The sequence below is a fragment of the Enhydra lutris genome, unplaced genomic scaffold (genome assembly GCF_002288905.1).
Source record: "Enhydra lutris kenyoni isolate GAN:26980312 unplaced genomic scaffold, ASM228890v2 scaffoldscaffold2, whole genome shotgun sequence".
NCBI classification, from domain to species: Eukaryota; Metazoa; Chordata; class Mammalia; order Carnivora; family Mustelidae; genus Enhydra; species Enhydra lutris.
Window position 1 is genome coordinate 29,375,739 of NW_019154086.1, and position 144,179 is coordinate 29,519,917.

The 144,179-nt window shown below is 43.4% G+C and overlaps 2 protein-coding genes across 2 annotated transcripts; one reads left to right on the forward strand and one right to left on the reverse strand.

The window, feature by feature from the left end:
* Positions 1–28,259: 28,259 nt before the first annotated feature.
* On the forward strand, positions 28,260–97,680 carry LOC111149768. Its single transcript, XM_022507035.1, has 19 exons — positions 28,260–28,306; positions 29,721–29,811; positions 62,880–63,295; positions 73,481–73,515; positions 73,636–73,722; positions 75,651–75,692; positions 76,014–76,043; positions 79,476–79,520; positions 79,881–79,928; positions 80,095–80,141; positions 80,242–80,291; positions 80,556–80,773; positions 80,877–81,127; positions 83,307–83,441; positions 86,119–86,257; positions 91,091–91,144; positions 91,632–91,712; positions 94,306–94,575; positions 96,177–97,680. The coding sequence occupies exons 1-19, from the start codon at positions 28,260–28,262 to the stop codon at positions 96,194–96,196; spliced, it is 2,106 nt and encodes a 701-aa protein (XP_022362743.1). The 3' UTR covers positions 96,197–97,680.
* Positions 97,681–103,214: 5,534 nt separating this feature from the next.
* Positions 103,215–110,217, reverse strand: LOC111150468 (interleukin 12A). The gene is made up of 7 exons (XM_022507943.1): positions 110,116–110,217; positions 109,298–109,452; positions 105,869–105,982; positions 105,473–105,514; positions 105,356–105,397; positions 105,117–105,260; positions 103,215–103,667 (listed from the first exon to the last, which is right to left on the reverse strand). The coding sequence occupies exons 1-7, from the start codon at positions 110,129–110,131 to the stop codon at positions 103,512–103,514; spliced, it is 669 nt and encodes a 222-aa protein (XP_022363651.1). The 5' UTR covers positions 110,132–110,217; the 3' UTR covers positions 103,215–103,511.
* Positions 110,218–144,179: the final 33,962 nt, after the last annotated feature.

Sequence of the window (144,179 nt, forward strand, 5' to 3'; positions counted from 1 at the left end):
TCTTTCCAATCTGCCATCCTTAGTAGGTTGGCTTTCGGCTCCAATCCGCCGTCCCAAGCTGCAGTGCCAGTCACATGTCAGCATTCTACGTAACAAAAAGGGAGAGGAGCAGGCAAGCCACTGTGTCTCCCTTTATCAAGAGAACACAAGGCTTTTCCAACCCTGCTATGCAGCGGACATCTGCTTGGATCTCACTGACTAGAACTGGGTCACATCTGCCCCATCCCCCCGACCCAGCTCCAGCGAGACTGGGACAGTGGGGAAGAGGACTTTTGCCCTTGCCCTAGACTCAACCCTATCACAAAAATGTCCCCTTTTACTCCCTCCTTTCAGTAAACAAATATTTTGTAATATTCCTTTATCCAGAGAGGCAATGAAGAGATCATATAACCGGTCTAGAGCCATGATTTTAGAAAAATGCCCTAAATGTAACATAAAAATAAGAATTAAGAGGAAAGTAATTTAAATAATAGGAAAATAATTTATTCTAAGAAAATGTGTGCATTTCAATGTATAATTATAGGACTCCGTTAGAAGACATAATGTCACAGTCATACGTTTGCACCTATTTTTAAGGAATAGTTGAGAAGAAAAAAGAAAAAAAGATCAGAAAATATTCCATACAAGAAGTACAGGAATATGAAAGATCAGAGGTTCAAGTGTGCACTAGAATAAAAACCAGTGTAAGTATAAGTAGGAAAAAACCAGACTTGCTTGCATAGAATAATATATAGGGAGAAAAACCTTAATTGTCCAGGCAAATTACAGGCTATGGAAGTGGAGACAATGAAAACTATGATGTTCTCTCAAGTGAGCCAAGCCTTATTGCTAAGAGGAGTGTCAAAGATAATTGTTATGACATGGGACAGGGAACTGGGGAAGTACCAGAGAAAACCCATCTCCTGTCTTGAAGACTTAATGCATGTCATGATAAACACTTAGCCTTGAGGGCCTAAAAACAACACAAAACAAAGCAAAACAAACCCTTGGAGCCCTTGTGCTTCAATAAGCAATGAAACTAGAAGATGTTCTAGGAAAAAAAAAAAATCATAATCAAAGAGATTCTGGAGAAGGTTTTTGGTACTATCCTGGCAAGAGGATCAACATAAAGCTGAAACACAACAGGCAGACCTCAAATGAAAAAATGTCGTTATTCTCGCACCATAGATGTGTTATCATTGTGCTAAACAAAAAAAAAAAAAAATTGTAATATGGGATGACAAACATGAAATTATTTTGAAAACTTGTAAGAATGCATTTAACTCAGATTTCTGTGTGTCATACATTTCCCCTTATTTAATAATATTCGATTCTGTTAGCAGGAACTCAAGCCCCCTTGGTCACATTAATTCCATGTGACAGCTGCAAAGTTGGGGTGTGGCCCTGTCAACTCACAGAGAAGCAGTGATGCCCAGCGGTGATGTCATTGTCTGTAATAGGGACTAGCTCCTGGTAAATTTCAAAACATCACGAACATAACACAGCTAGCACAATCTTTCCTCAATTTATGCGATCGCTGTACTTCTGGAAAATTTCAGTGTTGATGAAAGCTATGAAATATGTATTTGTCTTTCCTTGTTAAATGGAGTTTGATCGGGAGGCACAAACTATAGTTTTCTCACCTGCATGAATTTCCAGGGGGCATTAGAAGGATGTGCCATCTTTGTGCCACACCAGACAGTGGGATCCCTCAGTCACTGTGACATTTACAGCCCCTTCCACCCTCTTTCCCCCACGACACACATTTCCAAAGCCCCCTCTGGTGTGGTTAACCACCTTCCTGGAGAACCACTGGCTCAGGCAAGTCACTCGTGACCCACATTGGGTTGCACACAGTGTCTAGATGAACGAAATCAGGACTCTGTAGGCAAAGGGCCAGGGGGACAGACGCTGGGCAGGCATAGTGATGTCATAGGTACCACAGGGAGTGGAAGGGAGCCAAAGCAGGTCCTCTCTAAAAACCCCTATCATGAAAGAGGAGGAGCTGGGGGGGTGCCCCGTCCAGAGGAAGTCGGAGACAAGACAAGGGGACCTGGGTAAAGTGTGAATCTCAACCCCACCAGGGCCAGAGTCCCACACAGAGAGAGGCCAGAGGCGGACTCTGGCACTCACACCTGGCTCCCAGCGGGAGCAGACGGCATCTCCAAATATGGAGCTGGTCCTGCTGAAGGCGGTGGTGGCTGAGGAAGGCTAAGATGCACCCCCAACCCCAAACTTTGGCTGCACAGCAAACCCAGAGAAGGAACTTCTGCACCTGGGGAACATCGCAAATCGGGCTGCAGCTGTCAGGCCCCGCCTACTTCCCATGTGCAAGCAGACCTCTAATCTGAAAAAGCAGAACTACAGAAAATCTGCAGTCGGTTTCCTTCCTCGGTCTGTGGGATTTTAACAAGGGACCCACATGGTTGCTGCTAGAATCTGTCTCCTCTCCCAATACTGGACACATAGAGACAGCTGCTCTCTATGGAGAAAAACCACCAGACCCAGTAAAAGATTTTCTTTCTTTTTTTTTTTTTTAATGACAAGAGGGCCACCCTGAGAAGTCAAAGTAAAAATGTTCCCTTCCGGAAGTATTATGTCAAGTCCAGTAGTAGGAAACCTTAAAGCATTTCTAATTTGTGTCCTCAGGGAGTTTAAGGGCATACCACACCCAAGATGCAGGAGCAGGTGGACACAGCAAAAGGGAGCGAGGGGTACAGGAAGAGTATTTAAGACACAGCAGCCACATCTGGAAAGGCATGGAGGCCAGTGGACACAGCTGGTACTAAATTAAGGCAAGAAGACCAAGGAGACATTTCCTCACAGTTGAACAGAGACAAAAATGACACAGAGAAGACAGAAACCATGTGGCACAAATCCAGTAAATCCAAATATATAGAGACTTCCACAATGAGAAAAGAGAGCAGATGCAGTGATTAAATCTGAGTGGATTAAATATGAGTTACTGTTCTTTTCTTCATCATACTTTTTGCTTTGCTTTCGTTTCCTTCAAATGTTCATGGAATGTGCTACTAAACCCAGAAGACCATAAACTACAAGCACACAGTTCAGACAAGAAAATCTGTTTAGGGGCGCCTGAGTGGCTCAGTGGGTTAAAGCCTCTGCCTTCCGCTCGGGTCATTGATCCCGGAGTCCTGGGATTGAGCCCCGCATCCGGCTCTCTGAGGGGAGCTTGCTTCCTCCTCGTACGCTCTCTCTCTGCCTGCCTCTCTGCCTGCTTGTGATCTCTGTCTGTCAAATAAATAAATAAAATCTTTAGGAAAAAAAAAAAAAAAGAAAATCTGTCTAGAGGTCCTGTTTTCTTCATCTCTTGGTAGAGAAAAATCTTCTGGGGCTAGAAGGGATCTCCAGCGGACGGCCAGAAGTAAACAAGAATGATTATCATTTTCAATCAAAGGTGAGCATTATCAGCTGGAGGAGAAGATCATCCGTTTGCTTGTTTCCTTCCAGCATCCTGTCACATGTGGGGAAGGCAGAGCCAGATCTGCTGCCTGTGGTCTTCCTCGAAAGCAAGCTCAATCCACGCATGATCTCCCTCATCTCACTGAGGGAGGTTCCTGGCAAAAGGGGATCCAACCTTGTCATGTTTAATTCCAGGCTCGCCTTGCATAAACTGCAGCTAAAGCCTGGAGGGCCGGAAGCTCATGTGGCTAATGAGGGAAAGGTTGGAGGTGTGATGCCAGGATGAGACTGGGACTTTTGTGCAGTGGAAGCCCCAGACCTTCTGTCCCAGGGCAGCCCTGGCTTCAGCAGGTGGTCATCAGGTCCTCTGGCCACAAGACAGGGGCTCAAAGTGACTCTCACAACTGAGAAAACAGCTCGGATCACTCGCTCTGGTAATGGCACGTAAGGGTGGGAAAGAGTGTCTTACTGCAAGGACTTTCTAGTAGTTCACAGTTTTCTTCTAAGTGAATTTAATGAGACATTTAATTTTCTCATGGCTCTCGATGAGAACAGCATTACACACCCAAGTACTCCCAGCACTTCCCAAACGATCATTTGCGCTATGGAAGGCTGCCCCTCCGAGGACGCAGAGACATTGATATATATATATATTTTAAAGATTTTATTTATTTATTTGACAGAGACAGATCACAAGTAGGCAGAGAGGCAGGCAGAGAGAGAGAGAGAGAGAGGGAAGCAGGCTCCCTGCTGAGCAGAGAGCCCAATGCGGGACTCGATCCAGGACCCTGAGATCATGACCTGAGCCGAAGGCAGCAGCTCAACTCACTGAGCCACCCAGGTGCCCCAAGACATTGATATTTTTAAGTGAATGACATGGACTGTTTTTTTCATACTTGGATACGAATCCAATCAGTAACAATGTTAGTCTTTTTCTTCAGCATAAGCTTTTCAGGCGTATCCTAACAGGGTTGAAAATACTGGCATTTGCAAAGCCTAACAGTCTTCATGATGCCCTCCCCCTTCGTGATAATTAGCCTAGGTAAAGAATTCTGCCCATCACTGATGACTGGATAGTGAAAATGTGGCACATCCATAAAATGGAATATTATTTGGCAGTAAAAAGAAATGAAGTACTTCTATTGGCTACAAGATTGGTTGAAATCTTTGAAAACATGCTAAGTGAAAGAGGACAGTAACAAAGGACCACATCGTGTATGATGCCATTCATATAAAATATCAGAAGAGGCAAATCTATGAAGACAGAAAGTAGGCTGCCCAGGGATGGCGGCAGGGTGAGGAGACTGGGGAGTTAGGGCCAAGGGTGTGAGTTCTCTTCTCAGGCTAATGAAGTGTTCCAAAATCGATTATGGTGCTGGGTGCCTAACCATGCAAATACATTAAAAGCCATGGAATTGTACCTTTTGAATGGTTGAATTATGTGGTATAAGAATTGTATCTTAATAAAGCTGTAAAAATTTTTAAAAAATAGGAAACCGGAGGCAGTCCCTCTTTTCTGGGCTTGTGCTTATACTTAGGGCCAGCTTTTATCTCCTCTCTATGGCTCTCAGATTCCTAGCTTCATGCTTCTGTCTTTGATGCCTCACCCTTGTTGTCTTGTTTGGAATCTCTCTCTCTCTCTCTTTTTTTTTTTTTTTTTTTCCCAATTGGACCCAGCTTTTCATTTGGCTCTCAGCTCTGCTTGCTCTCTTAATTTTGGCAAATCTGCTGACCTTGGGTGAGAAACCCCATTTCCTTCTCCAGCCCCATGGAACCTCATCAGCAGGCTGTCCGTGATCTTGCATAATGAACGGGGAATTCAACAGATGTAGGCCCACAACCCTCTTCCTCGGTGTTTCCCCCTCCCCCGCACAGCCGAAGGAGCTTGTTCTTTCTTATCACTGCCACCACGTTCTGGGAGCACTGTGCTTTCTAAAGTAGCTTTCCCAGCTCGCCACTGTACTTTCCCACTCTCCGTTGTCCTGAGCAATCCTGTGAAGTGGATACAGTATTACCATCCTTCTTGTACAGAGGAGACTAAGCCCCAAGAGGTTAACTGCCTTGTTCCAAGTCCCATATTCGATCACACATCTCAGATCTGATTCTAGCTCCAGTGTTCTTTCCATTGATTTGGGACTCCCCAACACGAAATCCCGCTTCAGGAGGAATCTTTTCACTCCAGATAAATTGGTTTCTTTGCTCTCTGACCTGCCACTGCATTCGCTGACGAACAACTCTGTGTCAGACGCTGCTAAGAGCTAGAGATACACTAGAGAAAAAGATAAGGCCCCCACCCCCACAGACTATCAGACAAGGTGGACCCGCCTACCTCCTTATCTTTGCTTAAATAGTATCTCCACATAGCCTGGGCTCCTGTCCATCCCCTGGCCCCCACTACTGCCCACACCATCTGGCATGACTTCCTTGTCCTATCCACCAGGTCAATGACTACCTAACCTTGAAGACTCCCTCCCTAGGATAACACATTTTCTTGATAATACATAACCTCCCGGGAGCTTTTTCTGCTTTCCTTTGGTGTTACGTATAGGTTTTAAATAGAGGCAATCATGACCTGAGTGTCCCTCCCCACAGAGAGGAAAATAAATAATCCTCTGAGCCCAAAGGGGCTCAGAGCAGAGGTGTACAAGTCACCTTAAAGATACAGAGTGGCTCCCAGGTAGCCCTACTGCTGAAAACTTGATAAAGTGCACTAAATTATCTAAAGAAAGAAGCATCAGTAAGAGGCAGTAGGTAAGTTACGAAATTAGAGAAAGGATAATCCCTGAAACAAATGTTACTGGTACCTATTTGAACACTATTCTGGAAAAGGAGCGCCCAGCCAGACTGTGGTACAGGTATGACTATGTCAAAGTGGTCTAATTGGCCGTCCATATTTGCTGGGACCAAGCCCTTGACTCATGGACCTCCCACCCTACCCTGAGGCCATGCTGCCAGAGAACTACCAGCGAACCTGGCCTTCCTGGCCTCTGGAGAGGAAGGGACTACTCGAGATGGCCTGTACCTCTGGCCCACCTGACAGGTCTATTTCTCAGTGGAAATTAGCAAATGAGCACGTGACTTTGTACATCAGCCTCCTGTGGCCAGGGGTCTGCCTTCGGGCAAATCTGGGACCCTCCCAAGGCTGAGTATCTGACCCACCAAGGCCTAGGACAAGCCCCCGGGACCACTGTAAATAGCCAGGGAAAATGGCCACGTGCGGCTGAGTGAACGACAAACCCACAACTAACCCCTCAAACCAACGACAGACGCTAGTTGGTCGATGCACTCCCCTGGGAGGAAGGCTTGGAGAAAAATCAAGCTTTGCCATTGCTCTCCGAAGGCCTAAGCACGTCTATGATTTTAGTTGCTACTGATGTTGCCATTTTTGTTTCAGTAAAACAAAAAGATCGAGACCGTGACACTTGATGAGGTAAACCTGGGAAGGACAAGCATTTGAACAAACCCGCATTTTCAGATGTATTTAGTCACAACCATATTTTGGTGGGCAGTGTCTTCACTTGTCATTATTTGATGTGATTTTCAAAAGCTGTCCTCCTTGCGTCCATGCTAAAGCTCCAACTTCTAGAACTTCAAGAAAAGGCCACCTGCAGAGAGGGACTGTGGACAGAAATCCCGTTTTTATTTTTTGCCAGAGAGCTTACTTACACAGGGGTAGGATAAGGTTGTTTTGTTTTTAAATGGGGGCTTTTATGGTCCTTCAGCTACATTTTATAACTTATTTGACCTTGAATGTTTTGCACACATTCATTTAAACTGCAAAGCCTCCGTTATTAGATGAAAAAATACCTATTTCAGTCATGGTCACCTTGAACAATAATTTGGCCTTTTGATGAGAGAGCTCTGTGCAGATGCAGAAAGGCATACTGTTGTGGCTGAGGGCTAATGATAAATAATGAGTTACTTACATTAAGGTCTCTTCCAAATAAAGAAAGAAGAATCACATTTGGTAACACAATCATACCAGGGGCATCTATGTTTTCAGGCACCGACAAAATTGGAAAGAACTGTGAAGATTAAAGGAAACTTGAGAATTTTCTATACTTTATCCTGTGTTCTAGGAGGAAAACAATAGTATCAGGTTGAAATAAATTAGATTAATTCTGTTGTCTGGAATGTCCCCATTGCTTGGGGGGCTGCTGTATTTTCAATTACTCTGGCCCTTGGACTATGGAAAAGTGGGAGGGGCAGGGGAGATGTGGGGAGACCCAGGACTCCAGGAGGTGAAAAGGAAAAAGAAAACTTGTACCTGATTGCTTCCAAATTTGAGAGGATTCGGTGGGCAGGGGGAACTCCTAAAATAATACATGACCACTTCCTCATTTCTGGGGAAGAAAAGGAGACTAGAGCAGCTGATGTGCTCATCCCTCCCTAAACCCCTCCATTAACCACAGACTATGTAGCGCTGGCTGTTCACTGGTAGACTCTTTCTTCTATTTGTTGACTAATTGAATATAGATCCCATTAAAAGGCATTGGCTTCATTTTTCATAGGAATGAAAGGAGCTCAATTTCCTACCAGAGCTGGCCTGATGAGAATATCTAACACACAGCTCAACGTGCTCAAAATCTGCCATCGAAACCCCAAGGAATGCCAAGTCTTCTGTGACAGATGAGGGCACACACCCACCCACCCACACACAGAGTTACATTTAAAAATATTTACATCATGGGGCTCCTGAGTGGCTCAGTCGTTAAACGTCTGCCTTCGGCTTGGGTCATGATCCCCAAGTCCTGGGATCAAACCCCTCACTGGGCTCCCTGCTCAGCGGGGAGCCTGCTTCTTCTTCTCCCACTCCCCCCACTTGTGTTCCCTCTCTCAGTGAGTGTCTCTGTCAAAGTAAATAAATAAATACATCTTTAAAAAAAATGTACATTATGAAATAAATTAGTTGTTAGGCCCTTGCAATTATCTTATTGTGAATTAGAAACCCTCTGAACAGAAAGTCTAATTTCAGAGCTTCCTTTTTCCTTCCTAACAAGTGTCTAACATTTATGAACACGCTAAGAATAAACAGTCCAAGGGATAATTGTTAGATTTCAAACAGGTGGAAATTTTGGCAAAAAAAAAAAAAAAAAAAAGTAAAACAGATCGTAACAATGAAGCTGAAAAGTTAAGATTTTCATTGGGAGTATATTATCTTAGTTGAAACATGAGTAAACTTGAATTTGAATCTGAAATCAAACCTGCAGGGATTACACTATCACTTGCCACTCCATGTCATTTAATCTTCTCTTGTTGTATAATATGTATATCTTTTTTTTTTTTTAAAGATTTTATTTATTTATTTAACAGAGAGATCACAAGTAGGCAGAGAGCCAGGCAGAGGCAGGGGGGAAGCAGGCTCCCTGCTGAGCAGAGAGCCTGATGCGGGGCTTGATGCCAGGACCCTGGGATCATGACCAGAGCGGAAGGCAGAGGCTTAACCCGCTGAACCACCCAGGCGCCTCATAATATGTAGGTCTTAGTAACAGAAAAAAATTGATATAGTTCCTCCATTCTCCCATGAAGCCTAAATGTATGTCTTTTTTTTTTTTTCTTTTTTTAAGAATTTGTTTATGTATTTGTCAGAGAGTTAGGATCAAGCACAAGCAGCGGGAGAAGCAGGCTCCCTGGCTGAATAGGGAGCCCAACACCGGACTCAATCCGGGGACCCCTGGGATCATGACCCTAGCTGAAGGCAGATGCCCAACGGACTGAGCCACCCAGGTACCCCTATGTCTTTTTTTTTTTTTTTCTTTTCAAATATCTGTCACAAAAAGGCCTCAGATGGACACACAATTATCGAAGGCTGTTTCCATGTAAAGTCCTCCTGGTTCTCTTTTCAACCAAACAAATCAAAGAGTTTCTACTCCACACTGCTTCCTGGGATCTCATGTGATCTCACAGTCTTATTCTTTGCTTTGCTTCTGGCTGAGTCATCCAAATCAACATACTCGGGGTGCAGAATCTCTGGGTGTCATACAGCAACTCGGTAGAGTCATAGAATTCAACCAGGCAGGATAATACATCAGTCTGAAATGTTTCACCCATTGTCCTGGCTCTCATCTATGGGGGAAGCCAGATCTTTTAACCTGAGGGTTGAATAACAACTTCTGGTCCCATTCCAAAGTACTTCTCTGCAACCTCCTGAAACCTATGCCCATGGCCCATTCCTGCCTTGAACTTCCACGTCTTCAGAGTTTTCCCAGCCCAAACCTTCACTTCCATTAGTTCCTGGCCGTCTGAGTTTTGTTTCTCTGAAGTCTTTGTTACCCTTTATCTGCACCTTCACAAATAAGAGCTTGGGAACCCTGCTATACGTTAAGATGGGAAGAAAAAGAATAGCCCCTTTGGGCTCAGAGGACTGGCAGTTGTACCCTTCCTTCCTCTCTCCTCCCCAGAAAATTTCTGGAGGAAAAGAGGGTTTGGTGGGCGCGTAGAAATTTTGGGAAAATGGTGATATTGTGAAAGCAAGTGAGGCTTTTTTTTTTTTTTTTTTAAGATTTTATTTATTTATTTGACAGACAGAGATCACAAATAGGCAGAGGGGCAGGCAGAGAGAGAGGAGGAAGCAGGCTCCCTGCTGAGCAGAGAGCCCAATGCTGGGCTTGATCCCAGGACCCTGGGATCATGACCTGAGCCGAAGGCAGAGGCTTTAACCCACTGAGCCACCCAGGTACCCCCTAGTGAGGGTTTTTTGGTCAACCCTTTGGAGTCTTCTTGGCAAAGGACCAAGGGAGATGGTTATTGCATGGGGAGTTTGGGAGAGTATCTCTGATGGGAAGGAGGCAGGAAGAGGCTCCTTAGGTCCTGGGCTTCAGGTATAAAGAGAGCCTCCTGGTTTCCTTCTTCATGGTCTCACCCTCTTCCTGAGCCTAGAGGATGGGCAAGGATCCTAGGAAAAGCCAGGCCCTTGATCTTCCTAGAGGTTTTATTTTTCAGGATCCTACACTACATGTAGTTCTAGAGAGAAAGAAATCCTAAGCAGTGTAAAGGAGGAAAAAGTTTTCCCCAACCCTCTGGGGGTTCCTGGCTGGGTCTGAAAATTAAATTGATACAAGCAGATGAACAGGAGAAAAGCATACACATTTATTTAATATAAGTTTTATGGGATACAAGAGTCTTCATAAGGAAATGAAGATTCAAAGAAATAGTTAGATCAGAGTATTTTTATGCTAGGTTTGATGAAGAGCAAACAGTCATATAGAAATATAATAGGTTAGGAGTATACAGTTATTGTAACGAACTTGAGGAAACTTAGCAAGGCATGTTTGTCAGGATTCTTCTCAGTGTCCCTTTGTCTTTGGAGATAAGGATGCTCCTTTTCTCCCACCTCTCATGTGAGGGTTTTATGATGTGTTTCAAAGAAGAGGGACAATAAGGGTGAGGTGTTGGGGGGAGTGGGGTGTCGGAGTGGCCTTCCTGCTTCTGCCACTTTCTCAAACTCCTTCAGCTTAAAATATTTAATATGCCAAGGTGTTATTTCTTGGGGTAGCATGTTCTGAACCCCAACTGCAGTAATGGCTTGCATTGCCCAGCAGTCTTCAGAATTATCCATTCTGTTATCAATTACCAATCTTAAAGCCAGCCCCAGCTGCCTACGGCTTCCCTCAACCTCCTGACCTCCTGAGGGGAGTTTATTTTGGACTTTTCAGCTCCATTCAATATGGGTATTAATTACTACCATTCCTACAGGGGCTGTCAGAAAACACTGTCAGCAGACCCCAAGTTCTCAGTGGCCGCGGCCAGGGGAGGCTGCGGGGTGGTGGGGCTCATCACTTCCTTCCAGCCGTTCTCGTTGGGCTATGGCCACTCGACACACGCCTAGGAGGAAACTCTTCTGATTTTCCACCTACAAAAAGCTTGACCTCATGTTCATGGGGCCCCTTCTGCACCCCTAAAGCGGCCAGGGCACACAAGTGAGTCATCTGGGGGCACTGAGCCATGACAGCTCTTCAACCACTTTTCTCTTCGCTGAGCAGGCAAATTAATTTTATGTGAAGCTTAATAGCATTTATGCTTCAGTTCCTTCAGATGAACGTGTAACTGCTGAGGCACCAGAGGTAACATAGATACCGTATTCCAGAGGGCAGGCTTCCAAAGGACTGAACAGAAAAGTGTGGCAGACTCTTGAACTCTTCACCCACATCAAGGACATATAAAGGGCTGAAGGGAGTAAGGACAAGAGAGATATGGGGAAGAGGACTTTTGCAAAGAATATTATGGGTTCACTGGGAGTCTGATCCTAGCCAATGGTCAAGGAATGTCCTCCTCTCAAACCCAATGTAAGGGGTCCCAGGAGAGCCGGATGGGGGTCTAGACAGTTGGGTCACAGTGATCCGGGCTCAACTCTGGCCTGGGAAGTGAGCCTCAGTGGCCAACAGCTCTGGTGGTGAGCACAGGAGGGGCGTTAGGTTGGGACCGGATATGACTTGTAGACTTTGTCAGGTTAAGAGCACATGTTTCCTGTGGACCAAATGTAAGTCATAACACAAGAGCGAGCTGGCTTAGGCTTATCTTAGGTTCTCCCCCAGAGATCCATGCCAGGGCAAACAGAGCTGATAGGAGGTAGAGTTCCGGCTGGATTCCTGGGGGCTGGAATCCTAGGTCAGGTACCAGTGGAAGAAAATGGAACTCACCTAGGGCACCATAGCTGCCAATCGGATAATCCATGCTTTCTATGGGGGGGGGGGAGCAGAGCTCTCCAAAGAACCCATAAAATATCTATGAGAAAGAGCATCTACTTTAAAAGTCTGTCAGACTCAGAAAGCTTGCGGCCCACAGATAACAAAACGAGTCAGTTCAGGGCTTTCCTGTGACCCCAGTCCTGTGAGGCATCAGAAACCGCAGCAGGTGAAGTAGTAGAGGCAGAAATCGGCAGGGTAGGAACAAGAGAGAAAACAGCCTCTTCCCCAAACTGAGTCTTCCTGTCTGCAGCTGGCCCTGGGCACCATATACCCAAGGGGAACAGCTCAACTCTAAGCCACAGTTGGAGTTTTGGATTTTAATTTGGGAATAGACATAGTAAATACTGGATTCACACTGGGTTTATAAGTTAAGAAGCAGACAGAGAAGTCATAGGACCTGCCTAACTTTTTATACAAGGGTAAGGGGAGAACTAATGCCATTAGATAAGCTTAGAGCAACGGTGATAAGCACAATGAAGTTGTTATATGACAACATTCCAGAAGTAACATATGTTTATGGCTTGTTTCATGTCATAAACACCCACTTATTGGGGTACACCTAGCGCTGGGGAGGCAGAGGTGAAATAACCACGTTCCTGACTCTGAGGAGCTTCATCTTGCCAAGGAAGTGGACATTGCCTCTGCAGGGACATTCAGAGACTCAAGTCGCTTACAACTGCCTCTACGAAGTGGGAAGTGGTCACATACTGCCAATTCAGACCGGAAACTCACAGAGCCTCACTCTCCCCAAAGTCCTAGGGTACACCATAGATCAGAAAGGGGCCCCTGTAGGACACACCTCTAGTCATCATCCCCTGCTTCGGTGGCTGACCTCACTACTTGCAGTCCCCTTGGAGGTCACTGCCAACAGGACTCCTCCAAGGGGAGGTGGAGGGATGCCTGTCACCACCCACGGAGAGTTATTCACGTGAATGTCAGGTCTGAAAGCTGAGCAGATAGTATCTGGACATTGAGTCAGCAGCAGGTGTAGCCCGGACAGGCAGGAATTAAAAAGAAAGATGCAAGGGTGCCTGGGTGGCTTCATTGGTTAAGTGTCTGCCTTTGGCTCAGGTCATGATCCCAGCATCCTGGGATCAAATCCTGCATGGGGCTTCCTGCTCCGTGGGGGGTCCACTTCTCCCTCTGCCTCTGCCTTTCTCTCTCTGTCTTTCATGAATAAATAAATAAAGTCTTAAAAAAAAAAAAAGGAAGATGCATACAAAGCCTTATAACAGAGAGGAAAGGACAGAAGAACTGGGTGTAGGTGGGAAGACTGATCAGAAGAAAGGTAGGACACAGGCCAAAGTGTCTCTCACAGGCAGGGTATTTAGGGATGGGAGTTACAGCCGCTTAGCTGAGCTTGAGAAAGCTGAGCAGCCAGGTGTGGGAGTAGCCCATTAAAATAAAATGAAAGTAAATCATCAAGGCTTTGTCACTGCCTGCAATGGTATAAGCGAGAGTATAAACCACAGAAAGCACCAGCTCCCTCGTGATCCATTTCCCCCCTGGAACAGCCCATCAGCTGAGGGACAGGTGGCTCAGGGCACAGGTGGAGTGTTGGAAAGCTCGTCTGACTGCTGAGGGAGATGAGGGAGCCTCAGACAGAAGGTCAGGGCAGTTCCTTGGCCCCAAGGGCCTGGTGTAAGGAGGAAGAGTTAGGAGTGGAAAAGTAGGGAGTACTGAGTCCAAGTGGAGAAAAGGATCTTTACAGTTCTCCAGGTCTTTGATAAGGAGACTTCCAAAGGGAGGCTCCTACGCTGGGAACTGGGAACTCAGTGTGCCGAAGAGCAATGCTGGCCGGGAGGGGGGCTGCCCCCCATGTGGCCTGCCGGGGAAAGCCTTCATAGTTGCCTGTGTCGGGCCTGAAAAGTCACGTGTAGAATTTGGCCTGAAGCTGGACTCTGTCAGAGTATCCAGACAATGTCCCTTCAACAGATGTTCATGGCAAAATGGCTACGGCTTCCACACAAAGAGTGAAAGTCATGCTCCCGAAGAGGGAAACTTTACACCTGAAATGCTTTCTTCCGGGCTGTCACTGGGATAATCAGTCCAGTTGTGGGTCTGGCTTTATTCAGGAAGGTGTGGGCCACGCCTCGTGCACACGCAGCCTCTGTGGAAACGCAGTGCGCAGTGTTACCTTTGACCAGTTCCCCTCCCTGCCCAGGGGCCGAAGCCCCAGCGAGGTCCAGGGGTCCAGAGTTGGGTTTCCAGTGGGAATGCTTAAGCTCAGGTGGTGCCTTACTTAGAGTGAGCAAATGCGAGGGTCCCTTTAACTAAGCAATGGTTGACTCTGTGGATTTCCATGTTAGGGAATGGGGTGGTTAAAGATGGCTCTGGAGTCAGAATGTCTGGTTTATAGTCCCAGCTCTGCCAATAACTAGTAATGTAGCTTGGGTTCATCACATAAATTCCTGGAGCCCTAGTTTTCTCTTCCGTGTAACCAGCGTCTCAGCAGTATCTGCCTTACGCGGTTACAGTAAATGAAATGAGATCATGCATGTGAAGTGTTGAGCTGTAATATGTGCCCAATGGCAGTTACAGATATGAGTTTATTTATTCGGTTATCCTGGGGAGAGGGAACGATGAGAGAGTGTGGGGGATGCACATCTCCACTCCTTCCCAGCTTCATGGATATGACTCCTGAACCTAGAAGCTCAGTTCCTGCAGGGACAAGGACCTTTCCACCATACTCAGAAGGTATTGGAGAAACTTCAGGTCCCTGCCCAAATCCCTTCCAAGAGCGTGTCCTGCTCTAGGTACTCAGGTAGAAGAACTATTTTAAATCTGAAAGGGATTGTCTTTTCCGCTTATGAATGCAGCTGGGTCTGAGAGTGCCTCATTCCAGGAAGTAAACCAACTCAGTGTGGACACCCTTCATCTGTTCCTATTGATAGTAGCTAAAGTTTACATGGTTTAGGACTTGCTTACGAGACACCCTCCAAGAAGAAAAAGATTTTCTGCTTTCTTGAAATAGTAATTGCTACTCCATAATATTTTAAAAATCAACTTTATTGATGTATAATTAACATACAAGAAACTGCACCTATTAAAATGCACAGTTCAGTGGAGCTAGAGGGGATTCTGCCACGTGAAATATGTTGGACACAGAAAGACAAAGACCATACCACTTACATGCAAAAATCTAAAAGGGAAAACAAGTGAATAAACAAACCAAAACCAAAAAAAAAAAGGTCTGTAAATACAAAGAACAAACTGATGGTTGCCAGATGGGAGGAAGGTGGGGGGATAGACAACATGCGTGAAGGGGAGTGGGAGGTACAGGCTTCCAGTTACGGAATGTGTAAGTCGTGAGCATGAAATATACAGCATAGGGAATACAGTCAATGGTTTGGAATAGAATTGTATACCTGAAACCAAGGTAAAATTATGTGTCAGCTCTAGTTCAATTAAAAAGATAAACAGTAACCAGTCCGGTGAGTTTTGACAGATTTGACGGGCCTGTAAGACTATTGCCACAATTCAGATAAAAGAGTATTTCCTTACCTCCGAAGGTTTCCCTGTGCCCTTTTGCCGTCTATCCTCCCTTCCTTCCGGGGTCCGGGCAACTACCACTTTACTGTCACTAGAGACAGGCATGCATTGTTTAGAATTTTATATATGGGGAACGATATAGCATATACTCTTTTGTGTCTGGCTTCTTTCATCCCACATGATGATTTTGGTATTTCTCCTTGTTACATGTATCAGTAGCTCGTCCCTTTGTCGCTGGTCCCTTGTATGGTTAGACCACATTTTGTTTATCCATTCACCTGCTGGTGGACATTTGGGTTGTTTAAAATTACTGGCTATTATCAATAAGACTTCTAAGAACATTTGTGTATAAATCTTTGCGTGGACATTGGATTTCATTTCTCTTCGTAAATATCTAGGAGTTGAGGGGCTGGATTATAAAGTAAGAGTATGTTTCTTAAGAAACTGCCAAACTGTATTCCAAAATAGCTGTGCCACTTTTCATCTCCACTAGATGAAAACTAGAGTCCCAAAAATGTAAGTGTTCTACATTTTTGTCAACACTTTAGATTGTCAGTCTTTTTAATTTTAGTCATTCTAATGTATCTCTGTGTGGTTTTATTTGCATCGCCCTAATGACTAATGATGTTGAACATTTTTTCACGTACTTCAGCCTTTGGTGTTCTTCTTTTGTGAAATGTTTGCTTGTCTATACTATTTTAAGTTTAAAAATGTGCTTTGAGGGGTGCCTGGGTGGCTCAGTGGGTTAAACCTCTGCCTTTGGCTCAGGTCATGATCCCAGGGTCCTGGGATCCAGCCCGGGCATTGGGCTCTCTGCTCAGCAGGGAGCCTGCTTCCTCCTCTCTCTCTGCCTGCTTCTCTGCCTACTTGAGATCTCTGTCAAATAAATAAATAAATAAAAATCTTTTAAAAAAAATGTGCCTTGAATAATAATTTGAACTATCACTGGCCACACAAAATGACAACTGAGAAATCCCTTCTCTAAATCATGAGCATGCCATTCCTATTTATGCTGCTTTTAGAGACTCAACGTTAGAGTCCTGCTAATTCTATTTCGCTACTTCAATCTCTCTGTATTTCACTGGATACCACTCCTCCTGGTCCTTTTCATATGTCTACTTTGAAATAGCCTGCCTCTTAATGAACTAATGTTCTGCTTTATGAATTTCACAGATGTGATGAGGAAGCAGAAGGCTGGCGAAGATACAGCATAAGCTGACACCCCACAACCTACCCCCCTACCCCACGTGTGACATTCTTCGTAGAATCTCCCAACTATCTTCGCGTCAATGCCTTGCTAGAGGAGAAAAACAACTTTAACATGACAATGGCAAGGCCTCTGGTATCTTGTAGGTCTTCTTTAGCATATAAAAGTCTTTTGAAACCTCCCTTTTCCTTACTCTGCCAGCCCCATATAATCAGCCACCCCTCACAATGTCAGTGCACCTGCTCTTTCTGCCCATGGCTTCTGTCCTTGTGCTTTAGTAAACCACCCTACCATTTTGCCCCAAAGATGTCTGAAGAATTCTTCATTGGTCATCGGCCCTGGACTCCACCCCACTGAACCTCACCTGTATTCCAAAATCCCATCAGATCGCACCTGAATGTGGGGCTTTGAGTCTTTATATCTGGGCTCTGAGCTTCAGTGCAAAATTGGTAAGTACTTTCTCTCTTCCTTTACTGTTGTTCCAGGGGCTCTTCAAGGATCTTAACAGAGCATTTTCATGCCGACTGCTCAGGCTGCAAGACTAGCCCATGGCTACTCCACGGGGAGGAGAAAGCCTGCTTTTTGGCTGGAAGTTAGTACCCTGGTCGGAATGGTAATGAGATCCAGGAACATGAAGCCCTCTTTTTATTCCTGTCCTTACACACAAAGCTGTCTGTCTTGAGCACGGGACAGCCACCTAAGTCACCAGGACGGCTGCCAATCTTAAAACTCCATGTGAGGCTTCATCCCAGTTGATCTAATATGATCCCCTCCACTTCCCTGGTCTAGCTACTTTTGGCTGGAGTACTTTCACTTGGAGGCCCAAACCAGCTCCCAACCAGGAACCATTTCCCAGGAAAGTTGGCAGTCCTCACTGACATGTGTTAGAATGTCACTTAGACCATAATGGATTTCTATCTTTACTGTTTTCTGTTAATGTCCTCTATTAAAGCTACTAAATTTGATAATTTCCCCCCTTGTAAAACTTTTCTAGTATTTTCCATGGGTTAAAATGCCAGGGCTGTATGAAACTTCAGGACATAAGATAGCACGGCATGGGTGTTTCGGTCTGTTCACCAGGCACCCATCGGCAGCCTAGGATGCGATGGGGTAGGATGCCAGCATCCCTCCTACGGGCCTTTTACAGCAGGAATGCCTTCACGGAAGGCAGGATTGTGATCAGTAGCGATGTCCTGTTTGAGGGACGCTTTTGGTCGCTTTTGACACACATATCCTGCGTGGGATACCACCGAGGAGTTGTGGGGGGGGTTGGTTATGGACCTTTTTTACTTTCCTGGGACCATGGCCTCAGTAGGCTTCTTTGGTTCCGCAAGGCCTCTACCTTGGGGTGCCTTTTAACCCACTGGAAACAATTTGGATTGCAAAACGTAGGAAAGGCCTGAGCTCCTGTTACACTGCATGGCCTCAGTGGGATCGGTCAGTTAGATCTCCTCTGCAGGAAACAGAGCAAGTGGACCTAGGGGACCTTCATTGCTCGTATCTAGGCCTTCATTGCTCTACACCAGGACCCCAACCTAAGGGCCTCTTGCTGAATGTGTTTGCCTGAGTACGTCTGGCTAGTAAACTCTCTCCGGACGAATCGGAGGACTATTACCTAAGTTTCCTCCGAGTAAACCCAGGTTGGTGGAGGATACACTGGCCATGCCTAGCAATGGGGATCCTGACTCCCTCTCTCCTCTTCTACTAGATGTGGGAGCTTCTCCCTCACTCATTTCCCAGGTTAATGGCTGCACTTGGAGCCAACTGTGGTTAGTCTGCCTTGGGACGGGAACTTTATGGAATATTCCCAAGCAGCTGCCGAAACTCCTTTGTTTCGGGGAAATTTCCTGTCTTTTCTGGCCCGACATGGACATTCCCTCTTATTGGTGGGAAAACATGGCGTCTGCTCCTCTGTTGGAGCTGATGAGTTCTAGAACCCGGAATTCTTTTTTCTGCCTTCCAGCAGCACTTCGCCTCTTCTGTCTCCCCCTCCCCCTTCTCCTGGCTCCACACCACCTTGGGTGTGGCCTGCAAAACTGGCTTCTGGACCATCCTCAGGCCTCCTGCACCTTTGGATCCTCCTACCCTCGATGTCAAGGAGCAAAGAAGAGCATCCCCTGAACTAATTAACAACCCTTCACTCCAGATTGCCCCACCAGCGTCTCAGGTGGAAATTGATGATGGGGAGGGTCCAGGTGGACCACAGTTCAGTATTTAAACCAAGTTAACTTTGTTGATTTAATTAAGAGACGTGTTTTTAAAGTTAATCAACACTGAACGTGAAACCTTTATTCTATCGAGGTTTACTGAAGGTCAAACTCATGTTATCTCTGTTGCAATTTGTTAGCAAAAAGATGACTGATATGTTTCATTGTCTCAAAGTTTTCAGGGCTAATCGTTAAAATAGCTTTCAAAGTCTTTGGTAACCTGAAACTTCAAAGTGTTGCTTGGATGATAAATGGAATTAAGCTTATTGGACATGTAGGTCTTTTCCAGATAGGATACAGCGCTAAAGTCATTGATGGTTTGGACGTTGGTTTTTGCTTTTGACGTCTTCTTGCAAGAAACTAGGAATATTTGGGTCTCTTGGTAAACATGCTTTGTGCTTAAGCAGTTCGTAACTTGGCCATCTAAAGAATTCTGGTATACTTAGTTTTCACTGGAGACCAAGGTTTCTAAAGAATACAAAATTCTAAATGTAATTAAGACTGGGAAATCGTTGGCAAGGGATTATAGGTGTGGTCAGGATGGACTAAATTTGAAATGAATGGACTTTAAAGGACACCGGTTTAAGACTGAAATTCTCTGTTCAAAAGACAAGTTTTCTTGACTTGTTCATCTGCTCTGGATAAGAAAATGGTAAACACAGAGTTTTCTCCCTCTTTTTGTCTGCCCAGAAAATCGGTTTCTATAGATTTTATCTTTTATCATGTCTTCCACTACTTGTTCTAAAACTTCTCAATAGTAAAGGAGCTAAGTTTTGCTAACAGCTATAGAACCAACCCTACGTATTTGCCTTTCGAATCTCTCACTGTCAACCTTGGTTAAATAAAAATTTTTGTAATAGTCTGTAATACTATTCAGTTCTGTGCTATAACTTTTCTAAGGTTTTAACAAACTTCCAAGATTTAAATTGTAAATGAATCTCTTTAACTCATTAGGCCTTTTATTTCGTATGCAAAGTCACTCTGGAAGTACTGTTGAAACAAATGATAAGCCTTTGGTTGGTTGGGTAAATGCTGGAACTATTCTGAAGGTTATATGCAATTCCTAAAGTTTAATATAAGTGTTATGTGTCAAAGAAATAAACCTAATTTCCTTGTAAACTCTCATCTCACTAGCTCTTTAACAATGTCCGTTTCTGAGGGTTTTTTTGTCACTTATAATTGTTCTTACTGTCTTACAAACATCTTCAAGGAGGTTCCTATAAAGGACTTTTAGGACAAAAAACAGGTATCAAAACTGAAATGTTTTACAGAACAATTTACAGAACTAACTAAAGCTGCATTCAAACTAAACAAGAATTAGTAACATGGGACTAAATGAAATAAAAGATTATAGGGTTGTGATTCTTGTTTGAAACTTTGCTGGTTCTCTAATGTTTACTCTTCCAGATTGAGGAAAACTCTTACGACATCAGTGATATACAGAAATAATAACGAAGCAAATTAAAGCATTCAAGTTTTCTCTCTACTTGAACCCTCAAATTCAAAAGGTCTCAGTAAGTATTCTTTCTTCTATGACAATCATAGTCATTTGCATAAATTGAATAAGAATCTGTTCTTCTTGTAACAGGACACCATTGAAAACATTGCTATTTTACCAAGGCTTTGACTGGAATGTCGTTATTTAAGAGAGACATGCATAGACTCAGATATGACCAAACAGCTTTAAGGAATTGAGGTTGGCTTTATGAAACCTGGAACCATAAAGCCCCTTGGAACTGTTGGCCTGATGCCTTGCTTGCAGAGTTCCCAGCAGCCTCGCCAGGTGAGTAAAGAATGTCACTTCCTGGCAGGTGCGGGAAACTTAGGATACTTTGAGAACCTCAGTAAAGAAGAATGCCCACATCTACAGGTATTGCAGGCATGTCTGATGACAAGTACTTGGCTTGGCTTGTGGCCTGGAGAGGCTACTGAAAGTTCAACCTTGAGCTTCCTTGCAAACGTTCCAGCAAAGCAGATTCTGAAAGATCAGTCATTATTCTTGCTGAGCTTATGTAAATAATTATGCCAAGTTTGTTAAAATTGGACTTGTTTTGCAGACTTTAGTCCTGATTTGGCTAGCTCTGGAAATGAGGGTTATTTTAAGAGAGTAAAATTATGTTTCAATTGTAAGGTCCTATTTAGCCAGAGCAATTCCATCCGGTTAAACAGTGATTTTGTTGTTTATGCAGTAAAACTTAAACAGACCCTGCACCCCTGACCCCCACCACAGGGGACTTACTTAAAAGCAAGTCTGGGGGAACCAGTCCCAGGCAACAAAGCCCAAATACAAGGGTAGGTCAGGCCAGGTGGTGACATCCAATCAGTGGAGGGCGCATACTGTCTCCCTAGCTACCAAGGAGTGTGGGCCCAGCCTTTAGGGCACCAATTCTGACCAAGGTGTTAAGATAGTTCAAATATCGACTCTAGGGTAAATTGTGATTCAATTGGTCACTTGTGTGTGACCTAGCATGACTGTGCAGCTTTCTCTGTGTGTTACAATCTCATTGGCCACCTGCGTGTGGCCAGGCTCAACCACATGGCCTTTGCTCTATAAAAGTTAGTCTATGAGTCTGGGAGGGGTCGCCCTCTCTGTAAGAGGCGACCCCGAACGGTCGGTTTGATTCTCGATGCTTGGCGTGAAATAAAGCTTTGTTTGACCTTCGCTTTGTATCAGTCTTGCTCCTTTGATTATGGACCTAACATAATAACCCACCATGGCAAATGTTAAATTCTAGATCTGATTGTCCTTAAATGTTTGTTTACCTAAGTTAGGCAACTTGAGGTGAAGTGAACTTCAGAGAAATTACCACAATAGCCCATAGACAATCTCTGTGCTCTTTGTTCTGTAGGACTAGTAACAGGACCCCATGGGCACGTGATTATTTAAACAACTGGAAAATGGGATTGATTCCCCAACAACTGTATAATTCAAGTAGCACCTTGACCAATTCTGTGTGGCTGGGGTGACAAAATTCTTCCCTAAAAGCCAGAGCATACTCTACTCTATAGGGTTAACTATGGCTTGTAGAGGTAATGGATAGGCCCCACTTGTGATTGGACTAGATGATGACTTGGGGATGCCCTTATCTCTTGACAAGTCTTCCCCCATTTGCCAGCGATTCCTTTCAAGACACTAGGCTAGACCTCAGACAAAGAGGGCTTCTTGATGGTTTCATCCCTCATTGGTTTTATAGGTTTTATTTATCCTAGAAGCCACCCCATGGATCTACAATTGCAAACAAAAGCTTAAGCTAAGCATACAACAGCTCTCCTGGTAAAAGGAGTCTCAAAGCTTACTGTGGGACAGTCCCTGTCTGTAATGGCTTCACATCAGGTCCAGAATTTCTTAGAGACTAAAGGCCACCAATAGATGATGGGTTGCTGACTGTTAGACAACAGGCAATGCTTATAGATATGCCTGAACTAACACTTAAAACCTGTCAGATTTTAGCATGGCTACCCTTACACCTGGACCTGAACTTTGTATTTTTACAGAACGTAAGTGTTCAGAGGTTATTGCTCTTGTTTATTCTAGCTGACCAGATTTAAAAGATGCCCTTATTAAAATTGCAGCTGGTTTACCAATGGCAATAGTTTCATGGAAAACATGGTTTTATTTATTTATTTATTTATTTATTTATTTATTTTATTTATTTGATGGAGAGAGAGATCACAAGTAGGCAGAGAGGCAGGCAGAGAGAGAGGGAGGGAAGCAGGCTCCCTGCTGAGCAGATAGCCCGATGTGGGGCTCGATCCCAGGACTCCGGGATCATGACCTGAGCTGAAGGCAGAGGCTTTAACCCACTGAGCCACCCAGGTGCCCCGAAAACGTGGTTTTAAAAAAACACCCTGGATTTGGTATAGTCAGTCTAATTCAGACTTTTGAGGCCTAAGCTCTGTCAGCAAACACGGCTGCCCCCAAAACAGAATTAATAGCACCCACCTAAGCTTTGCAATTGCCAAAGCCTTAAAAATATTTATATTGACTCCAAACATGGCCTTTTCTAGTCCTATATGCCTGTGGAAAAATTTGAAGAAAAGAGAATTATTATCAAGCCCTAACTCCTCAGTCAAATATGGGCCTGAAATTATTGCATGTTCAAAGAATGGCCCTCTAAAACCGAGTAGGCCTTGAAATACTGACTGCAGTTAAAAGAGGCCCTTCTAGAATTCTACACTCTCTCTCAAGAGGACCCAAAGGCTATGTAGCCCTAACTTGTGTCTGTAGTCTCCCCCAGGATAGATAGGCCACTGTATTCTGGGTTTTGCCTGGATGCACAGACACATTATTAAAACCATCACCAACCCAGCTAACCTTCCAGATTTAAACAACGGTGGACATGGTTTGTGTTACATTGGTATGACCACCTAGCATCCATCTTATTCACTCTTCAAGACTGGAGGATGTAAAAAAAAAAATTAAAAAAATTAAAAAAAAAAAAAGACTGGAGGATGTTTGGCACATGGAAGCTCTTAATCCTTAAATGGTCAAAGCCCTAAATGACCCTCGAAGTGGCCTTTTTCTATGAAGTGCTATGGTAATACAAATGTGTATAGCAGCTTTACAAAATAGAATGGCAAACCAGACTAGGGCTAGCACAAAAACAGGCAGTATAAACAATCCAGATTATTAAAAAATACTTGGGGGTTTCTAGCTGACATGAATACTCAAATTGGTGCCTTAAATGATTCCTTTAGTGATTGCTTTAAACTTCTGGACTGGAGGAAATAAAGGTCAACTATCGAAGGTCTTTTCCTCAGACTTCTCTTTCTTTACTATATTAACCTTGTTTGTCATTTCTGGTGTCTCCCTGCCTAGTGCCAAGACTCCTTCACTGCGATTATTTCCAGGTAATAGATGATCCTTTCTACTCAAGGAGGTTCATATGATGACCACATTGGATTCAGCTGCCTCCCCATTTTGTAACTCCCCTATACGTTCCCCAACTGTCCAGTGTGGACACATAGGTAGGGACATCTCTATGCCCCTATTCAGCAGGAAGAAGTTACAGAAGGTGACACCTTCCACCTTCAGTAACTTCAAAGATATAAGGGTCAAAATTGTTCAGGGGAGAAATGATGAGGGAGCAGAAGGCTGAGGAAGACAAAGCATAAGCTGACACCCTGCAACCTTAACCCCACCCCCCCACCACCGTGGCACATGTGTGACATTCTTCATGAATCTCCCAACTGTATTCTCCTTACTGTCTTGCTAGAGGAGAAAGACAACCTTAACTTGACAATGGCAAGGCCTCTGGTGTCTTGTAGGTTGTCTTTAGCATATGGAAGTTGTTTTGAAACCCCCCTTTTCCTTACTCCACCAACCCCATAGTATATAAGCAGCCGCCTCTCACAACCACAGTGCAGCAGCTCTTTCTGCCTCTGGGGCCTGTCCCTGTGCTTCAATAAACCATCCCACCATTCTGCACCTAAGACATCTCAAGAATTCTTTCTTGGTCAATGGCTCTGGATTCCACCCCACTGAAATTCACCTATATTCCAAAACCCCATCAGATGGAGATGGATTGCTTATCTAGTCTCTCCAAATTGGTAATTTGTACCAAATGGAAACTTTACAAGCTGTGTTGCAATGAATCTGTTTAAAGTTCAGAAATTCTATAAACAGATTTATTTTTATCTTTATAGGGAGGATGATTATAGATGGGATAGAAGTAATTGAGAAAGGCAGGAAATGATTAGAGAAACATTTCCTCAGCTTGAAATTGTAATTTCATGCTCAGAGGGCCTCCTGTTCTTGGCACTGCTTTTTCTAGAGATTTGGGTGCAATTACTCATCATTGTGCTCCAGAGGAAAACTCAACCAGGGGATTGAGAGTAGCCAAGAAATGGAACATGTGCATTCGGCCAGACTGCCCTTTGATGAGCAAAAGTCAGCCTGAATCCCTGAAGAGTTGGGTAGAGGGCAGGAAAGCTGAGGGACTATTAAGGAAATATAGTCAGCAAGATGGAAGAAATTGAGGGGCTTACCAAGAATTATTACTAAGGGAGAAAAGTTGGAGCCAAGAAAACAGTAGGAACTTGACAAATGTGGCTGAAGAGGGGAAGAATTGTTCTGCTAAATGTTGATGTATAGCCAACCAAGTGTTGGCAAGACTATGCATTCCAAATCGTTCCAGATGAACACTGCAGATGGGCGAGGATGTTCATCACCATTTTGTGTGAATAGATAACAGGGCTGAGAAAATTATAAGCATAGGAAAATGTAAAAATACCAGGATAGGAAGAAAACTTTTCCAAACTTATTTGGCCCTGGAGTAGCCTTCAAGGGCTCAGTGGTGATGAGTCTGGAATTCAACAGTCCAGGTGTTGTTACATACTCCCTGGGCTTCTGGTGAGCACATGACCTATGACAGTTGGCCTGGGAGGCTGGTGATTCAGGGGAGCTGGGGGACCTCTAGTGTGTTACCAGCCCAGCATCCAGAGTTTGCTTCAGCAAACCTCACCTCCAAAATACGCAGTCCGTGGGATTGTTAATCGTGTCTCCTCACCTCCACACCAAGGGGTGTATATACTTGAGCCCCTACTTTTAGATCAGTTAGACTCCTTGTCATTCACTGAATGCTGTTTTCCAGCATAAGCGGGGGAGCGGGAAGCAGAGAGAGAAGCAGGCTCCGGGCTGAGCAAGGAGTCTGATGTGGGGCACTGATCCCATGACCTGAGATGAAGGCAGATGCTTAAACAACTGAGTCACCCAGGCATCCCATTGTTTAATTAAGGTATAATTGATAAATTAGTTTCAGGTGTACAACGTAATGATTCAATATGTGTATATATTGAGAAATGATTACAGTAAGTCTGGTTAACACCCATCACACAGATTTTTTTTCTTTTTTCTTTTTTTAAAATAAAGATTGTATTTATTTATTTGACAGACAGAGATCACAAGTAGGCAGAGAAGCAGGCGGGGGCGGGGGGAAGCAGGCTCCCCGCTGAGCAGAGAGCGTAATGCGGGGCTCGATTCCAGGACCCTGGGATCATGACCCGAGCCAAAGGCAGAGGCTGTAACCCACTGAGCCACCCAGGCGCCCCTAGTTTCAACTTTTTGAGGAACCTCCATACTGTTTTGCAGAGCGGCTGCACCAGCCTGCATTCCCACCAACAGTGTAGGAGGGGTCCCCTTTCTCTGCATCCTCACCATCTGTCATATCCTGACTTGTTCATTTTAGCCATTCTGTTTGATGTGAGGTGGTGTATATATACAACGGAATATTATGCAGCCTTCAAAATTTGAAATCTTGCCATTTGCAGTGATGCCGGTGGAACTAGAGGGTATTACTCTGATTTCATTCTGTGGAATTTGAGAAATAAATCAGAGGGTCATAGGGGAAGACAGGGAGACATACCATAAAAGACTCATAATCTCAGAAAACGAACTGAGGGTTGATGGAGTGGAGGAGGGTGGGGGGATGGGGTAACTGGGGGATGGACATTGGGGAGGTTATGTGTTATGAGTGCTGTGAATTGTGTAAGACTGATGAATCAGACCTAGGCCCCTAAAACAGTGTATTATATGTTAATTTTTAAAAATGGAGAAAAATAAGATCCTACAGTATTTGTCTTTCTCTGTCTAACTTGCTTCACTTAACATAATACCATCAAGGTCCATACACTTTTGTTGAGAATGGCAAGATTTCTTTTTTTATGGCTGAGTACTATTCCAGTGTGTATATCAATCACATGCATATATATGTATATATATCACATCTTTTCTGTCCATCTGTCAGTGGACACTTAGGTTGCTTCCATATCTTGGCTATTGTAAATAGTATTGGAGCAAACATGGGAGTGCAGATATCTTTTTGAGCTAGTGTTACTTTTAGCGGGGTAAGTAGGCTCTATGGCCCACATGGGGCTTGAACTCATGACCCCAAGATCAAGAGTTGCATCCTCCACCAACAGCCAGTTACCCCTGAGTTACCATTTTTGTTTTTTTCACCAGGAACTATTCTTAGGGCTTCACATACATTAACTCATTTATCCTCAGAACAACTCCATAAGGCAGGTATGTTTTACAGAGGAGTGAACTGGGGAAAAGAGAGCTAAATGATTTGCTCAGGATCAGGTAATCAGGAAGAGGTGAAGCCAGATTTGAACTTGGGCACTCTGATTCTTGCTGGCTGCAGGAAAGACGGGGAGAAAGGTTATTTCAGCTTTTCCAGTTTCTAAAGTAGAGACAGGAAAAGAAGGAGGTGGGAGATGTTGAATGAGTCACCTACGATGTCTGCCAAATCTGGTCAGGTTTTTTTTCCCCTCTTATTAACTGTTTCTTCCTCCCTATCATGGCTCTACACATGCTTTAAATACTTCTCCAGTGTCGGACTGTTTCACACACCCTCATCTTTCAGAAGACTTGCATTTCTGGAGTCCTCATAGTCACGATGACATCTGAAAATGGCAGATGTGTTGACAGCCCCTGACAGCCTATGAGAGACTGACCACGGTCTTTGATCACTGGTATGGAGACTAGTGTGCTTGGGGAGGGATGCTTGAATAAGAGGTGATTTCAGTAGATGGGCACCTCAAGAGCTTATTTTCTATATCATGTTTGCTTTCCTACATAACCTGGCATCCCAGATTCTTTAATAATCAGTACTAAGGTTGATGTAGGAAAGATGTTGGGATATGAAGTCGACTGCCAAGAAAGAATTCTTGAGACATCTTTGGTGCAAAAAGGTGGTCTTACTAAGGCACAGGGACAGGACCCATGGGCAGGAAGAGTGGCCCATTACACACTTTCAAGTTGGGAAGGGGTTAGGGATAGCATAAGTCCCTAAGGAATTTTGGAAGCAAGGTTTCTTGGACCTAGAGGGGGTTAGCTATGGTTGGGAAAAAGTCATTTATTACCATCTAATAAAACCTTAGTCATGAGAACCTTCAAATGTGTATCGGTGGGTCATATGCTTGGGGGATGATTGCCAACATGTATCTTGGAGGGGGCTTAGAGATAAAGGAAATTTCTAAAGGAATTTTTATATGTTAGACTTAAGGATCCTGGGGATTGGGCTAAGATTGCCTTTTGCCCTTAGCAGGGCATTAACGTCGAGGCAGTTGAGTCCCTAGAGGAAAGTCTCTCTGCCTGTTTCAAGGACTTGTCAATGGGCTGTAGGAAGTAAAGAAATTTAATAATTTTTCCTCTGCCTTTGTTTCCCACATAGGATCAAAGAACTCCTCGAATACAGGATTAGGTACTAGAGTAACCTAATCCTTTCTTTCCTCCCCAGTCCCATGTCTCCCTTAAGGAGGATGTTCCAAGAATGTGGGGGAACATTTAACAATGACAAGAAAACCCGGTAGGTTTGAGGCCCACTGGACTCCCAAGCTCATCCTTTCCTCAGGCCTCCAGACTCCTGTCCATGGCTGGGTTTGAAATCTGTCAGTGTTCCTAGACACAGCTCTCCTTAACCACCACTGCTGTGGCCCAGGAGCTGACCACGATTGACCCCCTCCCCTGCAGCTACTGACTGACTTGAGCACAGATCCTCCCCCTGTTGGTGCTGGTGTATGCTGAGCTGCTGGAGCTGTTCCGGAGGTGAAGAAGGTGGTTCTTCCATGATGTTTTTTTAGTCCTGGCATAGGGACATTGGTGAGGCCTTCTGCTCCCTCACCAGCATCAACTCTCCATCTCCTGCGACTCCCTCAAGATACTGAGACAACTTGTCTCTGGGTAGATTTGGAAGAATCTGGGGTAGGACCAGACAGCATCTAGCTCTCTACTAAAAGATAATTAAAATCATCACACACACAGAGTTTGCTCTTGGACAACATTGGTTTGAACTGGGTGGGTCCACTTATACATGGATTTTTTTTTCCAGTAAATACAGTAGAATACTGTACTATACATGTATTTTATGACTTTATTAATATTTTCTTTATTATAGGAATGATGTAGATCATACATATAACATACAAAATGTGTGTTAATCAACTGTTGTCATAAGGCTTCTGGTCAACAGTAAGATTTTGGGGGGGTCAAAAGTTACAAGTGGATTTTTTTTTTTTTTTCAAGATTTTATTTATTTGTCAGAAAGCACAAGCAAGGCAGAGTGGCAGGCAGAGGCTGAGAGAGAAGCAGGCTCACTGCCAAGCAAGGAGCCTGATGTGGGACTGGATCTCAGGACCCAGGGACATGACCTGAGCCGAAGGCAGAGGCTTAACCAACCGAGCCACCCAGGCATCCCTATATGTGGACTTTTGACTGTGGGTGTCAGTGCCTCTAAACCCCATGATGTTCAAGGAATTATATGTTTATGTTAAAGGTTTAATTTTACTCATTAATCAATGAAGAAACCAGGCAGGCAATATAACTCTTAAGAACAGATGCATTTATAGATTAGAAATACTGAAATTAATATGTGATTGGAAGCAAACTGGTTTTTCCACAGGGGCTAGGGAAATCAACTGGACGTCTTACAGGATAACATTTGCATGTTCATGAGAGCATTTTGCATTACTATCAACTACTTACAACTGAAAAGGTTGTAAAAAAGCTCAGAGAGAGGGAGAGATTAGAATCGGAGAACTGGGGCTGTCCTTTGGTCTCTGCCGGGTTTCCCAGGAAGCAGGATCCTCTTTCTACAACCTTCACAGCTTCTCTTTCGCTGAATAGCCCGCAGATTCCTTGCACAGGCCAAGGGGCGACAGCCTTAATGCCAGGTTCGTGGATTAACAGGAGCTCCCACATTGTTCTTTTCCTGTTTTTCTCAGGTTCTCAGGGCCACTGGCTTCTGCACTCTTGGAGGCCTGCCAGAGCCCTAATATGGGACGTGGAAATCAGGCCTCCCCTGGAACGCTTGTGGTAAGTTGGACCCTTCATTTGTATTGCTGTATTGAGGGAGGGAAGCTTCTGATGTGGGAAACAAAGGCAGAAAAATTACTAAATGTAGCCCATTGACAAGTCCTTGAAACAGGCAGGGTGACATTCCTCTAGGGACTCAACCGCTTCAATGATAATACTTTGCTAAGGGCAAAAGGCAATACTGGTCTGACACTCCGCCCCCCCACCTCCTGCACACACCAGGGTCCTGTAGTTCTACTTTAATGTATAAAAATTCCTTTGGAAACTTCCTTTATCTCTAAACCCCCCAATATCTGTTTTGGCAATCATCCCCTAAACGTATGGCACCGATATACTTTTGAAGGGTCTCATGACTAAGGTTTAATCAGCTGATAATAAATGATCTTTTCCCAACAATAGCTAGCCCCCTCTAGGTCCTGGAAACCTTGCTTCCAAAATTCTTTAAATACTTATGCTGTCCCTAACCCCCACCCAAACTTGAAAGTATATAATGGGCCATTCCTTATGACCCCCTACCCCCGCAGCTCTTTCTACTTTAATAAAATCACCTTTTTGCACCAAAAATGTCTCAAGAATTCTTCCTTGGCCATTGGCTTCAAACCCTAATAACGTCTTTCCTACATCACTACTGGAAAGACTGGATAGGATCAAGTTGGGAAGCATCTTCTGTGTCACACTGCAGATTTTGGTCTTGACCCCAAAGGCAATGGAGGACAGCCACAGTCTTTTGAACAGATCAGTGCAGTGATCAGGGCTGGGTTTTGATGAGATAACTGGAGATGGCATGTAGGACACACCACAGAGAGGAAACCAAAGATATCTCGGCGGGGGGGGGGGGGGGGGTAGGTAGGAGGGGTAAGATGAAATGGAGATGGTAAGTCTTCGTTTACGTAATTGTCTTGAGTGAATGGAAATGACTTTTAGAGAATTTTCTGCCCATCAAAAAGACACACCTTCCACTCTTCAGAAGAGTATCTCCAGGTTTGTTCTGCTCTCCCTCCCTGTCTCCTCAGACTTCCCTTTCTCCAATAGCCCCTAAGCTAGGAGAACACTCACCCACTGTCCAGCACTGTGACTCAGTGAGAGATGCTTAAGAGGATTTATGCTCTGTGCAAAAATCGTATACAGTGATAGGAACCAGGGTGTGAAAGGCAAACCTGAACAGTAGGGTAAGGAAATTGATCTTAGTCAGACTGGTGCTATATAAAGAGCCTTTTAGATGTTAAGATCAGTGTCTCTGCAGAGTGGTTTCCCCTAAGACACTCATAGGGAGGAGTAGGCAAATTTTAGGTGGGGTGATCTTATAGTTGGAGTTGCCTCTATCTCAGGAGAAGCCCCAGTCAGCCGGCCGATCAAAAAAATATATTTCTGTGTCTAGTTGGGTTTTTTTGGGAGAGTTGACGGGGGCGGGGGGAGGCAATGGCAGGCTGCCTTAACACAGCCCACTTTGGCACGCAGATTATGCTGCACTGAACACAATCAAGGCTCAAAAGACTGAGGAAGAAACTTTTTGCTTCCCCACAATTGCTTTGCATTTAGATAGAGAACCTGCTCCAGATAGAGAACTGTCACCATAAATAACTATAGTAGGACATGAGCTAGGTATGGGAGACAGGAACAGAGCAAGGCCTGCTTGAGCAAAGTCTTCTATGTCCCGAGGCTTCTGCGTGACCCAGCAGACGCTTGTTTACCAAACATTTACTCTCTTTCATTTTCCTGTGAATTGCATTTCTTCCTTTTGAAGTCCCAGACCTCTGTCCCCTTCTCCTTAGTTCAGAATGACATATACACTCCTTTTGCCTCAGTGTCTTTGGAATTTCCATGTCTGTGTGGATTCCCCATACATACAGGATTTTCTTCTGTTAATCTGCCTCATGTAAATTTGATTCTTAGTCCAGCTAGAAGGACCTTGAAGGCAGAGGTAAGTCTTCTTCCCCCATTGGGAAGGGGTCAGTTCATCCAATCATTTTTGAGACAATTGAGCAGCAGGCCCAAAATGGAGTCACTGATATAGGACTGCATCACCAAACCGAGACCTCATACCTAGCCTAACTGCAGTTTCAGCCTTTTCCAGGAATATAATCTTAACCAGACAGTCTGGAATTTCCTGGTCAGCACTAGAGAGGAAATCTGCCTGATAGACCCCTGCCATCCCCCAAAGGAAGGTGACCTTGGCTGAAAGAATCCATTCTTTGCTAGTAACATCCTTGACCTGACCCCTTCTGTCTATAAAAATCTCTCAATTTGCACAGCTCCTTGGAGCAATTTTCTGTTTGTTAGATGGGATGCTACCCAATTCATGAATCAGTGAATAAAGCCAAACAGATCTTCAAATTTACTCAGTTGAATTTTGTTTTTTAACAAGACAATAGGAATTTGAAGTGTCTATGTCTGACTTTCACATAGGTAAGCAATGGGGTATTTGCGTGTCTTACCTAAAGGGAAAGGTAGTTTTTCACAGGAGCCCTTTCTAGTAACACAGAAGGGTGGAGGATTTCAGGAAACAAAAGGTTGGGAGGATTAATCCTCCCCATTTTCCAGAAGAACAGGGATCCGTTGAAGTTCAGTGTTGTCAGTGATTATGGACTTATAGATAAATCAAAGGTCCAGCCTTTGTGTAAAGAAGTGATACATTATGGGGCACCTGGGTGGCTCAGTGGGTTAAGCCTCTGCATTCAGCCCAAGTCATGGTCTCAGGGTCCTGGGATAGACCCCTGCATTGGGCTCTCTGCTCAGCAGGGAGCCTGCTTCCCCCTGCTCCTCGGCCTGCCTCTCTACCTACTTGTGATCTCTCTATCAAATAAATAAATAAAATTTTAAAAAAAGGATACATCATGTCCAGGAGGAAGTTGGAATGTAGATATCCTGACTCCCAATATTGCAACTCACTCTTCTACAGATGTTAAGAAATTCAAAGCCTCCCTGTATCATCCAAATCTCATTAACAAATGGGGAGGGGCTGGCCCTGATGTAACCTGGAAAGCGTGTACCGCATCAAAAGGGGGGAAATGCTCATGGGCTCCCTGTGTGTGGGAATGCGGGGCCCAATGTTGAAAGATGTCGTTTTCTTAATTTCAACAAGGGGATCTGAGTATCTACTTGTTTACATTTTTACAAATACATTTATTTATACAAAGTATCTAGAAATCTGATGGGAAACCAATTTGTTTTTAATTGAAGTGCAGTTGACATACAATCTTATATTAGTTTCAAGTGTACAACATAGTGATTTGACATTTATACATACGAGGAAATGCTCAGCACGGGTGAGTGTTACCGTGTGTCACACAAAGTGATTAGAATATAATTGACTGTGTTCTCTCTGCTGCACTTTCCATCCCTGTGACTGACTTATTTTATAACTGCAAGTTTGTACCTCCGTCCCCTTCACCTATTCACACATCTTCCCAGCTCCCTCTCCTGTGTCAAACCACCCGTTTTGCTCTTTGTATTTATGAGTCTGTTTCTGTTTGACTTGTTTGTTTTGTGTTTTGGATTCCACACATGAGTGAAATCATACGGTATTTGTCTCCTTCTGTCTGACTTATTTCACTTAGCGTTATACCCTCTAGGTCCATCCATGTTGCCACAAATGGCAAGATTTTCAAGTAACATCTCCTAATTTAAGAGTTGAAGCTATCATAAATATCAGGAAACATACCAGGAAGATGACAGGCCATCAGTTTGCAACCTCTCACGTAGAAGTCGCCCAGTTACAAACTCCCCTGATCTTACTCTACTCCTTGCGACTGCCCACAAAAGAGGGCACGGCAGCAGTGACTGCAGGTTCTCCAGAGGGGCTGACTGCTGGTTTAGGGTTCCCCAGCTGGTAAGTAGCCTCACTCAAGTGGAAGCCAGCTCTGCATGACTGGGCCTTCTTTTCCTGGCTATGCCACACCCTCCCTTGCAGTCTGGTCCCAAGTCCCCTCTTCTCTTGAGAAATGGGGGTGGGTGGGTGGGGTGGATGTTGTGTGGGATAGCCATCATTTTCTCTTCAGTTCTAATACTCTGGGCGCCTTCTCTAATTCTATTTGTAATTCCACCAAGGAATTCAGCAGGTTTGTAAGTTAATCCTAGCTCACTCGTTTCAGAAAATAAATTTTTCTTTATTCACTCCCAAGCTGGTCGTCTGTTTTTTCAGAAGCTGCTGTCTTCCCCATGTACAGAATCCGAAATGGCAATCGGAGTCTTAAGAGAGATGTGAAGGTGAAGAACAGACCAGAAAAGAAATAGTTATTTTATTGGTCAGCTGGCCAAGGAGCAGGACAAATATCAGTTATAAATAACAAAGGTCTTTAACTCACTGAGTTACCTTTTCTCTTATGATCAAGATAAAACTCAAGATTGACGATGTCCAGGGACGGGATAAGTTTTAGTTTCCAGAAAGCCCCCTTTGGCATCACATGAGTAACAGGTTCCCAGCTGGTTATACTATTTCTCTGGTTCTTACAAGTATCAGCTGCAATTAGGGATCCTCAGAAAGCTCCAGAAAAGATGACTCTTTACAAAGTAAATTTCATCAAATGGAAGGTTCTTTTTCTTTTCTTTCTTTCTTTCTTTTTTTTTTTTTTTTAAGATTTTATTTTTAAGTAATCTCTGCACTCAACAGGGGGTTCAAACTTAACCACCCTGAGAGCAAGGATGTTCCACCATCCAAGCCAGCTGGGTGCCTTAGGTGGGAGCTTCTGGTCTGGTCTTGTATTCTCCAGGTCTGTCAAAACTTTAAGAGCTAACTGATGTAACAGGATAATGACACTAGCTCAAATGATTTCTGTTTCCTCTTTACCTTGCTTTGCAAGGAGAATTTTATTTTTCTGTACTGTGTAAGCAAAGTTTGAGAAATCTGGGAAGATAGCCAAGAAATGTAGTCCTCTGAAAAACAAACTAGGGGAATAAGAAGAATGACATTAACTGACTCCTGTGGAAATAACACATTTAAATGATGATGGGTAAGTGGGAAGCATTGGACTAGAGCAACATTTCTCGAAGTGAATTGTAAATAAAAACCTACAAGAGTTTCATGACCAAATAATTTCTGCAAGTACTGGATTGTGATGTTGAAACACATTCATTTTCATAGAGTTTCTCAGAGCCTTTAACGTATGGATATACATTATGAATGTTGAGGAGAAGCTATAGTATGTAGTATTTTCCAAATGTGTTTTACTATGGAATCATTTTTTAAAGATTTTATTCATTTATTTGAGAAAGAGAGAACACAAGGGGGAAGGGGACAGGAAGAAGGAGAAGCAGGCTCCCCATGCGGGGCTCCATCCCCGGACTCCAGGATCATGACCAAAGGCAGACACTTAACTGACTGAACCACCCAGGCACCCCTGGAATCACATTTTGTAGACAAATCTACTTTGGCAAGCTCCATACTGGAGTATTTTCTTAATTTCAAAAGGGATTCTGATTTTCTGCTTGTATATATTTCCATAAATAAGTTTATTTATACAAATAAATATTTGTACAAGTAAGTCTATACATAAGGTGATTTGTACAGATGAATTTAAATGTCTCAGTATGTGCTGTACTTACAGTCTGAGGGGGAGAGCTGAAAAGAGAATTGGATAAGAGGTAGAATTTATGCCAGGCCATCTGGGTGTTTCTCTGTTATGGGTGGGTACTAGTTTGTGAGGGCTGCCATCATGAAATACCACAGCATGGGTGCCTACACAACAGAAATCAGTTTTTTCCTAGTTCTGGAACCTAGAAGTCCAAGGTCAAGGCATCAGCAGGGTTGGTTCCTTCCTCCTTAGCTTACGGATGGCCTCCTCCTCCCTGTGTCCTCATGTGGTCTTCCCTATGTGCTTGTTTATATACCAATCCCCTCCTCTTATAAGAATACAAGTCATATTGGAGGCAGCCCACCCTAACGACTTCCTTTTACCTTACTTACCTCTTTATAGGCCTCGCCTCTGAATGTAGTCACACTCTGAGGTACTGAGGGTTAGGACTTAACACATGAGTTTTGAGGGGACACAATTCAGCTCATAACAGTGGACTAGCAACATAGATACCCAGGAGCTGGCTATATATTTCACTGAGACCATAACCTTCTTTGGACCCTATCCCAGTCCTTCTTGAGCAGGCTCTTTTTTCTTTTAAGATTTTATCTATCTATCTATCTATCTATCTATCTATCTATCTATCTATCTGACAGTGAGAGAGGGAACACAAGTGGGGGGAGAGGGAGAAGCAGGCTTCCCACTGAGCAGGGAGCCCAATGCTGGGCTTGATCCCAGAACACTGGGGTCATGACCTGAGCCGAAGGCAGCCGCTTAATGACTGAGCCACCCAGACGCCCCTTGAGCAGGCTTTTGAATCTGAGATGAGCCTCAGAGGATGTTCCAGCTGGGAGAAACTGGTCTCACAGTCAGACACAGTCTCTCTGACCATTGTATTTCTCAGGAAACTTAATACATCAGCCTGCTGGTTTGTGAGCTAACCTCTTGAAAGGTTGGTTAAGATGACTTAGTTTCCCTGAACCTGAGTACATCTAATTGGATGGATAAAATGTGTTTTTTAAACTAACAAAGCTGGGGGCCAGATATTGCCCCTGCTGTGCCTCTACCAGGAGAGCCAAGAAAAAGGAATGAGCTCTAACTGAGGGTCAAGTATTCAGCAGGGACTGACTACGCAGAATAACAGCTCACATATCCTGAACTGCAAAGGGCCTTTCCCATCAGCATCATCTCATCTATTGCTTACAACATCTCTTTGAGATAAAGGTACTATGATCACCTCTAGATTAAAGATCAAGAAAATAAATTCTACCTCTGAAACTAATAATACAGTATATGTTAATTAAATTGAATTTAAATAAAATTTTTTTTTAAAAGTTAAGGAAATAGAATTCTAGAGAAGGTACTTATCAGTCATACAAATAGGAAATAATTTGAAGCTTCCAATGCCCTGAGCTACAATCCCACATATAGTTCATTGATCTCAATTTGGGGGGGCTGCAAAAACTGTTCCTCTATCCGCTTAGGTTCTTGAATGAGGGCCTGTGATTTAAACTGACAAAAGACAGGTTAACAGGAGAAAAGGCAGACAGATTCTATTAATACGGTTATCTGCATGGGGACTTCACAGGAAGGATGTGAAAACCCAAAGAAGTGGTTAGATTTGGGGGCTTATATGTTATTTTAACAAAGAATGATAAATTGTGGAGAAGTGATTAAAGGAAAATGATGTTGGGGCTCTGAAGGACAGTCAAGTGCAGGAAGTTGACGAGGAACTATGTGGTAGGCAAGGGTGGTTTAGTATAATTTGCTATGCTGACTCCAACTCCAGGCGCCCTCTGCAATGATTAAGCTGTTTCTCTTCCTGGTATGGGAGAGAGGAACAGCTTACAAATGGAAATTTATGTCACTTCTGTGAAGGCGAATTTATGCCCTGCTTTTAGGTAGAGACGGGGAGGGCTCTTCCAATGTCTGCTGTTTCTCAGTTGCCTTTAGCTTAAACCAATAAAAATAATCCTTATGCCAAAGTGGCTTTTTTCAGGATGAAGTCTCTGGATCCCCTTCAGTTTCTACAATCTAAATTAGAGACAAGGAAAGAAAATGAAGGCGAGAGTCATCCAGGGTGATAAGGTTAATAAGGGGAAACCGGACGGTAAGCTGATCTTTCTGACTTCAGAAGCACCCATAGATGTACTATATAAATAGAATTTTTTAAATAAACGTTTTGTTTCAGAACTGTTTTAGATTTACAAAAACATCACAAAGATAGTGTAGTGTTCTCATACACTCTGCACCCAGGTTCCCCTATTACAAATGTCATACATTAGTATGGTACATTTGTTACAAATAGCAAATCAATATTGATACATTATTATTAACCAAAGTCCATACTTCATTCAGATTTCTTTCTTTTTTTTTTTTTTTTAAAGATTTTATTTATTTATTTGACAGACAGAGATCACAAGCAGGCAGAGAGGCAGGAGAAAGCAGGCTCCCCGCTGAGCAGAGAGCCCGATGGGGGGCTCGATCCCAGGACCCTGAGATCATGACCAGAGCAGAAGGCAGAGGCTTAACCCACTGAGCCACCCAGGTGCCCCATTCATTCAGATTTCTTTAGTGTTTATCTAATGTCTCCCTCCTGTCCCATGATCCCAACCAGGAAGCCACATTGCAGTTGGTCGTGACTCCTCAGACTCCTGTTGTCTGTGACAGTGTCTCCGACTTGAGTTTTTGATGGCCTTGACAGTTCTGAAGAGTACGGGTCAAGTACTTTGTAGATACTTGGAATTTGTCTCATCTTTTTCTCATGATTAGACTGGGGTTCCGCCTTTTCGGAAAAGGCCACAGAGGCAGAGTGCCATTTTCATCACATATCAACAGTACGCCCTATTGACAGGACTTATCACTGTGGATGTACATCAGGCTTCTCCACTGCACATAAAGTGAATTTTTAAACTGCCTTTTCCACCTGGGTAGTACTTGATTCTCACATTTCTGTGCGGCAGCAGTCTCCAGGCCCGTGCGTTTACAATAACTCCATTGTGTTGATGTTCCCTGTAGTTCCTGCTTGTCATTCTGCTATTTAGGTGAGGGATTCGTTTTTGCTTCTGTCCTTTGTGAGCGTGTTTTTGCGCTTGTGTGGGTGTGTGCTCCCATGTGTGTGCTCACGCATGAGCCTGTGTGTGTGCGTGTGTGTGTGTGTGTGTGTGTGTGTGCCAGTGTGTGTGAAAGAGAGTTAAGTGGCCTTTTGGTGGTTTAGTTCATCTAAGGACTCTGCTGCCCAGAATCTAAGAGTTCTAAGAGGGCTCCAGACCAGTGCTGGAGCAGTAACGAGCCGAGGGGACTGAGCAAGTGGCCACGCGGGGCATCGAGGGGAGGTGAAAAGATTAGAAAAAACTCCCTGCGGGCCTCGGTTTTCTCAGTGATGAAATAAGGTGCAAGAGATGGATTCTGTGGATTCCAAGGTCACCTCGCACTCTGAAATTAGGGATCTGCGGTCGAAGGACAGGAAAATAAGGTGGATTCTCTCTTCCTGTATCAACTTTGTTTCTTTAGTAGTTCATTACAAATGAAAGCATTAAAAAGAATCCCAATTCCTAGTCCCTGGAGGTATTTCTTTGGCTGGGGTCCCTGGTTTAATGAAGATGTAAACATTCTTGTGGGAACAGATCCCAGCTTGTTGCTTTGCCCACACTTGCTTCCACGGAGAAGCTCTGTCCCGTGCATTCTCAGCCTCTATTGTGTTTTCTACATCTTTCTTGCTCCTTTGTGTCCAGCTGTAGTGAGAGAGACTTAAAAGGTTTATTGTTCATCCTCCAGGAGCATTTTTCCAAATCAAGGTGGGAACACACCCAGTACATAATCAGTCCCCTTTCTGGCCAAAGCTTTCCCCATTTCTGCGTTTATTTTAAGGCAAAAGTCAAAGTCTGAAAACCTTCATTTTTGCTGTGTGAACCTGAGAAAAGTCACAGTTCATTTTTTGTGTCCTTGGTCATCTGCCACAAAATAAAACCTTGTGGAATTTTTGCTTTTTTAAAGTTTCTTTAATTAAATCCTATATGCTAACTCAGTTACACTAAATACTGTGCGCTGTTGCAGTATTTCCTTTTTTGACAAAATACCTTAACAATTATGACAGTTAATTTTGTAAGTTAGCAACTTACGCATTTTTCACAGGCACTGAATATGCTACATTTTGAGTCCCGGTAGAAAAGGAAAAAAGCTAAGAAAATGTTATTGTACCCCAGTTTGTCTTGCACTCATTTCCCTTCCTGAGTGGAGAATTAAGGTTAAATGGAGAATTAAGGTTATTCTTCTATCAATTTTTCCTTGTTTTTCTGTAGCTCCATTTAAGAAAAAAACCTTTCATTTTGTGTTGTCAATTCCTTTGGGTTCACTTACATCAGCTTTGGCTGGGTTGATGTTTAAAACATTTCAGAGAGGTAAATAATTTATTTGAAAGCCAGTGGAGAAAGGCACTTAGAAAAATTAAACCAAGTGAATGAATTTGAAAGAAAAGATGTTACTGGGAACCAAATAGCTTAAAGTCGAGGGAGGGATCTCCATTTCAAAGCAAAAGTAAATGTCATTTAAGTGTTAACCTTCGTACATATCCTTTCATGAATCTTATTTGAATGTATCAATGCAGATGAAAGTTACATGTCTGAATAAGTAAATATGTCTTTAAATGTTGGCTTAAAGAAATTCTTCTAAGCTTTGATACTGTCTTGTGACATGTTTATATCATATTACCATTGTGAATAGATTCACTAGTTCTTTAAATCATTAAATACCCTTCATGTTCAATTTGTACAAGTTCTCCAGGATTTTTGTAAACCTATCCTGGACTTTTTCTAATTTATTTTTATTCTAAACTCCCCATATCTTACTCTACTATAACCATGTCTAGAACTGATTCTGTTATATTTAACAGATTTTCAACTTTGTAGCAATTTTCGGGGGGAGGGGGAACCTGTCCTCAAAGTTTTTCAAGAAACGGATTTGTTGATTTGCCAGAAAAAGCCTGAGGTCCTGATTGAATGATTTGTCCTAGTGCACTCAAAAGGAGGAGCTGAAGTAAAAACCAGGGGCTTGTTGGATTTTTAGCGAGCAACGGACCTTCACGGGATAGCCACCAGGCCCTCGGTAGGCATGGCTGGAACTGACCTCAAGCCTGGTATGTTTTGCTTCTCATTTTAATGTCATAACTTTTGCATATATTATTTACTTGAAAATAGTCCCAAAGAACACAAATGAAAGACAACTGAGTTTACTCTGTTTTATAACCTGGAAGTCTTAAAACTTAAAAGAAGCAGTCAAAATATATTCAGTGAAAGGTTTTGGCTAGAACCTAGCCAAGCTGTGGGGTGGGAGAATTGGTCTGTGGATGTTCTTTTTTCTCAGCACCTTCCAAATGTAGTGCCCCCTCTTACAACCCCTCTTCTTCATTCCTCTGACCTACTATGGCCCAATCTATCCTGCATCCTCATACTCTTAAGCTATCAGTAACTGAGGGGTGCCTAGGTGGCTCAGTGGGTTAAACCTCTGCCTTTGGCTCAGGTCGTGGTCTCCATGTCCTGGGATTGAACCCCGCATAGGGCTCTCTGCTCAGCAGGGAGCCTGCTTCCCCCTCTCTGTCTACCTGCCTCTCTGCTTACTTGTGATCTCTCTGTCAAATAAATAAATAAAACCTTAAAAAAAAAAGTTAACAGTGATTGATAGGGAACTATTTAATTTGCCCCCCACCCCCAACCCACGGTGGCAGATTCTAAACATGACAGAGCTCCCCGGGGACCCTTTTAAAGATGCAGCTTTTTGATGCCACTTTGTATATTATTATTTTTTTTCAACTCTATACTTTTTTTTTCTTCTTCTTCTTTTAAAGGTTTTATTTATTTATTTGACAGAGACACAGGGAGAGAGGGAACACAAGCAGGGGGAGTGGGAGAGGGAGAAGCAGGCTTTCTGCAGAGTAGGGAGCTGGATGAGGGGCTCGATCCCATGACCCTGGGATCACAACCTGAGCCAAAGGCAGACGCCTAAGTACTGAGCTACCTGGGCACTTCCCACCCTGTATGTTATGAATAAGATCTCCCTGGGATGGGGCCTGGAAGTCTTTAAGTTTGAAAAGCTTCTGAGGTGATTCTGATGCTCAGCCTTGTTTGAGGAGCAATTTGCAAGGGGCATTACATTTACATGTCAAAGGGATAGAACTAGAAAGCATCTATCGGCTGTTGGGGGAAAGCAGAGAATGAAGATATTTATGGGACCTGTAGCAAGAACAAATTTCAATGTTTATGTGATTGTGAATCATATGTATATATGATTGCAAATTAAACTGTTTTTTTTTTTATTTTTTTAAGATTTTTAATTTATTTATTCGACAGACAGAGATCACAAGCAGGCAGAGAAACAGGCAGAGAGAGAGGGGGAAGCAGGCTCCCTGCTGAGCAGAGAGCCTATCCCAGGACTCTGGGATCATGACCTGAGCCGAAGGCAGAGGCTTTAACCCACTGAGCCACCCAGGCGCCCCTAAACTGTTTTTTAAAAAGATTTTATTTATTTATTTGAGAGAGAGGGAGCGAGCACGAGGAAGGGGAGAGGCAGAAGGAGAGAGAAAGGGAGAAGCAGACTCTGCTGAGCAGGGAGCCTGATTGTGGGGCTCCATCCCAGGACCCTGGGATCATGACCTGAGCTGAAGGCAGATGCTTAACCGACTGAGCCACCCAGGCGCCCCCAAGTTAAACTGTTGTTATACTATTTATTATTATAAACATATCTACATGCTAAAAAAAAAAAAAAAAAGTCAAAACATACATTTGGGTATAAATGAAAAGTAACTTCTCCCTGTTGCCTGCAGGAACTTGTCTGTTCTCATTCCTAACTATAGTCTATGGAGATCTGAGAAAATACAGCTGTCTGGCTGCTTCCCCAGAGCTACTGAATCACAATGCCTAGGAATCTGAGCAGCTGTATTTTTAAAATTCTATAGCTGATCCTGATGTGCAGCTAGATTTGAAATCCAGTGGTTCATGAGCTCTTTTATCACCTATTTATAAGGTCATCGGGTTATTTGGTTTGGCTGGGAGTCTTTATTTTTTCCTAAGATCCCTCAGCTTGGGCTCTAAGGAGAATCCACACAAATCTGGTCAAGAACCTACTTGCCCCACAGTGTTTTTGTGTAACACTAGATCTTTTGGCTGTAGACAAAGCATCATGCAGGAAACATTGTGAAAATGTGATTGTGAAATCATGGTAAGCATAGTAACATTAACATAAATCAGAGGAAAAGAAAAAAATTACCCATAAACCTTCCATCCACTGCAATAAATCAAACTACTTTCATTTTTGCTCATGGCTTTTTCTGTCTGTGTAAGCATGGACACATAAACAATGGAAAAGTTAGTGGGCTTTCCCGTGTATGTTTGCATCTCTCTGAGGTCAGACCAAAGTCATGGAAGAGTTGTTTTGGTTGGTATTTCCAGATGCTCAAGCAATTACCCCAAATTATTTGGCTTGGAATTTTCTAAAGAGGTTTTTCTCATCCTCTACCAGAAGCTAAACGGTACGGTGTTTTATCCTCAACGCAGCTACTTAATATCCCCCAAGAATGTATTTTAAAGTTCTTCCAAAGCACGTTTTCCAAAAATTTCAAATCTATCTTTTTTCTTTCTTTTATTAAAGCTGATGTGTACCTAAAAAATGATAGCATATTGGAGGCTTTGTCTCCCAGTGTACCGCTCTGAGTTTGGATTTTTTTGGCATTTATTTTCAAATCTAAATATTTCTTCAATTGATCTGCCTGTAAGTCTGAGAGACGGTGACAATAAATACCTTAAAATCCAGAATTTAATTTTTTCTTTATTGTTTGAAAGACTTGATCACCCCCATAGTTAGAGTTTGTGCAACATATTTGTGCTTTTTTATGCTTAGACACATGGCTAAGCAATTTTATCAAACCCACAAGGCTTTTGAGTAATGTGAGCCTCTGTGATTCCCTCAGGTTCTTTTTGACGCCATCAATATTTCATTGTTTACCATTTGCTTCATGGTTTGGCATTCTTCCTATCCTCCTCCCAACCCAGTAAAACTGTAGTGTGAGCAGCAGTTGCAGGGAATGAGGCCAGTGAGGCTGGTTGGGGCCTTCTAAAACAGAGGCCCAGGAACAGATGTCTAAGCGTAGTTTAAAATGAGCCCTTTGGACTCTATGGCCCATGAAAGAGAGCTGTGGGAGCTGGAGTTGAAATACGGGAGACCACACAGTTTATGCAAAGAATTGTCTCTGATTTACTTGGAACTTCAGTGTTTCTGATATAAAACGGTGACCCTTAGAAAATCGAACTGCATGGAAATCTGTTTAAGGATTTATAAGAATGTTCTCGACCCAGACTCTAAAAACAATAAGTGAGTTGAGTTGGAAACTGGTTTTATAAATTTACAGGGTACATTTCTTTGACTGCTAGCCCAATAAAAAGTGGGAATTTTATTCTGAAGTTGCCTTGGGCATCCAATAAAATTGTCTTTAATTATCCCTGACTTGGATGGCTTTTGTCCCTGTGTGCTGCACAATAGGTCTTTATTGTGTATTACTGGCTACCTTTCATGCCAGTAATAAGAAAACTCTATTGTCATCCTCTGAGTCTGGCTCCTCAGTAAGAGCAAATTCAGCTTGTCCTTTGATGCCTAAACTGGTACCTATTTCCCGTAAGGCCCTTTTCTGTCTTGGGGGTCAATGCGGTTGAGTCTACCATGCATTGTGTACTAATGGCCTGAGTGCCAAGTGGATACATGTTTTGTACTCAGGAATGCTCCCACCCTGGGGCGAGATGGGTGGTAGTCCTACGTGGATGTGCCTTAGTCTGAATATGCCATTGGGCCTACCATAGCCTTCTTCAGTGGGGTGAGGCCATTCCCAGCGGAACTCAGCTCTACCATGTGATGCCCACTGCTTTATTCCCCCAGAAAGTCATCGTCTTTTCCTGTTCTGCTTAATACCCTGCCATCCACCAAAACAAGGGTAGTGTGTATGGTGGCTCAGGACACTGTGGCATCCTGGGTATACTCCTGCTATTTTTGAATCCTTATGACTGGAGACCTTCATAGGCATTTGATCTTCAAGGTCTACACTGTAATCAGTTGGCCAGAAGCAGTACATACACAATTCAGTGGCCCAGTAGGAGTATTTTCTGTACATTGCTAACTTAATGATATTGGTAGTAGATGTAACCTGGAAAATAAGAGCCAAAAGACACGGGAACATAACTAGAGTTCTGTTTGCTTCTTAATAATTGGTTCAGTTCATTATAGTATGTGACTAAAATGTCACCCAGAGCAATGCTACTCAGGTCTGCAGATTTCTACTTGTCCTTGTCAGACTCCAAAAGCAGAGATGGTCTTGGCAAACATATGGCTTTACCCTTTCAGGCACCTGACAGAACTGTGCTAGGAGACAAGGTTTGTCTGTAGCTTCGAGCCTCACTAAAGGCACCAGTGCAATAATCGGATTTCTCCTGTTGCATAAACCCATTTATTTATTCCTTTACCTCCAGCTACTATTTCTCCTCTCCATGTGTCATTTGTTTTTACCCAAACTTTTCCACCATTTGAAGGGATGTGAGATTCAGCCACTGTTGCTGGTCTAGAGTGTTTCCCCCTCAATCCACTCCTCTACGAGTAGGATTTGTAGAGCACTGAGCAACACAGCTGCATTCCTGCTCAACCTGAATTTTTGAGAGATGGAGTGAAGGCAGCTCAGAGGTCCTTAGGAATTCTGGCATACAGATTTAAAGGTATAGTTAGAGTTCCTTGGTCAGGAGCATCTCTTCTTCCTTCTGCTTTTGGTACCCACAGTTGCAGTCCTGGACCCAGAATGATCACTACCAGTCAGGAAGAAAGAAAGTTGGGGTGATGTGGGAATAATCATATAGTCATACTAACACCCTCCCCATCTCCTCTCCCCCCAATCCTCCAGAGAAGCAGAGGAGTCTAATGAGTGAGGAGCCCTTCTTGGCTCCCCACATGCTGAGTGTGAGCACACAGGCCTCTCATGCCTTTATGTCCCCAGTTTTAGGCAATAAATGTTCAACAGTCCCTGCCAACTCTCTATCAGACCACTACTCCGAGAATGACAAGGAACATGCTATGTCCATTTGTGTGAGATCTCTTTGCCCACTCTTGGGCACTATGGGCTGCAAAGTGCATTCCTTGCTCTGAAGAAATGCAACCCAGCAGTCTGAATTGTACAGTATCTTCTGCTCTGGTCCTTTGATAGTGTTTTGAACATTTGCATTACCACTGGGTATGCAAAGCCCAGTCCAAATTAAGTGTCTGTTCCATCAGGACCAATTTATAGGCTCCTAGCACTCCTGGCAATGGCCCAATATAGTCCGCTTGCCAGCTGTGCCCAAGAGTCTTCTCCCTGGGAACGTGCCCCACAGCTGCCTGTAGTTTCTGTCTTCCTAGCTGGCAGACGGGACAGTTCTGGCTGGCATTTTGTGCCTCTGGGGGTGCAAGAGGAATAGGTTGATGGTCAGCCCATCTCTGTGTTGCTGCAGCTCCCCCCCTTGGACCCAGTTGAACAGGTGAATGCACTGAGATAACCACTTGCTGATTCCAATCACCTTCCAATCTGGGAAAGAAATTCTAATAGGGCATTGACATGTCCTATGTAATGCACCCCTTAAATTCCCATAGGCCTTTGTCTCATATGGACATCCCCTTAGTAATCCGATTTTTTCATTGTCCATCTGCCTGACTGTATGGCCAATCCATGGGCCACTGCCCATGAGCCAGACAGACACACTCTGACTTCCAGGTTCTCACTGTTGTTCAGTTCTTCCATCAAAGCAAGGAAAATAGATATAATCCAGCCAGTTGTGCTGATTGGCTCTCACCTTCTTCAGTTATAGTTTTTCACCAGCTTGTCATCATCCGCAGCCTTCCAAATAGGATGCTACTTGTACTGTAGACTGCCGTCCATAAACCACATAGCTTTTTGTTGGTCAGTCAAGAGTCGTTTGTTTGACACCACCAATGTGTCAGTAGCATCTGGAGGCTCCCAAAGTTGGCCCTGTAGAAACGAGGCCACCCACTCCTGAATACAGTGAGAACCTCCTTTTGTTCCTCCAGGAGCATGTTCCTGAGGAGACCATTTCCATTTTATTATGAAACTCTTCACTGTACTGATTTCCTTATTGCAATGTTTCTTTGACATCCAAGATATTATGCATATTTCAGGTTTCAAGATTATTTTGGGTCCTTCAGTTACAGACCCAGTTTCAATTAATGCCCATAAATAACAAGCCAATAGCTGTCTCTCATATGACATGTACCATACTGCTGCATCTGGAAATTTTCTGTCCCCAAATCCCAGCAGTCACTGCTTGGCAGTATTCATGGGCCATGGCCATAAGTTCTCGTCCGTGTTAAGTGTGAGTTTGCAGATACTTTCAACATCATCTCTGAGTGTGAATTATGAGAGCCCAATATTGATCGGACTCTCACTTTTCGCTACTGTGAAGTCTCCCACTCAAACATGGACTCCTTTCAGGTAGTTTTATGAGGGGAGCGAGTGGTGCTCCCAGGTGCAGAATCCGTGCCCTCCACACCCACGCACCGCCACAGGCACTGGGCTCCTTGCTCAGTTCCAGGGCTAGGCAATGTCGACTGTTGCCTTTGAGTTGTCTGTAGAATGTCATGCTACTCCTAATAATTGCACTGTTTGGATGGGCTCTGGGATCTTTGCTGGATTTGTCAACCAGCCTGTGTTAGTTATGCGTGTCACCATTTCATTTAAGTAGTCTTGGCTCCTTCCTCGGTGTCTGACACTGTCACGATATCATCAGTGTAGTATATTATCAAACCAAATTATGGCAGTAAACTGGTGACTCGAATAACCCTGTGGCAGTGCAGTCATTGTAACCTGGGATCCTTCTATGAAGGCAAACTGTGGTTGGCTCATTTCTGAGACCATGATCAAGAAAAAAAGCATTTGCAAGATCTAGCACCAAGTACCGGTATCTTTGGCTTATATTTTTTGCAGTGTTGAAACCATACCAGGGTCTGCTGATGCCGTAGGTGATAGTACTTTATTCAGGCCCTGATAATCTGCTATTTGTCTCTTCGAGTGATTTCTCTTTCTCATGGACCACACAGGGCAAACCTACAGAGATGTCATTAAATAAAATGGAAATCTCTTTTTTCTACGAGGCATCCAATAGTTGGGTCATATTAACAACCTGTGTGGGCACCAGCAAATCTATAGATTATGTCCAATTAATAATAGCCAAAGGGTAACTTAATTGCCTTCACTTTTATAATATAATATATAGGAAATGTTCCCCAGTCAGACGTAATATCCATCCTCATCATGCATCCGGGTAAAGGAGACACAACTATCTCACACAGTCTGTTCAGACAATCCAATTTTTACCCGAACTTTGGACTGTTGCATCCTCCTATGCTCCCAAGCTAACTGTGGCCCCCTTTAGGACCTCACCAATAGGTTTTGAAATTTCACATTGGGATCCTGTACTAAGGGAGTCCCAGAAAAAGTTGTGTCCAGCCCCTGGCCATTTTGGCCACACATGTGCACATGGCCTTGGGTCCCCAAGCCAGGGATCAGGCCAAGACACCCTGGTACTTTTATCAACCTTCATCCTGATTAACTTGCCTAACCATTGCCACCAGTGATACAATGTCATGTTTTTCATGTTGTCTTGGCCTTCCAGCTTTTAAATTTCCTCCAAACCAGGGTAAATAGAGTGGATTTGTTTAGAGCCCTTCAGTGTCAGGGCACCAGCAGGAGCTGCTATCTGTCCACTCAGTCTTCCATAGTGCAGCATGAAGATCAGTGTTTCAGCCTCATCAGTGTCCTCCCTGTTCATTCCGTTTCCTAATAACCATTTAAAGACTATACTGCTGGGACTCATTCCTTGACTATCCTCCTTTTCCCCCATTCTTTAGTGAATGGGCCTAATTTTCTTAGACTACAGGTAAGCTAAGAAAACAATTCTGACATGGTTTTTTGGACTGTTGCTTGTCTTTGCAATGGTATGTCTATATGGGGTATCTATGCATAAGGGGTTCCCTTAGTCATGGCGTTTGCTATGACCTGGCTGGGGTATGTGAAGTGGATGGACATCTTGATCGTCATTAAGCCAAGCCAGTGTGGATTGCATATGCAGCCTCTGAGCTGTCTCAACTGGGCAGTTCCAGTCAGCGTTTCAGGATCGGGACCACCAAGGTACTAACTTATCTTGTAGATTGATTTCATCAGCTCCTTCACACCATGTCCTCTGGTTCAGTAGTCTTGGTTTTGCACCCCCTCTACATCCCCTGCCCTCTACCGTTCGGACTGCTTTCTTGGTGTCCAGAGGTTGTAGAGGTGTTATCTGTTGTTCGAGCATAATTTATCCCTTTGGTAGTGGCCATGAGGCTAGCAGCCATAGCTCTGATGAGCCAAATGGCCTCGCGCCAGGATTTGTTAAAATGCTCCCCTTTACTTTCACCAATTATTACAGATTAAAATAGTCAAGGGATTGTGTATTAAACTTCTTTTCCATCCTTTTGCATTTTTTTTCTGTACCCAGTAAAGCCTGCCCTTTGGGAATTTCTAAATTCTGTTGGTAACCCTTATATCCAGTAACTGAGGGCCGTGTAGCTGCTGTCTCCGTCCATCCTGAGAGATGAGACAGCTAATGTGTGGAGAGACAACTAACATGCCTAAGGTCATACAGCAAAGAATGACAGAGCCAGTATTTGAAACCAGGCTTATCCAATGCCAAAGCCTTGCCCTTAACCTTTAGCAAAACTCCCGTCCTGTGAATAGATTATAAATCTTAGAAGCTACAGGCTTCTCCTATTCCATCGGGCATTTCTTCCATGATTCCATAGGGATTCCCTCTTTCCCACATTCCCTTCTCTTCCTCTTTTTGTGACAGGCAGTCCACTCAATCTTGCTCAGCTTCAGATACACATTGGGAAACAGGACCATTGTCTGGGCTCTCTTTGTGCCTTTGCTGTTTCCACCCCAAGGCCTCTGCTGGGCAGGAAGTGGCAGTTCAAATAGATCAGTAATTCTTAAATTGGCTGCAAGTTGGCATTACTTTGGGAAACTTAAAAAAATACTAATACCCAGGGGCACCTGGGTGACTCAGTCAGTTGAATGTCTGCCTTTGGCTTGGGTCATGATCCCAGGGTGCTGGGATGGATCCCCATGCCGAGCTCCCTGCTCCTTGGGAAGTCTGCTTCTCCCTCTGCCCGCTCCGCTCCGCCCCGTCCCCCTTCCCCTCCCCGCATGCTCTCAATCTCTCTCTCAAAAAAAAAAAAAAAAGGAAGGAAAAGAAAATTGCTGACATCCAGTTCCACCCTTAAAGGTCTGATTTAGTTGGTTGATTTCTGTCTTAGTTTACTCAGGCTGTGCTGTAGACAGGGTGGCTTATAAAGAATAGAAATTTATTTCTTATCATTCTGGAGGCCGGGGAGTCCAAGATCAAGGCACCAGCACACTCAGTGTGTGGTGAGAGCCTGCTTCTGGATTTATAGACGGCTGTGTTTTTGCTCTGTCCTCACATGGTAGGAAGGATGAAGAAGTTCTCTGGGACTCTCTTTTAGTAAGGGCACTAATCCCATTTAAGAGGGCTCCACCTTCATGACCTAATCACCTCCCAAAGACCCCCCACTTCCAAATACCATCACACTGGGGGCGAGGCTTCAACATAGGAATCTGGGAAGCACACGAACATTCATTCTCTAGCAGCTGTTTGTGGGTGGAATGGGCGCTTCCAAAAAGGTGTGTGTACCCCCAGAACCTGTGAATGTCAACTCATTTGGAAAAAGGTCTTTGCAGAGGTAATTAAGCCAAGGATACTGAGAGGAAATCATCCTGGATTATCCCAGTTGGCCCTAAATCCAAAGACAAGTGCCCTTAGAGAGACACCAGGGAAGAGACAAGAGGGAGAAGAGGAGGCTGCGGGATGATGGAGTGGAGATCGCAACCATGCGGACACGAGCCCGGGAACATCTCGAGACCCCAGAAGCTGGAAGACACGAAGAATTCTCCCCTAGAGCCTTCAGAGGAAGCACAGCTGTGCTCATACCTTGATTTCAAACCTCCAGCCTCTAGAACTGTGAGAGAATAAACTTCTGTTGTGTAAGCTACCATGCCTGTGGTAATTTGTTTGCCAGTCCCGGGGAATGAACACAGTTGGGGTGTGGCCCGGGGCACTGCGTGTTTCTGAGAGTTCCCAAGGGGTTCTAGTGTGCAGCCAGGGCTGGGAACCACTGGACGAGGGCATTTCGAAAGTGTCTCCCCCGGCAGTTTCCCTCAGCTCAGGGCTTAAATGCTTTCAGGAATATCGTGATGTCTTCTTAATTACATTTGTGTTACCTTCGAGTGGAGTAAATACTTGATGCACTGTGGAAGCAGCTGGGGCATATAAAATCTATAGTGAGGAAATTAAAAGCTTTATGTACAGGTGTTTTGGTATCTGTACCTCATTCTGTATGCCCAGAATTTTTTTCTCAAAGGCTCTTTGGGCTGTATCCGCAGCGTTATTTGCTGCTGCTTTGTTGGGTTTCTGAGTTATCCTGTCCGCTCTTCTCCTGCCTTCCTGTCCTCCTGCTGATTGTCTCTGGGAGGTTTACTCAGGGCTCTTCAGCACCCCTGGAAACCTGGCCTGAGGAAGGAGAGAGACCATGCCAGGTGCTCTGTCTGAGGGGCTGAGGAAATGTTGTGCAGAGTGAGGAGGAAATGGCCATGGTGAGGTTTCTGGGATTTTGCCCCTTCTCCCCATCCCTGCATGGGGAGATATTGTTTCCGATGTATATACACCTTTCCATATAAACCTTGAGAAAGAAGATGTTGGGGAATGATAGCGATGCTTGTATTCAAGTACAGACTTTGTTACTCTTTTTTTTTTTTTTAAGATTTTATTTGTTTATTTGACAGGCAGAGATCACAAGTAGACAGAGAGGCAGGCAGAGAGAAAGAGAGGGAAGCAGGCTCCCTGCCGAGCAGAGAGCCCCATGTGGGACTCGATCCCAGGACCTTGAGATCCTGACCTGAACCGAAGGCAGAGGCTTAACCCACTGAGCCACCCAGGCGCCCTGGACTTTGTTACTCTTTTAGGGGACTGGGGATCGGTTAATTAATTGAACTGACAGTTTGAGAGCTTCCAGGGGTTAGAATTCAACACAAGTTTAATAGTCTCTGAAGCCTATGATTTCTTCACCATACCCTGCCTCTTCAAAAAAATACATGGCTATGTAAAAATATATATACTGATACTGATGTTTGTTTTTGTATTACTGCATTCCACAATGTGGATGACCCTTACAAACATGATGTCAACTGAAAGAAGACACAAAAAATACATAATGTATGATTCTATTTATATAAAATGTCCAGGGACACCTGGGTGGCTCACTGGGTTAAGCCTCTGCCTTCAGCTCAGGTCATGATCCCAGGGTCCTGGGATCGAGTTCCACATCTGGCTCTCTGCTCAGAGGGGAGTCTGCTCCCTCACCCTCTGTAGCTTCCCCTGCTTGTGTTCTATCTTGCTCACTCTCTCAAATAAATAAATAAAATCTAAAAAAAAAAAAAAAGTCCAGAAAAGACAAATCTGGAAAGATAGAAAGTAGATTAGTGGTTGTCTGGAGTTGGATGTGGTAATGGGTATTAACTGTGATTGGGCAAGAGGGATCTTTTTGGGGTGATGGAAATGTTCTAATGGGTGAAAACGTGATGGTTGCACAATCTGGCCGAGTTTACTACAAATCATGGAATGTACATTTACAATTATTTTATAGTATATAAATGATACCTCCATAAACTTGCTTAAATATATACATATATACATATATATGTATATGTAATCTAATTTAACCCTGTTACTTGAGAACACATGTTAAATTTTGTAATCTATAGTGTAGACTTGTGGCAGAGCCTCATTTTCTCTGAAGGGCTGGGCATCATGAACCTGTCTAATCCTGTGAGGTCAAGAGGGTGGCACCTGCTCGAGTAATCCCAAGCCCAGGGAGTTTTTCTCACTCGGTCTTCAGGTTAGTCTATAGCCTTTCTCCTGCCGGAGAGTTTGGAAAAGTGACACTGGTTTTCTCCCCTTTCAACATCCTATCAGGATATGTACAACAGTTTTATTATAGTAATAATATAGAAGATTTTTTACAAGAAAGTCATTGAAACCATATCACTTCTGTAGACTCTAAGTAGGGTCTTGGCTTTACTTTCTGTATCAGGATGGACTGGGTTACGCTGCAGTAACTAAAGTTATCCAAACTGTAGTGGCTTAAAAGAATAATAGTTTATTCCATACACTGCATGACTTTGAGGGTTGGTGGGGGGCTTTGCTCCATGTCGTCTTTACTCAGGGACTCAGATGGACAGTCTCCACCATCTAAGACATTGCCAGTGTCATGGTATGAGGAAGAAAATATGGAGAAATACACATGCTAGTTCTTAAATGTTTCTGCCCAGAAGTCACAAACATCTTTTCCATTCATGTTTCATTGGACAGAGCAAGTCACATGACATCACCCAACTTCAAAAGAGCAGAGAAATGTACACCTTCTTCCTGTTGGGAAGTAAAAGGGAAGGGAAAGTGGGTGAACAGTAATAATGCTTGTTACATCCACTTTCACCAGAAGAGACATCCCAGTGGTAAGGACTCACAAGCTGCCCTCTGTTGGATGAGGGTGACCATATGTGCCCTTTTGCCTGAGGGGTTTCGTCAGGATGAGGCACTTTTAGTGCTAAAACTGGGAGAATTTCAAGCCAGTTGAGATGGTTGGTCACACTAGTTGAGTTTTGCCTTGAGTTGCACATCATGGGTATGAAGGATGGAGGGATCTCTTTGCCCATGAATACTGCTTTCAAAAAATCTGAAAGTTATAATCCAGGCCCTAGAGTAACCCAGCAAACCCTTTTGAGTTTTTTTTTTTTTTTAAGATTATTTATTAATTTTTTGAGAGGGGGGGGAGCAAACTCTCCACTGAGCAGAGAGCCCAACATGGGGCTCGATCCCAGGACCCTGAGATCATGATCTGAGCCAAAGGCAGATGGTTAACCAATTGAGCTTCCCAGGTACCCCATCTTTTTGGGTCTTTTAATTAAAAATTGAGGTTACTATAGAGACTCCTTTAAAGTTCTCACTGGTCCCTAGCTCTAACAGGGAATCTAAGTACTCGTCTCCCTGGGCAGGATCTGGAAAATTCCCTTGTTCATTCAAAAGCCATCAAGTTAGTCTACCCCATCTTGAAAGGCTGATGAAGCTTGAGCCTCAGAGCTGCTCACTGACATGGAGCCCTTAATGTGTTTGCATGGTCGATGTGTTTTTTATAAAGTTTCCAAAGTAAGATATGTTTGTATTCCTTTTCTAAAAGAGGGCTTCCAAATTATATACTCTTTAGGTGCCACAAAAACCTGGATTGATTCCAGATTGCATGAGAACATATCCACTATACTCCTCATGCCTCAGATGGAAAAAGGGCATGACTTTCCTCAGGAAAACCTTCCCCATCTTCCTGTGTAGCCTTTCCCCCTATTGTATATTTTCAGAGCACCATGTACTTCCTATTCATAATGTTTGGGCAATTATGTGATTAAAGTCTATCTCCCTTAAGAGGTTGCCCACTCCAGCAAGGCAGAGCCCATCTCTACCTTCACTTGGCAGTGTATCTCCAGTACCTACGAGGGTGCTTGGTACCTCGCCAGAGCTCAGTAAATGTTGCATAAAATAATATCAGAACACAGTGTATATAGCATGCATAAAAATTTATTTTAGTTGAGTTTATTTTGAAGAATTTGTGTATGCTTACAAATATCTGGAGACAACCTGAAGTTTTGTCAAATGAAGCTAGTGTCAGTGTTCTAGGCTCCTATCTAGATATTCTATCTAGATAACGCAGGCTAACACACATCTGACACTAGTGTGGTCGCCATTTCTTTTTTTTTTTTTAAGATTTTATTTATTTATTCGACAGAGATCACAAGTAGGCAGAGAGGCAGGCAGAGAGAGAGGAGGAAGCAGGTTCCCTGCTGAGCAGAGAGCCCGATGCGGCGCTCTATCCCAGGACCCTGGGATCATGACCTGAGCCGAAGGCAGAAGCTTTAACCCACTGAGCCACCCAGGCGCCCCATGTGGTCACCATTTCTACCTAGGGAAATGAAACCTCAGTTGTCCAAGAATCTGAAACTATCTAATTTTAATATTCCATTTAGCTCCCAGAATTCCTTGAAATAACGATAGGAGAACGCACGGCGATAATATAATACCCATCAAAATAATCCTTGTTATATGCTGACACTCTAATTCAAGTTTTGTAGCCATCATACCGTTCTGTTCGTTGTAGCTCCAATCTAGTGCTTCAGTCATACAGTCCTTTCAGGATTAGCAGTAGTTACCATTTATTGAGCACTCACTTTGTGCTGGGCACTAAACTAGTGACTTTACATGCACTAGCTAAATCCTAACAATATGCTTATGATCCTACTATCCTCATTGTACAAAGAACAGAACTGAGGCTCAGAGAGGACAAGTAACTTGTCCAAGGTCATAGTCACAGAGAAGTTCAAGGAGGAGAAGGCGCCTGGTTGTCCTAATACTCATTTTTCTTCTCTTTCTTAGTAAAAGCTCTCAATTTTAGGCAAATAAATGAATGTGAATAAAACTATTTCAGTTTAGAGAGGATGGTAGTCACATTTATTATCATATACTTGCATAGCCAGGACTTCATAATAGTAAAAAAAAAAAAAAAAAAGTAATAATCTTTCCTCCACCACTTTAGCTGGAAACTTATTTCCTTGGGCAGGCTTTGCCAAAGATATTTGACCTTGAGACCTCACCCAATTAAAAATCCTGTTCAAAGGTCTTTCACTTGATGTAACATCAATGACAAAGGACTGGAGTTAGTGGAATTCATAACATAGGGTGTGGCCTACTGTTAAAAGAGATAAAAGGAAACTATTGTGTCTTTTTAGAAAAAAAAATAGAAAAGACTCATTATTTAGACACTCAAAATAAACACTGATTTTGAGAACAGAAAACCTGAATTCTGGTCTAATCATTGTCCTGGTCCCTTGGCTAGCTGCCTTTTTACCTCCTAGAATTGGACACGGGAACTTACAGAAGAATTTATAAAGTATGAGGACAAAGAACAAATCATTGAATTGGTGGCCTAAAATTGTAGTTCTTCAAAAATAGTTTAGAAGAAACACTTAACATTTTCTCAGACCCTTTCTGCAGGTTACTGTAAACATTGAAAGAATTTTAATTTATTTAGTTCTTCCATCTGGGTTCCTGTGGTATTTTTTATTGTTCATTAATATTCACACCAGCATTGATACTAATTATTAACTTTTCCTGGCAGTAGTTTTACCATATCACAAGAGGAGAAAGGGGATTGCTGATTCTGGGACCCACAGAATCATCATGGCGGTGACTCAGTCCCACCAGGAAGTGTATTTGTCAAACAATACCGATTGATAAGGAATACCTTTTACTGGAACAACACATTACACTTTCAATTTACTTTCACAGGCATTAACTCACGTGACTGTGGTTATGGGTGACAGCAGCTTGAAGATTCGTGGTCTCAGTACTTGCAGACCGATCACTTTGTGCTTCTCTTTTCAGACCGATACAGTGGACATAACACTACCTTCCTTCTCTATTACACGAGTTGTTCTGTGGCTCCAATGAGAACATGCATATAGGAATGCTTTGCAAACTGTAAAGCTCTGTGTAAATAAAAAGGCATCATACTAAAATAATATGAAAGACGAGGAAACAGATGTTCCTGAATTTGCTAAAGGTGACTGGGTAGGTAATGGCAGAGCTGGGCTCCAGCATTCCTCCAAAAAGAAATACGTAGGGAGTGGAGATCTGCAGTTTTTTATGGCCAGCCAGCAGCTGCCCTTGCCTATGTTTTGAAGATTCCCTCCCCTTCTGAGGCACACCCCTCCTGTCACTACTTAAACTGAAAATACCACTCCGTTTCCTGGCCTCCCCTAAGGTGGGGGAGCAACCTTCTGCATCTGCTTTATGCCTTGTCTGGGAAGCTAGAGGGATGAAGAAGGGACTGGACCCACACAGACTCCAATGGTTAATGGAGTCTGCTACCCAATAGTGTCTGCCCAGGCTCCTGTCCTCACTGAGCCCGTCTGTGGGATGCCTGGGGTGTGTTCCAGACAACAATACCCCAAATCTGGCTCTCTGGCCTTCCTGGAGAGTCTGTGAACTACCCAGTGTCTTTAGATCAGTGCTTCTCATAGCTGTGCAGTGCTTACAGATCACCGGGAGGTTGTGTTAAAATGCCGATAGGGACTCAGTAGGTATGGGTGGGCCTGGGATTCTGCATTTCTAACAAGTCTCCAGGTGATGCTGATGCCGCTGGCCTGCGGATCTCACTTTGTGTGGCCAGGCCTTTACTAAATTTGTTCTTAGCGCAAGCTAACACCCTGACCTTACTTACGGATTCCGTCATCAGAAATGGGGAGGTAGGATTTACACATAAAATGATACTAAAACACACAAAAGGAACATTTCCAATTTTTCTGGAATTACAATTATCCTGTTATCTCCTAAAAAAAAAAACACAACTCAGATGATATCTACTTTTAAAAAATAAAGGTGAGTTAAAATTGTGTTGGGCAATATTTTGTCATTCTGTACCAGTCCTAGAAATCATCGGAGACACGATGATGTGTTATGAAACTAGATCTGGAAGTCAATCTTGGAGTAGTTACTCTTCAGGTGCACTATTAGAATGCAGAAGTCAGGGATTGTAGGAGGGAAGAATGAAAACTTCCTAGCTGAAGTTAATTCCCATGAATTCCTTCTCACACACTTTCTGTCTCTAAGTAAATGAAGCCAAGAGATAAAGGCTAGCTGGATAAAGGCAGAAACAGAATAGTCCTCCCCAAAATATAGTAACATTTGTTAACAACAGACGGCTAAAGACGAGTGTCCGAGTCAGCTTGGGCTGCCACAACAAAATGTCACAGCCCGGGTGCTTAAACAACAGGCATTTATTTCTCACGGTTCTGGAAGCTGGGCAAGTCTGAGGTGCTGGTAGATTTGGTTTCTCGTGAGAGTTCTCTTCCTGGCTTGCAAATGGCCACTTTTGCGCTATTTCCTCACAAGATGAAAGGGAGCTCTGGTGTCTTCCTCTTTCCATAAAGATGCTTACCTCATTTTGGGGAGTGGGTCCCACCATCCTGACCTCATGTAAACCTAAGTACATCCTAAAGGCCCCACATCCAGTATCACCACATCAGAGGGTAGGGTTTCAACATCTAAATTATGTGGGCAGGGGACACAAACATTCAGTCCATTACAACAAGATAAAGATTCTTCTAGATAAATGATTTAACTTCAACGCTGGCAGTCTGGCAGTTCTGGGCAAAGGGCTGTGTTGTCAGTTGTGGTGTGTTTCACTGGAAGGAAGGTGTACCATTGTGAGCTCTGACTGACAGCGGAGCAGGGGGCAACACTCCTTCTCCATGGGAGCTGGAGGACGGCTTGTTTTGTCATTTGGAAAAAAGCGGTGCACAGCAAGTCCCTGGATGCCGTGAAAAGCATCTTCAACAAAAAGCTGGATGCCTCATTCTAGAAAACAAACATTGCAAAACTCCAAGGTGGCTCAGAACCCAAGGGAATAGATCAATGTCCTTTAGGAAGAAAACCAAGAGCTGTTTGAATACATAACTACAGACTTCCACTAGAAAATGTCACTAGCGAAAGAACTTCTTAGGGTTGGTATCTTGGCTGCATCTGCTTTTCCAGGCCTGGTACAGAAGACAAGAGTCTGTGACACAGAGAAAACGGATGTGGAGAGAAACCTGAGTAGTCTTTGCCACACGTAAATCAGGAAATGCATGATCTTCTCCTATTCACAACTTCAAGAAACGATTCTCAGTCCTACAGTAACTTTTTTTTTTTTTTTTTTTTGTAAGTAGGCTCCATACCCAGCATGGAGCCCAATGCAGGGCTTGAACTCACGACCCTGAGATCAAGACCTGAGTTGAGACTGAGTTGGACGCTTAACCAACTGAGCCACCCAGGTGCCCCTGATGTTATAGGATTTAAGGAATTCTCCAAGATGGCTTCAGGAAACCCTCTTTCTTCAAATCTCTCTCCACCAACATTCCATTCTCCAAGAATTAAGATAATAAAACTTACTGTTTAATCTAAAAACAAGCATAACTCACATACAAACTTCATATAGTATCTTTAGTATCAAAATGAGATAAAAATTATATGAATCAAATAGTGCTAAATAGATAAATAGCAAAATTTGTCCTTAAGATGGATAGGCCTTTGAGATACACTGTAGAGTAAAATCAAACTGAAAACCAATGCACGTATCACATAATTTTTGAGACAAACATATATAAAAATGGTATTTTCTGTAATATGTAGGAAGATTTGGGGAAAATGGTCTGGAATGCACACTCCTAACTGAGATGAGTACTTACCCCAGGGAAAGGATTAAACAACCACCACAAAACAAAAAAATCCAAGCATGGGCTTTATCAACAGGAGTTCCCAAGAACAAGCCTCATTTGGACCTCAGAGAGAGAAGACACACCATCTTCATGGGTTTAACCATATGTGTTGGGAAAAATAGTAAACAAATATATTTAAATAAAAGGAGAGGAGATGGAAAAGTAATCACTTTATCCCTTGCTGTCCTCTCCCATTCAAATGATGCCTTGGCCTCCACTTCGTGAGGCAAGGAGAGGCCAAAACTGAGTAAACTGAAGTAAATACAAGCAATTTAGTTCTTGGCCAGGGCTCCCTGATCATTTGCAGGACTCAGGGCTATAGTAAAGACTAATCTCCATATGCAATATGTCTAAATATTTAAAAGTTAGATGAAATACATTCCATTTTCCTGACTTTACAGATATTCCTGTAAAATGATGTGGAAGACCAGGTCGAGTTAGACTTCTCAGAGTCCATCACCAGTGTGAGGCAGCATTAGGAGAGCTGGCTCGGGGTCCATGGGCCACCCTCTTGGTTTTCCACTGCTTGCTTTGTGCACATGGTGAAGGGCTCTGTACACACATGTGGACCACTCAGCTCCCACGTGGACCACCCAAGCACCATCCATATCCCGTCAAGCAGCTGCCCTTGGTCTCCCCTTACTCTGGCCTGTGCACTCTGGTGGTATGTTCCACCCATAGAAAGTTGGACCTGGGAAAAAGGTCTATGCAGGGCCTAGAAGTGGGTTCAGGACCATTTGGACAGGAAATCTGGGGTCTCTCATCCTGAGTCTGGTATACAAACTGGGTGAGGGGAAAAGTCTCTAGAATGGCACATCCCTTGGGGCTCATTGGCTCCTCAACCTGTGGGAGGTACAAATGGAGGAGGAGGAGGAGGCCCACGGTAGGGCCCTTTGAAACAAGCTCCCACAGTCGGCCCTGGCCTATGGTCAGTACTGCTCTTTGCCTGGAGGACTCCTGGGCTCAGATCTTGATTAGTTAGGGGATTTCAGGGGTTATTTTGACCACATTATATATAGAACCCAAGTTAGTGAATTAACCTCATTTTCCCCACTTTGTACAAAACATAGATAGTTAAAAATATGAGCAGCACAGTCAGCATCCAGACTTACTCCTCTGTGAGAGATGCCCAGGACTGGGACAGAGACTGATGAGTGAAACCAGACCCACCTCTTTCATCTTAGCATATTATCGCACTGGAATAGCAGGCAGAATTGTCAACACCGTGTAAACCGCGCTCTCCCTCTTTTGCAAACCAACTAAGGTTGAATTTACCGAAGCTGAAGCACACGTGAGGTGATTCCACTGCACTAACCAAAGCATCTTGTTTCCTGTTTGTATTCGTTATTTACTGCTGCAAAACAAATTACCCCCAAATTTAACAGCTTAAAACAACAAACATTTATTATGTCATAGTTTGCGTGGGTCAGGAATCTGGAATTGACTTGGCCCACTGGGGCTGCAATCATGAAAAAGCTCAGCTGGAGTAAAGGATCCACTTCCAAGCTCACTCACATGGTTGTTTATAGGCTTCAGTGCCTCACAGGCTGTTGGATCAAGAGTTTCAGTTCTCTGGGCCTCAGTTGCTTACCACACTACATGGGCCTCCTGGAAGCCAAAGAAGGAGAATTTTAGGAAGGGGAGAATGGTCAAGTGAGTCAATGGCATATGGAAAAGTATCCTTCAGATCTAGCAGCTGCAAGGTAACTGCTGGCCTCAGCAAGAGTGGGCAGTGGGTCAGGAACAATGTTACAATTGGTTGAGAAGTGAATGGGAAGGAGGGAAAGGGAGATTAGGCCAGTGGAGTCCAAACCAGGGTTGGCCAACAGGGGCTGGGTTGGGCCACTTGGGGAGCTTATACAAAATATGCCAATGCCTTATAGTTAGTTATAATGTATTATATATTTGAAAGTTGCTAAGAGAGTATATCTGGAAGTTCTTATCATGAGAAAAAAAATCTGTAACTGTGCGGTGATGGATGTTCACTAGACTTATTATGGTGACTTCACAATATATACAAATATGGAATCATTATGTTGTATACTTGAAGTTGATACAGTGTTGTATGTCAATTATATCTTAATTAAAAAAATACGAGTTCCTAGACGTCTTCCCTTTTGTGGGGAGGGGCAACGAAGTTGAGGTTGAGAAAAGTTAAGTAACTTGCTCAAATTCTCATAGATAGAAGAGGGCAGAGCTGGGGTTAGAGTTCAGGCTCATCGGGAAGCCAAAGTTTGTGTGGGTAGGCAATACTCTACTCTGGCTCCCCACAAGCCCATGTGAACATGAACCAGCCTTTCACTGACAGCTGGTGGCCTGGTGTGAGTTCCATTATATGATCTAGAACCCTAGTTAGCTTGTATGTAAAGAGGGTGTAATATTTACCTTGTGTTGTTATTGCAATGATTAAGTAAATTTATTTTTAATGCCCTCTTGCCAAAGACCACTTGGAATACACCTGTAGTCATACAAGCTGGATTTATTACTCATTGCAGTGAGGGACACCATGAAGGTGTCTCAGTGAAAGGATGTTAGAAAATATTATTAAAGGATCTGGGCTCTTGTTAACTGACTTGGAGGCAGGCTTAAGAAAGCAGGGATCGGGGACACCTGGGTGGCTCAGTAGGTTAAAGCCTCTGCTTTTGGCTCAGGTCATGGTCTCAGGGTCCTGGGACTGAGCCCCGCATTGGGCTCTCTGCTCAGCAGGGAGCCTGTTTCCCCCTCCCTCTCTATCTGCCTCTCTGCCTACTTGTGAACTCTCTCCCTCTCTCTGTCAAATAAATAAATAAAACCTTAAAAAAAAAAAAAGAAAGAAAGCAGGGATTGTTCTATGAATGTGTGTCTTCATGAATCTTAGCCATAGGGAGGGCAGATTAGAGTAAGGCTAAGGCCATTGAGTGGCCAAGAAGCAGCAGTCCCTCTTATTAGCCAGGACACCTGTGTGTTTGGTATTTTGTGGCTTGGACCATGTTCACATTTTGTCTCTGTTCAGACATGACTGGCGAGTCTTGTCTTGTTCTTGTGTTGTTCTTGGTCTTGTTCTTGTCTTGATCCATCGTGGTCCCAGAGAGGCCTCGTCTGATGCTGATGTTCTGTGAAACTGTTGATGTTCAGCGGAAGAACACCAAGCCCAGTAACAGTGCCAGGGTAGCTCTTAGAATATAAAGTATCGACTACAGTGTTGGACTGACGCGTGTTCCACCAGCAGGGATTATGACTTTTATTGTGCTCGCCCACACTGCCAGCACAGGACCTTGGGTCACAGCGAGGCAGGCAGGGGGCTGAGACTTTTGGAGGAATCTAAAAGACAGATGTCTCTTCAAGCTGCAATGAACCACTTTCTTCCCCAGCTTCAGGCATTACATGAGGCCATTTCCAGGAGGTCGGGGGTATTTCAGCCTGGGGAGAATTTCAGAAACAGCAAAGAGAAGGCTGGCATCCTGGACTCTGCCTTTGCCTCCTTCCTCCAGTCGCCCTGTAGTGAGCCAGACCTGGGCTAGGTGCTGTGACAGCCACCACTTCATGGAAGACAGACAAGCAACCATGCTGAAAAACGGGGTAAAAGAGAACAGTGATAGGTGAGAGCCGCCAACCGTCTAGGCAGTGGTTCTCACGCTTTCCTGAGCATTGGAATCACATGGGAACTTTAAAAATATTGCTGCCTGGGTCCCACTTCACTGGTTTAATTGGTTTGAGATGCTACCTGGGGCATTGCTATTTTAAAAGCTCTCTGGGTGATTTAATACATTGCAAAGTTTGGGAACCACTGGTTTAATCCATCCATCTTCATGGTTTTTTTTGGGGGGGGGGTTTAAGCCAGCCGTTAATCTGATAAAAGCTGTGGCACCTCATTCCAGGCACTTGTATTTTAAATTCAAAACCTGACAATTTCAGGGGGTTTATAGATCCCAAGAAGCAAATCTGGGAACCTCTTGTGGGGGTGTGTGTGTGTCTCATGGTCCCCAGCTGAAAATCCCCAGATACTGGAGTAGCCAGCCCCAATCTGGATGACTCGAGCTCTCTGATCCCTTCTGAAAGAATGGCGCTGGTTCTTCTTCACAGAAACCGCGGGTTAGGGTAATCAAGCCGAGTTCCCTCAGGGCGAGGGTGCCGACCAGCAGCCAAGGCTGGGCCGGTGTGCGCACGTGTGCGAGTGTGCAGGCCGGTGTACACGCCAGTGTGCGCGCGCGGGGCCGCTGGCGAGCGTGCGTTTCCGTTACCGGAGCCTCGGCAGCCTCAGGCTGCAGCGGCCGCTGCGGATGCGCGCCCGGCACCCCCTCCCAGCCAGTCCCCTCCCACGGTGGCTCTCGCTCGCCCTCTTCCCTCCCCCCACAGCGTCGGCCGCCTCCGAGTGTGCAGGGCAGCGCTCCCTCCGCGAGCCCCTCCAGCAGCCGCCCGGGCGGGCACTGAGCGCCGAGCCCGGGGCGCGCGTGGAGCCCCCTCCCAGCTGCAGAGCGACGATGAGCCGCGGCGTGGGGGTCGCGGAGTGGAGGTGAGCGCATCTGCGGGGCTGGGGGGTTTGGAAGGAGAAGGGGCGGAGCGGGCTTGGGCGACGGCTGGGCCCAACGTCGCCGAGTTGCAGAAAAGGCTTTGCTCCTTTCGGCAACCCCCAGACCCTCCCGGGCTCTGCCCTTGCCCTGCGCGGGCGGGGGTGAGGGTTCCACTCCCGTCCCGACATCCCCGCTCCGGCCGCGAAAACAAAGCACACTTCGGCGGCGGCGCCAGCCTCACGCGGGCCCAGAGCGTGGGGAGCCAGTGCGCCCCCCGTGCCCCACTCCTGCCCTCTAGTCCTGGCCCGGGGTCTCGGCGGGCCGCACCTGGGTAGGGCCCGCGGTAGCGGGGTTGCGCGCAGGTGCCCGCGCGGGAGGAGGCGGCGGCGCGCAGCTCCGGAGGCCCCGCGCTCCCGACCCAGAGGTGGGGCCTACAGGCGGCGCTGCTGTTGCTTGCGGCCGCGTTTCCCTGGGCGCCCGGGCTCGGCACCGCTGCGGTGGCAGGTGGGCCCGAGGTAGTTCACATCCTCCCGGTGGAGGCGGCTTTGGGCGGACGGTGGGGGCCATGGAGGGCAGGTCGCCCTGCGGCGCCCCCTTGCTCCCCGCGGTGGACTCGCGCGCTTCCCGCCTCCGCCGTGACTCTCCGCCCCCGAGGCTCGGTTTCTGCTGTCCTCATCTGCCCCTAGCTCCCGGGCTTCAGCTCTCGGGAGCCCCTGCGCCCTCCGTACTGGAAGAGGACTTGGGAGGTCGCTCCAGGAGGGTGCCCGGCGTTTTGCCAGACAGTGTCGGCTTTTAAATTGTTGAGTCGAAGTCGAGGGTAAGATTGGTTCCCTTGACGCCCCCTCTCCGCCCCCGCCTTGCCCATGTGTGGCGGCCCTACCCGCGGCACCCCTCACCCCCCATGTGGCGCTAACACGTCTCACACACGGCAGGCTCCAATTAACATTGCTTGAAGGATTTCTGCTATTACTGTAAAGGGAGCCAATGCCTCTGTTTGTCACCAGACCTTTAAAAGTAGCTGCTTTTTACATGGGGATGTTTATTAAGAGCTAGTTTGGGGATGCTCTAAGGGTATTATGGGCGTGTTCTCCAGAGTTACTGTCATTTGCAAAAGGAGCTTTTAGCATCGGATGTAGTATTTCTACAAGTGTGTGATGGGCGCTTTGTGAAATATATCCTTTAGGTAATCCTTTCATTGCCGTTAAGCGTTTGTAGGAGGTCACCCAAAGCAGTGCAGAAACGCTCAGCAAGGATTCAGACTGCAGAAAATTTTCTTTTTAGGACAGTCATTGCTGCAGAACCAAGTTTCTACAGGAACAACTAGAGCAAGGAGCGAGTGCCCAAGTTTAAAGTGTCCATGACTTAACTTTTTCGTGGGTCATTAAACATCAGGCCCAGTTTCTCACAGGGAGGAGGGAGGTTTGTTTTTTCTGCCCCTGCCTTTCTTTAAAACACTGTTGCAATCAGGAAGGCAGCCTAGAAAAGTCTGTGTGTAGATAGGTTTGACTATTTGGTTTCCTGAGGTTAGGATCACGGGCAAAACCACAGGACACGAACTGAGTCCACATCGAGTATCAAAAACTCCGCTTACAGAGGATATTTACCCAACAGCAAGTCCTGGGAATGATTGTTAAAGCGCTCTGAATTAAATCTTCACCAGAAGTAAATTTCCCCCCCTGCCAAAACAATAAAGAGAGGAAGTGAATTGAAATGCAGTATGTGACATTAACACAGTTATTTACACAAACGGAGCTAACTGAATTTTTCTGCTGACTACCCAGAACTACCAGCCCCTGTTGGTATTGCTGGAGGATATGGACCCACCCCTACTCTTTCCACCAAAACTCCTTAGTCCCCCATCTCTGATCTTTCTGGCCTCTTCAGGGAGATTGTTCCTAATGTGTCATTTTCATGTTTCAGTATGGCAACAAAGTCCATAAAATTCAGTATCAGCCAAGGGTGAGGTGCCAGTCTCTGTAAACTGGAAAGCACCCCACAGATGCTAGCTACTGTTGCTTATAATTTTTAGTAGCTGCACAGCATTCCCTTCTCACAGTTTTGGCCATTTAAACTGTTTCTTATAGATTTTTTAAAATACTGAGGCATAGAGTCTTTATGTCTACCCTGTTCTTTCTGTCGCATATTTGTTCAATGAACACTTTTTTTCCAGTGCAAATTATATGCCAAACCATGTGCTGGATGCTGGGGATGTGGACTCCTTGGCTGTACACACCCCTTCACTCTCACTCATTGTTTTTTCTAGTTCCCAGACTTGGAAACAAATTACAGCAGAGCAGTGCAATAACTGTATTCCTGCAGGTGTATATCGCATGTTGTTGGTTCAGGGAGGGGAGAAGAGAAACAGGGTTGAGTCATGGGAATTCCCCCACCCCACACATCTTCAGCTCAGGAGAGCTCTCTTTGTTCACTCCAGGCACTCAGGATTTCTTTCTCTTCTATTTTCCTCCTTCCCTTCTTGTCTTCTCACTGCTGGAAGTGTCCCAGCTGCCTCCCTTCTCCCTGCCAGCGTGGTTCCAGCCCATTTCTCTCCTGGCCCCACTTCCCTTTGCAGTACGTTTTGCAAAGCTCTCACTGACAGGCACAAGGAGGAGGAAGGAAATAAACCCTGAAACTGTTTCCCTGCATTCCTGCCACCCCACAACTAGCTGCCTTTTAGACCATATCCCCAATGCAGTTAGCCTCTTCATCTTGCCCTCCCACCAGCCAGGGTCCTTCTCCATTCACAGCTGTGGCGTGTAAAGCCGAAGTTCTAGATACTTTCCTTTTCCTTTCCCCACATGCCAAAAACCCTTTTGTGTGTGTGTGTGTGTGTATGTGTACACAATCAGACAGAAAACACAAGCATCGTAAGTTGCACATCACCAAGTGAACATTATGTAACCACTGCCCAGGTCAAGACATAAAACATGGCACCCTAGATGGCCCTCTCATACTCTGATTACTCACAGTCATGTTTCTCCTTCCCAAAGGAACAAGAGATTAATTTTGCTTGTTTGTAAACTTTCTAAAAATAGCATCATGCAGCATATAATCTTCATGTCTGGCTTGTTTTGTGCAACATTATGTTTGTGAGATGGATCCACAGTGTTGTGTGTAAGCAGTTCTTTCATTCTCATTGCTCACGGTACTCCATTATATGATAATGTCACATTTTTGTTCATCCATTTCTTACTCTTAGTGAGCATGATAGTTGCTTCCAGTTTTTGCCTAATACAAATAATATACAGTGAGTCCTTCAGCCTTTTGTTACCCAAAGACCTACCAGTTCCACCATTATTTTTTCCTATTGGAGTAACTTAAAAAGGGGATGGGGTGGGTGAAGGAGCCGGCCGGTTGAGCCAGCTCCATGCATTTTCCATCTTTTTTCATCCAGCGCTAAGGACCTTTGGAAGAACCTAAGACTGTGCTTTCATTCAGGGACCTGAACATTGAAGAAAAAAACCCATAGGATGGCTTCTTTTGTGAGCGAGCTAATTGGAAGTGGTGATCTTTGGGAAGAAAGAAGAAAAGAAAATAGGTCATGATAGGAAGCGGGCTTGGTTCAGGCAGCATCCTCAAGGGGATGGACAGCTGGTGGCTCCAGGTGCCCACATCTCTCCTGCCCCCACTCCTCCACCTGCCTCTACCTTCCCTTTATTGAGTCTCTGATCTACCTCAGGGCTGGTCCTGGAGGGCTTGGCATGGATGGAAGTCTTTCTGTCTTGGCTTGTGGGGAGGGCACTGTTGGCTTCCAGAGCTTGGTTCTGAATGAAGACACTTTCCTTGGAGTGTGCTTTAAAGTTACATAGCTCCCTGGGAGGTTTTTGTCACCTAGTACTACAACTGCCCTGGCAGGGGGACTGGCTCTTGTGGCCTGGGGGACTGAGGTTTTCTTTGGGGAAATGCTTAAACCTCTGGACTCAACACAAGCAGTGTCTTAACCTGCAGATTGTCAGAGGGTCGTATACGTTTAGGCAGTTCCCGTGGAAGACGTTGAGGACAGCAGATTCTGGGACCCTGCACTATTGACTTCCTTCTCTGCTTTCACGTTTTCAGTCTTCCCAGGATGGAAATGTAGAGACTACTCAGGAGACTGAATCATTGCCACTAGCCTCCTGGGGGTTACTATCAGTTTGGTTACAGCGTTAGGATTTCCCCCCCTCCCTGACCTTCCTCATCCCCTGCTTCTCTCCCCCTGACCACACTTGCTTTCCTCCTGTTCCTGGACCTTGATCCACTCCTTCCTATCTCAGACAGGAGCTGCCCCGCTACTCCCAGTTCTTCTCTCCTGTCCATTTCTGCTGTCCTTTGTCGTTCAGCTTAAATGTCACTTCCCCTGGGAGCCCTCCCCAATTCCTCAATCTTAGAGGAGCTTTCTTGTCATTCTCTCAAAGCACTTCCTGTCTCAGATACAGGAAGTCAGGCTTCGCCATCAGGCTGATGGGCTGGGGAAGGCACAGACCTGTTCCTTTGTTTACTGGTATCTGGCACACACGCTCCACACGTGTTAGTTGAATAAATTGATGAAGAAACCAGGAGACCTGGGACAAGTTGTGATATTGTGCTGCTTATAACTTGCTCTGTGATCGTGGGTATATATTCACTTACCCTCTCCTAGATTCCCATCTCCCCTTGTAGAATGATGCATCGGACTGGAAGATCTTGTAGGTTCCTTTTCATTTTCAGCTTTTTCTGAGCCTAATAGCTAGAGGATCCTGCTTGTGGGGAAGCAGCACTCTTTGAAAATGCAAGATGGCCTTAGTATTATGGTTTAATTGGCTGTGTAGTTAGTCATGTGCCTGTGATCTTAGCATAAAAGCTCAGTTCTTCCCAGTTCCTCAGAGCCTGCTCTGGGCTAACACTATACTTATGTTTATTTTTATTTTACTCTCCCTGCCCATATACAAATGTATTTGTTTTCTGATCTGCCTTCCTCCTCCCCTGGGACAAGGTTCATGTGTCTTGTGTTACTTTTATATCCCCTCTGCCAAGTGCAGCACCTGTCATAGGGTAAATAGGCGTTTGTTCATCTGAGTTGATGGGAAAGAGATCTATGTTATAGAGAATATTATTTGCATTGGGACTATGCCCTGGGAAGTATAGTTATTTCATGATTGTGCATTTTAACTCTAGTTTGTGGCTAACATAAAATCTTTTTCACTTTCTTTAACTGATTTACTTATGGGTTTTACTTTACTTGTTATCGTCTGTTTTCTAGAAGGTCGATAGGGACTAAAAGAAGTAAAACCTGGAGGTTACCATTAGTTTGGTTACAGATGGTTTAATTCTGGTGAGAAGTGAATTAGAGGAGGATTTGGGGCTTATTATGGATGTAATTATGCCTAAAAACTCTGTTTACCTACAGTGGAGAATTACCTTCATCGGCAGTAGGAACCTTAGTAGGAAGAAAGACTGGTGTTTTGTCGTTATTCTGCTTGGCAGAATTTTTAGCTTTTTGTCGTTAAACTGTACTGATAAAAGTTTGGACTCTGCAATCAGATAGACCATGATTCTTGAATGAGTCACCCAAGATCTCTGAGCATTATTTCTTCTTCTGTGCGATGGGGATACTTACTAGCCCAGTGTTAGGCACTTAAAAGATGGCCATGATGGTTAAATGAGCTGATCGACATAGGCTGAGTCCTTGGCTTAATTTCCAGCACACAGCCAACATTTAACAAATACAAGTCATTATCATATTGAGACTTTATTTTTACTTTAAGGATTGTTAAAAATCTTTAGGTGGAGACTTATTACTTATAGAGCCAGATTGGAGTGAAATCATTCCTATGCCCAATAGCCACCTGTCCAGGCTGCACAGAGTCAAGCTGGCTGCCAAGGGGGGAGATGGGGCTTCCTCCAAGAGCTTAGAGTGCCTGTGTTCTGCTTCTCCTGCATCGCTCCTGCCCCGGGAGGGTTTGGCTACATGACCCAAGCAAGACCTCCGAGCTGCAGTGTCCCCATCTGCACGTGGGGATGGCAGTCCTGGCCACGTCTTCCTGGCAGAGTCCGTGTGAGGAGCTGGTGCTCTTGTGGGTCTGAAAGTATTCTTGGAAGTTTTAAGGTCCTGAACCTATGTGAGGATTTGGTGTTGTTCTCAGGTTTCATTTAATTGCAGCTATGACTTAATTCTGAAAACAACTGGTTTTACTCATTTGCACTTAGTTTCACAGAATCCACATTTTCCAACAAACAGGTAATAAACACTGTCACTTAATAGGATGCAGGGTGTTTATGTTTCCCCTTAAGGGAAGGGACTGTACCAGTCTGGGGCTGGGAGCTGATAGGTAGGAGGCAGCATTTATATATATATATATTTCAAGATTTTATTTACTTGTTTGACAGAGATCACAAGTAGGCAGAGAGAGGTAGGCAGAGAGAGACAGGCCGAGAGAGAGGAGGAAGCAGGCTCCCCGCTGAGCAGAGAGCCCGATGCAGGGCTCCATCCCAGGACCCTGAGATCATGACCTGAGCCGAAGGCAGAGGCTTTACCCACTGAGCCGCCCAGGCGCCCCTGCAGCATTTATATTTGATGCTGGTGTCGGAACTGCAGGAAAATTCTACCTAGTAACAATGATGGAATCCGTATCAGTATTTAAGAATCTTCAGGTCCTGAATAGATGTCCCTGCCCCTTTCCTACTTCTCTCCAGTCCCTGAATTACACTGAGAGCATTTGGACTAGCTGGTCTCATTTGATAGTTGCTGTGGTTTTACTTTAGGACAGCGCCCATCATAGAAGAGAGGGTGGCCACCTGACATTCATTCAGTTGCAAGAGGCCCTGTGGGCCCCCTGGGGTCTGGCTTACCCGGGGGGGGGGTGGGGGAGAGAGCTGCCATGTCCGGGGAGAGGAGCTGTGTCCTCTTCATCTGGTCTAAGCCCCACCCCCATCACTGTCCCGCTGTTGGTGCCTGGTGTCTCTGTGCTGAGGGTGCGGGGGGGGGGGGGTCGCTAACCTTCTACCTCTGGGCCTCACTAATCTCATCTTGGACACCACTCACTCTCATCTACTTCATGGAGAAAATAAAGGCTTTATGCAGAGGCTTTCTGGGTTTTAGCAAAAGTTGTAGTATCTAAGCAGATGGATACATGTCTGAAAACAGATAAGCAGCTGCAGAAAGGGGAAAATGAAAGTGCTAGTAAGGAGAAAAACAGTTTTGTTGAGAACACAGAAGTGGGTTTTAACCAGGCATATTTTATGCAATAAGAATGACCAACTTTCAATCCATGTTCTCATAATTCAAATTAAAAGGCATAGTGACTGCATTATAAGAGGTAGGAGTCTAGAGAAAGAAGGTGTCACATCTGGCTTATTCTTTTAGACATTTCATTAAAAACTATATTTTAGGGGCACCTGGGTGGCTCAGTGAGTTAAGCCTCTGCCTTCGGCTCAGGTCATGATCTCAGGGTCCTGGGATCGAGCCCTACATCGGGATCTCTGTTTAGCAGGGAGCCTGCTTCCTCCTCTCTCTCTCTCTCTGCTTGCTTCTCTGCCTACTTGTGGTCTCTCTCTGTGTTAAATAAATAAATAAAATCTTCTATTTATTAATTTTTTTTAATTTTTAAAAAGATTTTATTTATTTATTTGACAGAGAGAGAGAGAGAGAGAGAAATCATAAGTAGGTAGAGAGGCAGCAGAGAGGGAGGGGGAAGCAAGTTCCCTGCCGAGCAGAGATCCCGATGTAGAGCTTCATCCCAGGACCCTGAGATCATGACCTGAGCCGAAGGCAGAGGCTTAACCCACTGAGCCACCCAGGCTCCCCAATAAATAAAATCTTTAAAAAAAAAAAACCCAAAAAACCATATTTTATCCTTTCTTAGTTTCTTAAAGCATTTCCCAATTACAACTTCACCACCATGGCCTGACCTTTTGAGCAAGAGTTGAGGATTAAAGAACAAAAGGATTTAAGTCTGAAAAGGAGGATGTGTGTATTTCCTAGAACCATGGAGCTTGGGAAATACCAAATGCTTGGGGACGTTTACCTAAAATCTTGAGTTGAGGAGGCTTACAACACCAACATCCGGAGATCCCAACTGACATGGGAGAAGAAGAGGGAGAGGGAAAGCAGTTGGTCTGCTGCCCTTGCTGTCTGGGTCCTCACTTTGCTCCCAGGGTTGGGATTTGGGGGTGGAGTGGTGGGCAGGGAGGGAAGGCACTGTGCCAGGCAAGTGTGTGGGCTTTGAAGTTATAAAGGGCTAGAGTCAGGTGCTCCTTCTCTAGTCCTTAGCTCTGTGACCCTGAGGAAGTTAATTAACCTGTCTGAGCCAGTCTCTGCATTAGTAAAATGGCCTTCAGAGACTTTTTGCGGTGATGGAATGAGAAAATAAAGATTTTAAATATGTATAAGTGCAAATAACATCATTGTTGTTTTCTTTCTCACTTTTCATTTATTCCTCAAAGATTCTGATTCAGTGGGCCCAGAACAACAGTTTTTAGAGGGTACCTCAAATAGCTCTCATGTTCCTCAGACTATACTATGAGAAGTGCTGTTTTTCCATGATGAATAGGAGTTTTGGCATCAAGGGGAGGGCCGGGCTGTCACTTCTGTGCACACACACCTCCGGGGGGTGCCCCAACACCCCCTGCAGAGTGCATGTTCACAGAGCCCCCAGAGTTGGGGCACATGATTTGCAAGGCCATAGGCAGTGACCCTAGGTGGGGGGTGGTGATACACACCGAAGATCTTTCACTCTGGGTGAGCGCATGGAGGGGAGACAAGGAACAGGGTAGAGGTCATTGTGCACCCTGCCAAGGAGCTTAGGTTTAGCCAGAAACCAGTGAGAAGCCACAGAAGGGTAGAAGCAAAGGTGTGAGGAGACCCCACTGATAGTCACTGATGAGTCAGAAGAGGGAGACTGCAGGCATGCATAGTAATTATGGGAAAATTACCCTCAGCCAGCCAGGTGAGGGCCCACGGTGAGACACAGAGAGAGGGCGGAGAGAGGGAATGCACTGGAACGGAGGCAGAGAGTGTATGCTGAGGAGGGGACAGATTGGAGAGGTGTCTAGAGGGAGGCTCAGGAGGACTGGCTGCTTGATGAGCAAGAGGGGGCAGGAGCTGGTGAGGGCCGAGGTCCCAGCTAGGTGCCCCCGGGATGGGATTCTCTGCAGAGACAGGTCAGGAGGAGCAGGTTCTCCCTGAAGATGGATAGCAGCGTAGTTAATTTAAAGTGCTTAACAGCGTAGCTAATTTAAAGTAGTTAATTTAAAGGCCCTGGGCACCTGGAACTCCAAGAAGAGGACTGGAAAGGAGGTGCAGATTTAGGATCAGAAACCCTGGTGTGAAGGGGCAGCCTGAGGTGGTATGAGGTGGGAAGACAAGGGCGTACAGGGGTGACTCCTGAGCGCGTAGCTGCTGCCGCCCTGGAGGCTGATGGAGGCTGGGGCGGGGGTGAAGCACACAGAGAGGGGGGAGGTCACTGCCACAGGGGAGGTGGGAGGTGGCAGCAGACCAGGTAAGAAGGGACACGGAAGCCACGGAAAAGCCTGCCACCTGCTTCATCTCGTGAGGCCGTGGTCACTGAGGACTGCAGAGGGCCCACTGGGTCTGTTGGCCAGGAGTCAGTGGCAGCTCGGGAGAGCAGAAGCCAGGTGGCTTTGAGTGCAGGGGGGATTGGGGAGTGGGAGAGTGGAGACCATGTGCATAGGGCACGGAGAGTTCAGGCATGGAGAGGACAAGGGAGAGGCCTTCTCATTACATGCTTGCTACAGGAGCCCTCACTATTTGGGGTGCCGTATGTGAGGGAGGAGGCTAGGGAGGCAGAGCAAGATGACCGGGGAGAGGGAGGATGACTCACGCAACCAGATGGAGGGCTGGATGCCAGCGCGGGATGGACAGTTAGGACTGTGTGCCTAGGGACGTGACAGAGGAAGGCCAGATGGCTGGGCATGGAATGGCAATCCCGTGAGCCTGGAAGGTGTGCTGCTGGCTCCTGGGGGTGTGATGGGACAAGAAGGGGTCAGGCACACTCCCAAGAAGCCCCACTGATGAGTTTGGCCTGGCTGTACGTGGGGTCAGGCCACAGGTGGAGAGTAAGAGGGGCAGGAAGACCTTTGAGGAGGGAGAGAGTTCTTTAATTTGCAGCATTTCTGGAGAAACAATATAATGATCATCTTGAAGATTTTTGTAATTAGTTTATATAAAATTAGTATCGGTTTTTCAAAGTCTTTTTCTTTTCTTGTTGCAGTGATGACCCTCACAATGCCCTTTCAGAAGGAAAAGGTACGGTACTCCTAAGTCAGTGTGGAGGTGTTAAAAAACTTACACTCTATGGAGCGTTTGCCGTTTTCGAGAATGATCATTTATTTTACTTATGGACTGCGGCTACTCTGTTGCATTCAGGCATTTACCAACTGCTGCCTTGCAAGCTGGCCTCCTTACACGAAGGGCAAGGAGAGACTGAAGAAGGAGGCACACCGCCCCAGACTGGTAGGTGGCAGTTTCCCTAAGCGAGGAAACTGACTAGGAGGCTGGTCTTGGTCTGCTTGGTACTTTGAAGCTGGGTGAATGTTCGTTCATACCTTGAGTGTTGTGTGTCAGGGTGGGTGCTGGGCAACTAAGGGGATAAGACATGGCCTTGGTCCCCAAGGCTTCACAGACCAACCGGAGACAAGCAACCACTGTTTGCCAGTTGGTCCGTGTGACAGGAGGGGTCGAAGAGGAGGCGTGGCTAAGCCTGGGGTGGGGGAAGGACCGCAGAAGTGACTTTGGGCTGGGTTTGAATGGATCCCTGGGAACTCCAGAGGTGAGGCTTGGGGGAGGGACTTCTGGGCAGTGGGAAGGTACCTGGAAAGGCTTGGAGAAGGAGCGGCAGTCATCCTGGCGTTCAAGTTTGGGGACTAGGGGAGTAGTTAAAATAGATTGATTCTAGGCCAGCGGTTCTCAGTCCTGGCTGCACGTTGCAGTCATCTGGAGACTTTAAAGGTAAATACTGCTGTTCAGGCCCCACCCCAGACCAGCTAAATCAGAACCTCTAGGGAAGGGCTGAGTCCGGGCATGGATGTGTTGAGAAAGCTTTCCAGGTGGTTCCAAGGTGCAGCCAGCATTGAGAACCCCTGTTCTGTGCTTCTAGCCCTGCAGGTGGGCTGGCCTCTGCTTTCATGATTGGACAGTCGTGAGGAGGAAGGTGTAAATACGTGTGAAGTGTTTTACATAAATATATGTAAAGTATACATATACACAATGAATTAAAAAAATGAGTAAATACATGTAAACAAGTTAACATATATACGTGCCTGGCACATAGAACACTCAGAACAAGCTGCTATGGGCTGCGGTTATTATTGTTCTCGTCATTATTCTCAGATCTTTTCCTTCCTCCCTGTAACTGCTGCCACTCCTTCCTTAGAACATAGGGAGGGAGGGTTTGGGAATAATGCTAATAGCTTTCCATGTGTGTACTTGCTGAATCCAGAGGCTGTGTGGAGGGGGAGGCAGTGTCTGGAAACTGGGAGGTACAGAGAATGAGGAGTGGGAGTGGGGGAATGAGCCTGGCTGGCAGGTTGGGCCTGGGCAGCTCCTGGGGTCTGCCAGGAGAGGCCCAGATGTCCCTGGAGGTGGCGGTCAGGATCCTACTGGGGAGTTGGTGCCATGCCTGCTGAGGGCTCAAGGGGAAAGAGAGGCTGGGAATGTGGGGCCTGGGGCATTAATTGGGGAGGGGGGTGGTGGGAGAAGAGAGGAGTTGCAAGGCCACTGGTGGAAAGCTCTTAGAGAGGTAGGAGAACCAGGACAGACATCTTGGGAGGGTCCTGTGGGCAGGAGGGAGTGATGGGTGTCTACCTGCAGGAGTTCTTTTCTGGGGGTTAGTGGTCCTTTAGGGACATCAGGGAGAGGATTTCCAGCAAGCTGTGGGAGCAGAAGCGTGATTTCAGTGGACTGAGACATGGAGTCGGGGGTGAGGAGATGGAGGGAGCGTTCTTGGGGACCACTCTTTCCAGAAGTAGTTGGATAATAGGGACTATGTTTGTCCTGTGCTTCAGTCAGTGGCACGCACACTCCAGGACTTCTGCACAGTTGTGTCACTGGCCTAGTGTGTGTGACATGTCCAGATGTGCAAATGCAGGAGCCAGACAGGAGCAGGGAGGGCGAGTCACCACTGGGAAGGGCTTGAGCAACAACCAGAGGAAGTGGTTCCCACAGCCAGAGGGTTACAGGAGCTCGTACTCAGTATTTTCTATCCAGTTCCAGAAAAAAACAAGCCCCTCTTAGAGAAACCAGACTGGTTTTGGACTCAATAGAATTTATTAAATTAGGAAGAAATTAGTTGAGTTTGGATCTATTTTATAATAGATATAATTAAAAAATAGTTATTATTTTTTATTCACTGTGAACTTCCCTTGGCATATGTTTCTATTCAGGAGAGGACAGCAGTTCTGAGAGCAGCTCTGAGAGTGAATCTGGTGAGTAACGTACGCTTTTCCTTAATCACGGAGTTCTGGTTAAACCTATGAGCCTTTATTTTTATTTTAAAGTAACGCACACATCCCTTATATTGTTTGAGGACCTATTACTAGCATGGTTTTGTGAAGTCCTGAAGAAATGCCTATGTGGTAAATACTTTCCAGTTGGCAAGCGAAGTGGGAGGACAGGATGAGCTGAAAAAGAAAGGCAGGAAATGGTTGCTGTTGGCGAGAGCCAAACATTTTACCTATTCTCCCATTAGCCCGTGTTTCCTCTTGGTTGTCAAAAGAGTTTGATTTAGACTTCTTTGCTTTTTGTAGATAATGAGGAACCAGAACCAGAACAAACAAGTGAGTATATCCTTCCTCTCAATTTTATTTTTTGTTGTTGAAAGGAAGAAAGGGGAGGATAGCCTCTGGGATTTTTATGTTACCGATCACTTGCTCGTTATCTTTCTCCCCGTGCAAAATTAAGGTGAACGTTAGGAAACTTCTCTAAGTGTTTTGGAAATGTGAGCTCACTACACAGGGCAAAAAAAGCATGTGCCCGTGATGTGCGTCGGTACCAAGCCTGTACATGTGCAGTGCTGCTCTGAGGCCCCTGCCTGAGGGGCCGGCCGTAAGCTGCTGCAGCTTGCCTTGGTGGAGCTCGCTGCTCACGGATTGTGGCCCACTGACTGCCTGCCGCTGCAAATGCACCATTTGTGGTTGGGAGTTTCTGGCATGCTGTTGTAGCTGTCTGTGAACAACTTGAGTATGAAACCACTTGAAGGGGATTCTAAATATAAAATATGGTTTTTGTCGAAAGTTTTGTGAGTGACTAAGCTTGTATTTTAAGTGCTTTTCTTTTACTGTAGGATTTTTCCCCACGGTTCTTAGACTCTGATCTGCCCCTGAATGCTGTAGCAGGGCAGTCAGAGGGCTCCTTTGCAGTACTTAAAATTAATGAAGTCTCTTCGATCACAAGTCCTTATATAATCTGATTCTCTCTGCGATTTCTCAGTGGAGAACCTGTGATGGTAGATTCTTGCAATCATGTTATACATTGAGGAGAAGCTGTAATAATGTGTGTAGCACCCTCGTGGAGATGTCATGTTCTGATAGCCATAAAGAAAAAATGTGTGCCAACCCTCTCACCCCTAGGTCTCTGTACATTATGGATTATTTCATCCTCCAAAATGCAGTCGAAAGTCCAGCCTCCATAGATTGGATTAAAATAGAAATGAAACTAGAAAGCTGGCATTGGATCAGGTTTCTGCTGTTATCCCTGGTAATAACTGGGTAAAGGGCTGTAGAGACAGAGTCCGGAGTCAGGACCCTCTGGGTCCAGAAGCTAGGTCAGGGCCAGGGCCTCACCCAGGCAGGCAACATAGGTGGAAGGCATTTGGAGTCAGTGAGGCTCAAGATAGGCTCAAAATTGGTGCGGTCAGTGTGGTCAGCAGGGCAAACGTGGAGCACGGAGGGGCTGGCCCTTGGCTGGGTTAGACATCTTGGTATTCTCTGGCAGTCCAAGTGTCCTGGCATCTTCTGTGGGTGGGCTGAGGATGCTTGTCCTTGGAGCCCCAGGTCATGGAAGAGTCCTGCCTTCCCCCAAGATTATTCTCTTTGTTAAAAGGTCTGTGATTCTTCGCCTCCATTTTCAGGTCAGGTGGAAAGACCAGGTGGGCTGCCTTGGACTGTTCGCGCCTCTGTGCTCTAGCTGACAGTGCAGGCCTACCCGTTCTCTGCCCGAGTGGCTATGCTTTCTACTCACAGGCATGAACTCTGGGGTCACGCAACCATGCTTGAAGGGAAGCTGTGGTGGTTAAGCTGGGGAGAATTACATCGATTTCTCTGCTTTGGCTGGGAAGACCTGGTCAGAGGCTCGGTGTTTGCCAGCTGGTTAGGATTCTCTGATCTCTTTTACTTTCTCTGCTCCTAAGGCAGAAAACCATGGGCCGTGGATGAAATACAATGCAGACATACAGCCAATCAATAAAGTAGAATTTTATGATCCTTTATAGGACAGTGACTGAGGAAATACGATGGGAGGGTGGTGTGGTGCAGGAGGTGGTCGGTATTTCAGATCTATAGTGTTCTGAGTCCAGGACTCTGAATACTTTTAATCTCCATTGCCATGTTATCTTAATTTTTTTTTTTTTTTTTAAAGCTGGAGCTCCCAATAGGCTGACAGATCAGGCAGCTTGTGTGTGCTGGGGTGGAGCGCTGTCCTGGGGGGTGTCTGTACTTTATGGGCATGGGGGATGGCATAGGACCTTGTGTATGTGTTGGTGAGTGCCTTACCCATGGGGTGACCCTCTCAGAGGTTGTTCAGATGTTTACAATGTAAAACCAAGCATTTGACACATTAGGTCTTGCCTTAAGTGACAGGAGTTGTCTAGAATTTGTAAATTTTTTAATGAGTCCCACCTATCACCGTAGCAAAATAATAGTTAATAATAGTTATCTAACACTTACGGAATTAGGGAATGGTCATTTAATTTTCCTTAATTTTTTTGGGGGGGTGGTATTATTCTAATCCCCGTTTGATAGATGTGGAAAGTGAAGCATGGGGACACTTAGTAATGCCACCAGAGAGGCCGAGCTCATGCAACTAGTGACCAGTGTAGATAAAAAATATATTGCTGTTCCCTTTCTTTCTTTTTAAAAAAAGATTTTATTTGTTTATTGAGAGAGAGTGAGAGAGAGAGAGAGAGAATATGAGAGAGAGAGAGAACAAGATCAGGGTGAGGGGCAGAGGGAGAAGTAGACACCCTGCTGTGCAGGGAGCCTGATGTGGGGCTCAATCCCAGGACTCCAGGATCATGACCTGAGCCGAAGGCAGATGCTTAACCGACTGAGCCACTCAGGTGCCCCTGCTTTCCCTTTCTTTGTTTTTTAATTTTTTTTTTTAAGATTTTATTTATTTATTTGATAGAAATCCCAAGTAGGCAGAGAGGCAGGCAGAGAGAGGGGGAAGCAGGCTCCCCGCGAGCAGAGAGCCTGATGTGGGGCTCGATCCCAGGACCCTGGGATCATGACCTGAGCCGAAGGCAGAGGCTTTAACCCACTGAGCCACCCAGGCGCCCCTGCTTTCCCTTTCTTAATACATTTTGTAGTATGGAAGTCTAATCATTCAGAAAATAGTGACTGAGCACTTACCAGGCCCTAGGGGTACAGTCCTCATGAAGCTTACATTCTAGTGGGGAGAGAAACAGGAAGCAGAAGACACTAAACCACAGTGTGCCAGGTGGGGAGATGCCCTGAAGGAAATGAATATGTCAGGCAGGCCCTGTCTCAGGGAGGGGGAGTGTGCATTTGTATCAGAAAAGCCTCTCAGATAAGGGCACATTTGAGCAGAGACCACGAAGATGTGAGGGGGCAAGCAACATGAGTGTTTGTGGGAGGAGACAGTATATGCAAAGGCCCTGAGTCAGGAGTGTGCTTTGGGGTGGAGACATGGTGGTTGGTGACTGGAGGGCAGCAGGTGTGGGGAGGCAGGCAGAAGATGAAGTAATGAAGAGCCAGACCATATACGGCCTTTATCTGTGTGGAAGTAATCTGCATGCCAAATCAGAGACACTTACAGTTGTTCCAGTTTAAATAGGCCTAAAATCTGATGTCGGTTCTTTTCTTCTAAGCTGATGTCTAACCCTAATAGCTGGAGGGCTGATGCCAGCCGAGCGTTATCTTGGGCCGTGGATGAATCTTCAGTGGGGGCTGCCACTCTCCAGCAGAGATGCTGGCCCTGGGGAGGAATAACTGATGAAGAGATGGCTCATATGCCCTTTCTTGTCTTCACAGATGGGGAGCCAGGAGGGTCTTGCGTGGAGGATGCTTCTGCTCAGAGTAAGAACCAGGCGATGTGCTTACTTCTGGTTCCTCTGCTGCTCTCCCGTGCTTGTGTGAAAGGAGGACGAGTGGGTCCCGTGTAAGGATGATGGCCTCATAGAAAGATCACGTAAAGTTTTATGTGCCGAGATGGGGTACACCAAAACTCGAGTCGCATTCAAGCCCGTTTTCACACCTTAGACCTAGAGTGAGATTGACAGACATAGTGTCTCATGTGTCATTGGATTGACGTGTGGAGGTGTTTAAATACATGTTTAAAGTTCTGTGGGTTGGGAAGCTAAGGTGGGTGCTTGAGTCATGTACGATTTACCCCGTGACCGACTTGTGCCAATGCATGTGTGACGATCTCGTTCACAGCGGAAGAGTGGGAGGAGAAAGAATTGCCCAAAGAGCATTCGCATTCAGGTATAAACGGACATTTTCCAAAATATTCTTCCAAATATTATTATTGCTGAGGGGCATGTGCCTTTGAACTTTGTCATCTCATCCTGTCACATATACTTACGAAAAAAATTGTATTCGAAAATGCCAACCACATTCATATACATAAAACTTTTTCTCTATCATTTAGAACTTAAAAAAATCCAGCCTCACTGTGAACACTGCAATGTTGAAAATGTAAGTATCTTTTCATTATAGAGTATGATTCTTTAATTTGCTTTAAGAAAGTAACATTACTTGTGTATTACCTGCTTTTATGTGTGTACTTTTTCTCCAGAAACAAAATGAGCAAGTGACCCCCAGGCTGCTTTCCAGGGAACAGTTTTTGTAAGTAGAGAAGACTTAAATATCATCAGTAACTTAACTTCACACATAAAAATGACCCCAGGTAGGGGAAACACAGAACAACATAATTAATTTCACACACTTTATGTACTTCCTTGGACTGTTTTCTTTGGTAGTGATGCTTCTTCAGAAGGCTATAGAATTTCATTAGTGCTTTTGAATGAAATTAAAAACATAAATAGTTTTAAGAAATCCTCCCTGACCAAACATAAGTACTAAAAAGGTGTTCTTATCTGTCCGATGCAGACTGAAGTTGGACACAGAGGGAACTTACCAGTGCACGGAAACTGGTCTGATATTTGAGGTTAACAGAAAAGTTGACATCAAGTATTGCGTTTTGTCCTGGAGCAAATTTGCAGACCTGGTTGTTAAACCCTGGGTTGTCGGTGGACCCTTGTTTGATGTTAAATGTGACCCAACCTGTCTCACCTCCATTCAGTTTCCACATTCCCTCTGCTTGGGTCGTAAGTACTTGTTTCCTAAATGTCTAATTTTTGTGCGTGTGTGTGTATGTGTGTGCAGCCCATGTCCTGCCCAGAGTGCTGATTTACCTTCATATTTTAACAGACCACAATGCCAATATGACGTTCAAAGTCTTACATGTTAAAAGTTCTGGGGCCTCATTAGAATCTACCATGGATCATTCTACAACCCACGTCAAATGGCGCGTGAGCTCTCTTTCTCCTGTGGGGCCCGTTATTCAAAGTGAAGAGACTGTATACCACCACGGGGCTGTGATTCTCTACAAAGCCATTGACCATAATCCATCCTTGTCTTTTCGGGTGTACATAGCAACCAATAACGAGTCCTTCATCAAGGTAAATTTAACGAGAATGAATAATAAGTGTTGACTATTTTGTGTTCCAACATGATGCCGTGTGTGTGGGTCCCATTCTTGTTAACTGAAGTGTCTGCCCTCTGTGGGTCTCATTTGGCGCTCACCTAGAGAGGTCAGAGGGTCAGTGCCTGGGGCATGCCAAGTCCTCTGATTGCGGGAGGGCGGTCATTCCGATCGAAGCAGAAGCGGGCAGGGGTCTGGGACTTCAACGGGAAGAAACGCAACTCACAGGAAAATGAAAAAGAATAAATGTTTGGTAAACAAGTGTCTCTTGGGCCACTCAGAGCCATGGGACATAGAGGACTCTGCTTAAACAGGCTTTGCTATGTTCCTCCCTGTCTCCCATACCTAGTTCATGTGCTAGTGTCGTCATCTGTAGTGACAGTTCTCTTTCTGGAGCAGGTCCTCTATCCGAATTCTTCTTTTCTTTCTTTCTTTCTTTCTTTTTTTTTTTTTTTTTAAAGATTTTACTTATTAATTCCAAGAGAGTGAGAGAGAGCACAAGACGGGGTGAGAGGCATTGGGAGAAGCAGGCTCCCTGCTGAGCGAGGAGCCTGATGCAGGACTTGAGATCAGGACCTGACCTGAGCCAAAGGTAGACACTTAACTGACTGAGCCACGCAGGCGCCCTGTCCAAAGTCTTTTAGGCAGTTGTCAGGGAGGTTAAGAGCCTTTCCTGATAGGGTGCCTGGGTGGCTCAGTGGGTTAAAGCCTCTGCCTTTGGCTCAGGTGATGATCCCAGGGTCCTGGGATCGAGCCCTGCATCGGGCTCTCTGCTCACCATGGAGCCTGCTTCCCCTCCTTTCTCTGCCTACTTGTGATCTCTCTCTCTCTGTCAAATAAATAAATAAAATCTTAAAAAAAAAAAAAAAGAGCCTTTCCTGAATCTGCTGGGTTTCGGTTGCCTTTTTAAAAAAATTGTTTGAATTAGTTAATTTAAAAAAAAATTCCAGTATAATTAACATACAATGTTATCTTAGTTTTAGGTGAACAGTACAGTGATTCATCAATTCTATACATTACTCAGGGCTAATCGTGATAAATGTACTCTTACTCTCCTTCACCTATTCACCCATGCCCCCACCCTTGATTGCTTTTTAAAAATTTATTATTATATTAAAATTATTATTATTATTTATTAATTATTTATTATTATTTAAAAATAATCTTCATGCCAGAGTGGCCCATCTTGGGGTACCCAACCCTTGGCCCCCTCCAAGGTCACACTGCCTGTCTCCAGTGTTTTCAGGTTATGGTGTTTTGATGGCTTTAAAACATAAGTTACATTGATTGTAATTGGCGATATATGTTAAAATTTAAGAACTCTATTAAGTAATAGGGTTTTAGTTTCTTCCTAAGAAGGTGAAATATGCTTCCTATAATCTTATTTAAGTTAATACTTTCAGCTGGGAAACTAGTCTTCAAATGGAGTCAAAAGAATCCCATGTAAATTCCGCCGCTGGAACAATGGGAGCATGGCACGGTTAGGGCAGGATGGGCTTCCTGTTGATGCTGTAGTTTTACACCTTCTGGGATTGACCTTTTTTTCCTGTGTAAGAAGATTTCCTTGCACTTTGCATTCAGGAAACCCAGATTTCATGTTCAGCTACATCTACAGCTGCTGCCCAAGGGAGCCTGGGCCAAAGTCTCCCATTTGCCTCTGTGGGGCATTCGAACTATGCGTATCGAATCAGTAGCCCGTCTGGGACAGTGGTGAGGCCAAGGCTGGAAACACATAGTGCCGGGTAGAAGCAAGCTCTGGGTAAAGGGGAACTGTGTACAATAAAGTAGTTGCTTTCTGTTCACACGATGGACAGATAATCAGTACAAACGTGTAATGCTGGCACTCATTTAATTTTCTCAAATCCTTCAGAAGCAAACTTTTGGTGCTGGCCAGGGTGTGTGTGTGTGGTTGCTTTTGGCTGTAGTGCTTGGGCGAAAAGAGGTTTGGAAACCTAGAAGCTTGCAGTGCAGGTCCGAGGTGCCTTATTAGCCTCTGCGGTGTTTCTTTTTAGGGCGCCTGAAGGTGTTTCCATCGCGGTCATTCTGTTGGGGGGACATGAAGAGAATGCTGGGGGCACGTGCACTGCCTGGGCACTTAATGGTTCTTACAGTTGTTACTGATGCATTTCACAGCCCAAACCTATTTCTGCCTTTAGGATATTTCCAAGTCAGTAAAGCACTCCTCTAAGAAATTCATGAAAATTGACAAGCCTCCTGTTTGCCAGAAGTTATTGCAGAATGGGAAGAAATACAGACTGATCAGTGAACCAGAAGCTGAAATCACCCCAGAGGTATATATCTTAAAAAAACCACTTGGAGTAGCAGCAGGGATGTATATTTTGTAGCTAAGGTTATTTTGAAGGTTTTAAAAGAATTCATTTTGTTTTCATTTTTATTTACAGGAAAGCCATTGTTTTTCTAAACTTGCAGCTTATTCCAAAGATGCTGTTGAATTTCAGAATTAATTTGCCACCATTGCAGAAATAGGCTATTTAATCTTTTTTCCTTTAGAAAGGTTTTAAATTTTCTTGAGTTTTTTAAATTCTTCAAACAATGTTAGCTTCAAAGGAATAAAAACCTTCAGTTTAATCTTAAGTCACAGAGCACTGAAGGTTAATGGGAAAGAGTTGCTAACAAGGTTATCGGCTTTTTCTTATTGGAAGGCATTTGAAAAATAGTTATGGGAGCAAATTGTCACTAGATTTCAACTATTCACTGTATACACCATGACATTTGTAGGCGATTTCGGTTTCCTGTGACAAAGTTATTTTTGAAACTTATTTTCATTGCGTGCTCTGACTACGTGCTGCAGCTTAGCTACCTAGACATCTCTGTGGAAATTCTTTTTGTACACCCCTTTGTTTGTTTCTTAGTCTGTGAAAAATTGAAAATGTGTTTTGATTCCATTACATTAAAATATGAAATAAGAGGTTGCTGACGGGGGTGGCCCGTGTTGCATTATCATATCAGCAGAGGCCTCGGGCCCTGTAGAAGCGGTCAGGTTGGGCAGACAGCCTTCCATACCTTCCTTTCCAGCTGCAAAGGGTTTCTTCCCACCTGGTGTTTTTTGAGTTTCACAACTTTGAGGCTGAAGAGAGCTGCCTCCACTAACGTGCAGAGCAGGCTATCGAGCTGCCTGGGTCCCACACTCAGGTGACAGATGAGCCTGGCCCTGTGCCCGCTCTGCCCTTGGCCCCTAATGCCACAGTCTTTGCACCGGGATCTGAGAGGCTGATTCCTAGCCCTTGTGAGCTGATCAAGCCCTGGCAGGCACCACCTCAAGGTGATCATGAGAAGCCAGCTGCAGTCTTGTCTGGGGGGTGGGATTAAATTTTCGAAGGGTTTGTTTAGAATGGTGTGATTCTTGGCCTTTGCTGCAAAATAGAATTTGCAGGGGAGCTTTGAAAAAAGTCTGTGGCCTGGGTCCTACCCCCAGAGATGCTGACTTAATTGCTCTGGGAGTGGCCTCGGCATTGGGCTTGTTAAAGCTCCCAGGGTGACTGTACTGTGCTGCCAAGATTGAGAGCCACTAGGAGAGGGAATAATACACACCAAATGGTCCATCTGTCTGGGAAGGGACTGAGGTGGTCTCTAGAGGTGTCGCTTACACAAGATGGTGGTGGCAGGAGGGCTTTAAATAGTCCAGTTCTGTCACCAATTGTGTGCTCTCTCTTTACCAAATCTCTGGGCTAATGGGGCTAATCTCCCAGGATTGCCCTAATGATTATGCAAGGTAATGGTTTTGGGGTACTCTGAGAGTTGTGAAACTCTGTTAAATCTAAGGTGTTCTTACTGATTTTAGACCATTAGTGATTTGTTTAACTGACATTTATCAAAAGTACCTATTACAAGTCAGTCTGGGATAAGAGCTAAGAGTTCAAAAATGAGTAAGTTGTGACCTTTTCCTTCAAAAGATGCTAGGATATAGAGAGACATACTATAGTCATATAAAGAATAATTTTAATGTATAATGTATTACCATAGAGATGGGTGCAGTGGGTTTCCGTGAAGAGCTCCTATGTGGTGACATTTGTTCTGGGTTGGAAGGGAGAGGGATTCACCGGGATAGACAACCTTCCTGGAAGAAGGAACTGAACATGCCTAAGTGAGGTGATGGGGATGCAGGCACCAGACAAATGGGAATGGGAAATGGGAATGCAGAGGGCTTTGGGAGAGAAAGCTCTTGGCTCTGTAGGCCTTGGTGATCCATGGTGAGGATAATGCTAGTGGTTTATAATGGAAAGGGAGGGGACAGGGTAAGAATGTTGGTTTTTAAAGGTGATGCCCAGTATAGTTCAATGATTTTTCTTTCTTTTTCTTTTTTTTTTTTTTTTTTAAGTACATTTCTCCCTGCAGACTTGCTAGCCAGTCTGGAGAGGAGAGAAGGTCCAAGTCATGGGGCAGTCTACATAGTGGTTAAGTGTAGTGGTTGTGTGTAGGTGCGAATTCAAATCTCCCACTTCCTAGATGTGGATTTGGCCAAGTTCATTAGCTTCTCTGAGATCTTTATCCATAAAATAGCAATGAAAGTGTTTGTGGGGGCAAGGTGGTGTTCAATGAGGAATGCGGACGAAATAAATAGTGTGGTTCTGTAAATGTCTTGAATCGTTTCCAGGTTGTGGAATGATTGAAGTGAAATCAGTGAGGGAGTTTAAAAACACTTAGGATTAGTTTGGGAACATAAAACACTGAACCCAAGAAAGCGCTGAAAATTTACACCTTAAAAAAATAGGGCCAAAGTACTGGAAGCCTCAATGAGGGGGAAAAGCAGGTCTGAGTAAAGAAGGGCTGGAAGAAGCAAGAGAATCAGAGGATCTGTGATTACGGGATGAGATCAGAATCTCAGTGAGCATTCAAGTCAGCACTGACCACTTTACCATTCCTTACTTGACATTTTATGTTGCCAACTACTGCAGCTCTTATTAAAAAAAAAAAAAAAAGAATTCACTCTTTTCTTTTTTTTTAAAGGAAATTGAATTTGTTGATGGTTCACTTTTAAAATTGAAAAGTTACATTGAAGTGTATTTGGAGCAACCAGTGGAGTTTAAATTACTTTTAGTCGAAATGGATTCTGAGGAAATTGTATGGAAAGCAAAACTGAGAGAATGTAAGTGTTTTGAATCTTGAATGAAAACTCAGGTTTGGGGGGCAGTTGGGGTAGGAAAACAAGTAGAATGATTGTTCCATTACCATAACGTCTAAAGATCTGATTAAGAGATGAAGAGCCCAGCGAGGCTCTGGTTCTCAGGCACCCACAGCCAGACCCCTTGGTCAAGTGGGTAGTTCAGTGAGGTGTGGACGCTTCAGGCAGCAGATGGGCTTAGCCAATAGAGGGTTTGGGTTTTATTTTTTTCCCTCTCTTACCTTTCTGAGGTTTGGATCTCAGACTTTTTCTTTTTTTTTTTTTTCAATTTAATTTAATTTTATTTTTTTCAGTGTTCCAAGATTCATTGTTTATGCACCACACCCAGTGCTCCACGCAATACGTGCCATCCTTAATACCCACCACCAGGCTCACCTATCCCCCAACCCCCCTCCCCTCTAAAACCCTCCCTTTGTTTCTTAGAGTCCACAGTATCTCATGGTTCGTCTCCCCTTCCAATTTCCCCCAACTCACTTCTCTTCTCCATTTCCCAATGTCCTCCATGTTATTCCTTATGCTCCACAAGTAAGTGAAACCATATTGACTCTCTCTGCTTGACTTATTTCACTCAGCGTAATCTCCTCCTGTCCCGTCCATGTTGATACAAAAGTTGGGTATTCATCCTTTCTGGTGGAGGCATAATACTCCATTGTATATATGAACCATATCCTATTTATCCATTCGTCTGTTGAAGGGCATCTTGGCTCCTTCCACAGTTTGGCGACTGTGGCCATTGCTGCTATGAATGTTGGGGTACAGATGGCCCTTCTTTTCACTACATCTGTATCTTTTTGGTAAATATCCAGTAGTGCAATTGCAGGGTCATAAGGTAGCTCTATTTTTAATTTCTTAAGGAATCTCCACACTGTTTTCCAAAGTGGGTGTACCAACTGGCATTCCCACCAACAGTATAAGAGGGTTCCCCTTTCCCCACATCTTCTCCAACACTTGTTGTTTACTGTCTTGTTGATTTTGGCCATTCTTACTGGTGTAAGGTGATATCTCAAGGTGGTTTTGATTTGAATCTCCCTGATATCTAATGATGATGAACATTTTTTCATGTGTCTGTTAGCCATTTGTTTGTCTTCTTTGGAGAAATGTCTGTTCATATCTTCTGCCCATTTTTTGACGTGATTATCTATTTTGTGTGTGTTGAGTTTGAGGAGTTCTTTATAGATCTTGGATATCAGCCCTTTGTCTGTAGTGTCATTTGCAAATATCTTCTCCCATTCCGTGGGTTGCCTCTTTGTTTTGTTGACTGTTTCCTTTGCTGTGCAAAAGCTTTTGATCTTGATGAAGTTCCAAAAGTTCATTTTCGCTTTTGTTTCCTTTGCCTTTGGAGACATGTCTTGAAAGAAGTTGCTGTGGCCGATGTTGAAGAGGTTACTGCCTGTGTTCTCCTCTAGGATTTTGATAGATTCCTGCCTCCTCTTGAGGCCTTTTATCCATTTCAAGTTTATCTTTGTGTATGGTGTAAGAGAATGGTCGAGTTTCATTCTTCTATACATAGCTCTCCAATTTTCCCAGCACCATTTATTGAAGAGACTGTCTTTTTCCCACTGGATATTTTTTTCTGCTTTGTAAAAGATTATTTGACCATAGAGTTTTGGGTCCATATCTGGGCTCTCTACTCTGTTCCACTGGCCTATGTGTCTTTTTTTGTGCCAGTATCATGCTGTCTTGGTGATCACAGCTTTGTAGTAAAGCTTGAAATCAGGCAATATGATACCCTCAGTTTTGTTTTTCTTTTTTAACATTTCCTTAGCAATTCGGGGTCTCTTCTAGTTCCATACAAATTTTAGGATTGTTTGTTCCAGCTCTTTGAAAAATGCTGGTGGAATTTTGATCGGGATGGCACTGAAAGTATAGATTGCTCTAGGCAGTATAGACATTTTAACAGTGTTTATTCTTCCAATCCATGAGCATGGAATGGTCTTCCATATTTTTGTGTCTTCAATTTCTTTCATGAGTGTTCTGTAGTAAAGACCCCACCACAAAGGAGAATTTCAGACCAATATTCCTGATGAATATGGATGCCAAGATTCTCAGCAAGATCCTAGCTAATAGGATCCAACAATACATTAAAAAGATTATCCACCATGACCAGGTAGGATTTATCCCTGGGATGCAAGGGCGGTTCAGCATTTGCAAATCAATGTGATAGAACGTATCAGTAAGAGAAGAGAAAAGAACCACATGGTCCTCTCCGTTGATGCAGAAAAAGCATTTGATAAGATATAGCATCCATTCCTGATTATGACAATTCAAAGTATAGGGATAGAGGGAATATTCTTCAACTTTATAAAATACATCCATGAAAAACCCACAACAAATATCATTCTCAATGGGGAAAAGCTGACAGCCTTCCCATTGAGATCAGGAACACGTCAAGATTCCCCCTCTCACCATTCTTGTTCAACATAGTACTAGAAGACCTAGGAACAGCAACCAGAAAACAAAGAGAAATAAAAGGTATTCAAACTGGCAAAGAAGAAGTCAAACTCTTTCTCTTCACAGATGACATGATACTTTATGTGGAAAACCCAAAAGACTCCACCCCTAAACTACTAGAACTCATACAGCAATTCAGTAATGTGGCAGGATACAAAATCAATGCACAGAAATAAGTTGCTTTCTTATACACAACAATGAAAATATAAAAGGGAAATTAGAAAATCGACTCCATTTACTATAACACCAAGAACCATAAGATACCTGGGAATAAACCTAACCAAAGAGGTAAAGGATCTGTACTTGAGGTTCTCAGACCTTTTGATGCGAATGAGGGGCATCCTGACAAAGTCTGTCCCATGACCTGGATGTACGTCTGCATTTTGGCTGATCTCCTGCCTCATTTGCGTCCCCCTGCCTGTCTGACCAGTGAACTGTCGCTCCTGCTGTGTGATTATGGCTCTGCGGTGGGAACGCTTTCCCTCATTTAAGATTTTGGTGCTGGGAAGTCCTCTGGTGACAACCTCTTCAATATCCTCTCCTGCCCTGGGAGGAGTTGGAGAGGGTTGCCGCTGGTGTGGACTGCCTCCGGAAGAGTGGAGATGGAGGGGCACACCCCGTAGCTGCCCGTGGCTGCCTCCTCAGGCAGATCTGACCTTGACCTCCAATTCTCTTTGAAGAAGGTTATTAAAACAACAGATGTGTCTAGTGAGCACATTTTGGAGCTAAAAGGGAAGCAGAAGAGTGGATTGGGAGTGGGTCCTCTGGGTTCTAGTTCCAGTCCTAGAATTGATCAGCTCTCTGTGGGAGTGTGCATAAGTCTCTGAACCTGCCTGTGGCTGTTGTAGCTTCCTCTGCAAATGGCACAGGGTTCCCTCCTGCCAGTGCCACGTGTTTGTAGCATAAATTATTTTTGCATCATTTGCATTTTGAATTATAATGCCTTAACTCTTTCCCGGTATCATACGCAATCCAGTATCATTTCAAAAAACAGCATAAGTGGTAAGTGCCATTAGCAGGATATCAGAGTTTTAACCCACTCTTCTATTCATTTCATCCTCCAGAATTTTTATTTGTTATACAAATGTAATGACAACAAGGATCTGTTAAGTACTCTGTAAGCCTCTTCAATATCTGAACATTTGAGTCCATTTTCAGCTAGTTTCTTTGTACCCATCGGGTCATGGGTAGACAGATGAATTAGGTCACTGCTAGTGATGATGTGGCGTTGAGTGCTATGTGCTGGACATACCTGTATGTCTTCCTACTGGGCAGAATGCTGCCTGTTATGTCTGCATTTCCTGTCCTGTCTTTATACTCTAACAGAGAAACGGGATCGAAGCCTTTTGGAATTCTTAGTCCTTGTTTAAGCATGAGCCTTTTTGGTAGATGGGATTGATTCTTATTCTCAGTGTTATACTCTTAAGTTAGCTAGTTTGAAACAGGCCCTTTTATCTGAGCCAAAGTTATTTCCCATAATCTTCGTTGGGGCTGGGTCTTGTGGATTATGTTGTTTTTTGGGTTTTCGTTATTCAAATAAATGAACCGGAAAGATGTTACTTTTTTGGTCACAGCTAATGGTACTTAAATAGAGGTATTCAATATATAGCAATCTGAGTAACATGTTTTCTGGGCTAAGAACCAGTCTCTTGGTCATTTTAAAGACCACTTTGTAAGACCTCTTATGCTTGGTTTTTAAAAACATTTAATAATACTCTGCATGGTAAGGTGTTTCTGGTCTCCACTGTTTTGTAGGGGAGGAAGGGCTAACCTAATGGTTGGTTGAGATCGCTCTAGGGACCTACAGAAGGCCTGGCTGAGGCGTAGACACCTCACAGAAGTGACTGCGTCTCACACGGGGGAGGTGGTGTAGAGTCACAATGATGTGTTCAGACAGAACTCCCCAAGTACAGTGTTCCAGAGTGCAGAACAATAATATATGAGATTGTTTTAGGTGGAGTACATGTAAGTACATTTGAAATAAACAAATGTTTATCTTTATGACTTCCTTATCGATACAGCAAGTGATACCAGTGTTCTGTTTACAGTAGTTAGAGATGTAAATAAATAGCTTTTCACCTGGCATGTGGGTTTGGTAAGAATCCGAATAATTATATGCAGATGACTTGAGTTTGGGAAATATTTGCCTTGTAGGACCTGCTGGAGGGAGTGCTCAGTATTTATCTCAAAGATATATGCTCCTTGGCATACATACCTAGTTATAATCCCAAACTCATATTTGAACTTCAGAGAGATTGCCAAGACTCTAGAGCTTCATATACTTTGATAAATTGATTTAAATCAAATTTTGCCTGTTGCCCATTGCTGCTTATTATCCTTTAACAGGTGACTGGGTTCAGCACGATCAGAATCAGAACATTTCGAAAAGAAGTACAAATGGTAAGTGCTAGTTAATTGGACATTGAGTGAGTTTTAACCTATTCTTTTATTTACTTATTTGTTTTTAAAAATTTTATTTATTTATTTGACAGAGGGAGACACAGAGAGGGAACACAAGCATGGAGAATGGGAGAGGGAGAAGCAGGCTTCCCACCGAGCAGGGAGCCTGATGCAAGGCTCAATCCCAGGACCCTGGGATCATAACCTGAGCCAAAGGCAGATGCTTAATGACTGAGCCACCCAGGCGCCCTTTAACCTCTTCTTTTATTCCTTCTGTCCACTAGAATTTATATTTTGCTGGGCAAATGTGGTATTGCTACAGTCTGCTAAGTATTCTGTTATTCTCTTAATCATCTAAACAACCTTTGAATTCATTTTCAATTTGGTTCCACCTGAATGATGATTTCTTTAAAAATCCAGGTTAAAGGTAGGTAGAAAATAAGAAATACAAGGGAAAGCCAATTTGGTGATTTTTCTTTTTTTAAAGGTAACAGGCGGCGAAAAATGGCTAGCAGCTTACCTGATGAGGACATCTATGACAAGAGAATGAAGCAGGTTGACTCTTCAGGTGTGTAAAAAAGTCATTACTGGTTGTGAATTATTTTCCCTGGTTTTCCCCATTGGTACTCATCCAAGCCCATGTTGTTGGTTCAGTCTTGTGGGGCCACATCCCAGTTGTGCCTGCCCTCCCAGATACCTTGTCTGTTTCCCAGCTCCTCAGGCCTGGAGAAGGGTCCTGCTTGGTCTGCCCCACCCTTTTTCCAGTTTGAGTCCCCACTCCACCCCTTCACCCAGTCTAAATAGAATGGGGCACCAGGGGGAGCTCCATTACAGTCTGTAAGGGTACAGGCCACGGACTGTCCAACTTTATTTCTCCTGTAGCAATGAGCATGGAGCCTTTTATGTAGAAGATAATGAACGCCGACTGAATGAACGAAACACTGAATGGCCATGTGTGCGTTCCTTAGCTTCATGGTTACTAGCTCTCTCTGGGGTAAAGAGCCTCCAGCTCAATTATTGGAGGCAAGTCTCAGTTTCTTACAATGAAATGGCAGAGACCAAGGCTTGATAGTTGTGAAAGTACGATAGAGACTTAAAATGTTTAACAACAGTACTCCAAGGAGCCGGAAGATGGAGTATGTAGCTCAAAATTCAAGTCCAGCCAGAATTTACAAACTTAAGTTTAAAAACAGACTCAAATTATGTGACGCTCAAGGTCTCAAGGTTTCAGGGGCCTCCAGTAACTCCCTAAATTAACTGCTTCATCAAAATACCTTTCTTTTATTGTAAGGTATGGATCTCGGAAAGCAGTTAAACTCTCTGTAAAGTAAAGCAAGATACTCTCTACTTTCTAGAACAGAAGACTGTGAGGATGACGTGTGGATAATTTTTACTGTGTATCACTATAGAAATGTTTATTGTTGTTTTGTTAAGTAAACATCAAAATAAGTGAGGCTTTAGAATTATTTTAAAAACCTAACTAAATTGGAATATTTTTCCTAGTTTTATTGAGATATGATTGACAAATAAAATTATTTATACTTAAAGCGTACAATGTGATGATTTGATATACATATACATTGTAAAATATTTACCAGTCAAGTTAATTAGTACATCCATCACCTCACTTTTTTTTTTTTTGGTGGCGACAATACACAAGATCTACTCTCCGCAAATTACAAGTATATAATACAGAATTAACTCTAGTCACCATGTGGTCCATTAGATCCTCAGACCATATTCATCTTATAGCTGGGACCCATTTTATATTAAACTGATACATAGGAAAAGTTTTTCTTGTTATATGCATTTAACTTTTGGCTATTTAAACTTATCTCCAATAGCAAGTAGGTAGAAATAGAATTAAAATGATTAAATGGTACCTGGAAGGAGTAAGGATTTCCAGACTTTTTGGAGTTGACAATGTGGTATCAAAATAACTTGGTAAGGATTTACTTTGGTTTAGGAATTTACACAACGTTCTTTGAGATACGGAGTCACCCCCATCCTGGTGGTTTTACTCACTCTGTCAGTATGATTGATGCTTTTTAAATATGGTCAGCACTCAGTCTCAATAGAATCACCTGGAGATCTTGTTAAAGTTTAGGTTCAGAATCAGAAACAGTAGATTTGGGGATGGTCCCGAGAACTTGCGTTTTTCCTGGATTCCCGGTGCAGCTTTCATGCAGCAGCAGTTGGGAGAGCTAGGAGCGATGCGCCGCGTCTCCAACAGCCACTAGAGGGCGCAGGCCGTGGTTTAGACCCCATTCTTCAATCTAGAAGGTTAAGGATCTGTGAGGTGGGGAAAGCTCTCAATGCAAAGTTTACATTCCTATTAGTAAATTGTCAGCGGCAGATGAGCGGAGGTATTGTGGTTCTAGAGGAAGGGCAGAAAGTACGCTACCTCTCGCTCCCTTCTAATTTCACCTCTAGTATTTGTAATCCCTTTACCGATCCTTGCCTGAATCTCGGCGACCAATGAACTTTGCTGCACTATTGCACAACCAACTAAAACACATGAAAAGAGAAAATCTAGCTTAGTGATAAGGCTCATAATTTTCATGGGGCCTGTGGTTTAACAGTGGCAAACGTGTCCCTCCAAGCTTATGATGCTGTTTCTTAGAGATCAACAGATGTTACAGATACCATCTCATGACTCTTCTGTGGGGTGTGCTTTTCCCCCAAATGCCAGGAAATGGCATAATGGAGATTTCAATTCAGATGTCTTGCTGCCTGCTTTACTGGCCCTTCGGGTAGCATCTATGTGAGGCACTAACATTCAGATAAAGACACAGAGCTGGGCAGGGGTATAACTGTATATTTTTCTTTTGGAGCTGTATAAATGATTTTTGGTGTCTAATTTTTTTTTTTTTATTCCAACCCACCTTGTGCTGCTTTGTAAACAGCCTCTTTCTCTGAATAACTGAATTACCATTGTGAACATTATACCCTGGTTTAATGTTATTGCACAAAATAATTCCCTTTGGTCCTTATAATCGTTTAGAAAACAGGGAGTTTTGGACACTTAAATATATTTTAAAGGCAGTTAATATTACAAATCATTGCGTCCTTTTTTATAGAAGGAGAATACTTTTCATTATTAATTGCTATAAATGATTGGCGTGTTGAGAGGAACGGTGGACTTCCTTGTTTTCTTTTAGATGGAGCAAAGACCAGAACCCTGTTAACAGACGCACAGTTGATCACTCTTGCTGCGAGGCTGGGGAGGGAGTGGATAAAAATTGCCATTGCCAACCTGGAGTTGGAAATTAGTGATATTGATGATATCCGGGAGAAGGAAGAAGATGTTACCATGTGTAACTTCAGGATGCTTAAGAAGTGGCAAGAAAAGGAGCAGGGTAATGCCACAGCCGAGAATTTATCCAAGTGCCTGAAGAACGTTTCTGTTGAAGTCCAAGATGTGCTGAAAGGTGAGCGGAAAATTATCTTAGTTGTTTACTTAGAATCAAGCTGTGTCTTTGCAAATAGCAAGTTTCTACCATAGAATGTGTTTCTTGTTTATTTGTGAGCTTGGGTTCAGAGAAATGTGTAAAGGTCGAGTATGCCTGTGGACTGCCATAAGTGGAGATCTAAATAAAGATGATTTGTGGGTGGACTCAGAGGAATGGTTCAAATCACATCCCAAGTGCTGGCTGGCTTGGGACTAGCAAATTGTCAACCTAACTTTAAGCCTCTCTGTTTCCCTCTGGCAAATGGATGCAAAAAGCTCTAGGTCCTGGGTTTATTGTGAGAATGAAAAAAGATAATGCATGGAGAGCTCCAGGCAGGTAGTAAGGCTGGCTAAGTCAGCGGCCTGGTGGGGGGGGGGGGCGATGTAGGTGGGATAAAGATGTTTCCTTAGGGTACTGGAGACATTCAGCCTCCTAGGCCTTGTGGTGCAGAAGCAGTGCTGGGCGAGGCCACTGGGTGGCACCAGTGAACCTCCAGTGGCAGAGAAAAGAGGAAAAGCCAGGAGTCCAGAGTAAGGCTAAACTTTCTAGACTTAATCCAGAAAACGACACAGTTCCTTCCTTTGTCTTTAATCACTTCTTTTTGTGTGTGTGTGGCTTGATTTGGCGTGTTGGTCAAACCGGTTCAAACCTTTGTTACCTATTGTTACCGTAGTTGAGGAATGCAGTGTTACTTCTCCACAGCCTCAGTAAGTCAGAGAGAGGGCTTTGTTGGAATTGTTTGGACTTTTTATTCCAAAAAGGATGTGAAGAATGTGTCAATGCCCCACAAGTTTATGTGAATGGTAAAATCATCCTGTGATCTATCAGGATGCTTTGAGATACCATGAGCATATTTCCTCTGTAGATTTTGGATGCAGCAGCCGTAAGCAGATAGAATATCGAGTTTTGGTACCAGTTTTTTCATTCATATTCCTGGATGTGTTGAAATTTTGTGAATTACTGAGGCCCATGTGTGGAAATCTGTTTATTTGCATATAGATGTTTCTGCCTGTTGCCGACAATGGCCTCTGTGTTGTCATAACCAAATAATCACAGCCTCTTCTATCAAAGTAATAAGCCTTGAAAAGTCTCTCTCACAGGCTCTTTATAATGGGTTGTTATTCTGTTTTTTGTCTCTGCTCCTGATCTCACTAGACACCTGACTTATTGATACATTAGAACCGTAAAGGGGTTTATGAATTTTTTTTAGCGCTGAAAGAGATTGTATAAGCTGGCTGATCAGCCCAATTCCCTCATTACATAGGACAGCAAAACTCTTCTGAGTTAAAAACAAACAAGCAAAAAAAAAAAAAAAACTACCAAAAAAATTTACCAATATTTTGTGCCTTTGTGTGTGGCCTGAATATCCAGTTAGTTGGTGGAGTTTTGCATTTTTTATCAGGATATTTTAGTATCTTGTGACCAAGTCTTTTGAGTTTGCGATGGCTTATCTTCAGCTCAGGAAAATGCAGCTATTGCAGAAGATTGTTTTTGAAATGCCAAGTGATTTTCTATAAAAGCACGCTCCCTTTCCCACCCAACAGTGAATCCCTGAGTCTGTTTGATTCTCTCTGCTTTAGGTTTCTTACAGGAAAGGTGAAGTTTGGAAGATGAGCGGAAAAAGGAAGCCTCAGGAACTTTTCTCTGCAAAAGACCACTGCAACTGGTAATTGGGTATGGACCTGATGAGACCTTGAACTGCACAGTCTGAAGGCAGCTCCTTTCACACAGGCAGAAACTCTGCAGCTCGCATTATTCAGGGGCACAGAAAATGTAAAATATTTAGACAACTTAAGGAAGAAAAAACCTCTATAACATCGAGATTCATTTATTTATTTCTCTTTTTTTTGCACCTCCTGCTCACACCATCCTGCCCTGCTTCCCCAGCCAACATCTGTCCTTACAAAGGTGCTTAAAATGACTCCACTCAGTCAGGTGAGAAATGTGGTAATTTTCCTTTCAGAGTCTGCGAACTATGAAAGTCATATCAAGTATCTGAGACCTTTTTAGCAATTAAGTGGTAGTGTGCTTAAACTCATGCCAATTTAGTTGAGCTTTTTTTCATCGTGACATTAATAATGAAGAGAGATTTCCTGTTCTTTTAGCCCCCACTGTGACAGGCCTGTCGCCCCCCACCCCCCCACCCCAGGTACAATGTATCTTCTTAGGTGGGATGATTTCCATAGCTCACTTTACCAACCTATCTGGCTAGTGGTCTGTTAAATCGGTAAACCAATCATGTTACCTGGACCTGGAGTGATGAGAAGAAATGTAATCCTGTCCCCATCACACATTGGGGTGCACTCTCAGAGGCGATCTTATCTCAGGCGGTGAAGACGGATGGATGTTCAGAGAGTACCTTGGAAGTTTCATCAACCTTCCAAAATCGCAAGGCCAAGTGCTACATTTCTTGACTTTCACCCTGGGATCATTTACTTTCTGGGGGGAAAAATGCCACTCAGAAATCGCTGTAGAAGGACCAAGGGAAAACTGTCATGTCTTCTTGAAGAAGATTTGCCCCAGGGAATAATGAGCCACATTGGCTCTTGTTAATTGGTGAAATGGTTTTTTGGGGTCTGTATAGCCATTGTCACTCTCCCAGAATCATGCATGTGGTTGATTAACATTTTGGATATGTTTTGTTAACTTATTTGAAGAAACTATAAATTACCATTAGTCTACTGTAAGCATTAGCTGTAGAATAAAATAAATCTCAATGAATTAATCAGAGAAATACACTTTAACTATTGTTTTGCCTGTGAAGAACCAATTCACTTTATAGGGGAGAACATATTTTTAATTGTCAGGGATCCTGTGGAATTAAATCAGTGTCGCTGTATGAGTTTGTTTTTTTTTTTTATTGTCCTATATTTTAGGAAATACAAGAAATTTTAACATTCAGGAGTATAAATACTTTATTAAAGAACTTGAATTTTTAAATGTTTATTATTTTTTATAAGTTGTTTTCCGAAGAAAAGCATAATTTCAGAGGTGCTTTGTATGTATCTGGTTTCCCAACAATTTTCAACCTTTTTCATACTATGGATGAAAGGAAGAAAAATAAATTTGTACAGTACTAATGTGTCTCCTTTGTATTATTGTTTACTTACAAAGCATCATATTTCTCGATTGCTATTATCTTGGCTGTTTGGGCATTAGCTGGTTTTGTCGCCAGCTCTCCAGTTCTTGGACTGGGGCCCAGCATAAACCATGGTGAGCTGGTTCACCTGGGAGTTTGCAGAAATGCAGAAGAACCTGCCCGTCCCCTTGTCCCCCTAACTGTCCTCACTCCAGGAATGACAGCGACACTCCTGCCCCCTTGCTATTGGAAGGTATGTTTTTACTTAAAACCAGATGGGTTCGTATTAGTTCCCCACCTGTGCATCTTCCTAACGGGACTTTTCTGCACATTTGGGATGCATTTTGTTATTTTATTGAATTGCTTTAGGGGGAAATTCTCCCGTTCTTTGACATGTGGAAGCACATTTTCACTCTCATTTTCTGCAGAGGCCATTGTATTTGCTGATTTTTCAAGGGGTTCTCATGAGGATGGTGGTTTTCGGCCGTTGGCCTTGCCCGTTGCCTGTTGTTGGAAGTTCTTGGGGCTAAAGCAGCACACGGCCTGCTGAAGGGTGTGATCCCAACTGGGTAACTGCTGGGAGTTTATCTTTTCTAGCCCACACCCTGTGGTTTGAGTATTTCTGGTAACCACTCTGGAGCTGCGGTCCTGGGTTGAATTCTGAGCATGGAGTTCTGAGGTTTTTCCTGTTTCTTAATGAGGACATGCAGCTCTGCCCTGAAGCCCGCTCGTGGAATTTAGATCCGGTGTGTTTCTCTTATGATGTGGATTCCTGGTGAGTTAGTCAGCCATCGTTATTCTGTGGAAGTCCATTTGCGCTGTTTGCTGTAAACTCTGGCATGAGTTTCATTTTTATTAATTTTTATTATTTATTTTTTTTAAAGATTCCATCCATTTATTCAGCAGAGACAGACAGTGAGAGAGGGAATATAAGCAGGGGGAGAAGGAGAGGGAGAAGCAGGCTTCCCGCAGAGCAGGGAGCCCGACGCAGTGCTAGATCGCAGGACCCTGGGGCCAAGACCCAAGCTGAAGACTGACACTTCACGGACTGCGTCACCCAGGCATCCCCTTGAGTTTCATTTTTAGAAGAGTGTATGCTGTATGCATTTACAGTGTTGCTTTATTTTCAAGCAAGTTGGGAACTCTAAGAGATGGTTTTGTTACTTATAAAAACTCAACTGCTGGAGAAACTTGGACTAGTTCAGTGAGTTTTTTACTTTTCCTTAGCTGTAAAGGCCTTTTGTGAAATCTCGTCTGGAACCTGCATGGGTAAAGCGGTCAGAAGAGGAGCTTCTCTGGTAGGGGACTACTGGGGGCTATCGGGGGTTGTTGAAGAGCTTGGCTGGATCTCTGAACCACTCCTGTCAGGGGCAGTGTGGGAACCGGCTGGTGAGGTGATCCCCTGGGCCTCTTGGAACTACTGTCGAGAGAGACCGGTGCAAGGGGAAGTGGACGACACTTTGGTTCACCAGTGTCAGGGGTTGGCTTCTGAAGGACAGTGACCACATAATGCCAAGCTGTAGACATGTGGGCTATATATATCTACAGGCTTATGCATTTTGGATTTTTCCCAGTATAAGCACACAAAAATTGTTTTGAAGTAAGCACACATGTGCATTTTTTACAATTTTAAACTTTTTTTTGGTAATTGGGAATACTTTGATTTTTTAAAGACTAAAGACTTTCTTTATTCCCAGATTAGAAAAAGAAATGAGAAACATATGGGAGCCCATGAAGATTTGCCATTCTCTCGCTTTCTACCACCTTTCAGTGCCAGGGCCTGAGAATACACAGACGTGGGTAACATGGCATTTCCTGTACTTGAAGTTTTCCTAGTGTCTCGAGAGGGAGACACGTATAGATAACCATGATGGTGTTTGTAGGGTGGTGATGAAAATGTCCCTTGACTTACTGGGCCCCTACTACCAAAGGTGAAAGGCTGCTGTGGCTGCACAGGCCTGAGCCACGCCGCCCCGGGGGCCAATCACGGTGTGTCACTTCCTCGTCATGCAAGCATCCATGGTTTCTTACCTGAGTTTCCTCATCTATAGAAAGGGGAAGATTTCTCCTTGTACAACTATTGAGAGGATTATTTGCATTTGTGGTAAACACTTAGAAATGCACCTAGCATTTAGTTAGCACCCAGTAAGAACTAGTTAATGTTACTTCTAAAAAAGTTCACATGAATATATTCTCTGATGTTAAATTGATGTCATAATCACATTTATGTTTTTAAAGCGATTTTATTTATTATTTTAGAGAGAGCAAGCAAGGGAAGGGGCAGAGGGAGAGACAGAATCCCAAGCAGACTCTACACTGAACATAGAGCCCAGTGTGGGGTTCTAACCCATGAGCCTGAGAGCATAACCTGAGCCAGAATTAAGAATCAGACGCGTAACAGACGCTTAACAGACTGATCCACTCAGGTGCCCCTTCATATATATATATATATATATATATATATATATATTTTTTTTTTTTTTTTTTTTTTTTAAGTAAGCTGTATGTCCAACACGGGGCTTGAACTCACAATCCTGAGATCAAGACTCATGTGCTCTATGACTGAGCCACCCAGGTAAGAGAAGCTATTCCTATTTTTAATATCATATTAAAAAATACATAAATACAACGGAAATTTTTGACCTATTCTCACCAAATACATTTCAACCAAAAAATTGATACAATTCAATTTTCGAAAATGTGGCTTTTTAAAAAAAATTTAAATAAAGTTTAAATTTCTATTTATTTCAGCCAGCTGAGACTATTACAACAAAATACCACAGACTGGGTGGCTTAAACGACAGACGTTCATTCCCCATGGTTCTGAAGGCTGGGAAGTCTGAGGTTAGGGTACCCAAGGATTTGGTGTCTGGTGAGGGCTCTCATGGTGGTTTGTAGACAGCCACCTGTCACTGTGTCCCCACAGGGAGCTGGGGAGTTTCTCCTACTCTCTTCTTACAATGGCACTAATCCTATCATCAGAACACGCTTATGACCTAACTTACCTCCCAGTGCCTCACTTCTAAGTACCATCGCTTTGGGGGTCAGTGCTTCAACATAGGCATTTTAAGGGTCACAAGCCTTCAGTCCGTGGCAATACTGTAAAGCACTCTGCCCTAAACTAGGAAGCCAGATCCTGCTGGCAGAACCAAGTGTTTGGTCTTCAAGCAAGGACAGCACCTGAACGGTTCAGGGTGATACCACCAAGGGGACTCACTAGTTTCTGTCCGTGCTGGCCCCAGACAAAGCTGGTTTTTCTTCTCTTTCTGTCCCCATGTTTTCTTTCCTCATTGGGTTGTCTCAGGTGCTTTTGCATCTCTTGAGTTGTCCAATCCCTGCCTTTGGATGTCTGGCCAGACCATTATCCAGAACTGTTTCCTTTATCCTAAAGCTCTGCACCCTCTGGGGGGCAGCTGTCAGCTGTGAATTTTCATCTTAATTCTCTGATTAAGTCATTCTCAAGTGTGAGAAATACTTTCACTGTTTATTTCCTTTCCAAAATAATTTGTTAATCAAGTGAATCTCTAACAGGCTAAGACTGGGGAATATTTTTAGGGGGAAGGTATCTCAATCCTACCATGTTCCTTTGCTTGCTGTCCTTTATTCTGGGAGGGCAGGGACTTGCACCAGACCCCTGGGGAGCACCTGACGCGCTGAGTGCTGGGCAGGGACAGGGCCTTGCAGAATCTAAACAATCTTAACACTTTTTAAAAACTAATGTTGAGCATTGACTCAATGACAGCCCCATACTGTGTCTGAATCAGCACAACAGCACTGAAATAGGGCCTACAGTTTTCTGAATTTCGCAGGTAAGAAAATAGTAGCGAAGGAGGGTTTTACCAATTTGGCCCAGTCACCAAGCCCAAAGACTACTAATAATTTTTAAAAATTGCTCACATTTATATGTATGTACTACACGTCAGGAACAGTGCTAGTGCTCGACGTGAGCTGTTCTACGTAACCCTCCCTCTGACCCTCTGAGGAAGGTTCTAGCATCATCTTCCCTTCTTAGAAGAAGAAATAAGGAGAGGTTAAAACCACTTGGTCATGTTATACAACTTGTAGACTGTAGGCCCAGGATTAAATGGAAAAAGAGAAGAACTAACCATGTAATAAAGAATAGAAGAGGTTTCTCGGGCTAGTCATGCGCCTGAAGCATAGGTCATGGTAATTTCTAGAACCAAAGTAACACCTGTGTTCCTCTGTACAAGCCCTGTCCATAGATAGATGATCTGCTTGCCTCTCCTTGTTTCTAGGCACAGACAGCTGGCCAGTCATCATTCCTAGTGAAGGATGGCAGCAACTCTAAGGCCCCAGGCCCATCATGCCATTGAGCTCTTCTTTCCATTATCAAAGCCACTGAAACCCAAACCCAACACTTAAGGCAAGAAACTCCTGTCTGTGAATCGCTCGCAGGTCATTCAAGTTTGTGGAGGAATCCCTCAAGAAAAGGGGAGTATGTATTGGGATCTAGTTTCTGATTACTTCTATCTGTGTATCCAGTGGGGTGAGAATTTGAACAAATGAGTCATTCTGCCACACAGATGAGGGGACCTGGGGTAGTTGTACACATCCCCTCTCAGTCCTCAGGGATATGAGCTGGACTGTGGTGGGGAAAGAGTCACATGAGGTAGGGGGCAGGACCCCCTAAATAGCTCCTTTCTTATGGCCTTTTCAGATGAAGGAGGAAGATGATTATCAGAGCACTAAATTACATGGTATTTTGCCAGGTGAATCTTTTAAAGATTGGTTTAGATAATTAAAAAGATGGAATTTAATATTGGGTCGTTAGGAGCACATCTCTTAAGAGTGGCAATTATCCATGTGGTTCAGGCAGAAGTTCTAGATCATTTGAAGCAAATGGAGAATTTTTCTCATTGTAATTGGGAAACAGCTTCCCCCTAAGGGCCCAAAGGGTCACAAAAATTAGAATAATTTAACTAGAAGGCCTCTAAATGATGTTTTTCCCAATTGAAGGATATTATGTATTTGTCTAAGGCACACAGTATGTTATGGGGTTGCAGTTAATGGGGAAAAACATTTTTATGTGTTTTACTTTTAGATGTAGATGTCGAACAAAACAATACTCTCAAAAACCATAACTCACTTGATGGCCTTAGTATTAAAGCATATCTAGTCTTCCAAGTCTCCTTTTAAAATAAGAGATTAGAGGAAGTAGGACTTGGGTAAGAATATTGTGACATTCTTTCCAAGGAAATTTCGTTCACATTGGTGTTTTCAGTTTTCCCACAATGTGTATTTTAATGCTTAAAGTATTCCAATCATATCAGAAAAAATGAGACTTATTTTATTCAATCATTTTATTTTTAGAACATAAGGTATTTCTCAAATCCATCTGATAATAAATACTTTAATAAATATGACATAAATAAATATAAGTTAATTCACATGCTGTCGTGAACACAAAATTATATAAATAAGTATTTTAAAATAAATTATGCTTGAGTGTTTGTTTCTACAAACACTCTGGTACAGAAATAGCTTATAAATTCTTGCTCTTCTAGTAAAGGGAAAAGAAGAACATGTTGAGTGAGGACATTTCCCTCTTTAGCAATTTGCTCATGAAAACCTAAAAACAACTGCTCCGTAGAAAATGTGAAGTCTACTTGATAAAGGGCAACCTGTGGATGGAACAGTCACATTGTTCAGATTTTGGGGGGCAACTAATGTAAACAAGCATGAGAATTATCATACTAGCTTAAGCAGGACCAGGTCAAGGCACCCCCTTCTGGTTCTTAACCCACATCCTGTGAAAAATATTTTTGATTCACATTATTTTAAGAATGGCTTTAAGGTCTGGAGGGACCTCAGCTTTTTAGGAAGAGTTCAGATAGCTCATCATTCTATCGATGGTCACGGCACGAATTCTGAAAGCATGAAGAAGTATGCAGAGCTTGATTTTAGTTTTATAAAAATCTGGTTCTTCAAGGGAAGATGTCTGTGGCACAGTCGCACTGTTGAAATTCAGGGCCTATAAGGATAAATATTAAGGATGACATACATGATATTCCCAAATTAAAACATTCATCCGTAAAAATGGGTGAAGCCAATACATGTCTCAGAGTCTGCAACCCACTTTCTCATTACAACTCCTAAACCCGACCCAGATCTACTCCCAGCCAGATGGCCGGGCAGAACCTGAGAGAAGAAATACTCATTATCCAAGCACATGTATCTTCAGTGAGCTCTGAAAAGACCCTTAAAGCTATTTAGAAAACCGTCAGTGGGAGTTGCATGTTCGAAAGGAACAATTCTGTTCAGATGACATCTGCTGCAATATCTAATTAATTTTTATATGTTATACTAAGAAGCTAAGTCCTTTTTAGAACAGAGAGGTGATGGATCGCTATTGATCGGAACTCCCAGAGTAACAGACCTGTCTGCTACAGGCACTCGTTTGTGCTAGATACATAAACCTGGCCACGGAGCGCTCAGTGTTACCCTTTCATTTGATAACATAATGCAAGATCTTCTATTTGCACAGGGATCAATATGTCCACTTGTTCCTTGCAAAAAGCCCAAGAGAAAGGTAGGGTGGGAGAAGTCACGCCATTTTACAAGGGAAAATCCTGAGTCCCAATGGGAGTGAATGGTTTGGGCACGGTTGGCTGATTCCTGGCAGAGTAGATTCCAATGCTCAAATCATCTGAATCTTGGACGCGAAAATGAAATAACTCTCTAGATGCTAACCTTCTTTGATACTTGCAGGAAGCTCATTGCTGCATTTCCAGCAATAATTCGGCACAAAAAGAGAACTCATACTTCTTTTTATGCATGCCTTGGCCACCGAGGTATTCACCCTGCTCTTTCTTTGGTGACTATTTCTGTTTTGTATTAGCATCCATGCTGGGGTGATTCAGAAAATTACAGAGCCAGTTCTTGTCTATGAGTGACGTTGTGGATATCCCAGGTGATGGGTCATTGTTTTATGTCACACACATTTTAGTTCAGAATGGGTCACACCTAGGCATCAGGCCCCACTTGTTTTCTCCCACAGTATTTGCAGATACGTCTAATGGCCCCTCAGGGCACACCCTGGAGCGTTCAGAGTGAGCGAGAAGCTAAGAGTAGTGAAACCCCTCTGATGTGGGTTTCAATCCTGGCTCTGCCACTTACAAGCCACTTGGACAAGCAGCTAACTCTGAGCTTGGCTTTCCTCCTTTGAACACACCCCACATGGTGGTTGCAGGGATGGTAAGAGAGAATCTGTGAAAACATCTGCAGGGAGCCCCGTGTGTACCACACGCTCAACAAGCGGGAGTCTGCTTGTCTTCCCCGTGGCCTACTCACGAGTCCCTTTGTCGAGAGGCTCTGCAGCGGACATAGAAGGGGGATTTCCGGCCTCTCCCAATCGTCATGGACTCTGACTAGCCATCTCAGCGTGAAGAAGGTGCTCTTCCTGGGAGTATGAAGGTCTTACCTGCAACAGGTCATCAATAGCCGTCAGCATGCTTTGATCCAGAAAGATCTGCCTCTTAGGATCCATTAAAAGCTTTGTGTTCATGGCCTTGAACTCCACCTGGTACATCTTCAAGTCCTCATAGATACTGCTAAGGCACAGGGTCTAAGTGATAGGACAAAATGGGAAAGGAGCCACTGAGATGGCTGAAAATGCTTCCCCCGCATTGCATCTGAGGAAAGACAGTATTTGTGTCTTACCGTCATAAAGGAGGCCTTTCTGGAGGCCAGGCAACTCCCATTCTAGAAAAAAAAATAATGAGACATCAATGATATGAATTCATCATAGGGGCTGAAACCTTTAATTTTCTGACTTACAGTTATCAAAGAGATCTCTCTGGAAGCCAGGCAACTCTCATTCTAGAGAAAAAAAAAATCACATCACATCAAAAATATTAATTCTTAATATACATTTTCCTGGCTTTTCTCAAACATATCTTTTTTATTGTAGTAAAAAACACATAACATAGAATTTACTATCTTAACTCTTCTTAAGGATACTACAGTTCAATAGTATTAAGTATATTCACATTGTTGTAAAACACATGTTTTTTATATGTATATACATATTTTTTCAAATTCAACTTCTGAAGTGGGACCTATTAAAATCTCCTGGTGATGGAGACCAGAAACATGCACATTTTTGGAAGAAGATGAGGTTTGATGCCTAGCTCTTAACTGTGTTACTTGCTTGGGGAAGAAAATCATCCATACCATGGTTAATTCCAACGGTAAGCAGGCCTCCACGGTGCTGGTTTTATCCTTTGTGATATCTTCATGATCAATCTCTTCGGAAGTGCAGGAGTAAAGTTCTAGGGTTTGTTGGGCCTGTAAGAAACATAAAGAGTAACCCAGTTTATAATATTAGTAAGGCACCTGGCCTTATAGGAGGCTGACACCGCAGGCGGCTTCTGACATCCATCTCTTTGACCGGTAGGAAATCTGGGATCTTCCTAAGACAAAAGGAAACAGGTTATTTACATTCTCTCTCCCTCCCTCCTCTCCCTTTGCCTAGGATGAATTTCTCTGAATGATCCGTTTTTCCACTATGTAAACACTATAAATCATTTCAACAGGCTATGCTAATCAGCGTCTACACCACGCTGTGACACTTGCTTCCGGTGAAAACAGGTTTTTTTTCCTTTTGTCAAAGCACCTGGGTTTTATGAATATCCTTTTCAAGCAGAATGTCTAAAGGCAGAACTGTTAAGGTCCCAACTTGATGGATATAACAAACATGTAACCTAAAGACAAGTGGTTCACATACACACACGCAACCACACACATGGATGTCATCTTATAAGCATGCTGGAAAGCACCGTTGAATAGATTTATGAAATTTATCTAAGAAGTCAGTAAATTTGATTGAAGACTGAGATCGTTTTTCCATTCATCAAGCCTAAGGTGTCCAAGGAGTCTCCCACTCTTATCTGTGGCTTCACTTTCCTTGGTTTATCTGCCAGTAACTGTGGTCTGGAAGGAGGTGATCCTCCTTCCAGCTCGGAGTCAAAAGCTTCCTAGTAGCCTAACAGCACGTCACAATGCCTGTGCCGCTCACTTCATCACACGGGCATTTGATCATCTCACATCATCACAAGAAAAAGGGTGAGTATGGTACAGTAAAATACGTAGAAACCACATTCCCTTAACTTAGATTCTTATAATTACTCTATTTTATCATCAATTATTATTGTCAATCTCTTACTGTGCCTAGTTTAGAAATAAAACTTTACCATAGATATGTGTGTATAGGAAAAAACACAATATAGGATTTGGTACTGTCTGTGGTTCCAGAGGTCCACTGGGGGTCTCGGAAAGTATCCTCCTTGGAGAAGGGGGGACTCATGGTACTAAGGAACAGGACGAAGAAGAGGACTGTCATCCCCCGCTCCCTTCCCAGATTCCAAGTTCAACTGCAGAGACAGGAAAGTGCCCAAATGACAAGGAGTCATGTCAGCATGTAAGAAGTACTGAGAAGGGTATGAAGGCTTCTCCAGAGATAAGACAACGGCATTAAGAGGATTAGAAGGCCTACCAGCAGAAGAGAGGAAATATTAGGCAGAGGGAAGTGCAGGAGCCATAATCGAGGCTTGAGATGCAGAGCATGTTTGGAAACAAGTAGTAAAATCTCTGGGGTAAGCAGAATAATGCCCCATCCCCCCACCCTCCATCCACTTCCTAACCTTTGGAACCTGAGAAGAGGTTACATAGCCAAGGGGGAATTACGGTTGCTGATGAAATGAAGGTTGTTAATCAGCTTGCTTTAAATTGGGAAGTTATCTTGGATTATCTGGGTAGGTCCAATGTCATTGCTGGGTTGCTATAAATGGTAGGCGGCAGGGAGTCAACGTCAGAGTCATGCAGCGTGTAGGCAGCTCAACAGGCCACTGCTGGCTTTGAGGCTGGAAGGGGGCCATTTACCAGGGACTGTGGGCTGCCTCTAGAAGCGGGAAAAGGCAAGAAAATGGATTCTCCCCTAGAGTCTCCAGAAAGGGACACCGCTCTGCTCCCATCTGGGTTCTAGCTTATTTCAGATTTAGAACTCCAGGGTTGTAAGATAATAAACTGGTGTTGTTTGAAGCCCCTTACTTTGAGGTATTTAGTTATAGCAGCAACCTGGAGCTATACACTGTTCCTGGAGGTACACACACACACACACACACGCACGCACCCAGGCAGCCGCCGTCCCGAGCAGGTGGTAAAGAGTTAGATTTGGAAATATGGGCCCTTCTCTCTTCAAGAGAAGCCGGAAATTTGGATTCTTATATGAAAGGTCCATTTTTTTCAATGGTATCAAACTCAAAATCAAAGACAAAATGTACGGGTCAAACTCCACACATCTGTGGGCTGTGAGCTGCATGCATTTGCCACCTCTTCCTTCTGTAAGAAGCCGGCTGATTTGTTCTAGCAAATTTGACAAAGGAATGCTATAAAAAACTATCAAATTGAGTCCTGCAATCTTTTGACCTTTAGAGCTGTACTGGGGAGTCGAAGGGTTAGCTTTTTCACATAAAGCATCTATTTATTTATTTATTTATTTATTTTTTAAAGATTTTATTTATTTATTTGACAGAGAGATCACAAGCAGGCAGAGAGGCAGGCAGAGAGAGAGGAGGAAGCAGAATCCCTGCTGAGCAGAGAGCCCGATGCGGGGCTCGATCCCAGGACTCTGAGATCATGACCTGAGCCAAAGGCAGCAGCTTAACCCACTGAGCCACCCAGGCACCCCTAAAGCATCTATTTAAATTGCAGCTCCTAAATTTTATCCAGATTGAAACTTTCTTCAGGAGTCCAAGCACTTTTCTCTGCAGTTTTCACTTGCTGAGCTGCCTTTTTAATTAAGATTGACTGAACTGTGAGGAGCAATTGGCATTGTGAAAGTCTAGAAGGGGGAAAGAATTCTTTAAGAAGGCCTTGTGGCCTTGAGTATATTTTAAGAGAGTCATAAAACAACAAGCTAGAAAATATTCAGGAAAGATTTACCAGAGAACAGGGAGCCAAAAGACAGCTTTTAAAACATCAGTCTTTGGCTGTTCCAGCAGAAGGTATAGGTATAGAAGCACTTTTAAAAGGAAAAAAAGGATGTTTTTGCATTAAAATATGAAACCTAAGTAAATGAATGAAGCTGTAAATCGTATTAGATAACCCGTGACACACCCACTGTCACAGGCCCCTGGGAACATGTTGCTCAGACAAAGAACTGTGTCACCACATTGGAAGCTGGTGAGTGGTGCGAGGGGCAAATCTAATTCATCTTTGTAGCCCCTGGAGCACAGGGGCTGCACCTAATAACGCTTTCCTGGATTGATAAGTGTGTCAGAGAAAGAGTGTGGGCCTGACACAATTCCATCTCTGTTGGCAGGCTACAGGGAACACTGTAAATATCCACTTTCCTCTGTGTAGACATAGCCAAAATGAGTGTCATTATAATTTATTACCACTCTTGCCGTCTCTGGAGACACAATTTCATTGAGACTCTTTAGCTAATAGTTGGGCCCTTTGTAAAGTTCCTTCTCCCAGTCCTGACGGCTCCTGATTAACGTCCCCAATTTCTCTGCAGTTCTTTTTAGGTGACCAGGGGTTCAGAGAAACCCCTTCCCTAGAGAGGCTGCAAAGTGGGAACAAGGATATTGAAAAACTCACCTTCCGAAGTGTGTTGCTGACAGCTCTCAGCAGGTTTTGGGAGTGGTTGAGGCACTGGAACATTCCTGGGCTTGGGGAGGCTGTGGGGAGGTTCCTGGCCAAACTGAGGTCGTCCACGTGGTTTAGGAGGACCAAGATGGTCACAAGAAAGAGGCCTGGAAAGGAAGAGTAGCAGGCTGAGCTCGTCAGCTTGGTTTGCCCTACTGCTACCTTCCATCCATTCTGGTCATCCGCACCCATCCACATCTTAACCTCACCAACCCCCCTCCAGCATTTCCCATTTTCCTTCAACACCTGAGAAATGAATCAAGTTCTTGGAGGGCAGTGCTCTGTTGTAGGGCTAGAAGGCAATTCCCTGTGAGGGCCCCCTAATGAGCTCGGACAAGGGGGTTGAATTCAGAGCTCACCCTCTATTTCACCAGTAGGGAAACTGAGGCCAGGTAGTGAAATGACTAGCCCAGACTCGGCCAAGTGTTTTGGAAACAGTGGGGTGACAGCCTCACTTTGAAGCTGGCTGGGATCTGCCCTCTTATAGCTGTAGCTGAGGGACCCCGAGAAAGAAAGTTACCGCGTGGGGCCTCAGTTTCAAATCTGTGAAGTGGGCCTGATGATAGCCCACAAGACTGCTTCCAGATAAGGAGACAATGTCCTATTTAGCGCGCGGTAAGCACGCAGTCATTCTCTCTGTCACCCCTGCACGAGGTTGCGGGCTGCCTTCCCGTCTCCGCTTAGCGGGTCCCGGGCTGCTGCCGCATCTCCCCGGGCTGCCGCCCCCTCCCCAGCCGAGCGCCGAGCCTCCCGGCGGGCCGGTTACTCACCGCGCGGCGGGCACATGCTGAGCGGACGCGGCGTGGACCCCGGGCGGGCGCTGGACGCGGACTGAGGACGCAGCAGGTGAGGGCGGTGGTGGGAGGCCGACCCGGGGGGTCACATTTTTATAATTGTCCCGAGGCGCGGCAGGACTTTCCCGGGACTCCGGTCTCCTGCTTGCTTTCTCTCTCTGTCTCTCTCTACATCAGCTTCTTGGTGACACGTGGAGCTGGGCCCGCGGGGTTTGCGGCGCTTTCGGATTAACTCCGCCGGTGCCCGGCCGCAGCCTTCTGGGGACGGCCCCGCCGCCTCCAGCCCGCCCAAAGCGAAAGCGAAATTGGCGCAGAGTCAGGGCTCAGGGTCCCCGGGCCAGCCCGACCCCTCGCCGGCCGCCGTCTGTCCCGGCCTCAGAGGCCCGCCCACCCCTCGCCCTCGGGCCCTCGCCCCGCCGCCCTGCAGCGCCCCCTTCCCACGGAGCGCCGAGTAGTGCCACTCACTGTCCACCTGTGTCCGGGATGTGCCCTGATCGCGACCGCCCACCCAGCCCTGAAAGGGCCTTCGTCAGTCGTCCGCTCGCCATGTATTCATTCAGATGGTCCGCCGGTGCCGGCTGGACACTGCTAAGCGTTTGACACCCATTGCTGAACAGGTCCCTTGGGGGACACTCCCACACTAAATCTGACTCAATGTATTTTATTCGAGTACCTATTTTAAATATGAAAAGGGATGAAACCAGACTGGCGATGCAATAAACCGTTGTTCCGGAGAGTCCAGTTTCCTACAGGGAGAGAAAGTTATTGTTTAGTGGGATGGATGCACGGAGCATTGGGAGAAGCCGAGAGAGAGGACACATCAGCAGGACAAGGTGGTGAGGAGGCAATGAAGGCTCCCGGGAGCAGGGCCCCCCAGTATGCTTCTAGGGGCAGTAGACTGTTCCCAGTAAATGGGATGCAGGTTTTAGGTCGGGGGAACAGGGGTCTGAAGCACAGTCAGGGAGGGTAGTGGGAAGTGGGGATCTGGGGCTCTTGCCATCAGGGTGTGACGTCAGAGAGAGCTATGGGGCTGTGCTATGAGGGTAGTAGATGCCATGCTAAGGAACATCTGCTCTGAGGGTGGTGGGGAGCCTTCTCAGGTTTTAGGCAAGAGGCATGGTTAGAGAGGCATGATGGGAAGATTCCCTTCAGCAGTAGTATGGAAGGTGGATCCCAGGCGTGAGGAGTAGAGCACAGGGAGCAGCTGGGAGGTATGGCCAAAGCCTCAGTCAGAATGGGGAGGACAGAGTGGGCCAGAGAGACTCTCAGTGTGCTGAGGGGCCAAGACTTGGTAACTCCTTAGGTGTGATGGGCAGGAAGGTGTTGAGGATGGTGGAATGGGAATTGTTCCAGGGCCTAGGCAGGGGTTAGTGTAAGAGGGGAGTGAGTTTGGAGGAGACGGTGAGAAGTTCCATTTTGGATGTACTGGGTGTGAGGTTCCTGTGGGACTTTTCAGTTCACTCATCTCGACCACAAGTGTTAGTCACCTTGGGTATGTGTAAAAGGGAGGGGTATGTTTGGTCACCTACTCAGAGCTTCTGATGGGTCTGACTGTGCTCAGGCCCCAGGACTGCATAATGGAGCCATCAGTACCCGCTTCTGTGCAGATGAGCCCATCTTGAACAGGGAAAAGCCTTGAGGCTACAAGAAGAGTGGATGCTTCCTCTTTCTCTCCTCTAGGTCCCTTTTGAAGTCAGGATGGACGAGTCACCGTAAACCTTGAGACACCGCATGAATACTAAGCAGGACCCATTAAAGATGGAGTGAAGAAGCCAATTAGAAGAAAGCTATGATAGGCCCTGGTCTGATTCAAGCTTTCTCAGTTGTTAGCCTCAGGCTCCCAAGGCAGATCATCTGCTCAAGTGTGAGGAGGCACCCACTATAGGGACTTTTAGATGTGTGTGAAATGAGAGCACTGGTTGCTCTCTAAGCCTCCTTCCAGTGGTGCTGTCTGTGAATTCCCCCATGGGGATGGAGACCGATGTGTTGTCAGAAACAATTGCATCTAGCAGATTGTGTGAAGCAAGTGACAGGTGCAGAGCTGTGTTGTTGCTATAGGGCACTAGGATAGAATTAAATATACTTAAAGTCAGAATGAAGTAGGATTCATCACAACTGAACTATGTCTTCTCTGGAAGGACTCTCCCCTATGGAAAAGTAATTTCTGTGGCATAGAATAGCACAGGGCCTGTCTGCTTAGAATGGATTTTGGACCACCAAACACAATTTCTTTCTTTCTTTCTTTTTTAGATTTTATTTATTTATTTGACAGACAGAGATCACAGGTAGGCAGAGAGGCAGCCAGAGAGAGAGAGGAAGGGAAGCAGGCTCCCTGCTGAGCAGAGAGCCTGATGCGGGGCTTGATCCCAGGACTCTGAGATCATGACCTGAGCCGAAGGCAGAGGCTTTAACCCACTGAGCCACCCAGGCGCCCCCCAAACACAATTTCTAACCTATGCTCTGTGAAACAGTTCTCTGATGTGCTGTGTATAGTACAACCAAGATAGAATGAAAACTTTCTTCTGGGACAACTCTGCTTTTTTAAAGACACATTCTTTGCCCGTGATCACTACTACAGAGAGTCTACCATTTATTGGAAGTCTTGGCCAATGCTGTAAGGCAAGAATAAGAACAGAGAAACTTAAAAATTGGAAAGGAAAAGACAAAATGGTCATTATTGACAGTAGATATCCCAAAAAAGTTGGGGGGCAACAGAAACAAGAGAAAAATGTAATAGAACTAATTGGAATTACTTAGAAAAATCAGTAAATTCACTGGATGCAAATACCAAATTTTAAAAATCAACTACATTTCTGGAATTAAAATAAAAAAAAAGAACACTGGGTGATGTATGGAATTGTTGAATCACTGTATTGTACACTTGGAGCTAATATAACACTGTATGTTAACTATACTGGAATTAAAATAAAAAAAAAACCCAAACTACATTTCTCTACAACTGCAACAATTAGAAAATATAATAAAAATAATATACCAGATAATGAATGAATGACAATACAAAGAAGATACATTCACAGTAGCAGCCAAACTATAAAGTTACTCCCTGTAAATTGAGAGGCAGTCCAGTGGTTAAGAGTATGGACTATAAACTGTTTGAGGCTAGGCTCTGTTACTTACTTTACTTACTTGTTATGAGTTCTTGGACAAGTCCCTTATTTCTCTGGGCTCAGTTTCTTCATTTGGAAAGTGATGGTGATAAAAGTTTAAATGGTGGTTGTGATTATTACATGAGTTAGTGTAAGTGTAGAATAGTCTTTGGAAAAAAATTTAAAAATCTAATCAAGAACATAGAGTGATTTAATTTAAATGGAAACACATTCCATACCCTTGGGAGGAAGATCTTAATACATAAAGAGCTCAAGTCTATTCTAATTAATTCACATATTCAATGCAATCCCAATACAAATTACAAATAATTTTCTGAGGAACTTAATAATAAACCTACTCTAAAAAATATATATGTAACAATAAAAGTCTGTGAATATCCAAGCTAAACTTGTAGAGGAGTCATAAACAGGGGGATTAGCCCAGATACAAACACGCCATTCAAAGCAATAGTAATAAGAATAGTGTTTAGCAAAAGGATGGCCAAATAAACCATTGAAACAGAATAGAGAAATTAGAGACAGACTTGTACATATGAGTATTTAGTATAAGATTCAGATGGCACCCAGGTCAATGAGGAAAGCATCGATTGTTTAGCAGAAAATGTTCACTATGTGGTGAAATATAAAACTGGATTCCAACCTAAAACAGCATACAGAGGTAGTAAAGCCACTTGGAAGACTAAACAGGAAAAATAGGAAAAAGTAAAATGGTTATAGTGCTCGATGAAAATGTAGGAGGCTGTCTTTGTCACTCAAGAATGGGGAGGACTTCTCAAAAACAGCAAAGCCCCAAGCCATAAGGAAAATACTGACAAATTTGGTTACAGAAAAACTAAGAATTTTTTTTAAAAGATTTTATTTAGTTATCTGAGAGAGCTAGAGAGAGAGAGAGCACGTGTGCACATAAGCAGGAGGGAAGGGCAGAGGGAGAGGGAGAAGCAGGTCCCCACTGAGCAGAGAGCCCTATATGGGGCTGGATCCCAGAACCCTGAGATCATGACCTGAGCCGAAGGCAGACACTTAACTGATTGAGCCACCCAGGTGCCCCCAAATGAAGAATTTCTGTAGTATGAATTCCTGTTAATCATGGACAGTTAACAGACCGCTGACTGATGGGGAGAAGACATTTTGCACTGTCCAATAGGAGAGTAGACCTGGACCTCCTGCAAGTCAACAAGAAAAAGAAACTCCAGTAAAAACTGGCAAAGCTAATGAACAGATGATTTACAGAGAGGAAACCCCCAAGGCTAACCAGCATAATGAGATGCTCGGATATATTATAATCAGAAAAACAAATGGAAAAAAAATGTGACCACTTTATACCTATTAGATTGGCAAAAATTAGAACATTGGATACTGACAAGTGTTGGGGGGAAATGTCAGATTCTAGAATGCTTTATACAATGCAGTAGACTGATACAGCTATGTCCAGTCATGTGGCTCGGTCAGATTAAATACGTGCACACCTGATGACTCAGTGTTCTACCTTGGGTGTCTCTCCCCAAGAGATTCTTACACAGGCTCACACAGGGACATATAGGAGAATGTCCAGCAAGTCATTCTTTGTAGCAGTGGGGAGTTAGAAGTAATCTGGGTGGATCAGGTTCAGGACAACTCGAAGTTAGAATTTTCCCCGAATCCGTCTCACAGGAGGAATGACCCATCTCTTCTGGCCAACACAGTTAGACAGGAAGACATTCAACTCAACTGTTTGTTATCATATACCTCTGTTTATTTGGTGACCCACTGCATGGGAAATTTATAGGGTCTGATAACACTGATCTCAGAGTGAGAAGGAAAATGGGACAGGAAAACACTGGGCATATTTGTACTTCTGAAAGGGAAGAGCTGAATCAGTTTTCTGTTCCCCAATGCTACCTTTTGGCAGGAGACCAAAGCTTTTTATTTAGTAGATTTCCAAAGAAACCCCAGGTGAAAACAGCAGCCCGGAACTTTACTGATATCCTACAATTTCATTTCCTCTGTTGTTTTTACAACATGAAATATCCCAGTGTTTCTCTCCTAAATAATGACACAAATTTACCTGATGTCAAGGGACTTCAAAGAATCTAGAACACATTCTGTATATTTATTCCAGTGGTAGTAATATCCTTTCAGACAACAAACACAGAACAGTTTTGTTCCTCTCTAGAGCGGAAGATTGATGTTCCCACATTCAGTAAGTATCTATATAAAAAAATTATGTGAATGTATTCTCAAAAAAACAATTGAAAGTGATCTATTTTGGATTTCAATAGAGCTAAACCGATTTCATGCCCCAGGTTTAGGGCCTCCATCTGATAAAAGGCTCTCTACAAATGGTTTCATTTATCTTGGGATCTCCTCAACCAAAAATTCTGGGACAGCCGAACAAGAAACTCATTGAATTCCACACCCAGTTCCAGCAGACCTTCCAAATTCATTGGAATGAAATTCTTAGTTAAGTTGCTCAGGGAGATTAAAAAAAAAAAAACAAAAAACCAAAAAACAAAAACTATTGATTTCTTTTGAGAGGCTACTGCCAAAATGTAGTAGGTCCATACCTGTGAGGACTGTTGGTGAATTACCCAGCTGCTTGTGCAACAACAGTTTCCAAACTGTAGCCATTGCCCCTGAAGTAAATATGTTTCCCTTGAAGAATAAGAAAAATACCATTATGAAAATAATGTAAAAAAGGGCAGAAAACACCTTTCAGAAGAGCCTCGTTGCTTCCAGGTGGTAACTACAGAGGCTGCTATTTTCAGAATACTGAGGCTTCGTTTGTGGATACAACAATTGCATGACTTCAGCTATAAACAGTTTTATTAAACTGGGAAGCTTGGTACTTTTCCCGACTGTGTTAGGGGATTTTGCACCCAGATATTACGTTGGCTAGGAGTGAATCGGGAGGAGTGATTTTACTGGTTACTGATACCAGTTGATAGTACTTACTGACTACTTGTTATATGCCAGGGACTATAGTGGGCAATTCAATGTTATCCTTTCATTTAATCTTTATAACATCCTAAGAGCTGGATACCGTTACTATCCCCACTTTACAGATGAGGAAACTGAGCTTTCATGAGGTTAAATAAATTTCCTAGGAGAGTGGGGCTGGGATTTGAATCCAGCCTATCTTTGTAAATCTCTTAGCATATAATGGGGTAACAGGGAGGGTTGAGAGTAGTAGGAAGGGAGTGTAAATTAATATGACCTTTTTGGAAAGTGCTTTTGAAATACTTGACAAAAGATTTTTAAAATATCATATATTTTGGCCAAACAGTTACACTTCTGGGCTCTGGTTCAGGGCATTGAAAAGAGACAATGATCATGTACAAGAGTGTTCACTGCAACACTGTGAGAGTTTATAATATAGGTTGAAAACAGTTGTCTGTAATAATATAAATTATAACAGAGGCATAGTTAAAACATTACATATCTTTTACTAATAGTATTAAAAACATGTTATTAGGGGGTGCCTGGTGGCTTAGTCAGTTGGGGATCTGACTCTTGATTTCAGCTCAGGTTTTGGTCTGATGGGTTGTGTGATGGAGCTGCGTCAGGCTGCCCCCTCCGTGGGGAGTCTGCTTGGATTCTCTCCCTCTGCCCCTCCCCCACCTCTCTCTCTCTCAAATAAATAAATCTTAAAAAAAGAAACGTGTTATTGGGAAAAAGTCAGAACTTGTCAGGGGAAAAAGAAAAATGTAAGACTATGTGTGTATAGTAGGATCAAAATTACGTTTAAAATGGAAGGAAATCTAACAAAATTTCAGCAGTGGCTGTCCCTGGATAATGGATTATTAGGTAATTTTTACTGTGTAGTTTATGCTTTTCAGTATTGAAGCATTTTTCTACAATGCATATGAATTACTTTTATAACCCGAAGAAAACATTACTATTAATTTTGTTTGAAGAACAGTAAATTAACTAACATTGCAATTTCTATTAGCAGCAAATAACCTTTTCTCCTGAAGTTAATTTTTTAAAACTTTCTTTGGGTTTTATTTAGTCTTATTTTTTTTCTGTGACTTCTAAAGTATCACTGTAGCAGAAATTGTGATCTCAGGCAGGTATGTTGGGGCAGAGTGAAGCTCTGGGTTTACTCAAACCTGTGTCCTAAATACTGTCAGTGCTCTCTTTTATCACATTTAAATTCCTTGGACCTTCCCCACAGATGTAAGAAGATGCCCAAAGTCAGGACTCAGGGAGCTATCATCAAAGAGGTTCAGAACTGGAGAAGAGGGTCAGAATGTATCCTCTGAAATTGATGCTAATCAAAATAATAGAAGAGCACCTATAAAGTATAGGTACTTTTAAAGAAGATTTGTCAATACATTCTTTTGTTTATCCAGTAAATATTTATATTTATGCCACCTTCTGTGTTAAAGATTCTGTGTTAGATGGCTTGGGGAAAATTATTATAAATCAGCTATAATGAGCCCATGTTGCTGCCTGAATTTTTATTAAGATGACAGAGGTCTCCGGGTGCCTGGGTGGCTCAGTCAGTTCAGCATTTGACTCTTGGTTTCCGGTCAGGTCATGATCTCAGGGTCACAAGATCGAGCCCCACGTCGGGCTTCATGCTTAGCAGGGACTCTGCCTAAGACTTTCCCTCTCCTCACTCTTTCTCTCTCAAATAAATAAATAAATCTTAAGGAAAAAAAAAAAAAGGTGATAGAGGTCTCCAATCAGGGAAGTGGAGAATTTCTCAGTTTAGTTAAGCTGGCAGAAGGAGCTTGCACATTTGCTTAAAGTTAGAAGGTATAGTAAGACCTCATAATAAGACTTGTAAAATGAACTTAAGGAAAGCTTCAGTTATCTCCCAGGTAGTTATTACCTGTGTCCCATCCTCACCAGCCCCTGGGTGTATGGGGGGGGAAAGGTGGGGAGGAAAACAGACATCCACTCAACAGTGTCTAATGAATAGGAGACCCAGAAGGGGCAAAACACAAAAGTACATCTTGTCCCATCTTTCTCCTTTCTCTTTTAATACCCTCAGACTGGAATCTCAGATCCCCTTGGCCAATATCATAATGAATCCAAACAGCTCTGCAAATGGCCGGAAGCCCCTCAGGGACACCGTTACTCGTGTGCGCTCTCGGGTCTGATCTGGCTGCCTGTGCACCCACATTTCCCAAGACTCTCCAGCGTCACTGCCTTTCTGGCCTTGAAGCACACCGCCGGGCAGGTTCCCATGGCAGAGTCTTTGCACTTCCTGTTCCTTCTCTCTGTACCACTGTTACCCTCGGTTACCTTCCAGGACCGATCACATGGCTTGTCCTTATCTTTGCTTCCTCACCACTTTGTGTAAAACGCGCTTTTCCCTCTGTGCACTTTGTGACTCTCCAGCCCACTAGTGTTTTATTTTGCTTTCCTATCAGTTACCTCTACTTGACATTATGTTACATGTTAGTGGTTTGTTTATTGTCTGTTATTCTACATTAGAATGTACAGCCCCTGAGCTCAGGGACTATATAGAAAAGGGCGTGGTACATAGTTAATATTCCAGAAATAGTTCTTGAGTAAATAAATGAAGGGATGTACTTTTCTGGAGGGCAGTTTGGAAGTAACAAAACATAAAATTATATATACTTTTTAAAAAAGATTTAATTAATTAATTAATTAATTTGACAGAGAGAAAGACACAGTGAGGGAGGAAACACAAGCATGGGGAGTGGGAGAGGGAGAAGCAGGCTTCCTGCCAAGCAGAGAGCCCCATGCAGGACTCAATCCCAAGACTCCGGGATCACGACTTGAGCCGAAGGCAGATGCTTAATGACTGAGCCACGCAGGCGCCCCATATATATACTTTTGACTTCGCCAATTCAACCTCTTAGATTGTATTTTGGAGATAATTATACAGATGGGAAATTATATGCATAATAAGGTTAATCACAGGATTGTTTATAGTATTAGAGAGAGAGAGAATCTAAATCTCCATTAACGGAATATTGTGATGTAGGCAGACTGACATTATGATATGTAGGTCAATGTTTATCAACATGGAAAAATATTTACAACATATTAGGGGGTGAGGAAAATTGATTCTGGAATAGCACATGTGGAACAAATTAATAAAATTCTATCATACTTTGTATGTATCTGTGCATACGAGAATGTGTGGAAAGGTATTCACCAAAATAATAGCAGTACTCTTGGTGGGCGGGAGTGGGATTTGGGGTAATTTTTACTTGTTTCTGTATTCTCTTCAGTATTTTTAAAAATAAATGAACTTGAATATTCTGAAAAACGTTTTCAGGCAAAGCTAACAGAACTGTTTCATAGGTGAAAATTTCTTCTACTTTAGAATTTATGCTAGTGCATCATGTCAAAGTAGCCCCCCGTCAGTCAGACTCACTTCCTGTGATTCCAGTGAAAAGTGTTGCAGATCCTAAAGGGGTGGTTCACTGTGTTTCCCGGCGTCATTCCTTTCTCTATTGATCCTGCCACATTAGACTCTTGCCTGGACATACGTACAGAGAGCAGTTGCCTCCCAAGAGGTCTTTCTGCCCCCTCCCAGCTCTCTCCTCTAGGGGAGTAAACCACAATGGCTTCCTGTGACCCAGAGGAAAGTTCAAGCTCCCAGCTGGCTGGTCAGGCCTTCCACACAGAGCCCCTGCTTCTTTTTCTAACCTCACCCTCAAACCCAGCCGTCTTCTGCCATTAAATCTGCCCAGTGTGTTTGGCTCTACCTTACTTATTCATGCCTACCTTTCTGTCTGGAATTTCTTCCTCTCTACCTACCCTTCTCTGAAGTCTCATCTCACTTTTCATTTGTTTTCGTCTAAGCCTTAAATAACTACCTTCCAGGAAAGCTGCAGTACTTACAAGCAGTACCAATTCTTAGCTTCTTAGAAAATTGGTTTCTTTTTATTTATGTATTGTGTCTGTATAACTGGTAAAGTCTTTAAGGGCAGGAATATTTCTTACGCATCCCTGAATTATCCATAGCATCTATTTATTCATTCAACAAATATTTGTTGAGCACCTTCTGTGCGCCTGACCTTGTGCTAGGTTCTTGACTAGAGCAATGAATGCGCCAGGGCTTCTGATCCAGGAAGCTACTGAGAAGGGCCTCCCTCGTCTGAGATCTCTTGTTTGATAGTCTTCCTTTCAAACTGCACATCTACTAGTAATATTTTCTCTGTCCCTTAGCAAGAGAATAATTTGTAGAGAAAAGGGATCAGTAACTAACACTTGTGTTTCTCTATTATTAAGGACTAAAAAAAGGATTTTGAAAGGAGGTGGTCTCTTTTCTTGGTCTTTCAGGCACTGTAAACTCTAGCCTCTATAGAGGGAAGCCCCCCAGATTTCTGATGAACAAGGTCCTTTGAACCAGGCAAGTTTTCTGCTGAAGAGAGTGGATAGCCATAATCCTGAAGGTGAGATCCTGACATTCATAGATTTCCTCTGTGAAATGCAGCAAAATGTAAGATCATGTCATATTGTACACATCCAAATTTTTCATGGATAAAAGAACCCAGGAGGTTAAATCTAAGAATGCTAAGAGTCTATTGTTTCTTTCAAATACAAAATATGAAGTTATTATCATTAATAAGTTTGAGAAGTTGCATAAATACTAGTAAGCAATTAAAATTCTCAACAGCTAAATTAATGAGATGCACACTATCTCAGCACTCACCCTAAGTGTTTTAGAGGGGTCCTTGGCCAATAATTTCCCTTGCTTTGCCAGGCCTTAAAGTAAGTCTTTCGTTCTTTTTGGGGGAGAGTGAATGAAAGATTCAGAACCCTGAGAGACAAACATAATTCAAAAGGCTTTTCAGTAGAACCCCTTTTTGCTATCTACTCAAGGTAACATTAAATAATGATTGGTAATGCTATTGCTGTATTTTTTTTTTTTTCCTCTGGTTGCAAAAGTCCAAATGGGGACAGACTCCTAACCCTTTACTTAAAACCAAAATGATTCTCAGTAGACATTCAGTTACAACTTTTCCTTTCTCATTTAGATACTGACAGGTCAGCTTTATTTTTTAACAGAAATATCACAAGATAGCAAGCATCTGTAAGTTTTTGAGACATAGAACATGTTATAAAATTTTATAAAATGTCTTTTTAAAATTTTATTTTTTATTATGATTTTTAAAAATATTTTATTTATTTATTTGAGAGAAAGAGAGAGCACAAAAGCAAGGGAGAGGGGCAGAAGAGAGGGAGAAGCAAACTCCCCACTGAGTAGGGAGCCCAATGAGGGGCTCGATTGGGATCATGACCTGAGCTGAAGGCAGATGCTTAACCAATTGAGCCACACAGGTGCCCCCCAAAATGTCTTTTTTTAAAAAAGATATCAATATTTTAACCTATTTTTTTATTGAAGCATAGTTGACACACAATATTACATTATTTCCACATATATAACATAGTGATTTAACAAGTCTCTATGTTATACTATGTTCACCACAAGTGTAGCTATCGTCTGTCACCATACAACAGTATTACAGTACCGTTGACTATATTTCCTATGCTATACCTTTTATTCCCATGGCTTGTTCATGCTATAACTGGAAGGTTGTACCTCCCACTCCCCTTTACCCATTTTGCCTATCCCCCAACCCTCCTCCCCTCTGTCAACCATCAGTTTGTTCTCTGAATTTATGGGTCTATTTCTGCTTTTTGTTTGTTTGTCCATTTTGTTTTTTAGGTTCAATCTGTAAGTGAAATAATATGGCATTTTTTTGTTTGTTTGTTTGACTTATTTCACTTGGCACAATACCCTCTTTATCCATCCATGCTGTTGTGAATGGTAAGATCTCATTCTTTTTTGTGGTTGAGAAATCCATAGTGTGTGTGTGTGTGTGTGTGTGTGTGTGTGTGTACCACTTGTTATCCATTCATCTATTGATGGACATGTGTTTATTCTTACAAAGTACCTTATGCTTGCATTAATTCCCTTGTGGTAACATACATTATCCTTTGAGAATGAGATATCTTGCACCTAGAGCTCATATCATTCTCTCTGGAGATAGGTTACAGATGAAAGAAGTATTGTCTCAAGGTAACTAGCCAACAGTTTTGGTCTATAGGTGTGGGATTTTTCAAAAAGTATCTTCATCCTCCCCTGCCCCCCACCTTCTTATCTTGTTTGGGAAAAATGACCATAAAGATGGTCATGCATTGTATTATTAAGGATGTAAATACTGATGTTATTTTAAAGACAAAGGTAACAGCAGCTTAAATAAATTAGGCATTTCTCTAGCTCACTTTATTAACAATGTGGGTGGAGTAGCCAAGGTGGGTTTGGTGGCAACATGGGGTTTGGGATCCAGGCTACTTTTATCTTCTTGGTCTACCTTAACATGGAGCTTCCACTTTGTGGGTCAACATGGCTGTTGTAGCTCCAGCCATCACACTTGCATTTCAGGTGTTGGGAAGGGGATAAGTGGAAAGGGAGAGCATACTTCTTTCCCTCAAGGGTATGACCCCAAAATTGCATACCTCATTCTATTTTCATTCCACTGGCCAGAATTTAGTCACATGACTACACTAAGCTACAAGGGGGTGAACAAAGAAATATCAGCTTTACCTAGGCAGCCATATGACAAGCTAAAGACTCTATTCATATGTGAGAAGATGAGGCTGGAAACAAGGAGACAATTGGCACTCCCATCTGATGTATGAACAAAGAAGGAAAAGAAAAAATGAAAGAATTTGGGAAGTTAAGAAAGAGAGTGAAAGAGAATGGGAGAGGGTGAGTTGAGATTGTATTGATGAAGGCAGACTACATTTCATGGTGTTTCTCATTTTCTTTTGTTCATTTACTTCTAGACTTCAGAGTTTATTTCTTATCACTGCAATTTACAGTGCTATATAACACACTTAAACCTCTGTTTCTTCTCAGAAGCTCTTAATTATTGAACTCCATTCAAGGAATAAGTAGTTGTGAGTGTTTTCAGCAAACCTGAAATTGTGGTAGGTGTTAGTCACACACTGGAGAAGAATAACGATTGGTTTCCGCCTTCAAAGAATGATATCAAAGTTTAGAGGGGATAGATACCTACCAAATAATTAAACAATGATAATTGATATAAAATGAGAAGTATTATAGGGAACTATAATAGCAAAGAGGTGAGTGCCCAGGCTATGCTGGGGAGAGAATAATTTCTCTTATTACATTCCTTTCTGAGCAAGATACCCATAGAAGTCCATTAGAAGGAGAATAATTTTTCTGGATTGCATTGATCCCAAGAATGTTACACTGGAGGCTAAAAGTTCAAGCCCATTTAATTGAATCTAATGAAACAACCATATCTTGAGTATCTACTGTATCCGGGGTACTGGGCCAGACACCGTGGGGGCTACCAAAGAGAGTAAGAGTTGGTCTTGCATCATAAGTAGCTCATGCCCTGGTGAAGGAGACAACAGTGGAACTCTGGGCAAATGTATCAAGAGCTACGGTAGCAATGTCCTCAAAACCCAAGGGGAAGTGAGACCAATTCTACCGTGGTAAAGTCTCTGAGCCTCCAGGGAACACATGGCGTGTGAACTGAGCCTTGGCTAATGTGATGGGGTTAAAAGGGCCTTTTGGGAAGACACAGCTGGAACAAAGGGCAGGAACTGCAGGGTCTGTTTGAGGACTGACATTCAGTCAAATGTAGCAGATGGGGTGGAGGCGGGTTAGAGGGGTGTCTCGTGACCCCAGGGCCATGCATAACAGATACTTCTGGAAAGGCAGAAGGCAGATGGGGTGGGGAGAAGCTTGACCACAATGCTAAGGAAGCTGAGTATGGAGAGGAGGAATCCGAGGCCAAGGAAGCTAGAGGAGGCTTTAAAAATGGCTAGACAGAAAACAGCAAAGAGAGAGTACTTGTTGAAGATGTTGAAGAGGCATCTTTAGGCTGAGCACCTGACTGGATGTTCACAGGCTTGTGGGTGGGGAGGGGAAGCACAGAGGAAAGAAAACATGGAGGTTTTAAAAGCCTAAGGAAGGTGATGGTAACATTTAATGGTTTAGGGAAGAAAAGGAAGAAAGAGTGATTTATAGACACTACTCATTGTCTCCCCAACAGCCATGTTCCTGTTCTTCACAGCACCTTGATTTTGTCAGAGGTCCAGCCCATTCTCAGCCCCTGAGTCACGTTCTAACTGGTGTGAGCTATCAGCTCAAGGCATCCCCCCTGCAGACTGTTACTGGTCTGGGCGTGGGACTGGGGTGAGGACATAACACTTAAATCGGCTTTATCATGCTGGGTACATATCGCGTGTTTGGGAAGGCATACTCTGTGTTGTGGGAATTAGACAGCATAGGGTGGAACTAAACACCCAGACTGAAAAGGGAAACCCCTGGGAATGAAAATGTATGAAGAAGATCATGGGGACAGAACAGTTCAGGAAATTAACCCCATCCGGTAGCTCTCTACTGGGCTCACCTGGACTTGAATCTATGTGACCCTAAACAGATTATTGGACTGTGAGAAGTGATCTGTGGACTGATGCCATGCTGGTCTGTCACTGGTCACTGGATGGCACACACAGGGCACAGATCTGACTAGCCCCACAAAGTCACTGAACACTGAACTGTTGTTAAAACTACAACCCACAGAAGGTGGGTTGGAACTTGTGGACTGACCCCAATCAGGTCAATTGCCTGCTAAAACAAAAATATCAAAATTTTCCATAGGCTTGAGGCATGAGCCCAGATCTCATCACATACATTTAGAATGTCAAAGGTACAATCCAAAATTACTTGTCATACGGAGATCCAAGACAATGTCATCTCACATAAAAAGCTAAGGGACAGATGCCACTGCTGAGATGACACAGATTTTGGCATTAAAACTTTTAAGGAGTTATTATAGAAATGCTCCTAGAAGTAAAGGCAAGCAGTCTGGAAATGAATGAGAAGGTAGAAAGACTCAGCAAGGAAGTAGAAAAATATAACTACATGGAAATTTTAGAACTGAAAAATACAATAACCAAAACAAAACAAAACAAAACACAAAAAGAAACAAAAACAAACCAACTCTCCAGATGGACTGAATAGCAGGTCTCAGATAACCAAAGAAAGTGTGAGTACATTTGAAGACAGATCAATAGAAATTATCCAGTCTAAACAACAGAGAAAAAAAGATTTGGAGTGGGTAGTAAGAACAGAGCCCCTTTCTCCCGTGGGAGGAAATCAAAAAGTCTGACGTTCATGTCATCAGAGTCCCAGAAAGAGTGTGGAAGGAGGAAACTTCAGAAAAAACATTTGAAAGAAAAATGACTGAGAATGTCCCCAATTTTCAAAATGAACAACAGAGACACAGGATAAAAGGAACAAGGCAAACAAAATGTCATAGAAGATGACCAAGGACTGAAGAGGTCTTGAACATATGGAAACCCAATACTACCCCTTACTTATTGTGTGACCTTGGGGAATTCTACATATCCTTCTAAGTCTCAGCTTCATCTGTAAAAATGGGTAGAATAAGACCTACCTAAAATAAAATATTATGAGGACTGAAAGCACTAATCTAATTTAAGCACTTAATGTAATTACTGGCTCACAAGAGGCATTTAAAAAATAATAGCTTTTTAAAAGGAGGAGAGCGGTCAGCAAAGATGTCAAGAATGGTAAGGACTGAACAGAGAACACAGGGTTCTGCAAAAAGGAAATCTAAGATGAGTTTGGTAGCATGGCCCAGGGGAATACTGACATTAATAAAAGGGTGGAAAGAACGACTTAATATGTGAAAGAGCCACAAGCACATATAAAGATAAATATCTGAAAATTGCTAGATTTTCTATATACTAACTATAACCAGTGAGGAAAGATAATGAGAAAAATATTGCATTCCCAATAACAACAAAAGAGATGGAATGTCTAGGAATAACTTAACAAAAAATATGAAAGATTTATATGAATAAATGACAAGATTTTACAAGATATAAAAGAAGGCTTCTATAAATAGAACCATACCATGTTCTTGGATGGAAGAACAGAATATCATAAAGATGTCAATTCCTACCAAATTAATTTATAGTTTTCTATCTCCAATCAAAATCCCAAAAGGGTTATTTTTGGAATATGACAAAATCATTCTGAAGTGCATCTGGAGTACAACAGACAATATAACTAATACATTTTGAGGAAAAAAGAAGAAGAAGAAGAGGAGTGTCTTTTACTTTCCCAGAAAGTAAAAGACAACAGAAAAGAACAATAATGTTACCAATTTGTTTCTACTGTTAGCAGAGAGTTTAGTGAAACAGGAGAGGCTGGAAGTAGCCCGTAGAACATCCACTGTGAGGACGAAGATGGTATCACAAAACAGGAGGGCAGCGAAGGGTTCTTTAGTGAGTAGTGGGAGATGTCGGTGGGGGGTGCGAGTGGGGTCAGAGGAAAGGATAGAGGGAAGCCGTTTTCCCGAGCGTGTGTTCTAGGTACAGGGTCATTCACTGGAGTCCCACTGCCCACTCCCCTCAAGCCCTTGCTTTCTCCTTTCTAGAGGGGGGGGGGGGAAGGAAATACCTGACTAAGGCGTTTAGAATTCTAAGAGAAACAAGAGTACTTGGGACTCAAGCCCGTCCTCCCCCATTTGGATCTGCTGGCCTGTCGATAAACTGGATGCTGGTGTGCCAGCTGGTTACCTAAAATTACATGTTCTAATCAGCTTTACAGAATTAAGAAGACAACATCTGCCCACATTGTATCTTTATCTTGTAAGCAGTTTCTAATTCACGAGGGGGAAACGGTGTCATTGGTTGGTCCGGCTGAAACTCCAAATCCGGAACATTTAGTGGTTGGTTAGCTGGAGGAAAAATTTATATGATAACACATGCCAGGCCTGTATATGAAGAACAACTTGCATGAATCTTGAACTATGTTCATAGAAACAAAAACTAGAAGACAGTGTCAAATTTCTGGGTCAGGGAAGACTCTTCAAAGCTAAAAGCAAATGCAAAGATTCCGAAGGCAATGCTATGTAGCTCTAACAAGATTTAAAACCAGTGGGTACAGGGGCACCTGGTAGTGCAGTCAGCTAAATGTTGGACTTGGTTTTGGCTCAGGTCGTGATCTTGGGGTGGTGAGAATGTCCCATGTTGGGCTCCTCACTCAGTGCAGAGTCTGCTTAAGTTTCTCTCTCCCCCTCTCTCTGCCCCCCCCCAAGTAAATAAGTCTTTAAAAACAGACAAACAAAAAAACTGTATATATATAAAAAGGCAACAATGAAGGAAAAGGCAATCATCAAACTGGAAAATTACTTCTGCTGAATGTGACACATAATTACTACACTAAATTTATCAAATGCACACACTAAATGTTTAATAACATGGGGCACCTGGGGTGGCTCAGTCCGTTAAGCATCTGATCATGATCCTGGGTCCTGGGATCGAGTCCACCTCGGGCTCCCTGTTCCTTGGGGAGCCTGCTTCTCCCTCTCCCTCTGCTTGCCGCTCCGCCTGCTTGTGCTTGCTCACTCTGTCTGTCAATATAAATAAATAAATAAATAATTTAAAAAAATGTTTAAGAACATGAATATCTCAATAGATGAATGAGAAAAGAAACATCAATAGGCAATTTGCAAAAAGACAAGTACAAATAGTTAATGAATATGTGAAAAAATATATATAATATGAATGAGCAAAGAGATTCAGTTAAAATAAAACTATTCTTTGGCTATCCAGTTGGGGAAAAAATGATAAAATGAGAACATCTAGTCTTGGTGAGGGTATAATGAATAATCACTGTGACTAGGAACATAAATCAGTACAGCTTTTCCGAAAAGAAATTTGACAAAATTTATCATAAATCTTAAAATATTTATACCATTTGACCCCAGTAAATCTAGAAATCTACCAGAAGGGATTCACAGAAAAGCAAAATAAAGATTTATGTCTCTAAGTTTTTATGATAACAAAATAACTGGAAAAATATATCTACATCCAACATTAGTATAGGTTAAGTGCACTATTGTATAATGGAATATAACACAGTCATTAAGCTTAAGCTACAAAGAGCTTTTTAAAATCACTTAAGAACACTAAACCAACCAACCAACCAACCCAACAACTTAAACTTACAACTGTCTCTATTAAAACAAAAGGATTTAAGGCAGCGTGTGAGTAGACTAAAAATTCAGCAAGAGTGCTTACGTTAGAAGTAGGTGAGGAAAAGAGACCAACACATGTACGGACAAAGTAAGAGCTGGAAAAATGTATCGCAAAAATGAAAACAACTGCTCAAGTCTGAACGTGGGCTATGGGTGGGCCACCAGTCTGGTTCTATGCAAATTCAAAATGAAAGGCACTCTAGAATATCAGTGTGGAATTTGCTAGGGAGGCAACATGAGCTAAATACAAAGACAGTTAGGTACAATTAAAGGCACATGTGAGGTTTAGCAATAGGATTTTGTGGTGGATCCACTTGGCAGACTCTCAGCAGCCTGAAAATAGCAGAAGCCACAGCATCAGAGGCTGAAAAAATGAGTGTTGGCTAAATTCAAGTTTGGAAATTGACAACAGTGAAGGTGGGAGAAACCAGGGTAGTAAAGGAACATGGGGGGGCTTGTTTGAGCAATCATTTATTCATTCAACAGAATGAATAAGTTATTGACACATGCCGTATGCCAGGCACTGTCCTAGTCACTCTGGGGATACATTAAAGAACATAACAAAGATCTCTAGGAGTGCGGTGGATAGGGGACACAGAATCAATACTGAAGACCATACATTTGTGTGGTTAGGAACAAAAGAAACCATGGAATAAGGTATAGGGAACGGGGAGTGTGGCCCGAGGTGGGTGTGGGTGTGTGGGCCCAAGGAGTGAAGACTAGAAGGAGGTGTAGGAGTGAGTCATGAAGATTTCTGGAGGAAGAAATCTGGAGATTTCTTTGCCAGGGGTGAAGGCCTCTGAGCAACCAGCATCTAGAATGGGCAGGGAGGAAAGAAAGGCGGGGTGGGGACCTGAATGTTGGAAGGAGAAAATTAAGATGGTCTAGGTACAGTTCTTGAGGGAAAGAGAAATCAGGAAGCTCTGCCAAGAGTGGGAAATTCCTGAGCTTGGAGTCTTAGAGATTCACAACCCTTATCTTAAACCTACTCCCTTTCTTCACAGAACTATTTTTAAAATTTCCAATTATACTTGTCTCCAGAGGTACACTGCTCTTTCTCTGCCTTGATTTTAGAGCAAGTGCTATGTGGGCCTAGTGAAAATTAGGATTTTATAGGAGAGAACTCCGTGATAAAAAATTTTAAAAAGAATTCAGTGATTCACACATTTGAAAGTGCCTGCTTCAGAGGCTTAAAAACAAAAAATAGAATTGCAGAACACATAATTGTATAAACAGGATGATCACAACTTTGTCAGATTATAACATGATCCACAATCATGTGCTAGGACAAAAAAGAAAGGAGGATGGAAGAAAACATCAAATTATCTACTGTGGCTGGCTATCTTTGGGGGGTGGCATCATGTGAGTTGTCTTCCTATGTTTCTTCTTGTTTTTTGATACTTTTATAATGGCTGAAGAATCTTCCACCTAAAGGTAGGGAAAGTCCTGCTAGAAAGAAAGAGAATGCGACAGATGAAAGACACAAACAGATAATTAATGTAGGAAATAAAAACAGTAAAGGTAATATGAAAATAGACTCCACATCACTATAACCAAAGAAATGAAAATCAAACATTTAAAAATTTATCTGTTTTGCTTATTACATTGGAAATTAAAATGTTTATAACGTGGAACTGAAAAAAAAATCAACAAAGAAATGGCTCAACAAAATTTTCTGGAACTAAAGGAAGCAGAAAAAGCCCACCTAGTGGCCATCCACATAGATGAAATCAGACTCATACCAAGGCATTGTCTCATTAGATTTCGTAACACAGGGGCGTAGATATGATCCTACAAGTTTCTAGAGAATAGGAAAACAGATTATGTAACAAAGGGTGATGAGTCATAACAGTTCTGGATTTTTCACCAGCAAAACTAGAAGCTAGAAGAAAGTGGAGAAATGTCCTCAAATACGTCAGAAACAAAATGTTTTACAACCTATAATTCATACCCACCAAGCTCTCAAGCAAATGAAGATGAGGACATTTTCAAGATCTTATAAATTTACCTCTGATCCATTCTTTTTTTGAAGGAAGGCTACAGAAGGGTCTGCACCACAAAACTCAGTAATAAACAAAAAAAAAAAAAAAAAAAAAAGGGGGGGGTGAAAGAAAAGACAGAGAAAAAGGAGCATTGCAGGATGATGTCAGCAGGTATCCCCCAAACGGCAGCTAGCTCTGATCAGAATAGGTCAGAAGTCTCTAAGAGAAAATTCTTCGAGAATATGATTTGATACATTTCTCATGTTTCCGAACATCTGGAGAGGAATTTAGATGATAAATGGAGACTTTTTGGTTGAATTAGTAGTATGTTCAAATAGAAGTAAATAAAAATGGGTAATTGTTAATTCCAGGGAAAGCCCAAAGTTGTACAAGAAAGAGAATATAAATCATAAAGTACCATCTGACTCAGCCTTGAATAATGCTTAAATAGTCATCAGGAGTGTAAACACTGAATATCTCTCTAACCAAAATTATGATGTAATTCTACCGGGAGAATGCAGGACTAGGAAGGGGCCCCTGTTTGGTGGGAAAAAGAGAACGATATCCTTTCCTTCCAGAGAAGCAGTATTTCTTCCATAACCCATAAGGCAGATAGACACCCCTTCTCCCTTTGGGTACCCTTATATCTGGATGAGAAGTCGCCACAAAGGCAAGCAGCCTGAGGATCAAGGTGACCCGGTGAGGATAGATGGCATAGCAGAAATACAGAATCCATGTCCTTGGTGACCTGGCACCTACTTGAGGTGCAGGGACCGCCCTGATGACACTGGGAACATCTGTGGCTTACACACTCCAGCACTGTGCACAGCAATCACCACACATTGGCACATCTTCTGTACAAGACTTTTTTGTAAAACTCGAAACGTGAAGAAAGAGTCAATGTTAATGATTAGGACACATTATTAAGCACAGACAATATGCCATGTCTTTCAGGCTACCTGAACTTTGATGGGTTCCTATTCTAAAGAAACACGCTACTCTGTGCTACCTGTTTCAGAAATGCAGAACTGATAAAGAAATGACTATGGTCATTTAAATTTCTACAGGGACTTTCAACTATATAAAATTACAAAAACAAAAACATTGTCCTTAACATCACAGGGCAAAAAATAAATAAGTAAAGATAAAGACAGAATTTTAAAAAATCATAACCACAAGTTTTGGAACTAAGCTTATCTATGTTTGCTGGTATTAGTGGGGATAGCCAAAAAGGAATTCACCCACAACTCATGACAACAGCTTGTGATTTTTGAGTTCCCAGATGTGGTAGATGCTATATTCAGTATTTTATGTACATCCTTTCATCTAATTTTCACAATTATCTTAGGAAGGGGTATTATTATTATTCCCATTTGTCTTGAGAAAAGCACAGTTCATGGAAGTAGGGTTTGAACTCAGTTATGCTTGGTTCCAGAACCTGAGCCCTTAACTACTGTGCTATATACTCTTTCAGTAAGTGAAGAAACCTGATGTTTAATATGCCTCAACCATTTCTGAATAGATTTCCATACTAAATATGCAGTGTGGGGGGTATGTTGATGTGGGTCAGGGCTCTCTGATTGTGGGTACGCACACCTACTATTCCTCTCAGCTCCAGATCTCTCTTTATGCTCACATGTACTTGACCCTGGGCTGGAAGTACCCTGTAAACACTGCTTTTACGTTTGTTTGGGATTTTAGTATTCTGTTTGTAGTCTTCTACTTACTCACCAAATCGTGATGTCTGGTTTTGATCCCACGCTCCCAAAGCCCGAGGAGTTGTGTCTGTCTCACCCGCTTGTTTCAGAGTTCCCTCACAGTCTTTAATTTTGCCCATCATTCCTGCAACCTGCAAGCAAGAAATGTGAGTGAGCAGAAGGGGCTCAAAAAGGGGGAGGGGATGGTCAGACCTTACCCAGGCATGGAGCCTGGGAGCTGTCTGAACCAAGGGCTTGGGGCAGCAGAGGCCCTTTGGGCACCAAAGCCGGAATCCCGGTCTGAATTCTCCTGTTCTGGCCACCGTTAGCCTGCTACCCTCCAAAGATTTTTCACTGGCTTGCCAAGGAAATCAGTACAAAATGGGTTTGTGAACAATGTCCCAGCATGCTCCTGACAGACCCCGAAACGGGATTGGAAAGCATTAAACAGGATTGTATTGTCAATAAATGATATGTAAGAACGTCAACATAAAAAGCTTTTGTGTTCGTCTCCATTATTTAATCTCTGCCGGTTCAGATGCACATCTTTCCTGCCCTGGTGTTAATAAACACTGACATCTGAAGCGAAGTGGGCTGTTTCCGTATCCTTTGAGAAGGGGAACGGAGGTGTCAAGGGAGTGCAGGAAGTAGAAATGGGAAAATGCTGTTCATCATAAAGAACGCTGATTAAAAATGCACAGGAATACCTTCCAGGGCCATGAATTCGTGCAGCAGGCCTTCTGGATGGTAACGGTGTTTGTCAGATGGGACCTTGTGCTCTGGTGGTGCGGTCAGCCCAGCTGCAGAGGCTGACTGTGGAGATGTCCCCCCAAGTTTCACTTTTAGGGATAGCCTATACTAGAAGAGACCTTAGAAACTGTCACAGCCAGGACACCTGGGTGGCTCAGTTGGTTAAGCGTCTGCCTTTTGGCTTAGGTCATGATCCCAGGGTCCTGGGATCGAGCCCTGCATTGGGCTCCCTGCTGTGGGAAGTCTGCTTCTCCCTTTGCCTGCCGCTTCCTAGGCTTGTGTACTCTCTCTCTGACTGACAAATAAGTAAAATCTTAAAAAAAAAAAAAAAAAAGAATAAAGAAATGATCAGAATCAATGTTTTTGTTCTACAGAAAGGGGAATATAATCTAGAGAGAGGAGGCAGCTTGCTAAGGTCAAAGTGATGGTCTCAGTGGGTTCATAACAGAAGTCAGGTTAACTGTCGACTGAACAGACAACCATATAGGTTAGTTAAAAGGACAGGCTCATGCTGTGAAAGACGGCTCATCTTTCTCTTAGGCACCCAGACACCTGGGGGCAGACACACACAGCCATGTTCTGTTATTTCTGAAGGGTCTGTTCATGGGTGATTTTAATTTTCTTTTTGTCTCTTTCTTTTCTTTTTTCTTTTTTTAAGTTAATAGTATTTATACTGTTTCTTTTAAAGTGAGTTTTTATTGCTTTTTGTGCTTTAAAAATAAGATAAAATATTTAAAACAGCATTTCAGGGTCCAGGATGTGACCATGGGAATGGGTTGTTATGATCAAAATGTGTTGAAATTAGGGGTAGGCCTGGTGTTCACAATTGGAGGGGGGTTTGTGAGCTGATTTGGTCATGTGGATGTTGAAGTCACTCATGGCAATGGTATGAAATGGGTCAGAGAGAAAGTTGGAGTCAGGGCTAGAGTCTTCAGTCAATGGGCCAAGGTGGTAATGTGTGTGTGTGTGTGTGTGTGTGTGTGTGTGTGTGACAGAGAGAGAGAGAGAGAGAGAGAGTAAATCAAGATGGATAGTGGGTGACTGAGCTAGACAGCATGGATTCCCTTGGAAAATAAGAGTTATGCTCTGAAAGCAGCAACAAGGCCCTAAAAGGGGAGGAGAGAATTAGATGAGAGCCAGATCTCCACCAAGACAAGGAGATTGAGTGAATTATTTTGTGAAGAGTTGAAATTATGGGGGAGCTTGCATTTTTCTTTTCCTTTCTTTCTATTATGAAGTATAACACACATAGAAAAAAGTACATCAAAACCTAAATGTACAGTATAACATAATTGTCCGGCATCTGGCCATGTAACCACCAGACTGTTGAAGAAATAGATCATTGCCAGCACCACAGAAATACTCTGTGGGTGTTCCTTCCTCATCCTGTCCCCTTGCCTCAACCCTGGAATTAACTACTGCACTGACTTTTGGGGCCATTACTTCCTTTCTTTTCTTTTTCTTTTTTTTTTTTTAAGAGTTTATTTATTTATTTATTTGTCACAGAGAGAGAGAGAGAGAATGAGAGTACAAGCAGGGGGAGTGGCAGGCAGAGGGAGAAGCAAGCTCCTTGCTGAGAAGGAGCCCAATGTGGGACTTGATTCCAGGATCCTGGGACCATGACCCAAGCCAAGGGCAGACACTTAATCCACTGAGCCACCCACCCAGGTGCCCCTACTTCCTTTCTTTTCTTTGTAGTTATTACATATTATTTTTTTCATTCCATTTTTCCTTTCTACTTGTTTGGATGTTATAGATTACTTGAGATATGACAACTTATATCTTTAATGTATCAGTGTCTAATGCTACCCTCCCAAAAGACAATGAGAACAATTAGGATATTCTAATTCCATTTATTGCTTTCCTGACCTAAATGTTATTATTATGATATATTTTAATTTTCTATATTTTATTTTATTTTTTTAAGATTTTATTTATTTATTTGACAGACAGAGATTACAAGTAGGCAGAGAGGCAGGCAGAGAGAGAGGAGGAATACTCTCCGCGGAGCAGAGAGCCCGATGTGGGGCTCGATCCCAGAACCCTGGGACCATGACCTGAGCCGAAGGCAGAGGCCTTAACCCAGGCACCCCTAATTTTCTATATTTTAAAAGCATTATTTTAATTTTCTATATTTTAAAAGCATTATTTTAATTTTCTATATTTTAAAAGCATTATTTTAATTTTCTATATTTTAAAAGCATTACATTTTAACATTTAAAAGCATAAACATATATTTAAAAAGCAATAACATTGCTATTATTTTATGCTGTCAGTGTTCATTTAGCTTTACCTACACCCTTTACTACTTTCTTTACATTTCTTTCCTTCTGGCAGCTCAGACCTTTTACTTGTGGTCATTCCCCTCCCGTGCAAAGCGTATCCATCCTTCAGAATTTCCTCTCACACGCGTGTGATGGCAGTGGCGTCTCTTGGTTTTTGTTAGTCTGGGATGTTTTCATTTCATCTTCTTTCTCGTATGATATATTTGTTGGGTGTAAAATTCAAGTGGCAGCTTTTTGGAGGGAGGGCTGCGTTGTCTTCTGGTTTCCACTATTGCTGTTGAGAAATTGACTGTCAGTTTAATCGATGCTCCTTTGAAGTTGCTGCCTTTCTTCCTCTGGGTGGTTTTAAGGTTTTAGTTTTCTGCACTCTCACTATAATGTGTTTAACATTTTTTAGCTATATTGCTAGATATTGTAGTGATTTTTGAATTTTTTGATTGGCATCTTTCACCAACTCTGGAACATTTTCAGCCATTATCTCTTCAGATCCTATCTTGACCCCATAATATCTAACTTCTTCTGACACCAGTTAAATACATGTTAGACTTTCTCCCTCTGTCCTCTGTTTCTTACATTCTCTTCTGTGATTTCCACTTTTTTATCTTTCTATGCTCCACTGTAGATAATCTTTCTGACCCCTATTTCAGCACTAATTCTCTCTTCAGTGTCATCTCAAACCATATACTGAATTTTTTAATTTGTTACTGCATTTTTCTTTCACAGAAGTTCTATATGTTTCTTTTCTTAATACATTATATTGCTTTTTTGGTGGTTTTATGTTCCTTGCAGATACCTTCAAACATATCTTTCATAAACTTTAAACAGAAGCATAATTGTTTTACAGTCTTTATCTGATATTTTCAGTATCTGAAGTTGTGCACATGAGTTTTTGTTTATTGCTCATTGCTCTGGAGTTGCTGTGATTGTGTGCATGTCATTACAGTTGAAAAAAAAATTGTAACCACAACTCAAAGACTACTATGAATTCTACAAAAATAATGTTCTTTGCTTCTGCTTTGAATCTTGGGACACTAATAACCTCAGACTACCTTGTCAGATTTGAGGATTAAGGTTCCCAGGGCAAGACACTTTAGCTTCACTCTGAGGCTGCAGTCCTCGGAAGTCCTCGCTTACTATGGAATTTGTCCCTGTGTCTCCTGTTAGACCCTCTGCCTTGTGCAGGTCCACAGATTGGTAAACATGCCCTTTACCCACAAGGCCATTAAAACCAAAGTTTAAACTTTGCAGAACAGACACATGCTCTTAGTATGTTTTCGTGCTTATTGAACTAACTGGCCTATCAGAATTTCTCTTCAGTTTTATAATTCTTTGTTAACTTCTTTGATTCTTTCAAGAAGACTAGAAGTTAATTCAGCTCTTTTTTAGTTGTTTCCAACAGGAAGTTGTTCCAAACAACCTATGATATTACTAGAAATGGGGGAGGGGTTTGGAGGGTTTGTTTTTGTATTTGTTTTTGTTTTTTTACACAGAGTAAAGATTCCAGAAGGAGTGGTAGAAAGTTCTCTTAGAAAAAGAATTACAGTGGAAATAGATGAGAAAGAAGCTCTAAAGAATACAGAATTAAGAATATGTGAGATATGAGAAACTGAAAAAGGCTTTCCTTTTTTTACCATCAGGAATTATAGGATTAACTGGCTTCTAGTTTCCAGAGAAGACAGCCAAAGACCCCAGTGATATCAGTCCAACAACTGGTCAGACTTAGAGACTGGGGTGAAAATCCATTGTTCTGGTGATCCTGGAAATTCCTCTTCCTGGGAGGCTGGGAAGGGAATTCTTAATTCCAAGAATGCTCACCTCTTGAAAACTTTAGTAGTGGTATTCAGTGGCTTGGAAGCCTCTGTGACCTCGCTGTAATCTGGGATATTGGCAGGAATTATGAACATTGCTCATTTAAGAAGACTAATTTTAAATGGCTATAGAACTCTTGTAGTTGTAGCTATGTTTTATGGCACATCATTTGTGGTCCCTGCGATAAAGTGCTGAAATCCAGACCAGAGGATTATCCCAAGTTATCCCAAGTATAACTTTTTTCCATGGGGAATAGATCATGCTTTTAATGTTGTAATTACAGACATATTCACGCATGTACAAGGAAAAAAAAACCTAAGAAAACACATCAAATACTGACAGGGAGTTTTTAATTCTTTATTTAGAGTTTTCTTTGTTTTCCAAAATTTATACAATAAACATTTATTATTTGTATAATCAAAAAATAACAGAGGTTATTTTGGAACAGTAACAAGGTGCTGTCCACTCCACAGCTCAATCAGAACAATCCACAAATTCTTTGTAACGTGGGGTTAGGATGTAATTACACCATAATTTGAAAATAGAATGTACCGAAGAGCAAGTACTCGAGATATGGGAGTAGGTATCTTCAGTTCTCAGGTACAGGAAATAAGGTCAAAAACCAAGCATCTCACAGAGAAATTGGCCGCTGTCTTGTCACAGGGCTTCCATTAGCCAAGGAGTAGTCACCCATTAACTTGAAGCTACTCTGTTTGTGGAATCCGGAAAGACCTTTGGTGGCTTGGCTCTCTGTCTCTAAAATATTCTTCTGGACAGGAGCCCTGATCTTATCTCGATCTGTACAAAAGCCTGAGAGAGAGGTGGGATGGGGTTGGGTGGGGTGAGCAGGAGGATGGGAGAGAGGAAGAGAGAGAGACACTAACTTGTTTCTTGATTCACTCTTGCTTTATAGCTGCACTTGATGGAAATATTTGTTCCTCAGGTAAAGGATAAACATTTTAACTACTCATGAGTCAGATCCTATCACTGCTTTTGGATCAGTTTTTGGAAATGAAAATTTCAGAAGTCTCAGTTGGCAAGTTAGAGGATCCCACTTTGTTTCCCCCCAGAAATTCAGTGACTAGCAGCTATGTCAGGAGCTTTGTCATGGGAATACTTTGGGGGATCTTTGCTTTGACTTGGTTCTCTATCACCCAATGACTCTGGGAAAATTAATTCTCTTGGTTTCTGCTTCTGACATCCAGCTTCCTGATGACTCCCAATAATTGCTGTCTTCTCCTACTCATACCCATGTATAGTCCCCTCCCACACTGTACCAGGGTAAATAAATAGGGACAAGTATTTTTTTTTTTACACTGCATATGCAAGAAAGTGAGTTGTTAAAAGAAGTGACTTGATTAAATGGGCTAAAGAGAACAAGAATCTGGTGTCACCTGATACCAAATTCACCTTCGCGTGATGCTGTTCCTTGGAGGGAGCAGAAATGAAATGAATGAAATCCGTAGTTTTGCATTCATTCAAATGGTTGCTCACAGGGTTAAGCAGTGCCCTCACACCCAGAGGAAATGCACAAACATGTATTTACCCTTCAAAATTCTTTTCAGTTAAATACATTAATAAATGATGAGTAACATCAGGAGGGATGTGTACCCCTTTCTTCTCCCCTATCTTTTTAATTAATCAACCCAACCCCTTTTCTGTTGGCTCAGAGATAGATTTGCATAATATCTTGGTTGCCATGGCTCATAACGTCCTTTGTTAGTTAACTCTTAAAGGAGGAGTTCTGAAAAAGCCTGTAAATGACCACATGAATTATGCATGAGGAACTCAACTCAAGTCATGCATATAAAATGGGCATTAAGAACACAAGTTTGACTTTCTTATTCTTTTATAAAGAACCCCACACAGGGCTTGCTAGCTTAATCTGTAGCTCTCTCATAGCATGAAATGGAGTTTGATTTATTGGTTTGAGCGAATTTACAAAATTTACAAAATTTACAATATGGAGATCACTAACCAAGAAAATCAAGTTATATAAACACAGTTAGCATCTGGCAAATAATAACATGCCTTCTACAATTTCTGTGTACCTTGTAGAACATTATATAATATTCTGTGCATATGGTGACTGATGAAATCTAACCCTTTCTTCTCCCACCCAATCAAGAAGAACCAGTTTTAGATTGGTGTGTGATTTGCTAAAGAGCTCAAATGTACCAGAAGAGATTCATATTCCAATCCCATCTCTTGTTCTCTAACCTTACTTTCTATGATCCTTTGAAGCCAAAACTGAATTTCCACAGGAATAATCCTAAACCAAAAGGACAGACAACTACTGGCTTAGGTTGCTGGAGATGCAGGGGCGTCCTCTGCTCTTTAGCATGGCAAACAAACTCCCTTTCAATCTCTGCTGTCCAAGACCCAGTCCAGCTAGTTCAAACTCATCTTCTCAAATTCCAGGGCTATTATTCAAGGACATCTCTGTTTCCTCTATTTTTTTGTCTGAGACAAAGGCAACTCTAGCATGGCCTGTTGGAAAAGACCACCCCTACATGATTTGATTGAATCTTATTTGGGAGAATTCATTTTTGTTTTTCAGCCACCAGGTAACTTAAGAACAGCTTGCTGATGCTTTCTCATGAGGGCAATGGAAAAACTGAGATTTGGGTCAGCTGTGTGCATGCCTTGTCCAAACCATCACTCTTTCTCACGAGGCTACTGCTGCCCCTGGTGTGGTCTCCCTGACCTCACCTTTGACTCTTTGCAGCCCATTTTCCACTCAGCAGTTGAAACCATCTGGTTTTTCCTCACACTTAGAGCAATGTCCAAGCTCCTGACTGAGGCCCGTGAGGCCTTCTATGATGTGGCCCTCCTAGCTTTCCTAAATAATTTTGTCCCACCTTCCTCCTGCCCACCATTTTTTAGCCCTTGTTCTCTTTTGGTTTCCTGAACACATTAAGTGCTCCTACCATAGGTCCTTCATACTTGGTTTTTTGGCCTGGAATGATCACCCCAGTACCCTATCTTCAGCTTTCTAGCTCCTACTCTTCATTTCCTTTTCCTATTAAATGTCACTTCCCCCAGAAAATCCTTTCTTGACCACCCAGTCTGAATCAGTAGTTCTAGCACATTACTTGGTTTTATTTTCATCCTATTACTTCCAGATATTTACTTGTTTATTCAATCTGTTTTATTGTCTGTCTCCCCTCTACCAAACTATAAGCTTCAAAGGCAAGACCTTAAATTCTCCTAAAATGTTGACTGACACTAGTAGACATTCAGTGTTTGTCAAAGGAACAAAGGAATGAACGAATGTCTTTGTTTTAATTTTTATTGGTCATCTTAGAAAAATATGGTTGGTTTATTTCCATTTGGGTTGATTTGGTCATTTTATAAAAACCAATCTTTTCCAGTTTAAGTCAATTCATAGTTTAATAAAAATTACTACATGAACCAGCTCAAACTTTAGTAAGTTAGTTAGCTATACCCCTCACGTATACAATTCAAATCTCTGACCCAGATTCCTGAAAATATCATTTGAGTTACATTTGTTGGTTCTGAGATTGTTTTACTTTACTTTGGTCTAAGGGCCCATGGGGCACAAGTCTCGTGTCCTCTGTAAGTTTTCTTTGACTTCCTGCCCCCCCCAACATATAGTATCATTCTCTTCATTGGCTCCTTCCTCTTTTATAGCATTTAGTGTTCCAGTGACTCAGTGGGCCTTGGGTAGAAGTGGCTGTTAGATAGTGTTTGCTCTATGGGGTGAATTTGCAGATAGGTTGTTAACTCTCTGAGTCTCTATTTCTCCTGGGTTCCTCTCTTGGACCCCTATACTGCATTTGTCCTATGGATAGTCTGTTGACAAGCAGACCCAATTCCAGTAGCTTTTTCTCCAGTTTTATTTGTTTGTTTGTTTATAAGATTCTTATTTATTTGAGACAGAGAGAGAGAGAGAGAGCGAGCGAGCGAGAGCACGTACAAGCAGGGGGAATAGCAGGCAGAGGGAGAAACAGGCTTTTGGCTGAACAGGGAGCCTGATGTGGGGCTTGATTCCAGGACCCTGGGATTATGATCTGAGCCAAAAGCAGATGCTTAATGACTGAGCCACCCGGGTGCCCCCAGTTCTGTTTATTTTTAAATGAGTGTCTGCACCTAGCAGGGGTAGGCCCCCAGGACAGTCTATCTCTAATTTTGGCCATGGTCAGTGGCAATGGGCAGGGCAGAGTTCAAAGGGGGGCTCTTTCCAGGATGCCCAAAATGTACAGGGTGCTTCCCTTTTTCTTTACTGTTGAGATCACCCAGTAAAGTTATCCTTAGCCAGAAATAGCTCATAAAAAGATGAGAACTATATCCCTTTTCATCCCAAATAGCTTTGGGCAAAAGAAGGAGACCCTTCCAGCTGAGATAAAGCCCAATTTTAGCGGATGCTGCAGGGCAGACCCATTATAAGCCCGCCTCCCTGGCCAGGGATCCATCAGTCTCTCTCAGCAGATAAATGATGATTCATTAGTGATAGACTTCTGACATCCTGTTCCCCTGAGAAAGGGTTTGATTCTTGGGAGAAATTGTGTCCTTAGTGTAAAGATATGGTACAAAAACACTGCTTTTCTTAGCAGCAGGGAAACCTTCCCCTCTCCATAGAGAAACCTTTAGTAGAGGTGATTCTTTTGATAAGATGCTCGGCATTAAGGTGGGGCATCTGAGTTTTAATCTGGCTTTTGGGGCTGCCTTCTAAGGAAGGTGGTATTAGATGATTGAAACGTGCAGGGCAAATTCCTGCCCCCCTCTCTCAAATCAGTAAGGACCGTCTGCCACAGATATGAATTCCTTTTTTGTTTTGAGAAACTTTCTGCCTTTCAGTACTTTTATTAAAACATAATTCTCCCTGACAAGGGTAAACTCTAAGACATTCATCAGGTGGTGGGCTGTGGGTATAATTCTCATATACACTCCGCAAAGTCTTAGAATAATATAACTGGCCTATGGCATAGAACTTACCACGTTGCTTTTTTCGTGGTTGTGACCCAGGGTGGACAGGACCCTAGAGCACAATTTATCTTAGTTGTGTTTTCACCCTCAGGGCCTAGTAGAGTGCCTGGCACATGGTAAGTTCTTGATAAGTATTTTTGAATGTGACCAACATCTCTAAATGCTTCCAAGTCTAGAAGCCAGCTGAGCCAAAGAGTAGAACACAGATGTTAGCTCAAGAATAGTTGTGAGGAGAGAGTCTCTATAAAGAAAAGCAAGAGGTTCCCAGGACTTCTGAATCTTTCACCCTTGGCCACATAAAACAGGGAAGGTGACAAGGAGAGCTGCTTTGGCAGTGCAAAAGGGAAAGTTCTCAGGAGACACCATTGGTGTTATTTATTTATTTTTTATTTGTTTATTTGACAGAGAGAGATCACAAGTAGGCAGAGATACAGGCAGAGAGAGAGAGAGGGAAGCAGGGCCCTGCTGAGCAGAGAGCCTGATGCGGGACTCCATCCCAGGACCCTGAGATCATGACCTGAACCGAAGGCAGAGGCTCAACCCACTGAGCCACCCAGGTGCCCACCATTGGTGTTTTTTAGACACTAACTTTCTCTGTCCTACTGACACAACGAGGCCCCTCTTTCTGTGACTGTGACACCTGAGCTAACCCTTTTCATCCCCTCACTCATCAGCAGAAGTCTCTTCTTGCCAAAGTGTTTGGAGTGTGAATTCCAAATATAACCCTGAGAACTGCCCTTCACCAAACCAAGGGGATTAACGCAAGCTTCAGGGTCGGCTGTGCCCGAGATAACCGGCAATATGATTTTCTCAGGTCACATCTCCCCCTGCAAGGAGGAGGCTGTGTTTCCTTGCCGACCACGTGCTGCAGGCCGAGGCCTGTGGTGGTAACTGTGTGGCGGCACGATGGTCCCCCCCGGCACAGGCTGTGAGGGAGCAGCAGGCCCCAGTCCCAGGTAGCCCCAAGCCCATAATGAGGCCAGAAGCCTCTGGCAGGATCCCGGGGCCTTGGCCAGAATGTACCATCCCTACAGCAGGGAGAGGGCAGTCAGCTGGGCAGAATGCGTATTGAAAGAGTTTCTAGTGTGCTGTCAAGAGGCATCTTTGTCACTTGGTGTTGTGCGGGTTCCTCTGGCAACTTTCTTTCCAGGAGCTATTGCTGCCTCTGTCTGGGTTTAGTAACACCGGCAGCAACATCTAATACTGATTAAGCACTTACTGCGTGCTCAGCGTAGCTCTGAGTGACTGGAGGTGTTTGAATTCATCCAGTGCTCATACCAACCCTATGAGGTAAGCTCTAACATCTTTCCCATTTTACAGCTAGGAGCTGTATGACGAAGCACAGTTGAAGGGCTGTACGTCAGCCGTCCTCTTCCCATTGAAGAGTGCTGTATTGTAAAAAGTTCTCAGCTTGAGTTTCCCAGAGGGTCTCTAACTTGCTGGCTCTGCCTCTCGATTTGCTTCTCCCTTAGGGCCCCCTCACCCTTCATTTCCATTGTACGACTGGTGGTCAATTCTGACCTCTGAGTGCCCTGGGCTCTGTACTCACCAGCCCTGCCTCACCAGCACCCAGTGGGCCCCTGAACTCCCTAACTGGGGTCAGATGGGAGGTGTCACAGGCTGCCTGGGTCTGGGAGTAGAGGACATGATTGTATGGACACACCAGGTCCTCTTGCAAAAGCAGGTACTTAGCCACAGGCAGACCTCTACATGCAGGAATGGGGAGCTTGTATAAGTTCCATTTTGTCTACAGGAGCACTCTCCACTCTCTGAGCCTCTGGAGAGTAAGATCAAGTTCTGGGATAGCTGAGCAACTTCTTTGAAAGTCCATGTGCCACAGCCCTCCAACGTGTCACTGAGAAGTCAGCTTCCCTAAGACAACTTCACTTGAATTCCCACCAAGATACCTACTCCTCCCACCCAATTCTGCACCTTTTATCTTTTATCTTCTGTACCTGGCATCGGTTAACCACCACTTCAGCCACTTCTCACACCCCTGTTTTAGAAGTTAATCCATGCCTAACTTCACCACCACACATGTCAGCAATGCCTGTCACCCTGTGTTCTATCAGCTGCTCTTGCTTCTTCTTCTTCGGGTGTGTTATGTTGTTTCCTTAAGTAGCTTGTAGATCTGGGAAGTCATCTCTAACTTCTGTACTACCAGGATCCAGCCCAAGGCTGGGCAGAGAACAAACAGCTCAGAAATAGACTTTGCTGTTGATGGACTGCCATATTGGCTCCTCACAGCATGGGCTTCAAGGATTCTGGTGTTGGATGTAGACCGTCCTTAGAACTGTGGTCTCCTCCGTTGTTGTCTGCCTCTCTTCTACACAATCTATAAATCTAGATTGACCTACTTTATTTTTTTAAGAAGAAAGATTTATTTAGTTTATTTGAGAGAGAGAAAAAGCAT

Excerpts from the sequence above, each read along its gene's own strand:
- LOC111150468 (XM_022507943.1), bottom strand. Across the intron at positions 105,515-105,868 it reads TACCGTTGGAATTAACCATG|AATGAGAGTTGCCTGGCTTC; the intron begins GTATGGATGATT and ends TTTTTTCTCTAG. Across the intron at positions 103,668-105,116 it reads CTATTGATGACCTGTTGCAG|GCCCTGAATTTCAACAGTGC; the intron begins GTAAGACCTTCA and ends TTATCCTTATAG.
- LOC111149768 (XM_022507035.1), top strand. The coding sequence starts at position 28,260 with ATGTTCCAAGAATGTGGGGGAACATTTAACAATGACAAGAAAACCCG. Across the intron at positions 73,723-75,650 it reads AGGCACACCGCCCCAGACTG|GAGAGGACAGCAGTTCTGAG; the intron begins GTAGGTGGCAGT and ends GTTTCTATTCAG. Across the intron at positions 81,128-83,306 it reads ATAACGAGTCCTTCATCAAG|GATATTTCCAAGTCAGTAAA; the intron begins GTAAATTTAACG and ends TTCTGCCTTTAG.